General features: G+C 35.7%; 1 protein-coding gene and 1 pseudogene across 1 annotated transcript; one reads left to right on the top strand and one right to left on the bottom strand.

The window, feature by feature from the left end:
- The first annotated feature begins 31343 nt into the window (after nucleotides 1-31343).
- Nucleotides 31344-59860, top strand: LOC107865324 (annotated as a pseudogene).
- A 1679-nt stretch (nucleotides 59861-61539) lies between these two features.
- Nucleotides 61540-134977, bottom strand: LOC107865323 (ATP-dependent zinc metalloprotease FTSH 12, chloroplastic). The gene is made up of 19 exons (XM_047408477.1): nucleotides 134450-134977; nucleotides 134026-134210; nucleotides 124512-124732; nucleotides 100529-100806; nucleotides 100088-100165; nucleotides 99753-99995; nucleotides 99516-99656; nucleotides 99265-99432; nucleotides 93819-93931; nucleotides 92615-92831; nucleotides 92247-92318; nucleotides 80022-80141; nucleotides 79823-79939; nucleotides 79555-79731; nucleotides 78517-78636; nucleotides 78335-78409; nucleotides 71461-71568; nucleotides 62520-62600; nucleotides 61540-62134 (listed from the first exon to the last, which is right to left on the bottom strand). The coding sequence occupies exons 1-19, from the start codon at nucleotides 134837-134839 to the stop codon at nucleotides 62057-62059; spliced, it is 2982 nt and encodes a 993-aa protein (XP_047264433.1). The 5' UTR covers nucleotides 134840-134977; the 3' UTR covers nucleotides 61540-62056.
- Between the last annotated feature and the right edge of the window lie 9202 nt (nucleotides 134978-144179).

Raw genomic sequence — 144179 nt, 5'->3', positions numbered from 1 at the left:
AACCCCGAGTCCTTGGAAGTTCTTCATAGAAAGTTCCAAACTTCTCAATTTTGTAGTTATTTTCTCTTGTTCTTTTGTCATAACAGGCTTCTCAGTGTTAAGAGGAAATTCAAGAGGTTGAGTGTAGCCATAAGGATAAGTCGACTTAAATGTAGGCTCAGGAACATAATGCTGATCACCAGAAATATTTAGTATAGACTCTCTCATAGAGTAGGAAGGGATGACTGGTGGTTGAACATCAAAAGTAGGAGCTTCAGGTGGGAGTGGTGCTGCAAAAACATGAATAGTAGGTAGAGCCGAGCATGTGGTAGTTTTGTGTTGAGGATTGAGGAAATGAATATTAGAAGTGTTTGGATAGTGTTGCCCCCGAGTGGACCCTGATGCATGTTGTGGCGTGTCAACAAAAATGGAAAATTATGCATGTCACATGGGAGTCAAGCTAGAAAGATATTCCAGATTATCAGTGGGAAATGGAAGCGGAGGCAACCAATTAGCCCAAGCTCGATGCATTTCTGTCATTTGCTGTCTTAATTTCTGAATCTCATCATTATCTTCTAAATTCTCATTCCCCAAACTCCCTATCTGATTAGTGACAATAATCTCAGTATTCTTATTGGCCATAACTTTCTCTTCGACTTCGTACAATGTGGAGGACCATCCAAAATTCCACAAACTAAGTACTTTAAACTAATTGAACAAGAGATAACAAATGCGTTAGAGTTCAACATTTCCTCAAAATATTTCTCTTTTTTTTTCTTTAGAAAAGATCATCGAACCAAAGAAGGGCGCCTATGTATCTCACCCCGAGAGAGTAGAATCAGGTGTGCGTAGTTCGTGAAGTTTGTCCACAAAATGACCGATCAAATTTTTTTTTCTTGAAACTTTGAGAAGAAAAGAAAATAACAAATTGTCAAAAGAATTGACGAAATTTTTTTTTTTTGAATTTTTCAGCTTTAATGTCCCTATACAAATTGAAACATATGATTACCAAAGAAAAATATTTGGGTTTTTGATTTTGAATTTCATACGAAAATGAATCTTGGACCTATTAAAGGAAAATCTTTTTTGTAGTTTTCTTTTAAAGATGTATATGAAACACCTACTCTAAATGAAGAGTGAAGAAAATCTTTTTGGTTTTTTGAAATAAGATTACCTAACCCATGAAGGACTACCTACATATGTCACTCCCGAGAGAGGAGAATCATATGTGCGTAGCTCGTCTAGATAGGACAATTAAGGATTAAACAATATATGAAACCTTGACTTAAGAGACACGACCAAAGACAGACGACGAAAGACATCAATAAAATCTTTTTTAGTTTTTAATTTGACGCTCAACATAAAACTGACACCGACAAACTACGAAAGGGAAATATTTTTGGTATTTTCGTTATACGAAATGTACAAACCTATACCATTTTTTGAATTTTTCTTTTATAAAAGCTCCTATTGAAAAAAAATATTTTTAAAATTTTTGAATTATGAATGCCTACAAAGAAACAAAAGAAAAATCTCTTTGATGTTTTTGTTTTAGAGAAATGAGTACAATAGATAAAAAATTTTTTGAATTTTTTGAATTGTGAAGAACAAAAGCCATAAAGAACTCTAAAAAAATATGAAGCAATTTTTTGACTCACTTTTTTTCTTTCTTTCTTTTTTCGAACTTTTCCTTGTCACACACTTTCTTTAAATTCTAACACATGCTTTCCCCAAATCAATATGTTAAATGATCTTGTTACCCTCAAAGATGAAACAATTAGCATGTAAGGATGCTTTAGGGATGAGTCTCCTACAAAGGACCAAGTAAGTCCCGTTAGGTCTCAATATGATGCAGATACATATGGCCTAATGGCTGACCTAGGCTGGGGTTCACTAACAAGGCTGTTCGGGGTAGCGTATGGTCGATAGTGGCTACGAGAGTTTTTCACCCACTCTATAACCCAACAGCTCCCCCTCCTAAAATAATGGTGTCTCAACTAGAGGTCGTGTACACATGTGTACTATGGAACTTGTTGAGAAAGAATGACTCGGGGTAATGCACATAATGCCAGATATAAAATGGTAACACATAAGAGAAAAATAGTAAACAAAGAGCACGTAGGCACTCAACAATGATAAAATAATAACACAAACAAAGTCTTTACACCTATAGTGTCAAACTAAGCCGATAACTCAAAAATTAAAGCTCGAAATCTATAAGTCCCCAGCAGAGTCGCCAGAGATGTCACACCCCTTTTTTACCAAAAGATATCAATTTAAGTTTCAAAAGGGTTTTATTATTAAGAGACAAAAAGAAAAATTTATTTCAAAAAAGGATTGTTACAATTAAAATTAGAGTCGCTACTTGGCATAAATCAGGTGTGCCAAGTCACCTTTAGAAATTCTTTTCAAAATGGCTTGACTCTAAAAACTGATCAACGAACAGAGATTTTGGTTAAGGAATTCTGTTGATCGAGGGGAAGGTGTTAGGCACCCCTCGATCCTGTGATTCTAGCACGGTAGCTTCTTAACTTGTATCGGCTAATTTGACGCTATAAAGTGAATAAACCGCATAAAAAACACAAAATAAATAAACAAACAAACTAACTACACACAACAAATCTAAAAAATAGTGTCCAGTCCAATTATTACAATCTAAAATAAAAATACTAAAAAATGCCTACACTAACCTAAAGTAACCTAAACTATACTCTACCCGAAGCCTCGGGACTTCATCACGAATGTTCTTTGCGTACAAGATGCTTTGGGGCATTCCCCGGTGAATAAATACAAGTGGCCTCGGGGTATTCCCCGGCTAAATAAATACATTTTTTTCAATGTGATAAAACAAAATCATTCAAACTATTAAGCATTCAACCATCATAATTCCTAAATTTGCCTGTCTGAGCCTACCATTTTCCTACCTAGCTCAACCTATTATTTCATTATCAATTTTAACGACATTAATGAATAAAAACAACTAACGCTTGCTTTTTATCAATTTTTAATTTCTGCCCTCCCCCCCCAATAATTGATTTTACCTCTCGAATGAGATATCATTTTATTACACAATTCATAACCAATGAGGGGCTAAAAACCAATCAAAACAATTAAATATTTATAACCAACAGATACACCAACATTAGATGTTCAATTCGATGCATCGAATGTGATAAACAATGAAATAAAAGAGGAAGAGAATAAAGATAGACCTCAATTCAGAAACCTCAATTCAGAGCTTTCAAAATCCAAATAGTACTTGAATGAAAAGACGAAACCCGTAACCAGAGGCCTTTAATTGAACCTCAACTCAGAATCAAAAATCAATGACAAACTGAGTCCAAATTGAATAAAAAACCCATGATAAAACCGAGTCCGACTCCAATCGAACCTTTAATTTTTTACCATAATTAATAACTACAGCATTGATCAGAACTTGGCAGCGGAGGGTACCTTTTTGCCGGTAAAATATTAACCAAAAATTTCAAAATGGTGCGTCATGATGCAACAACTAAATTGCGGTCGGATTTTGGATGTTATCGATGGCTATGGTTATTGGGTTTGCTGATTTTATTATTAGTTCGGTTATGTGATGAGAAGGGGCGCAGATACCCTATTGAGAAGGTTTGAGAGGTTGGCTAGGGATGGGTTCAAGAGCGATAGAGGTAGACAAAAGAAATATTGGAGAGAGGTGATTAGAGATGACATGAAACAGCTCTAGCTTACCAAGGATATGACCCTAGATAGAGGGTTGTGGAGGAGGCGAATAGGGTAGAAGGTTAGGCTGAGTTTAGGATGTTGTATCTTTTGTTGTACTACTTGGTGTATCTTGTATATGATATTATTAGATATATTGATTTCTATGATATTTTATCCTTTGAATATTCCTTGTATTCTATGATATTTTGTCCTTTGACTATGCCTTGTCTAGATTATTTTATATTGAGCATTGTTCTATTTTGAGTCGGGGGTCTTTTGGAAACAACCTCTCTGTCTCATTTCTGAGGTAGTGATATAGACTGCATACACTTACCCTACCTAGTCCCCACTTGGTGGGAATATACTGGGTATGTTATTGTTGTTTTTGATATATCTGTGAAAGGGCAAGGAAAAAGGTTAGGGGTCGGGGTATGTGGGTATAATGGGTTGAATAGTCAGGTTGTTTTTTGTTAGGGTGAGGTGTCAAAGTTGTTATGAATTTGGTTATTTTTTGTTCTTTGGGGGGGGGGGGAATATGGAATGGTGTGGGTGTATGGTAAGGAGAATTAAATAGGTAAAATTAACATTTTGGAGGGACAAAATTACGTGTCTACACAATTAATAGACCAAAAGGAACATAATCTATTTCTAAATACAAAAATAAGACATGAACTAAACAAGATGCCCTAGTAGATAACTCTGGAAGCATATACCAACCGCTACCTCAAAATGCTCCAAACACCACTTAAATTAGTTATTATGCGGTGCACTTGTACCTGGATCTGACCAAAAGGACGTAGTAGAAATGAGTACGGTCCACTTGTATTCAGTTGATATCATAGACCAACTGAGCAAATTAGAAAATAAAGAATATAAAATACACACTATGGACATGTTATCTGCAATCAGAAAATATCTCAAACGTAGCCCACACCGTTTCCACTAACAGTTTTACAATATACACATATACCAAATACAAGTATTAGAAATAAACACAAATAGATAGATATCAAGTCAAGAACGAAAATACAACACATAATGTGCACAATATATGAAATGATGATGTGATGCACGGGTTCATCGCACAACATCCCGCATACACCTACCAAGCTATGATTCTGACGTAGGACCCATGGGGTTCGTTAACCTATAAACAATCTAAAATCCAATACTAATTCAATGTTCATAACTCCTCTCCAGCATATACATCGGCAGAGGATTCTTAAAAATGTCACATTTTCTATCAAAAGAATCAGCATTTTCATGGTGGTACCAATGTTTCATGAATGTATATGATAAGAGGATGTAATGCTCACAACCAACCAGAATGAGAATTTTCAAAATTCAACGATTATAAGTCAATCATCCATGATCCAATATAACCCATATAGCAATAGAGTAAGATATATTATAATATGTCATTTGATACCACATAATTCTCAATTTAGACAATTTCCACTAAGAAAAAACAATCAATCAAATAAATATCAGGTCAATAACATCATATAAGACCTCACACAGTCACAGCAAATAATTTCTCAAAACCACCAAATAACAACAACACAAGCCCTCCTCCCCCTCCCTCCTCCCCGAGCATAAAATAGTAATAAAGCTATATTCATGATTAGTTCTCACACTCATAACATAATTTTATATCAATATTAACTACCCAACTTAGTCTGAAAAAAAATCATCTATAACCTACTTCGAATGAAGAAAAATCAATCTAAAAACTCTAACTATGAAGTTTCCCCTCACAAACAGCCTCAACATCAGCTAAAATATGCAAATATAGAATCTACATGTCAAAAAAAGTCAACGATACTCATGTTGCCTAATTTTGAGGTGAGGTCAAAATTGACCTATAAAATGAATTCTTGAAAAAGAAGGGTAAAATTGAAATTTTAATTCATAAATATACTCTCCATGATTAAAGGAACCCATAGAAGAAAACTCAAGTGAAAGCGAGTTGAAATTGGGGTTTAAATTGAATAAATATCAAATTTAGGCCTTTTGGGCAAAATCCCCAAATTTCACTTTCGAAATCGAGTTTTAACAAGATTTAAATGACAAGAATTAAATAAAAATAATTGAAATAGGAATTTGGAGCTTACAGAAGCTTGAAAATGAAAGAAATCACCCAAAAACTCTAAAACTCAAAGCTCCTAGTCTCAAAATGGTGGAAAATCTAGAAAAACGCATTTTATATGTTGTACCAGTTGTGATCGCTTACGTGGCCAAATAGTCTTTTAAGCGGCATTGGATTCTATCAGCATGGACACTTATGCGATAATGGCCACCATCAGATATAGTCGCTTAAGCGGCCTCTTGGTCGCTTAAGAGGCCATCACTTAAGCAACTACCTCAGATGTGATGCACCAACAAACTTGAAAATTTTTCCAAGTTTTCAGTGGAGCCCTCAAAATTCGTTTGAAATCTCTAGAATGCAAACAAGATATGTTGCTAGACTACAATTGATGTTTTAGACTTAATGACGATATCAAATTTTAAAAAAATATTATTTTCTCAAAATTGACTCCCGAGATTTAATTTCACAACTTTTTGAATCAAAGATTGAAATGAGATACAAAAATCATAAAATCACACCAACTATGTTACCAACCTAAAATCGACGTTTCAGATCTGTTGGCATAGTATGTTTTTTCATGTGACGCACAGAATAATAAATATTGATCGAAGTCAAGTAATAAGCTTTTTTAACTTCCAAAAACTATAAACTTGTACAAATCCCCATGAAATGCATTAAAAATGTGTTGATCATCCTCTCATCCCAGAAATACCCTAGAACAACCGCAAAGAGGGGTAAAATGGTCATATCATACAAAAATGAATAATTCACAAAAATCACCAAAAATCAAGTCATTACATCTTGGTTTAACCTTCTTTTGACTTAACGTGTGAATATATTTGGTCATGTAGTTTATTTGGTATTTTACAACCTCTTTTTTTTTTAAAAAAAAAAAAAAAAAGCTTGTATTACAAGAAATTTTCTTTGTGCTAAATTTTATCTTTTTTTGTTGCTACTATAGGTCTTTTATTTTTTAAAATGTATAATATGTATATTAATCTTTACAAACTTCTTTTTACATGATAAAAAATATGTGTGTGTGTATATATATATATATGTATGTATATATGTATGTATGTTAATACTTCAATTTTCAAATGTTAAATAATTTATTTTTTCAATATTCAGATCCGGGTCTAAAATTTAAACTTTATGGATTTCAAACAATTCATAATGATAACTGGTTCCATAACTAAATATAAGCCACGAGTGAAAACTACTTGGTTTGAAGAACCTGTACTTGAAAAGCTGAATTTGTTCCTATAGATACTTGCATTTGTTTAAATAAGGTTGAACACATAGACAGATACCTCAACTTGGTAAGATCTTTCACTTTGGCAGCTTAAGTGAACGGTGTTCATTTTAAACACCTTAACTAGATATAAAATGTGTCACTTTGACACCTTTTTCCCTGATAAAAAAGAACCCTAGGCGCTTGTAATTCAATCCATCCACATGGATTTTATATGCCAATTAAAATTTTCCATGCAGTAATTGAATTTCTACGTCAGTCTTCACCACTTAAGGGAGAAAACTCCCAAAAGACTTGCTCTGATTGAAAACCGACTGAAAAATCCTTTGGAAGTCTTAGTGATTTTTTTCATTTTTTCTTTGATTTTTCTTTGATCCCTAGTGATTTGGAAGTCTTAGTGATTTTTTTCACTTTTTCTTTGATTTTTCTTTGATCCCTAGTGATTTCTAACTAATAATGGTGCATTTTGTAGGTACAGTTCTTACAATGAAGTATTAATTCATTTTCATTGACGAAATTAAGAAAATTGGAGGTCAGACTAAACTTGTTCTTTAAGTTTATGTATTTCCTTACTGTTTGGACTTTTTACCCCTAAAAATTATAGTGTTGTGTTGAATTGTGTTTAGGATTTTTTTTAGAAATTTCAGTGATAAAATTAGGATTTTTTGGAAATTTCACTAATTTAGATTTTTTTTGGAGATTTCACTGATAAAGACAAGGTTATTTTGGTACTTTTAAGTTCAAGGGCATTTTGGATATTTTCTTATATTGAGAATCTTTGATACAAGTACGACCACGAGGATGGACGTATATGAGATGTATTGAACCTGAGACTTGGAGCGTACAAGTAAAGTGCAAAGGAAGGCCTAAATAGGCTCCAAGACAGTCCACAAACTACACTCCAAGGGTGCCCAAAGTGAAGGATTTGACTAAGGGGTCTTTTGGAAATTTCATACTATTTTTGTAACCTACTATAAATAGAACATTTTAGGTCATTTAGTCTTAGATTATTCATGATATTTGTAAGTCTTGTATGACTTTTGAAACACCAAGTCCTCTCTACTTTAAGGCAAAATTGAAACTAGGTTTCAACTTGAGTTTGGAATAACTCGTGTTGGATTCATGGCTTGGAACGTTGGGTGCTTGAAGGATTGAGGTCCCTCTTGTGTCCACAAACAGTCACTACAAGAAATCTGATTTTTAGTGGTGACAAAAGTCACCGCAAAAGAACCAAAAGTCGTCACTAATAATTTTTAGTGGCGACATAAGGGTCATAGCAATTACTTCCGTAACTAAAAGTTTTTTGTGACGACATATGTAAGTCTCCACCAAATATACATTCTGTGACGATAAAACTTTCCACAAAAAAGCAAGCAAATATGCTACAAAACAAAGTTTAAAAAATCAATTTTGGGATAACCGTCACTGTAGATGAGGCTTTACCCGTGACCATTGTCGCCACTAATACTCACTTTTTGTGGCGACTATGGGTCGCCACTAATACTCACTATTTTCACAAAAAAAAATATAAATTATATATTATCTGGTTCGTTGCCAATAATACAACTATAGTACTTAAAGGTACAAAGACGATATTAAAATATATTTTTCCACAAGAAAATTATATAGTTTTTAATAGGTAACAAATCAGTGTGATACACATATGAGAAAGAAAATCACAAAATATCCTCAAACTTCTTATGGCTAATAATTCCCATCATGAAATTACCTGTCCCTGAAATAAAAAATAAAGTGAAGTCTCAATTCTAACTTATTAAACCAAAATAGAATAAAAGGACAATGAAACTAACAGAAAGATCTGGCCAGTAAAAAAAGAAAGATCTCAATTTAGCTAACACCACCAAACTTAATCATGCTAGGCATATCAATTCCTAACATATTTTTTCTTAAGGATTTACATAAGAATTATCTAAGACAATCATTAGATCATTTACTTAACTTCTATTTCATTTTATCCATTATGTGGTCCTAAAATTCTGTTTAACTCTCAGAATTTTCAAAAAAAATTGCCAGAGTTTCCTTTATAAATAGGCCTATCAAAAACCTGTCAACTAATCAGAATACATATAAATACGCTTCACACAACATTACAACAAATATGTTACTTAACTGATAATACACGAGGCTCCACTTGGCTAAAATAGTCAAATATTACGTACAATCAACACAAAATGGATCCATAGAGAACTTTACACTAATTGGACTCAATTTTTCTTTTAGTGGAACTAAAAGGATAAAAAATTCTTTTAGTGGAATTACTTTTGTTCAATTTTTAATTACTAACACAAAAAATAAAGAAACAAAACCAAAAATATTTCAAAGTATCTGAAATTGTACCTTCAAAGCTTTGAACAAGTTCAAATCTTCACAACTTCAAATGGCTTACCCCATGCTGATTTTCAAACTATAGCCAAGGGATCTAAACATTTTAATTAAAAGAATTTCACTCGCCTAATTGTAACCATTTGCAATTGTCATTTATATATACTCGATATATAATGTAATACACTAATTATATAAAACAAAGGCAATTTGATGCATAAAAGCTGTTGCTATATATACGTACAATTTTTAATAGTTTAGGGTATATACGTACCTAAAGTTAGACAGTAAGAATACAAATAACCCAAAAATATAATGAAAGGAATTTACGTACAATTGGTAAAAATCCCTACGTCATCATCTATCATCTAAATGATGAAACTACTGATTTTCCATGAACTTTTGATTTATGATAGCCTTTTTGACTCAAAGGGTTGTAAACCTAAGTTCAATTAGTAATGATTATTCATGATTACATTCAAAACATGCCAATCTATTCTCTCAAGTGAGTCGTATATACTTTTTAGGTGGAGCATTTTTCTAATGATTGTAAATTATCAATTTTGATTTGATTCCATCACTAATTAACCAAGTAGCCAATACCAATTATTTGAGTTGCTTTGATGACTGTAAATAAAGTTTTTTATTGTATATGCACTCTAGAAAAAACTTCCACAAACTTGTTTATATAATTAAGTATTATATGTGATGGTCAAGCCCCTCTCAAAACACACGAGCCAATAGGAAGATTATATTGAATTAGACTGAAGTGGATATTTGACTCATTTGATGCTGGAAAGTTAACTTCTGAAACCCCATTTTCTTCTTCTTTCATATATAATAATAACAATAATATGCTCAATTAATGCCAAATTAGAATTATTTTAAAATGTCAGTAGTAAGTGCTAGTAATAATTTATTAAATTTAAAACTAAAAAAAGAGTCATAATTTTGTGGCTATCAATTTCTTGAGTCTTGGTTGGGGTTTCCATCACAAAATTATATCCAATGATTTTAATTAAAAATAGGTATTGGTCTTAAACTTTTGATACGCATAGGCAAAACTTTAATGTGAAAAGTAAAATTATACCTATTGATTTTCGATGAAAGGGGTTACCAAGTCTGAGCGTAGAGACAGAGAGAAGGACGGCAGCTGCCAGCGGCATTTTGAAAGGCGCCAGATTCGGCTGCTGGCAGCAACGACAGATTGAGAGGTGCTGATGCCATGGCTGGTGCATCGATATTGACGATGGAAAAAATATCGGAGAGAGCGTGATAACTGGTTTGGCGTGACTGATGGCTAGTGACGTCGGATGTTATGGCGGTGAAAAAGAAGGATGGAAGCGGCTAGCGGTGGTTTCACCAGAGCATCGAAGCAACGGCTCCGATGTAGAGGGAAGATGAAGAGATAAGGCCTTGAGGGTCATTTCACTGCCATCGGTTACTGGCGGTGAAGTGAAGACAGCGACAGAGGGTTTTTTGAGAGATGAAAAGGGAGAAAACAGAGGGAGAAAGATGAATTTAGAGAAAAAAATATTTTGAATTAGGGTTTTGTTTATTCTTTAAAAAAAAGGAGGCTAATCTGATCTCAGATGTTGGATCGTGCTGAGATTAAAATCATTTATAAAAGATGCCCAAAAATTAATTTGAAATTAAAATGTCATCAATTAGGCTAAAATTGATATTAAATTAGATAAAATTTGATAGAAAATGGCTAAAAAATAAATGAATTTAGACAAAGTGATTTTAATTTAGGCTGTTATTTAGATAATAGTAAATAATAGTATTAATAGTATAAAATAAAAAATAGATAAATAATAATAATAATAATAATAGATAATAATAAATAATAATATTATTAATATTAAAATAAATAATACTAAATAATGAAAAACTAGACAATGTATTTACAAAAATATGAGTATGCACAGTTACCAATAATTTAATAAAATTATGTAAAAAAATGTTATATTTGAATTAATAAATTATAAAAAATGATATCAAAAAATTAATAAAATAATTTGTACATTTTAAATAATGAATGTGGCACATCAAAAATTTATTTGATGTAAGAAAAATGTGTAAAATATACTGAAATTTAAAATTTAATAATTTTCCTAAAATAACAGCCTAAATGTAATACCGAGGGGTCAAAATTGAGTGTCAACAATTATAACCATTAAAAAGATTTTAATTTACCTATATAAGTGGGCAGAATAACCAAGTAGAAGTATTAGTGGCGATAAAAAAGAGGGTCACAATAAATCTCCCTTTAGCAGCGATTAAGTCGCCACAAAAGAGTTTTAATAGCGACAACTCGTAGGTCGCCACTAACCCAAATTTTATTGAAAAAATTACTACATATTAGTGGCGACCTACAGATAGTTGCCACTAATTATGTCATTATTAGTGGCGACTAATTCGCCACAAAAGACTTTTTGTAGCAATAATTCCTAGGTCGCCACTAACCCAAATTTTGTTGGAAAAATTACTACATATTTGTGGCGACCTACACATAGTCGCCACTAAATATGTCATTATTAGTGACAACTTTAATGGTCTCCCCTAAATCTTATACCTTTTGTGGCAACCTTTGTATGTCGCTACAAAAATCCTAACATTTGCGGTAACTGTTTGTGTCGCCACTGAAAGTCATCACAAAAAATTATATTTCTTGTAGTGAGTGTAGGTGTTCTTATTACATATTTCTAAGGGTTTAGGTGTTTAATACACACCCTATTTCTTAGGTCTTGTAACAATATATGTCTCACTACCTATCTTTACATTTCTTGTACTTTTGTTGTTGTTCTATTAAAAAATGAGTATTGTTGTTTCCATTGTATTATTGCTCATATTGTTCATCATCTTGTTATCTTGTTAATATCTTGTTAGTTTGTGGTGGCTGATTTGGTGTAAATACACCCTTGTTTCTTGTATTCTTATTGTATTTATCAAATTCGAGAGTGGTCTTCAAAAGGGTCCTCGGTTCTTGAACTAGTGGACTATTTTTGTAGAGTGTTTTCGTGTGTTCCTTGTAATTATTGTATCATTTGGTATCAAATCCATCTTTAATTTTGTTCTAACAAGATCAATCTTGGGCTTGAGAGTTGAAAAAAAAAAGTTGAAAACTGAAAATTTTCGAAAAGAGAGCAATCTATCCATTTTGTGTTCTTGTCCAAAAATTATGTTTTTGTTGTGTCTTGGCCGATGTTTTTAATTTTATTTGTTGTATATAAGTTTTAATTTTTTTCTCACTAATACATTGAGTCTATATCTTGATTTGAGCTTATATTTTGATATTGTTGTTGTGAACATAAACTTGGCCCATTGTTGTTGAACATTGCTGTGGTGCACTATTTATGGCCATATGGTTTTTCCTTGTTTTTCTTAAGCTTGGCCGTGGATGTTGTTATAAATTTTTGGCCTAATAACCTTTTGTTGAAGTTGTTGTTGAAAGGTGGAACTTGAGAAAGTGTTGATAAAAGTGTGAGACCAACTTGAACCTTAGACTCTAAGATTCAAAAGTTTGTGTTCTTGGTGTTCTTGGTGTTCTTCACCAATATTCATCCATTATTGAAAGAAAAGTAGATGTTACATCTAAAAGGTTGGAGGAAAAGGGTTTAAAGTTTGTTAGTCTTGAAAGACTCCTCAACCACCAAAGACTTTAACAACCACTTACCAACAACTTTCCATGAATTAAGGGCCATGTTTTGAGGAGAGAGAACAAAAAAAGTCAAGTCTTCCTCTTTGAAAATTTAAAGAGGATTCCAAGACTTATTTTTCCCTCCTTAACCAATTCCGCCAATTCCTAAATTGAAAAATTGACCAAGACTTCCAACTTTGGAAAATAAAAATTGTTAAAGAACTGCAACCAATACGTGGCTGTCACATCATCAGTTATTGTTCACGCAACATATTTAAACTCAAATTTCAGATTTTATAGTTTTCTTTTGTTTTTCCTTAGTTTCAATTTCGTTGGTTCATCTACTAGATTGTTAGTTAGTCTTTGTGTTCGTTCATTCGTATTTAGCGTTTTTTGTGTGCTTTTCTCTTTTGTGAATTTGTTGTATCTTGTGGTTTAAGTCCGTAAACAAATTTTCTTTGAGTCAACTCAAATGAAAATCTATTTCGAGCAAATATAAATTCATCCCTCAATCATTCATGAAGTACAAGCCGACTTTCAACACTTGTGAATCCAAGTGTGCGACGATCAAGTGTGTAAAAGTGTGGTGAGGTTGTTTCAAACTAACTTGTGTTTTGTTTTATATAGGTTTGTTGTTTTATTTTTTAGGTACAATTACAAGGGAACCCACATCTTCAACCTCTCAACCCACGGACAACAATGCCACCAATACCATGTTGGCCTACCTTAACACTATATCCCGAGACCTAGCTATGGCAAATGAAAGATTAGATTATATGGTAGGTCAAAGGGAGCAAGTGGTCTTCCCAAACAGACATCAAGAGAAAGTCCATAGATCATGTGAGCTATAAGGTAAAACTTTATCCCCTACACTCCTATAAACATAGAATATTGTGTTGTGGCTAGTAGGAGCCAAGTGGGTGTAGTTGCAACTTTGCCTAGGGTAGAGGTTCTTGAGTCTTTTCTTTGGATACTCTTGATATTGTTAGGTTGCATAAGGACCAAACTCTTGTTGTAGGCACACAAGCACTAGTTGATCCTTTAGATGATGAAATTGATTCTTCTTATGAGAATGATTTGTGTCCATCTAGTGCTAGCACTTATAACTTGACTACAGTTCCATTACCAAGTGACAAGAGTATTCACACACTAGTTGACCCTTGTGAAAACCAAGGTGAGTTTACATTGGTATATGAGTTGCCAATAACTAACGAGGGTGAGCAAAATGATCAACCGGGTGAAGATGATATTGATTTGCTTGAATGTTTAGAAAATTTGAATTATGATTGTCCTTGTGAAGATGGTTTTGACTATGGTCCTTGGGCTGCCCGTGATAGTTTGTATGTATGTGAGGACTACTCTTGTGAAAGAGAAGGTGATACGTGTTTAGAAATTCCATCGAATCCTTCTATATGTGTTTCTTATATTGGACATATGCCTAGTGGAGATTTTGAAACTAGTAGTAAGTGCATGCATGAGAATCCTTTATTTGAAGTTGACTTGTGGAACACCTTTCTCAAACCTCTTTTTGTTCATGATATTTCCAATAGTGATAAAGAGGGTATGCTTAACTTTGAGGATGACATCCTAGGGGAGAGTGAGAGTGGGCGAGAACTAAGTCCTTGGTTACTTCTACCACTTAATCCCGGTACCATCCTACGGTGAGAAATGATGACTCTTGGCCTATTGTCATTTTGTCTTGATGCTTATCCGATCCACTTCCTTTGTCACATTTGTACTAATCTTTTCATGCTTAAAATAAAGGACCCGTGGATATACTTTAAGTTTGTTCTGCCTCAGCATGACATATTGATATGTTATTTTTGCTAACCCTAACACTTCTTGTCATGAGGATGTGTGCTTGTTTGTCTTCTCTTGATTTTGCAAGGTACAGATTTGAGGTCGAATCCTTTTCAAGAAGAAGAGGATGATACAAGTACGACCATGAGTATGGACATATGTGAGATATATTGAACCTAAGACTTGGAGCGTACAAGTAACGTAAAAAGGAAGGCCTAAATAGGCTCCAAAATAGTCCACAAACTACACTCCAAGGGTGTCCAAAGTAAAGATTTTGACTAAGGGGTCTTTCGGACATTTCACACTATTTTTGTAACCTACTATGAATAGAAAATTTTAGGTCATTTAGTCTTAGACTATTCATGATATTTGTAAGTCTTGTATGACTTTTTAAACACCAATTCCTCTCTCCTTTGAGGCAAAATCAAAACTAGGTTTCAAATTGAGTGTGGAATCACTCGTGTTTGATTCACAACTTGGAACATTGGGTACTTGAAGGATTGAGGTCCCTCTTGTGTCCACGAAGAGTGTAGGTGTTCTTATTATATGTTTCTAAGGGTTTAGGTGTTTAATACACATCCTAGTTCTTAGGTCTTGTAATAATATATGTCTCACTGCCTATCTTTACATTTTTTGTACTCTTTGTTGTTGTTCTAGTCAAAAACGTGTATTGTTGTTTATATTGTGTTATTGCTCATCTTGTTCTTCATCTTGTTATCTTGTTAATCTGTTGTTAGTTTGTGGTTGCTGATTTGGTGTCAATACACCCTTGTTTCTTGTATTCTTATTGTATTTGTCAAATCCGAGAGTGGTCTTCAAAAGTTCCTCGATTCTTGAACTAGTGGACTATTTTTGTAGTGTGTTTTCATGTGTTCCTTTTCTTTCTTGTATCAATCTCTTAGGAGATGTTAATGGAATATAATGGAAAACTATATTTTGACCTATTTTCATCATAGGGGAACTATTGCAGCCGATCCTAAGCTTAGTTATAAAGGTGAAGTAGATATCTTTGTTGTTTCTATTGATAAAGACCACTGCAGTCTTATAGAGTTTCTCTCCTACACCAAAGATCTTGGGTATTCAAATATTAAAGGGTTTTACTGTCAACATACAGATGGTGGCTTGTTAGTTCAAATTACTTCTGATAGTCAGTTATTAGACTTTGTGAAGTACATAAAAGATAATGATGAGCTTGATGTATTTATTCTTCATGTGATTAATAAAGAGCTTAACGTTGTGTCACATCCAACTCTCCTTTTAGAAGGTCTAGAGTGTAATGATGAAGATGATATAGGCAGTGATGGTAATGAGGATAAGGGTCTTAGTAAAAATCTGAATGATAATAAATCAGATATGCCTAGTACTGAATCAGATGGTGAAATCCCTGACAAAGATGGTTCAGACATTGATGAAAAGTTGAGAGCCTTTAAAACTGAAAGTAGAAGAAAAAATATCCAAGAATAAAATCAAAATCAAGATAAGAAATATCAGTAGGTGAGGTTGGTATTGACAAAGGTTTTCAAGACATTAACAGAAATAAGAAAAATAGATATGTGGATAGATTAGGAGGTAATGATGAGTACATTGATAGTTTAGACTGTGATAGTGTTGATAGCATTGATTTGGTAGATGAGGATGTTGTTGTGGATGTTGATTTACCAAGGAGGAAAAGAACTAGTAAAATTAGATTTGATGATGATTGTGGCGTTGTTGTTTTTGAACTTGGTATGATTTTTAATAGTCCTAAGGAATTTAGAAAAGGTTTGGGGAGGTATGTAGTAGAAAACAAAGTTCAAATTGTTTTAAAACCTAATGAAGCTCATAGAGTAAGGGCTAAGTGCAAATTCAAGCCAACATACAATTGGTTATGTTATGGTGCCATTGACAGAGATTTTGGTGATTTTTTTATTAAGAAATATAATTCAGTACACAATATCAGACAAGAATAAGATGTGTTTAACTAAATTTGTTGCTAACAGATTTAGGGATAGAATAATAAATAACTATCTTTTAAGATTTGAGAAATACAAGAATTGTGTAGAGAGAAATTAAGATCATATATGGGTGGAACAATCTATTATAAGGCAAGGTTATAGGTTCTAAGAGAGTCCATAAAGAACTGGAACTTGGAGTTCACAAAATTATGTGATTATGCTGACATGATAAAACAAATCAATCCTGCTAGTTTTATTTGACTGAGAATGGATACAAAAACTGTCCTAGGTAAAAATATGCTTGTGAACTATGCTTGTATTGATGCATTGAAGAAAGACTGGATAGAAGGATGTAGAAGAATTATAGGGTTTGATGGATATTTTTAAAATGGGTGCTTGTAAGGGTGAACTTCTAGTAGCAATTGGGAAGAATGAAAACAATAAAATGTTTTCTATAGCCTGGGCTATTGTGGACAATAAAATCAAGCATAGTTGGAGTTTCTTATCAACTATTTGAAAGAGGATCTACAATTGAGTATTGGAGTAGGTTTTATTGTGATGGTTGATATGAAAAAGGTAATATTTAAGTTCTTTTTTAACTGTCAGTTATTTGAAATACTTTATTTCTTTGTCAAGTACTGTAACTATTTTTTTGTAGGTAGAATTTTCATGCTACTGTTTTTGAATTGTTAGAAGTTAGAAGATATGTTAGACATAGCTGGTCCAACTGGATTCAAGAGTGGAAGGGGGAGAGAGGATAAAATAGTTCTGGAGAAGTTCAAAGGCAAGTTTTGAAGTAAATTTCAAAGAGAAACTTGATTACATGAGCTAACTTGGTAGGCAAGTTAAGGATATTATTGGTGATTTGTTGCATTATCCTAGGGAGTCATGGGTTAGGGCATTCTTTAAAGAAGATTGTAGCTATTATTGAAAAAAAAACGTGTGAGACCTTTAATTCATGCATATTAATTTCTAGACAAAAATTTATCATTACCATGTTGGAGAAAATTAGGAGAAAAATCAAGACTAGAATAGTGGATATGATTAAGTTTGCCAATACTTGGATATGTGATATTGCACCTATGGCTAGACTTATATTAGAGGAGCATAAGGATAGAGCTAGGGCATGCAAGGTGCTTTGGAATATTGATGTTGGATTTGAGATTGGAGAAAGGGAGTATAGGCACACAGTGAACTTGATTAATAGGATTTGTAGTTGTAGAACTTGGCAGTTGAGAGACATTCCTTGCAAACGTGTTATTTGTGCTTTGTATCATATTAGAAAGAGATTGAACCTTATGTGGAGCATTTAAATAAGAAGGAAACTTCATGAAGGCTTATAGTCACTTTATATAATCAATCTCTAATATGAAGATGTGGCCAAAGACAAACAATTCAAAGATTGAGCCTCTTGAACCTAAGAAAATGCTTGGCAGACCTGTAAGAAATAGAAGGGGAGGCAAAGATAAACCAAGGAAAAAATATAGAAAGTTGTCCAAACAAGGGGTGAAATAACATGTTCCAAGTCATCAACAAGGCCATAATAAAATCTATTACAAGGTAAAACAGTGACTTTTAACTTGATTTTAGAAGTTGATTTTTCATGTTGATTTTTAAATTTATTAACTATTGTGTATGAGTTTATAAATTCCTAATCCAAATGCATAAGTACATAGTCAAAGGTTCCATTTTAGTGGTCAAAGTTCACAAGGAAGTTGCCAGCCTGAAAACTTAAGCCAACCTGCAACTTCAACCTAAAACAAACAGCAAAATATAGCTCAAGTCAACCTGCACCAAGAAGGTCAAAGAAATTTGTACAAACTTTCTCAAGCCAAGTTATATCTTCAACAACAGTTTCTGGAGATACAAGCAGAATTATGAGCTTGAAGGCAGCTGCAAGATCTACCTTTAGTGGTGATATATGGATTCCTGTTACAAAAGAAATCAACAGTCAACTACCTCCTAGAAATAGAGAAACTATTGGGCAGCAGAGAAGAAGAGTTGCAACCACAAAAGATGCTAATAAAAGAGGATAAAAAATTTTAAAAAAATATCAGATTTGAGATCTACACAAATGCAAGGGAAACCCAAATACTGAATGTTAGTTAAATCAAACATTATTTTTTAAAAAAAAGTACATATACTGATTATTATTCCTTCTTCTTTTTTCAAAAAAATAGCTTCAGACATCAAGTCAAAGGATCCTACAAAGTAGTACAACTTACAAGGTTGCAAGTTCTATAGGGGTTGATCTTGGAACATGTTTTTTTATGTTAATGTTTAGTGTTACTTTGATCTCAATATGGAGTATATTGATGAAGATGATTTTTGGGGTTAATTGGAGCTCAATATGAAACATATTTATGAAGTTGTTTTTGGTATTACTTTGAGCTCAATATGGAGCATACTTATGAAGTTATTGTTGGTGTTGCTTTGAGCTCACTATGGAGCATATTTATGAAGTTGTTGTTGGTGTTGCTTTGAGCTAAATATGGATAATGTAATAAGTTGGTGTTGGTGTTGTTGCTTGACTACTTTGACGCCTTGTTTTACTGTAAATTGTGTGATCAAAAGTTGACAACATTTAGAGCCCAAATAAACTTTTCATTTCATAAAATGTAAAAAATATTACAAGGTCAAAATTGCATTCAACAAACTACACCTAAAAAAGGCTAATGCATATCACAACAACACGCCTAAATAGGCATGAAAACAAGAAGGAATTTAGGCCATTTTGCAATATCAAAACTAGTCAAATGACACCATGAAACTTCAAGGCCAAACTTTAGCAATTAGGCTTCAATGTCCATATTTTCTACAACACCAAACTAGTACCAATGACACCAACAATATAATATCTTCTTCCTTGATTTTGTTTCTCTTCAAAATCCTTGACCTTCTTCAATAAACCCCAAATAACCCTATTTGCTTGTGAAGGGTGTCGTTCTTTATACCAATCAAAGTAACCACACTCGCCCAATTTTTACAAAATCAAAAATCGATTGAAAAATCATAATTAATCAACTAATTTAATTAAGAAGTAAAAACATTACGTTTGAACTTTTAGAAGCAAAAAATTTACGATCTAAATTTTGTTAAGTCTAAGAAATCTTTAATAATGTTTCATGACCACATTTACAAAGAAGCAATCTTTTTCAGAAAAAGCCATGAACGGCAAGCTCAACATTGTCCAATTCAATTCGAAAAAAGTTAGAAAAAGATTATACTTTTAAAAAATTGAAGAATAAATTCTTTGTTCAAAACCAAATACGAAATTAATTTAAATAAGGAAGATGAAGAAGAGACGCTACTAAAAAAAAGGGGAAATCGACAACAAAAACTGACCACATGTTGTTGGTTTTTCCCAATTTTCGACCACAAAACTGGCCAATATGTGTAGTCAGTAAAGTAGTGGTAGTTTTTTAAAAACCGTCCACAAGTAGTTAGTTTTTTAAATATATATACATATATATATATATATATATATATATATATATTTAAAATACATTATTATTTTATTAAAATTAGAAAAAATAATTTTAGGAAAAAAAACCAACCAGTCAATTTTTAAATAAATAAATTAATTAATTTAATAGAAAATCAACCACAAGTGATCGGTTTTCTAATAAATTAATTAATTAATTTAGTAAAAAACCGACCATAAGTAGTCGATTTTTATTAAATTAATTAATTAAAGTGGTCGGTTTTCTGCAAAAAAAAATCAAAAATCGACCACTTGTGGTCGGTTTTTCTGGAAATTTTAAAAAAAATCAAAACCCAAATACAGTATGCAACTACAATAATGCAATACAGCAGTAACCAAATCAAATACAGTAGCAACAACAACCATAAATCAAATGTAAATACTTTTAAAAGTGTACAACACATACAAAATGTCCAACAAAAGTGAGTATGAAAAAACTACAACAATAGTTTCAAACAACAAAATGTCTAAATTTAAAGTACAACACATACAAAAATCAAAAAACTAAAAGTTATCATCATCGAATTCGTCCTCGTCTTCCATATCATCATCCGTGCTGAAATCATCTAGGGGCCTAGACCTTTTGTAGCCCGAACTGCATCACCAGGACATAGAGGAATAACCCCCACTGCCTGAATGAAAGAGCTGAACTGCTACTGCAGTATCTTGATTTGTGATGTTATTGCCTTCTCCATCTTCTTTTGTCTCTCTCTGTTCAGTAAACCTCTTTCTCTGTTTAACAAGCTCTTTATTGAGTTGAGAAATCGTATTTTGTAGTCTTTCAATGGTTTCTCTATCAGCTGAAGAGCTAGAGTATGCAGCGCCGGACGAACACCTAATAATATCGCCAAAATATTTTGTATGGTATCTGTAGAAATGGCCTCTATTTGCAGGACCCACAACTTTTGTCCATAACTCCTCCGGTAAATGTTGGGGTATTGGGTCACCCTGACTTTCAGGAGACTGACTACTACGATACTCACCAATAAGACGCGTATATTCGTCCTATATTCAAAGTAAAGTTAATACTAAAAGTCAAAAAATATTAAAGTAGTTATAATTGAATAATATCTACTTTGATAAGAAGATTCATAAATTCAAAATTTGTTTCTTACCTGGAAAGCTTTTTCACGAGCTTCAACCCAGACATCTTCATCAGTCGGGTTCTTTTTCTTTTTCAAATGAGTCACCTCGAATAGCTCATCAGTTGGTATTTGCCTACCCTTTTCTTTTTCCTGCATATGAAAAAATTATCTATGTTCAAATAATAAAAAAATTTAAATAGAAACAAACAAGTAAAATTGTAAAAGTTACATACTATTTTTTCCAGCACAGCAAGAGAACTTCTAGCACCCGCAGAATGTAAGGAGCCACCCTAGGATGATGTCCGGGTTTTTTTTCCTTTTTCTCTTAACAATTGGTATTCTGCGCTACTCCAATGGTGAAGATACAGTTTCCATGCGGGTTCAGGAATCTACTTAGGTTTTACTAATTTCTTTCGGGCATAATCCAAGAGATCATTAAATCTAGCTCTACATCTTATGAAAAGTTCTTCTTTATAAGAAATGCATTTACATCATCCCACCAGTAAAATTTTTACAATAAAAATATAATATTCAATTTTTTGTTCTAACAAATTGTTAATAAGTAGTCGATAAGTTAAATCCTTACCTTAAATTCTTTAAATATTTTATCCCTGTCGAGTTCTGGAACCTTTTGCCAGCTGGTCCAGTAGCCGTTGAAGTGTCAAGTAATGCATATTCGCACCTTTTGTCCAACTCCAGCATTCGGCCTAAACCTACAACACAATATCAAATAGTAATTTCATAGAGCATAATAATATAGTAATGAAAAATGAGTAACATTATTATGTTTAGAAATCTTACCCTCTCCCAACTAGAACAAGATAAATCCTCCCAGAATCATCTCAGTCTCCTGCCTGTCTAGTATGTGATGGTGGATACACTGGCATGGCAGATCTGAAGTACTAGATAGAGTACCTCCAATTTAAAGATCCAAAAACCCAATAGATCTAGCAGAATCACTGTGCGAAGCTGCATGACTATTGTAGGAGGGTATCAATAATGGTAGATATCTGGAGGGGCCAGCGGCCGTCCGATAGTACTGTGATAGCGGTGGCACGGTCATAAGAGCAGAATGCGTTGGTGTAGACCCATGTAGTGTCCCCACATGTGTAGGAGTAGGTATCGAATCCTCGGATGACCTAGAATATAAGGGTGTACTGTCGTGTCAGCAAACCGACCCTCAGATATATGAATACCAGTTGGTCGTCTATAATGCGGAGGTTGTCTATTCTTTTTTGGTTTTGTAGTATCAACTTTTTCCTTACCCTTGTCACCTCTTCCTGACATCTAAATTATATTAAGTTAACAAGTTGTTAGTTCAAAATGAATATATAAGAAAACATTCCAAGTAACTAATTTCAAGTTACTAATTCACATTTCAAATCGCTCTAATACAACACGAGATATAGACAAAAATATTTTTATTACTATATAAATCATGGAAAAGTGGAAACAACAAACTTAAACAGTATATTACATATCAATCTTAAACAAGAAACATAAAGATAATATATAGTACAAAGCATAAAGACATCAATACATAATAAATGCAACCTACATAACTAATCCTCCTCTTCTAAAGACTCTCCATTAAACCATTCACCCTCTTCGGAGGTTTCCTCATCTCCTACCCACTTAGTCTCTTCTTTCGTAATATTAACTTCTTCAAATATATTTTTTGGGTGATTCAAACTGTCCACTAATTCAACGTCCACTAGCTGGTGATCAATCTGCATTTTATTTTGATACGCAGTTTTCAGCACATTCTCAACTTCCACTCAACCTATAGGATTTGTTTTGATTACATATCACTAATCAGACTTGTCATTGCGTAACAAATAAGGAGCATAATACACTTGTTTAGCATTTTGCGCTAGAACAAATAGATCATAAATAGGATACGAGCTATTGTGCTTCACTTCAATGATGTTATGCTCCCTATGTACTCTTGTGCCTCTTGTGCTTGGATCAAATCACTTATATCGAAAGAGGAAAAAAAAATTATTGGGAAACCATCATTCTTCAGTTCTAAGATCTCGTGTATGATGTCAAAGTAATCAACATCATCAGCACCCTTAACCCAAACACCACTATTGTTTGTTTTCCTTATTCTGGAGTGTTATTCGGTGAAAAATTTAAACTCGTTTACTTTGTATTAGGACATTGCATTAGCTTCAACTGGACCAAAGAAATATCTCTCAAGAGATGATCGTATGCGACTGCATTTAGTGAATGGTGTACCTAAAAATATTATACATATATATATTTTAGTTGAGGAATGTGTAAATATTTAAACTTTTTAGAAATATTAATCACTTACGAACCTCATTTTTAAACCATGTTGCAAAAGATGAATACACTTGATTTTCGTGGAATTGAGTCTTAAATGAACTAAACATCCAACATGGGAAACACAATTAGTTTCTTTAAGGGAATGAGTAAACAAATAAGATATGTTAAAATTTTAATTTCCTTACTTCAGAGAGGGCTCAATTTCTGGGAATTTAGCATGATATACAAAGTTGTTGATTTGCACTCCGTGGGAGTAAGCCAGCGAGGTATGGTCTTTTTAGCCTTACAACCAGATTGATTGAAAATTGATATCGATTGTAAATGAGGCTTATTCACATCCTCCTGATGATAATTTGGTCGGTTTCTTGAACAAGCAACTTCATCACAAAAGTAGTATGAACAAAATTAAGAAATACTTTACTTAGTCCAGTTATGTGAAACGCCATATCCATCAAGCCTGTACAATCGTTCCTCGCTAGCTTTAGGCAAATCCTGAACTATTTCCCAGACGTCATGACCAGACAGCCTTGGAGGTGGACCATCATGTTCTCTTCTATTCCTTCTGAATGCATTCTTGAGTCTCCTAAATTCATGATCAGGTGGCAAGAAACAACGATGACAATCAAACCATGAATTTTTCCTACTATGTCTCAATGTGAAAGATTTTGTTTTTTCCATGCATTATGGACAAGCCAGCTTTCCAGCGTCATCCACCCAGATAACATTCCATAAGCAGGAAAATCATTAAAAATTCATATTAGATATGCACGCAGATTGAAATTCTATTTAAGAGAGATATCCCAAGTTCCAACCCCATCATGCCATAAAATTTGAAGTTCATTAATCAAAGGTTGCAAGTAGACATCTATTCTATTTTTTGAATTATGCCGGCCAAGAATAAGATAATTCAAAAATATATAGGGACTAGTCATCAACAGTTCAGGAGGAAGATTATAAGGAGTGATAAATACAGGCCAACATGAATATGGTGCACCACCAACTGAAAAAGGAGGAAACCCGTCCGCACATAATCCCAATCGAATGTTTCGTGGCTCAGCTGCAAAATCTGGATAAGTTGCATCAAAATGCTTCCAAGCCTCGCCATCAGAAGGATGACACATAACACCAGTGGGCCTTCTATTTTCACTGTGCCATTTCATATGAGGAGCTGAGTTATTTGAAATATACAACCTCTTCAACCTTAGTATAAGAGGTAAATAATGTATCGCCTTAATAGTAATTTAAATTCTAGTAGAACCACGCTTATATAGAGAGTGCTGACAAAACTTGCAGAACTCTAGGTTATCATCTTCCTTAAAGTATAACATGCATCCATTTTCACAGCAATCAATTCTAACTGAGGAGAGACCTAACTTTGACACCAATCTTTTTGCTTTATATAAAGAATCAGGAACCTCCAAGACGGGATCAACTAACTCTTTAATAAGGTTTATCATTGAATCCATTCCTCCTTCAGTAATATTCCAATCAGATCTAATACTTAATAATCTAACAGCAACAGACAAACGAGAGTGTGAGCACCCATCAAATAAAGGATGACTAGCAGCATGTAATTCTTTGTAGAAATTGCTCGCTTCGCTATTAGGAACATCTTCAATATTTTCCCTAAATTCAACCCCTTGTTGCATCCCAAAAGCATCTTTCACCATTTCTGTCATCCTAGTATGTTGATATTCATTATGCCCTGGAGACCTACTACTTTCTCCAACAACAAAGTTATTTTGCACAATATCCCCATGAATACCACTCAATCTTAAAAAGTCCTCGTGAAACCCCTTTCTATAAAGATGTTCCTTTACATCTTCTTCACTTACAAGATTTATACAATCACATCTAACACAAGGACAATGAATAACCCGATAACATGTCCACATATCAAGTGTCTTAGCATGTTCAACAAATCTTTTGACACCTTCAACAAATTCCTCCCTAATACCCATTCTACTATCACTGTTTCATTGATATATCCAGCTATAATCAGGTTCCATCTATGCAATCAATCAGATTCAACTAATTAGATCAAGTCACAAAAATTTAACCATTTTCAAGCAACTAAGTCACCTAACAAATCACATTCAAAACAAAAAAAATCCCCTTTAAAGTCTCTACACTTAACCATTTTCAACCAACTAAGTCACTTACCAAACCACATTCAAAACCAAAAAATCCTCTATAAAGTCCCTATACTTAACCATTTTCAAGCAACTAAGTATCAAAATAAAACCACATTCAAAACACAAAATCTCCTTCAAAGTCCCTATACATAACCATTTTCAAGCAACCAAGTCACCTATCAAACCACATTTAAAACAAAAAAAATCTCATTTAAAGTCCCTACACTTAACCATTTGCAAGCAACTAAGTCACTTACCAAACCACATTCAAAACAAAAAATCCCCTTTAAAGTCCCTAGACTTAACCGTTTTCAAGAACCTAAGTATCAAAACAAAACCACATTCAAAATACAAAATTCCCTTCAAAGTCCCTACTCTTAATCATTTTCAAGAAACTAAGTCACCTACCAAACCACATTCAAAAAAAAAAAAATCTCATTTAAAGTCCCTACACTTAACCATTTTCAAGAAACTAAGTTACTTACTAAACCACATTCAAAACAAAAAAATTCCCTTTAAAGTCCCTAAACCATTTTCAACCAACTAAGTAGCAAAATAAAAATACATTCAAAACACAAAATCCCCCTCAAAGACCCTAGACTTAACCATTTTCAAGTGACTAAGTCACCAAACAAACCACATTCAAAACAAAAAAAAATCCTTTAAAGTCCCTAAATTTAACCATTTTCAAGCAACTAAGTCACCTAACAAACCACATTCAAAATAAAAAAAATACCCTTTAAAGTTCCTAGACTTAACCATTCAAGTGACTAAGTCACCTACCAAACCACATCCAAAACAAAAAAAATCCCTTTTAAAGTCCCTACACTTAACCATTTTCAACCAACTAAGTATCAAAGTAAAACCACATTCAAAACACAAAATCCCCTTCAAAGTCCATAGACTTAACCATTTTCAAGTGACTAAGTCATCAAACAAACCACATTTAAAACAAAATAATCCCCTTTAAAGTTTCTAAACTTAACCATTTTTACGCAACTAAGTTACCTAACAAACCACATTCAAAACAAAGAAATCCCCTTTAAAGTTCCTAGACTTAACCATATTCAAGTGACTAAGTCACATACCTAACCACATTCAAAATAAAAAAAATCCTCTTTAAAGTCCCTAAACTTAACCATTTTCAAGCAACTAAGTCACTTACCAAACCACATTCAAAACAAAAAAATTCCCTTTAAAGTACCTACACTTAACCATTTTCAACCAACTAAGTATCAAAACAAAACCACATTCAAAATACAAAATTCCCTTTAAAGTCCCTACAATTAACCACTTTCAACCAACTAAGTATCAAAACAAAACCACATACAAAACACAAAATCCCCTTCAAAGTCCCTAGACTTAACCATTTTCAAGTGACTAAGTCACCAAACAAATCACATTCAAAACAAAAAAATCCCCTTTAAAATCCCTAAACTTAACCATTTTCAAGCAACTAAGTCACCTACCAAACCACATTCAAAACAAAAAAATCTCCTTTAAAGTCCCTACACTTAACCATTTTCAACCAAGTATCAAAACAAAACCACATTCAAAACACAAAATCCCCTTTAAAGTCCCTACACTAAACCATTTTCAACCAAGTATCAAAACAAAACCACATTCAAAACACAAAATCTCCTTCAAAGTCCCTAAACTTAACCATTTTCAAGTGACTAAGTCACCAAACAAACCACATTCAAAACAAAAAAACTCCTTTAAAGTCCCTAAACTTAACCATTTTCAAGCAACTACGTCACCTACTAAACCACATTCAAAACAAAAAAAAATTCCCTTTAAAGTCCCTACACTTAACCATTTTCAAGCAACTAAGTCACCTACCATAACCACATTCAAAACAAAAAAATCTCCCTTAAAGTTCCTAAACTTAACCACGTTCAACCTACAACGTTACCCTTAAAGTCCTTACGCTTAACATTTTTGACCTACCAAGTCACCAAATATAATCACATTCAAAACAAAAAAACACCTACCAAGTCCCTACACATTCAAAACCAAGCCTTGAGCTTTCATACCAAATGATACAAGATCAAGTTCACAATATAAGAAACAAGCAATAACACGACCAACAAGATGTCATAGTGAATCGCACAAGGCCACACACGGCTTCACTAGACTTCAATATGAACAATGAAAGAAAGATAACAACAATAGTGAATCAAAGATAGCCCCACACGGCTTCACTATGTCAACATACCCTTGATATTTTCCTTAATTTATTGACATTTCAAAATGGCAGCTTTAATCTGCTTATAGATTCTCTCACAGGAAGCTGCAATATTGCAAAAGATGAGCTTAGCAAATTTAAAGATAGACTACTGCAATTTTATCTAAAATACCCATCTACTCTTTGCAAGATATTACTTATTTCAGTCAACATAACACACACAATCCATACTACATTCAAGTTTATCCCTAATTTCTTCATTTTCAACTAAACCATAAGAACTAGGGTTTCAAAATTCAAAATGAAGTAAAGTTAACTCAAAATAAGGTCAACAAATCTCACATTCTTACTTACTTGAGTCGGAAAAATCAAGATTTACTATGAGAACCAACTTGTTCAAGTGATTTCAGGCAACTAAATAAGTTAAAAGCTCAAAATCTCGATAGTGTCAACAGTAGAAGCTCGGCGAAGGTGGAAGCTTGGAACCGGCGGTAGTCTACGGTGGCAGTCGGAGTATGGAACCAGTGACGACAGTATGTGTTTGTATGTGTATGCGGCGTTGAGTATTTTTGTGTGTATGCGATGTTTCCCATTTTTTGTGTATATTTGGAGATTGATCAATTGGGAAAGTGAATTATTTGGGTGGGTCGGGTCGAGTTATTAATTTTTTTTTATTAAAAACATGTGGTCGGTTTTTACAAAATTTTTGATAAATTAAACTTTAATAAACTATAATTAATAAATTAAAATTAATTTTTAATAAATTAATTTTTTAAATAAATTCTATAATATTTATAATAATATCCAATTAATTTAATACAATGTGTATATATATAAATCAGATAATTAGTTATTTTATCATCACATTAACACGAGTAGTATATTTCCTTCTTCCTATAATAATATCAATGAATTTCGCAAATTACGATAACTTTTTGGTTCATTAGCTTTTAATTATGATATTATATATATATATATATATATACGTGTTAATTAGATAGATTATCGATGTCTTACGTTATTACAACTTCAACAATATAAGCGTATCTACATTGACACAAAATAGTATATCTATTTCTTCAATAGTATGATATCAATGTATTATTCAAAATATTTTGATATATAGGTTCAGTTATCGAGCTTTCGATTACTGCATATGTCACTACATGAGATATATGTATATATACATATATTCAATTGTCTATCACCGTTTAAATACGTAATATAAATATCACTTACACGATTTTTCTACCCCATAATAATATTCAACGTATTTCACATATACTTATATACAAATTTTTTAAGCGAAAAAACTCAAATTCACCGCCAAAAGTTGGCAGTCGTTCAAAATTCAAAGCAAATGGTAAGTACATGTCAGTTTCATGATTCAATTTTCTGTCTCCCTTCCCTACTTCCTTCCCTCGCCCCCTCCCCATATACCTCGTAATAATTGTCTGACGTTATTACAACTTCAACAATATACGTGTGTCTACATTATATTGACACAAAATAGTATATTTATTTCATCACTACACGAGATATACGTATATAAATATATTCAATTGGCTATCAACATTCAAATACGTACTATATACATCACATACCCGATTTTATTACCCCATAATAATATACAACGTATTTCACAAAAACTCAGTTGAATTATCGGTTGGTTTGTCTTATATCATTAATATACCTTCACTATATAATATGTATATACTATATATATATATATATATCTATAGATACACACACATATATATACATATTATAGACTATATCAATACGTACTATATACATGACATACGTACACAAGTATCTTATCCAATAATATAATCCGACGTGTTTCATATACGTACTATATACATCACATACCCAATTTTACTACCCCATTGTATTTCACATATACTCAAATAAATTATATGTTGATTTATCTTATGACATTAATATACCGTCGTTATATAATACGTATATATTATATATACACATATACATACACACACATATACACACTATCGACTATATCAAGTTCAAATACGTACTATATACATCACATACGTATACAAGTATATTATCCAATAATATAATGCGATGTGTTTCTTAAACATACTTAAATTAGTGATCGATTAATTATATTTGATTATCTTAATATATTAGGTTTTGATTATATATATAATTAGGTGTTACTAAAAATTATTTAAGTTTTAATTTTTTTACTTCAAAAACAGACCACAAGTGGTCAGTTTTTTTAAATTTAATTTTTTATTTTAATTAAAAATCGACCTTGTGGTTGGTTTTGATAAGTATTTTTTAATTATTTTTTTAATAAAAACCGACCACTAGTGGACGTTTTTTTAAAAAATAAATTTAAAAAGAATTTTTAAAAACCGACCACTCCACAAGTGGTCGGTTTTTATAAATATTTTTTAATTATATTTTTTAAAAAAAACGGTGGTCGGTTTTGTTATTTTTTTAAAATTTTTATTTGTTAAATAAATAATAATAATTATTAAAATTATTGTAATAATTATTTTGATTTTTTAAAATATAAAAGATACCACTTGTGGTCGTTTTCTAAAAAAAAAAACCGATCAGTTGTGGTCGGTTTTTTCCGACCACATCTTGTGGTCGGTTTTACATTTTTTTTAGAAGTGAGAGAAGATTTTTATAAGAAAATGGAGAAATTAGGGTTAAATTTGGACATTGGAATGGAGAAGAAGATGAATATAATGAATGAAAGAGATATATTATCGTAGGGAGAGGGGGGGAGCGGGGGTTTCTATGTCAAATCAGCAAAAATGAAGCTTGGATACGCCTTTGCAGGGTGCTCCACATACGTTTTGCCAACAAGGGAAAAGATATCAAAGTGACACATTTTATATTTAGTTAAGGTGTTTAAAATAAACATCGTTCACTTGAGATAATAAAGTAAAAGATGGTATCAAGTTGATGTGTCTGTGGACATGTTTGACCTTTAAATAATATTCGATTAAAGAAAAGTTTTTCGTGTTACCTTTCTGATGGTAAGATATGAAAGGTTTTTATTTAGATGAAGCAAGAAGTACTATGTAAAAGTTTTGGTTTTTACTTGCAATTATTTAAAAAATACTTTATATTTTAAGCTTATGTCATATATACTGATAACAAAATTGAAAATAATTTTATTGTGAATGAAATTTGCATGTAGTGGAAGGTCATTTATTAGAGATAATTCGCTGAAAAATGTGAAAAGATATTTTATTAGTTGAGATTGAATTTTTATAATAAAAGGTAGGAGTAATAAAAATATTTTAAGTTTTATTTTGTGATGGTTGGAACTATTCTTTCGCCTTGTATTGAAGAAGACCATGAGCTCACCACAATTTATGGCTTTAATTTCTCCAATTGTTCCACAAGTTATAAGCATTTGGAGATCCAAACTAAATAAAAGAAAGAAATAGCAAAAGTGAAATAAAATCCACTATCATCATCTGAACATTTAATCGTCAAATTTTAGATTTCGTAAAAATGGTACGTTCTAATTAATTAATAAAATGTACGTGTCAATATACTTTTAATATCTTCCAGTTAATTTTGGTCTGCTTTACTTCGTCATTTGTTTTGCATGCAGAACCAGCTGGGGTTTGCGCGCAAGGAGAAAGTTCAGCAATTCATGTCTGTTGCTGGGGCAAGGTACCTTGGCGAATTTAAATTTGCTTCTCATTTTACAAGGTTGGCCTTTTGTATGCTTTCCTTTCCAAGATGCTAAGTATTACAGTGCTTCGTATTTGTTGGTTGCAAAACATAATTCACTGGTTCTTTATTAGGTGGAACAGTGACTTTTAATGTATGGCACATGGAGATTATTCAAAGTAGCCCAACTGGTCGGCCATCTGAACTTCGATTCCCCACCTTATAATCCTCTCCCCCAAACTATCCCTTCTTCCCCTTTGTATAATATGTTATACATATATACATATATATATATATATATATATATAACTATAAAGAAAGGGGAGCATAACTATAAAGAAGAGTAGCCTTGGTAACCGGCTATATGACTAGGAGGTCACAGGTATAATAGACCCTTGTGGTCCGGCCCTTCACCAAAATCTGTCATAGTGAGAACTTTAATGCACTAGGATGCCCTTTTGTATATAACTTTAAAGTTGTCTGTTTAATTATGAAAAGACTTCCAGTGATTACTTCAAACTTCAAAGTGGGTTAAGGTCCTGAATTGGGATAAATAGAAACATTTGAAATTCAAATTTAAGGGAAATTGTCAATATGTTCTCATAATCTACAAAACATTTTCTATGAAACAAATTGCTTTTGTCCGTCTGTGCCTGTAATAACTGGAAGAAAAATCTTTTTTCATTTATTTTTTCACAGGAACCTCTAAAAGAATTTACTTGAGCATTTTTAAACTTTTGCTCAATAATTGTGTATGGTTTTATTTGAGAGGCCCTAGTTTCCTTAGCTTACCTCACTTGATCTTTATATATATACACAGTGATAAAGTTCCTATTCAGTTTATGAAGATCAATGATTGGCATCTTGAAGGAGCATTGCAAGCATTCTACAGCCAGGAATACATTAAGGCAGCTACAGAGAAAAATCGATGGGAGATGCTTTTCAATAAATACAAAGGTCAGGACTGTCTCCTTAAATCTTGCAAACTAGATACTATTTATCTTTTTGACAATTTACTTATTTTTATCCTTTTGTATAATTCTTTTCTATATATTCTTTGACAATAAACGAAAGCGTCTGACTCAGCTTGGTTTACTCTTTTATTCTTTCGATTCCTTTATTTGGGTTATCCCCGGAATCAGCTAATGGCCATAACTAGATGGAACAACGGGGCACTCAAAATAGCTACCAGTGACAGCCATACTTATTTCTTGATCCCAAAAGAAGTTGAGATGGAAATAATGAAGAACAAATATACTTAGCTCCCTCCTAATAGAAGCTTCTGTTGATGGGTTTCTTCAATTGAAGTTAACAGACACCAAAGTTGGATTGATCATATTAAAATTTAAAGCAGACGAGGCCATTGGGATTTACCATGACTTACTGCTTGCCTATTTTCTTGGTTCTGTTAGACTTGAACATCTGAGAAGATTGACTAGTTATTATGTCGAGTACATTCTGTTTGAGTCTAGCACGCTTTGACCTGAACTTGCAGAAGACTAATTAAAAGTTAATGTTGCAATGTCAAGTTACATTTTTCTGTACAGTCTGGCTTTATCCAAACTTATAGGCAGGCATGTTGCAGCTTATGAAACCATCATGCATTATTAACTTTGTTATTTAATCGATCAACGAAATTTGGATAGGATATCAACTCCTTCATACTCACTTAAGGCTAGATATCTTTTATGGTTATACAGTTGGCATAACTTGGCACCTGTAAATTGCCCTATCAACTTTTTGGACTTTGTCAGCACTTTTTCTTTAGCCTAGTTTCTTTTGTTTCTAGAGTTGACTATGTCTTTATTCACTCTTCTTTTCTACTACTTGCACTTTCTTGATGCCTTAATGAAGTTCCTTTACATAAGTTTGGAATATTCACTAATTTTTATCAGGTTTCTTACAAATAAGTAATCCAATGGCTAATTATAGAGCTTTATAAACTTTACTAAAATTTGTCACCTGAAACTGAACTGGTTTATACTTTAATAATGTCGCAGGGTTATATTTTCGCCTTCATCTGGTTTGCCAATATAGTGATCCTACCATTAGTGCGTTCTGAAAGAAATGTTCCTTAACATATTTGCCCAGTAGAATTCATTGAAACAGTGAACTCTCCATCAGATGTTACTTCACCCTTTTGCAACCTTGTCCACACAACCATCCCAACAACTACAAACTCCTCGGATCTCTCATATCTCTTAGGCGACCCCCTTCTTTCCTAAATTCCTTTCCTCCAGGAATGGGAGAGGAGTTGGTTCTGGAAGAAGGAATAGCATGCATATTTTATATTTTCCAAATCAATGGAGAGATATTTTACCATCATAAATACCGTTCAACTAATTAGCTAATTACCTTTTAGCAGACAATTGGAAACACAAGGGGTAGATGCGAAAAATGATTTACTTGATGCTGCAGTAATTGTGAAGGGGAAAATCATAAGAGTTGTTACCCTTTTAGTTAAAGCTAAAGTAACTCCGCATTCAAAGACATTTATTGAGATGATACTGTTGATTTGAACATCTACTTTGTTAGAAAACTTGCATTATATTATTAGATCTCTTTTATATGGAAGTCTTTATGTGTGTGTGTAAACAAATATAGTTTTTTATTTTTTTTCATTTTGCAGACCCGAATGTTGACATGATTATGGCTGATGGGATTAGCAACCTTTGGAATGATGATCTTCAGGTGCTTTACCTCAGTTGATTGATCTGATGAGTGAAACATTACCATGTTCCATGATTAGAATTTCAAGAGGAGCTATTAGGTGTTGTGTATCGTAAACACACTTGTAGTTTGTCCATCCAATCTTGATTTAAAACTTTCAGTAGTATACATACTGTTGTCTATTGTATATGTTGTTTGTCTTCCTCCCAACTTCCTGATAATTTCTTGATGATCATGCTTAGTAACGTTTAAAACCTTTTGTTTTATTGGCAGGTGGATCCTCAGGATATAGTTATGGTATGTGCAATTAGCCTCTCATCTACTTTTCTATTTGTCTCTCTTACCTCTTTCAGAGTTTTGTTGTTGAGGGGAGGGCCAGGAATGATGCCAAAAAGATTTAATTGATTATATTTGTCTTGGGAAAATTAATTAACGAAAATGGTTCATTTTAACTCTTACAGCCAGTCTGGATAACCTCTCTTGAGCTCTGAGTAACTGCAACAAAATGACGCTTATGTCACAGTGAGAAGGGTTCAAATCCCAGCAAAGGCAAGAAACACTAGTTGATTTCGTCCCATCCGCCTAAGCCTCGGTGACCAGAGTTACCTAGTGTCTGTGTTGGTGGGAGGTAGCAAGTGTCTTATGGAATAGCCTAGGTTTACGCAAGCTAGCCCGGATGTCACCATTATCAACATAAAAATTAAGCCATACCATACCAATCTGGTTGATTTGATTCTTCAGCAGCTTGCAAAAAAATGAGTTTTCACAAAGAGTATATTTTTATTTTTTTACTTCATACTTGATACCTTAAAAGTGCGACCTGTAAGTGTTGGAAGGTCTCATCTGAACAACTGCTACGATTTGGCCTAACCCTAGATTATTAAAAAAACTTGTAAATCTGAGAATTGCTTTTGATTGTAAGTTGATGGTCTTCTCAACTTCTAAGCATCTACTCGCATCAGATGTCAATTCATGGATTCCTGTAATGTTCTGACTAGAATATTTCATTGAAATAATATAGGACTTTTTACCTATCCAATAAAGCATTCAGGGCTACCGTGACATTTGATTCAATTACAGTCAGAGGCGGATCTAGGATTTTGAGATTGTGGGTGTCATGTCATTTTTAACGTTAAAGCTACTACTCAAAAAGGATAATTTTTATGGGTGTCCCACTGGAATTTGGCTTGTTAGTAAGAAATTTTTGAAGGAAAATTTCATTGAAACATTACCGAAAAACCTAATTTTTACGTATTCAGCTGAAAATCAGTTAATTTTTTACTTTACGTTTTGCTATTTACACTGCCCCAAATAAGACAAATATTTTGTCAATTTTATAGACTTTGGGTTTCGATTTAATTATTTGTCTTTTTAATTTGTATAGACAAATAGATCAAACAATAAAAATGTGATTATTCTTATAAATACTATCACTACAAGAAAATGGCGAAATTGTATCTGTCACAAATCATTGATTGTGATGGATTTGTGACGGAAAAATGTGCATCTCAATACCTTTGGTCATAAAATCATTGTGATGGAAATTAAATCCGTCACAAAACTATTGTGACGAAATTGAGACAGATCTTCCGTCACAATATAAATCCTTAAATTTGACTTAAATTTCGTCACAAATGTATAACAGATTTTTGACAAAATATTCCGTTACAAAATAGTGACAGAATAATTTCCGTAACAAATTTTCAAACCTAGTCACCACAATTGTGACAATATATTTCATTACAAATAATTTGTGACAGACTAATTTAGTCACAATATGACTCTCTTGCCTATATTAGTAACAAATTTAGGATGGACTATGACAAATTAAATCTGTCAAAAATTTTATTTGAATTTTTTATTTTAATAAATAATAATTACGAAATACTATGCTCTCTCTCACACTATATATATAAAAAAAATATAATACAAGATTTATAATAAAAAACATCTGAAGTTAATTAAAACATGAAAAATCACAACTTCAATAAGCAAAAGTCTACCAATGTTTAAAATTTAAAGCATATAACTATCCAAAAAAAGTGTGACAATGTTCAAGTCGACAATTCAAGTAACTAAAGTCTCAAAATATTAAACACTTAAACATTAGATGAGTCCATATTAGGGAGAGTAGGATTACTAAATGAGTGAGAAGATAATGTCATATCGCTCATCATGCGAGACCATTGCTCCTCCATACATTTGAATCGATCATCACTTTGTTGCCTCAAACGAAAAACCTCTTGCTCTACTCGTTGTTGCACCTCCAACTCTACACGCTCTTAAAGAACTCTCTCTTGATTTTCTCTCATATACGATACCTCTTTCTCAAGTATTTTGATGCACTCTTCGGCAACATAATCGGACACTACAGACAAATTGCATGCCATATTTTTATACATGGTTGAAGCTTGAGAGCCCAATGCATACGCACATCATTTTTTTGCTCCACCCATAATATCAAAGTACATATGATTTATATCGAGTTCTTGATCTTCTAATGAATCATCTGTTGATCCAGAAAGAGCAGTAGCTATGACAACTTCCATTTTATCCTAAAAATACAAATAATCAGCCAACAAAAACAGTATGAAAATTAAAAAATGCTAAAACTATTTATTTTTCCTAGTTAAAAGGGCTGGAACTATTACAAAGTGGATGTTTTACTTCTCTAAATCAACATCTTAATATCTCAAGAGTAAGGGTCTTTCTCTTGTGGCCCTTTGTGTCTTTTGCTTTTTTAAATCTCCCTTTTCCCCAGGAAATCTGATGAGGAAATTTCTTGCAGTTGGTGAATTTCAAGTAGAATGTGACATGAAATAACTTAATTATGTGAAGTCACCAACTACCTCTACCTGTTGGGATTTTGGGAAGGATGAATGATCCCCAAGACTGACGCACGCGTAATGGTTTTTCTGTGTTCTAAATCCACACCCTGTTCCTTGTAGATATATGATCTGAACTATGTGCATTTAACCTAATTATGTATTTGGATTAGAGAAAGTTTCTGTTCTGTTTAGGGGTGTGCTCGAATACATTATTCACTCGTCTCATTTGCAATGAAAATTAGTTGGTCCAAGTGCCAAGTTTTCTTCTTAACAGTAATATTCTAGCACTTTGAGATCTGTCTACTGGTACTGTAGGCCATGTGCCAAGTAAAGTAGTCCCTAAATTTGAATGGCCACCTAAAGCAACATTCAGTAGTAGATTATTGCTCCAAGTTTCTCATCCCATGGGAATCATACCCTATGTTGTTTTCACTCTCCCCAACAACATCTGTATCCATCACTGAAGATCCGAAGAATAATAATCAATGACAACTTTAGCATAACCACTTTCATAAAGTAATCTACTACTGGATGTTTTACTTCTCTAAATCAAAAGTCTACTTTTAGATGGAATACCACTAACACTTACTGTCACCTCCATATGTCTTAATACATTCCCTCTCTCTGGTCAACTTGAGAAACTTATACTCTAAAACTAATAAAGAGACTTGTAGCACAACAACAAATCCCAACACTAGCTTGAGGATCACTCGATGTACTAAGCACCACCATTAACTGTGAAGTATCCACAAAATAACTCAGAATCCTCAACACGATACCCTAAAAAGATGACGTAGTTACAAATTATTTTGGAGCCTAGACTGGCCCCTTAATCTAATGGATTATTCAAATGCTCAGTTTGGGTTCAAATTCTTTAAAAGCAATGGCTCTCTTAAACCACTCTCAGAAATATTCCTCTCTACCTTTAAGATTTCAACAAGAAAAACAAGAAACAAACCACAACAAAAACAATAAGATGTTAACAACAATGCTAGTGAATCGAAATAAGCCACACACGGCTTTACTAGACTTCAAGATTTCAACAAAAACTAAATTTTTAAGAGTACAAGATTGCAACAAGTGTAGTGAATCAAAATTGGCCCCACAGGGCTTCACTAATTCAAGATACAAACAATAATGTCACTCTACTTGCAAGAGCTATATTGATCTCATGATTTCAAGATCTAAAGAATGAAAAGCTTATTAGAAAACTTACATTAATGCTCTTCCACTTGGCATCAACAAAACTGCCATCCTTCTTTTGGTGAAACTTCTTAAATATCTCTTATGAATTTGGTTCACGGCCCATTTTGGTTGCCTGCAAAAAAGCTCAACATTAAAATCAGAAATAAAGTCAAAGAATTAATCTATTAAAGTACAAAATTTACCAATTTTATAGTATACTCCACTGTTGACCTGGAACCACCGGTATACTTTCTCCAACCAGTGCCCGGACTACCAGTTTCACTACATCAATTTTGAGTTACAATATGAGATTTGTTCTTAAACTCATCAGAAGCCCAATACGTCTTCCAGCTTTGCCAAACATCATCTAGAATATAAATATGAGAGGGTTGTTAAAGTTATTCTATATATGTTTCTTGGCACTTCGAAAAGCAAATAACAAGATTGAACTCATTCTAAATTCTAAAGAGAAAGGTCTGAAAGTGGCCAGTGAAAGCCATTTCTAGTGTAAATTTTCACTTTGTATGAATTGGGCAGTGTTTATATAAGGCAATTTCTTAAGGCAGAATCTCACAATAAAAGAGATTCACCTTAAAGCCAGATTAAAGAAATCTTAGAGAGCTAAGAAAGGCCGTATGTAAGGCTGATATATGAAAGGACAAACAGTTGGGTGATTCAACTAAATTTATGGAGACGTGTTCTCTACCCCACGAAGGTAGGGTTAAGGTGCACACCTCGCTCCTCAGACTCCACCTGTGAGACTATACTGGTTATGTTGTTTTTATCAACAAGTTAGCTAATACACCCTTGGTTTAACAATAATTTATTTAAAGTCAGCAATCAACGACATGTATATCCTACCAAGTAGTGTCTAGGAATGATAGTGTATCCCCCTTAAAGTGACATTCCGCAAGTGGTGTCTAGGAATAATAGTGTGTATGCAGACCTTGCCCCAAATAATATCCAAGATTTGTAGTTTCTTTTTTCTTTTTGATAATGCGGTAGTATCTAAGATTTGTACTATGAAAATCAACTTGGATCAACCTTTGTATTTGCTCACTGAACCAAGTTAAAGAGTAACAATTAGAGACCAAGGCTTCCAACCCATAGTACTGTGAAAATCAACTTAGATCAACCTTTGCATTTGCCCGTTGAACTATCATAAAAGAATAGTTCTAGAATATAATTTTGGTGCAAGATGCTCTTTACTGTTCCCACGCACTTGAAGAGATCCTAAAATAATATAATCCTTAGCTCATAGATGTGTAGAACCCCAAACAGAACAAGCATTTTAAGATTGTTCTTTTATTATTCCGACTAAGATCAGCCAACAGAAAAATATCAGTATATTTTTAACCCTTCTCTAAATATGCAGATGCTTTTATAATGAGTTTAAAATTACTAACAATAACACTATGGTTCTTTAAGGGTCTTATAATTATTTAGCCCATTAACTTCATAAGAAAATGGAAAAGAATCCATTACAAGGCAAATGAAGATTCATTCTAGAATTTTAGTCATTTTGCTTACTTATAATATTCTCTCCCTTTTTGTCATCTGCTCTCTTTCCTCTCAATAGTAAGCATTCTTAATATTGCCCTTTGTTTGAATACTCATAGCTTATCCATTATTACAACAATAATTGAAGCCTCACTCTAATTCTAAAACTTCAAAAGATCGACTGGATTCCTAAAGATATACTCATTTTTCCTACATTACATGTTGTTTGTGTTCTTTCCTACAAGGATCAAAGTGTGCAACCTTACACTTAGCTGAAACAAACAACCATTCGTGATAGGTACGAGCAAACCTGAATAAGATACTAAAGTGAACTGACCAATATTACAAAAGCCCCAAGCACCTCAAATAAAAAAAACTCACAATTACACCCCAATCACCACCACCAAAATTCATATTGAAACAAAATAAAAATCAAGTACAACACTTACATGTTAGATGAAGACACAACAAAATCCGACCTTTAGCAAGTTTTCAGCAAAATCCAACCAAATCTTGAACACCCACCTTGTCTAATGGTGCAAAATGTTAGGCAAGCAGCAAAATCCGACCAGATCGTGAACACCAACCTTGACTAATGGTGCAAAATATTACGCATAATGAGAGTAAAGTTAAGGTATTCTCTAGGTTTTGAGGGAAAATTAAAAGATGTAAAAAAAAATTGAGGAAAAATAAAAATTCTGCTTTTGTTACGGAATGAAATTCGTCAAAAATATTTTTAAAATTAGTTAATTTTTATTGTGACGGAATAAATCTGTCATAATTTTTTATTACAGTAGTTTTTTTTTAATTTTATTGTGATGGACTACCCAATCTGTCACAAATTTAATCACGGATTTGTGACAGAAAGTTATTATTTTTCTCATCAACTTTAACTTGTGAAAAAAATATATCCGTCACAAAAATGATATTGAAAATCAGTCACAAATCTGTTACACTTAAATTTTTTTTGTTGGAAATAAAGTATTTTAAAATTTTTATATTTATGCAAGACTAATCTGTCACAAATTCATCAAAATTCTGTCACAATTTGTGACAGAAATGTTCCGTCTCAAATATTCCGTCACAATTTTATCATTTTCTTGTAGTGTATCAAAAACAACCAGTCTACTTCTCTGGAGGTAATGTATTGTAATGCCCCGCAAAATTCTCTTTTAGTTTGAGCCATAGAGCATATTTGGTAAAGTGAAAAATCCGAGCCTAAATATTTTAGAAATATCTTTCCAAGTATGAAATACTTTGAATCATGTGGGAATCTATTTGAGCGTGAATTAAGATCATAGAGGTCCCTTACTCAAGGACGAGTTGAAATCTTTCCTACCGTTCAAGTTTTAGTGACCGTTAAAATTTAGGTCAAATTCAATCAACCATAACTCCTTGTATATATCGAATTAGAGGATATACTATATATCAAATGAAATATCTTTGAATTATCTTTCCAACAATACTAATTTTGTCAAAAACCGATATCGGAGCAAAGAGTTATGCTCATTTTACTCCAACATGTCTGGCTGGAAAACTGGTGACGACAATTGTGACAAGCCATCATTCCCGTAATGGCCTATCACCAATGTTGTCAGACCGAGGTAGATTTCTAACTCTGGTGATGATATTTTGTGACAAGCCATCACTCCCGTGACGGCCTATCACCAATGTCGTCAGCCTTAACTAGAAACTCAAAATTTCAATCTTTTGTAATGACAATTCGTGATGGCCTATGCTTCATAGAGATTAAAACATTGCTAGACTGATGATGCAAGTGCAATAGATTGAGGTAGATAAGATAAAGGAGAGAGAGAGAGAGAGTAAGAGAGCCAAGATAGGTAGTCGTGGTTTCTCGCACTCAGGGTCTCAAGGTGGTAGTAGTTCTCAGTATGGTCAGAGATTTTTAGTTCCAGCTCTATCTTCAGCTAGTGTACCCGCACCTGTGTTTGGGGGTGTCAGATCTGAGGGGGCACCAAGCTCCAAAGCCTAGAGTAATACAAGTGGTGTTCGTACCCATCCACGTTGCGCAGAGTGTGGCAGGCTCCACCAAGGTGTGTGTAGAGCCAGTAGTGATGTATGTTTTAGTTGTGGTAAGCCAGGCCATACAATGCGAGAATATAGAGTGCTGACTCAGAGGGGTAGACTCTGTTCATTTCAGGCTCGCCATGATTGGGAAGGATTCCCTAAAATAGACCCGGGTATGTTATGATCCCTTTATCTTTATGACATGCATTGATAGATTATTTGCTCCTATTTTGAGATCTTGATCGGTCAATTATGACCCAGTCTGTAGGTGCGCTGCGCACCGCCCCAGTATTTTAGTGAAGTGTGTTTAGAAGGACATAGAGTTCCAAGGGGGAGATACCCCATAGTATTATGATGTTGCATGCCATTAGATTCATCGATGCATGTTCAGATTTTCTTTATGAAGTTAGCATCAGTCGTTGGATTGTCAAGTCGTGCTTTCGAAAGTCAGCTTAGCCTGACATTCATGCGTTAGATATGCAAATTTAGTAGAAATGAGTTTAGCTTGTCAGTGTGTGATCAGTCATGCATTCTTGAGATCAGCCCCGTTATGAGTCCATGAATCAGATATGCATGTGTGTTATGAGAATTCAGCTATGAGTATCATCAGCTGAGTATTACATGCCCAGATATGAATTATGCCCAGTATGAGAACTCAGTATGCCAGTTATTCCAGTTGCGTAAACATGCCTTGAAATGTTTCCATTTCTTGAGTAGGTTTTGTTGATCCGTATTATCAGTCTATCAAGCGACATTCGAGGACGAATATTCTCAAGGGGGAGATAATCTAATGCCCCGTAAAATTCTCTTTCAGTTTGAGCCTTAGAGTGTATTTGGTAAAGCAAAAAATTCGAGTCTAAATGTTTCAGAAATATCTTCTCAAGTATGAAATACTTTAAATCGTGTGGGAATCTATTTAAGCATGATTAAGATCATAGAAGTCCCCTAACTCAAGGACGAGTTGAAATCTTTTCTATCGTTCAAGTTTTAGTGACCGTCAAAGTTTGGGTAAACTTCAATCGACCATAACTCCTTGTACATATATAATTAGAGGACCTACTATATATCAAATGAAATCTCTTTGAACTATCTTTCCAACGATACCAATTTTGTCAAAAATTGATATCGAAGCAAAGAGTTATGTCCATTTTACTCCAGCATGTCTGGCTGGGAAAAATCAATATGTCTATTTTACAAGCACGCCCGTGATGGCCTATCACCAATGTCGTTAGACCTGGGCAGATTTCTGAACCTGGTAACGACATTTTCTGACAAGCCATCACGCCCGTGATGGCCAATCACCAATGTCGTCAACCTTAACCAGAAACTCAAAATTTCAACCTTTCGTGATGACAATTTGTGATGGCCTATCACCAATTTGACAGCTTGTCATGGATGTCGTCAGCTATTTTTTTCAGCAATTTAAGGATGTTTTTTTTGCAAGGGTATTTTGGTCATTTCTTACCTTTTGGAAGCCTCTATAAATATGAGAACCCTCATTCAAACCCTAATTTCTCCATTTATCCTCCAATTCTCTAAAGAGAGAATATCAGGGTTTCAATTTAAGAACCCTAATCTTCCAAAAATTCATCCATAAATTCTTCAAGATTTCTTCAAGAATTAAGTTCCTCATAGTGTGGGCTTCGAGAATTATTTATTACAAGTGCGGATAGAGTCTCAAGCATTAGAATTCATCCAATTTTAAGGATTAAGGTATGTAGATGTTAATTCTTGGGCCCCTTTCATCCAAGAAACTCAAGAACCCTTTTTAAAATATGAAGATTTTATATTTGTGAGATTCCATGATTTGTATGAGTTGAAACTGATGTTACATGTGTTGTTGAGTTTTAATTCATGTTTGTTTACAAGATTCATGAGCCTTGACCCTAGTAGGTGAAATCCATGTGATATTTGTGATAAATCTTCCTTATGTTGCTTTCTATGTGATGTGTTCATATTAAATAGGTATAGAATGGTTGAATAAGCGAAGCAGTTCCCCCTAGGTTTGATAAAGAGCTTAGGTGAAGCTTAAGGGCCATTGTAGCATGTTGAAGATGGAACCTCAAATTGTGAGTTAGTTTATGCATGCCTGGTGTTTGATAAAATGCCTAAGTAAATGAATTATTCCATGGTAGTAGGAAATCCCAAAATAAGTGTGAACCCGTGTATGTCTAGTGTTTATTGAAGGACCTTAGTGAATAAGTGGAGATGTGATAGTGGTAAATTATCCAATTATGTGTTCTTGATATATGCTAAGTTTTTAATTTATGCCAAGTGGTTAGCAAGCAAGTTATGACATGATAGTATGAAGTTTTCCCAAGCCATGTGACATCCAAATATATGTCAAGACTAATATAGGTATGAAGTACTTGATGTAAGACCTTAATGAATGGGGCGTAATCTAATAGCATGTCTTTCCTAGGCTAGTATATGATGGTGAACTGATGTTGATGATCCATAAATATTTAAAGTGACCCTTTGGTAATTGTGATGATGAATAGATGTTTGTGATTCTTAAATGTTCAAGGCGATTTCTTAATTATTGTGATGATGCATGAATGATTGTGATGATATATGACCAATCGTGATGATGAATGAATGATTATGCTTTACTTTTATGCTATCGAGTCCTGAGGGTATTTATACCTGATAATAAAGTTGTCTAGATCCCATGTTAGTTTCTCAATAATTCCAGTTGAGCCATGATTCTCAGAACTCAGTAAACTATAGAACTCTGTATCCTCAGACAAGTGCAGAACTTAAGAAAGCTCAATAATTTCAGTTATCTCTGTAATCTTTGTATCGCTAGTAATCTAGCCTCAGCTTCGTAATCAGCTCAGATTTAATAGTATTCAAGTGATTCAATTCTAATCTCAGAAGCGATTCGAGTAATCTATTCAAGATCTGTATCATCAATCAGATACCATGATTTGATACCTTTTCCGTCAGATACAGAACTAAGTAATCTCAGCGTAACTCAGTCAGATCTTTTGAGAAACATGATCAGTATCAGATTTAGTTTAGTTATGTTTAGTTGAGAATTTAGTTCAGAGTATTTCAGTTGGGAGTAAAAGCTAGCACCAATCAATGGAAGGAATGGCGGCTCTCCCGTCAGAGAGGTCGAGTCGCTAGGAGCAATCCCTAAACTCTAGAACTATGTAGCCAGTGCAAGATGCAGGAGTCCCGATCAGTAGAGGTTGTCACCGTCAGAGAGGTTTGACTATTATATTACCTCAGGCCGACTTTCTGCGAGGGTCATCCCGTCAGAGAGGCTTGACCAGAAAGGTCTTTACCTATGGCATGGTATTGACACCCTTCTAGCTGGGTTTACAGGTTAGACCCCACCTGTGGTAGGTTAGGGCATGTCGGTTAAGTAACTACTTCCCACGGTTGCAGTTTCAGTATCAATCTTCAAAAATTAGGACTGTATGGTACAGTCGTCTATCACAGTGAGAAACTTAGATAGTTCCATTGATTCATGGACTATCCCGTCAGATAGGCTTGGTCTCATACACAGATTCTTATTATCATATCTAGAGATCTTCGGTCAGAGAGGCTTGATCTTAGTCTCAGATTCTATTAAGTATTCTTATTGTCAGATTCGGACATGATCATACTTCTTATCATTGATCGCTTTCAGAATAATCTGTTAGAAAATTTAATCTCTAATTCTGTCAGTCAAAAGTAGTAAGCTCAGAATTCAATCCTTGATATGAGTACGTATAGACTCTTAGTTATTAGTATTAGATGAGTCAGTGATTTAGTATCTCAGTGTCAGTAATGAGTTTAGTCTGCAGTAAAGTGGTATCCGAGTTTCAGTATCTAGAGTTGCGATGATTGTGTTCATGGTCTGTGCATTTATATATGTGTTCTCATGTGGCATCTTTATGATTATTCAGTTTAGATATTGTTCATGCATGAGCCCTTACATTAGCCTACCTCGTCTACATACTCGGTACATTCTTGTACTGACGCATTTGCCCTATGGTGTTTTATTTGACACCATAGGTTCAGAGGTACAAGATCTAGAGTATTCTCAGCAGTTCAGTCCCAGTCAGCAGCAGTAGTAGTAAGTCATCTTCTTTCAAGGATGAATCTCAGTTTACTATTATTGCTTCAGACTTTGTTTATTTTTAGTTAAGGGAGTTAGTTGGGGACCTGTCCCTTCAACTCTACAGTTCAGACTGTTTAGAGGCTTTTCAGATGGATATATTAGTATTCAGTTTTTCTGTATTATGAGTATTCATAGATGTGTTGAACCTTATGGGTAGTTTTCGTATTATTTTAAATATTATGCAGTATATAGGTATAAATATCAGTAAAGGGTTAGCCTATGGTCCTTTGGGGTCATAAGCATCATGTGACATCTCGAGATGAGATCTCAGGGCATTACAAACTTGGTATCAGAGCCTAAGGTTTAAGAGTATCCTAGGGAGTCATAAAAGCCGCATCTAGTAGAGTCTTGTGCATGGGTGTGTAGTGCGCAACATTTATGTTCAAGAGGCTACAGAATGTTCTTAGGAGCAGTTTCCCTTCTTTCAGTGATCATTTCGTGCTAGTGAGCATGAGCTCAAGTTGGTTCTCAGTCTAATCCATTTGTTTTTTCTAATTACAGAGTATGCCTCCTCGTAGATATTTTATCCGTGGGGTTGATGACCAGCTCCCACAGCCAGTAGATCCTAAGAATGAGAGTGTGTCACATGCAAAGTTTCGGGCAGTTTTTCAGGCACTAGCCCAAGTTGTGACTAGTGTTCAGGGCAATCGTCAGGATGCAACTCCACCTCAGCAAGATGGGGACTCAGCCACAAACAGAATCAGAAGTTTCATGAAAATGAACCCGCCTAAATTCTTTAGGTCAGTAGTAGGTGAGAACCCACAGATTTATCTAGAGGAGGTGAAGAAGATCACCCAGATTATGCATGATTCTGAGAAGGAGAGTGTTAAATTAGCATCTTATAGGTTTAAGGATGTTACTCATGATTGGGTAATGATGTGGGAAAAGAGTTGAGGGGAAACTGTAGCTCCTGTGACTTGGCTAGAGTTTCAGAGTACCTTTCTAGATAGGCTTTTCTCGCTAGATATGAGAGAGACTAAGGTAGAAGAGTTCATGAACCTAAGGCAAGGTTCCATGACTATCAAAGAGTATTGTCTTAAGTTTAACCAATTAGCTAAGTATGCTCCTAATTTGATAGATGACCCTAGAGCGAGTATGAGTAAGTTTGTGACTGGTATATCCGAGTTAGTGTTGAAAGAGTATAGGAATTCTATGCTTCATAGAGATATGGACCTTGCTAGACTGATGATGCATGCAAAACAGATTAAGGCAGATAAGATGAAGGAGAGAGAGAGAGTGAGTAAGAGAGCCAAGATAAGTAGTCATGGTTTCTCACAGTCAGGGTCTCAAGGTGGTAGTAGTTCTCAGTATGGTCGGAGATTTATAGTTCTAGTTCGATCTTCAGCTAGTGTACCCGCACCTGTGTTTGAGGGTGTTAGATCTGAGAGAGCGCCAAGCTCCAAAGCCCAGTGTATTACTAGTGGTGTTCGTACCCATCCGTGTTATGGAGAGTATGGCAGGCGCCACCAAGGTGTGTGTAGATCCGGTAGTGATGTGTGTTTTAGTTTTGGTGAGCCAGGCCATAGAATGCAAGAATGAAGAGTGCTGACTCAGAGGGGTAGACTCCGTACGTTTCAGGCTCGCCTTAATTGGGAAAGATTCCCTAAAATAGACCCGGGTACGTTGTGATCCCTTTATCTTTATGACATGCATTGATAGATCCTTTGCTCCCATTTTGAGCTTATATGTTAGCATGAGTCATGCATGAGTTTCCGATCTTGATCGGTCAATTACGACCCAGTCTGTAGGTTCCCCGCGCACCGCTTCAGTATTTTAGTGAAGTGTGTTTAGAAGGACATAGAGTCCCAAGGGGGAGATATCCCACAGTATTATGATGTTGCATGCCATTTGATTCATCCCAATGCATGTTCATATTTTATTTATAAAGTTAGCATCAGTCATTATTGCATTGTCAAGTCGTGCTTTCGAAAGTCAGCTTAACCAGACATTTATGCATTAGATATGCGCATTTAGTAGAAATGAGTTCAGCTTGTCAGTGTATGATTAGTCATGCATTCTTTAGATCAGCCCAGTTATGAGTCCATGCATCAGATATGCATGTGTGTTATGAGAATTCAGCTATGAGTATCATCAGTCGAGTATTAGATGCACCAGATATGAATTATGCCCAGTATGAGAACTTAGTAATTCAGTTATTCCAGTTGAGTAAACATGCCTTGAAATGTTTTCATTTATTTTGTAGGTTCTGTTGATCCGTATTATCAGTCTATCAAGTGACATTCGAGAATGAATGTTCCCAAAGGGGAGATAATGTAATATCCTATAAAATTCTCTTCCAGTTTGAGCCTTAGAGCGTATTTGGTAAAGCAAAAAATCCGAGTCTAAAATTCTCTTCCAGTTTGAATAGTGTGGAAATCTATTTGATCATGAATTAAAATCATAGAGGTCCCCTAAATCAAGGACGAGCTGAAATCTTTCCTATCGTTCAAGTTTTAGTAACTGTCAAAATTTGGGTCAGCTTCAATCGATCATAACTCCTTGTATATAATGAATTATAGGACCTACTATGTATCAAATGAAAGCTCTTTGAGTTATTTTTCCAACGATACCAATTTTGTCAAAAAAACGATATCGAAGCAAAGAGTGATATCCATTTTACTTCGTATGTCTGGCTGGGAAACTGGTGATGACATTTGTGATAAGCCATCATGCCCGTGATGGCCTATAACTAATGTCGTCAAACCTGGGTAGATTTCTGACCCTGCTGATGACATTTTATGACAAGCCATCACGTCCGTGACGGTCTATCACCAATGTCATCAACCTTAACCAGAAAGTCAAAATTTCAACCTTTTGTGACGATAATTCGTGACGGCCTATCACCAACTTGATGGCTTGTCACGGATGTCGTAAGCTATTTTTTTTAGCAATTTAAGGATGTTTTTTTTTGGAAGGGTATTTTGGTTATTTCCCATCTTTTGAAAACCTCTATAAATATGAGAACCCTCATTCAAATCCTAATTTCTCCATTTTTCTTCTAATTCTCTAAAGAGATAATATCTAGGGAGAACCCTAATCTTTCAAAAATTCATTCATAAATTTTTTAAGATTTTTTCAAGAATTAAGTTCCTCATAGTGTGGGCTTCGAGAATTATTTATTACAAGTGCGGATAGAGTCTCAAGCATTAGAATTCATCCAATTTCAAAGATTAAGGTATGTAGATGTTGATTCTTGGGTCCCTTACATCGAAGAATCTCAAGAACCCTTTTTAAAATATGAAGATTTTATGTTTGTGAGATTCCATTACTCGTATGAGTTGAAATTGATATTACATGTGTTGTACTGACGCATTTGCGCTATGGTGTTTTATTTGACACTATAGGTTCAGAGACACAGGATCCAGAGTATCCTCAGCAGTTCAGTCCCAGTCAGCAGCAGTAGCAGTGAGTCATCTTCTTTCGATGACGAATCTCAGAGTACTATTATTGCTTCAGACTTTATTTATTTTCAGTTGAGGGAGTTAGTTGGGGAACTGTCCCTCTTCAACTCTGTAGTTCAGATAGTTTAGAGGCTTTTCAGATGGATGTATTAGTATTCAGTTTTTCTGTATTATGAGTATTCATAGATGTGTTGAACCTTATGGCTAGTTTCTATATTTATTTCCGATATTATGCAGTGTACAGGTACAGATATCAGTAAAGGGTTAGCTTGTGGTCCTTTGGGGCCATAAGCACCGTGTGACATCTCAGGATGGGATCTCGGGGCGTTACATGTATGGACTGTATACATTTTACCCTCCTCAGACCCCACTATGTGGGAATACACTGGGTTTGTTGTCGTTGTTGTTGTTATTACTATAAATTGTGTAAACAAGATTTAAATTTAACTTATCAGTCAGTGTGAAAGTACAAAATAGTTGGCAATATTCAATGGATATTTTCAATTATATTGTCAAGAAATTATAACATCATGCCAAGCATCATTATTATGATTTACGAGGAGAGGTTAACTATAAATTTGAAGGAAGAAAAAATCTTCAATTGTGTTTTACACTTAAGTTAAAAATTCTTAAACAAAGATTACCCAAAAAAAGAGTCAAAAAAAGATCAAGTCAGGAGAAAAAAAAACTTATTGAAAATAGAATAACGAACAAAAAGTAATAAAATACTGTTGGCGTCTGAACTTGAACTCTGGTATCCTACGTGAAATTTCAGCGCGTTTGCCACTGACACTACTTCCTCAACTGCTACACCGGGTGACACTTAAATAATATACCAGTTTTATTCAATATATATATATATATATATACACACAATTATCCGATCGAAGTTTGCGGGTTTTATGCCACCCGTGAACTCCCTATAGATCCGCCCCTGATTACAGTTGGTACTTGCATGGGAATTGAGAGTTGAAACCATATGTGAATTCTCCAAGCAGGAGTTCATTGGTGGAGTGCAGTCTCTTGAGTAAGCCTAATTAGTTGAATTTCTTTTACCGTGGCAACTATAACTTTTAGATGGCTGATATCACAGTGATGAAGCTATATCCTGAATGGCAGAATAGATTCAATGGAGAAATTCAAGAAAAAATCCTATTTCTGCGATCTCAACTAAAAGACGAAGGTATGCATGTCCTGTTATGGAATTCCTCGTTGTCGGTCCAAGAAGTTTCATTGTTATTTGATAATTTTCTTTATTTGAAATTTGAACATGATATCATATCTTTCTTCAACTGTGAATTTATCTTATTACTGGAAGAAATTCCTTACCTTGACTTTCTTTTTACCTATTTGCAGATACTTTCCGCGATGCTTACAACTTTGCTTTTGATTGGGCAAAGGAGAAGGTTGGTACTTAATTACTAATAATCCCCCTTGGGTTTGCTTTTTTTTTTTTCTCTTCATGTAGTTAATTCTAAAGGACTGCTATTTATTTTACACTACAGATGCAAAATATTATTGAATTATTGTAACTACATTATTACATTGAGACTTTATTTATAGACACTACATTCCAATTCTTTTCCTAATAAGATACTACATTACAATTCTTTTTCAAGTAGGATTCTATATACTATTCTTATTCCTGCTCATATTCTAACACTCCCCTCAAGCTGGTGCATAGAAGACATATGTACAAAGCTTGTTATGGATGTAATTAATACGAGGATGGGTAAGGAACTTGGTCAAGATATCTGCAAAAGAACTGATAAGGACTGCTCTGGACGTTTGGGAAAGCTCAATTGAAAAGGAACAAACTAAAAAAGTGATCTGAAAAGTAGTAAACATCGTTAGAAAGCCGATTTGTCACTAGAAATTTATCGAAAACTCGTATTAAATATATGGATCATCTCAAGATCAAGAGATGAGTAGATCTTGAACAAGAAAGTCACCGAAAACTTAGCAAAAACATGCTCACAAGCCAGATTATTAGATTTGATGGCTGAAAAATGACTACAATTTGAGGAAAAAAATTATATAGGCAAGATCGGAATGATGACACGACCCTATTGAAAAAAAGAGAAATATGGGTAGGATCGGAATAACGACACGATCCTATTGAGAAATAGAAATTATATGGGTAGGGTCGGAATGATGTAACGATCCTACTGGAAAAGAGAAATTATATGGGTAGGGTCGGAATGATGTCACGACCCTACTGAAAAAGAGAAATTATATAGGTAGGGTCATAATGATGGAACGACTCTACTGAAAAAGAGAAATTATATGGGTAGGGTCGGAATGATGGCACGACCCCACATAAATTAGATCTGAGGAGTCCCGAAAAGACGTACGGAACTACGTAAATTAAATCTAAGAAGTCACCAGAAAGATGCACGGTGCTATGCAACTCAAATATGAGAAGTAGTCCGAAAAGATGCACGACGCTACGCAAATCATATATGAGAAAATAGTCACCAAAAAGAAACACGGTGCTAAGAAAAATAGATATGAAAAATTAGTCATGGGACAGATGCATGGTGTTACGCAAAGATATGAGAAAATAGTCACTAGAAAGATACACAATGAGTTAGTGACCCAACTTTTGGTAACATAATCATTGGCTAGACGAGCGACATATATGGATTATAGCCACCCGCCGGCAACGAAAACTCTTTGATTCTTTACCAGAATTGTAGACGCTTTGATACCATATGAGAAAATATAAGAGAAAAATATTATTGAATTATTGTAACTACATGATTACATTGAGACTCTATTTATAGACAGTACATTTCAATTATTTTCCTAATAGGATACTACGTTACCATTTTTTTTCTATATGTTATTCTTATTCCTACTCATATTCTAACAATATACTAGCATGTTAAGAATACTTTTTAAAAAGATGGGGGTAGGGGGAGGGGAACAAGGGAGGGGATTACAACGTGCAGAGGTGGAGCTAGCCTATTTAAGGGGGTTCGTTGATGGAAAATTATATTATTACCCCTTTTGATGAGTTTTTCTTCAGATTTTGACCCCCCTAAGAAAAAATCTTGGCTCCGCCAATCGAACCCTCATCAATAAGGTGAGAATTTAGATAACTAACCAACTAAGCTAATAAGAATTCCAGCATGTTGGGAATACGTGCAAGAAGCAACAAATCATTTGGTTGCTGCCCATTCCAAAAAGGAGCCTTCTTTTACCGCATTACCAGATAAGCCTCTGATGAATTCCAAAGCTAACCCGTGTTTATTATTCAGTCAAAAGGAATTGTTCATACATCGGAAGCTTCTTAGCTTGTATAAAAAACACTGGGTACTAGGTGCAGATTCATTGGCAAAAGAAAATCTAAAGCCAAACAAACCACCTTCAATTGAGATGTTGCAGTAAATTATTGAAATTTTCAATTGGGATGTTGCAGTAAATTATTGAAATTCTTCAATAGCTTTGAACAGCAAAGGAAACATTTAATTAGTTATAACAAGTTATTAGTATAAAGCACCAATATTTAAAAGAAAAGACCCCCATTAACATAAGGATTGAGCCCTTTACCAATCCAGATTGGAACCATTAACAGGAGGATTTTGAGTCCTCCGGTCTACCAAATTGTAACCGTTAACATGAGGTTTTTCAGTCCTATGGTGTACCAATCCCAATAGGAACCATTAGCAGGACAAGGTTCCTATTGTGTGTACCACAAAAACTGCATGCAGCAGCACACTACAAAGTATAGCACGAGACACTGCAAGGGAGAAATATTTGGTTTCGGATTTAATATTGAAGTGCTGAAACCAATATACTGTATGAATAGTTTCTTACACGGGAAGTAACCTGCAGAATTCACAGAAAGACATAAAAAAGGATTGGTGTTCATTAGACAACTTCAGCTAGTTGTTTTTGTCTATGTTATCTGAACTTAGAAAGTGGAGCCTTGGATGGATTATCCAGGACTGCCTTTGTGGTGTTCCTGCGGGAAAAGTAGGAGGTGTCCAAGGTTTAGACAATGTGGTGTCATGTTGTTAAAGCTCATTTTAATATTCTTCAGTTATTGCTTTCTGGAGGAGTCTATGCTACTTCAATTTTTTTTACATCTTTCGGGGGAATTTGAGATTGCAAAGAGGTGAATACATGCAAATGAGATTTGCAGGTTGTCAAAAAGGTTTAGTGTTGCATGTTAACTAATTTTGCTCTTTAGTTGAACACTGGTAAAGGAGAAAAAAAGGGAGGAACAGTGCTTTAGGCTGTTCTAATTGAGCAAACGAGAATCCTAGAAACCTCTACCGTGCCCAAACAATTACTTAAAAGGAAACCAGATGAACTACTATGAGTCCTGTACTGAGTACAAATCAAACCATGGAACACACGAAAATGGCACAAAGCAGTCCACTACACAAGGCTAAGCCGAGAACAAGGTCCAAGCCGAGAAATGCTTCAACAATAACAAGGAAACAAAATGTAAATAACACTAAAACAGCCAACAACCAAACTAACAAGTTGATTAACAAGATGACAACAACAATAAGAACAACGACAACCAATGGATTTAAGATTACAATAAACAAACACTACACGATTACAAGAAAGTAAAGGGATAGGTAGTGTGACATAAGCTATTACAAGAGCTAAGAACTAAGGTGTGTATCAAACACCAAAATCCTTAAAACATGTAACAACTACACCAACACTCTTATATGGACACAAGAGGGATGTCAATCTCCCCAGCACTTACATTTCCAAGCCAAGAACACAACACAAGTGAATCTACACTTGGTTGCCTTAGTTTAGGGTTTGGTCTTCTCTCCTAGAGAGGAATTGTGTTCAAGTGCTATACAAGACTTACAAAATATCATTAATAAGCTAATGAACTAAACCCTAAAATGTTCTATTTATAGTGTATTACAAATAAAAGGTGAAATGTCCTAAAGACCCCTTAGTAAAAGGGCGCCCTTCAAGTGTAACCTAGGGGTTGTTTTTGGTGTGTTTGGGCCCTCCTTTAAACTTCACTTGCACACTCCCTTGGACGGATTCAATACGTACTCATATATGTCCACCTTCGTGATCATGCCCATATCATCCTCCCCTTCCTGAAAAGGATTTGACCTCGAATCCATATCTTGTAAAATCAAAGAGAAGACAAACAAACACAACATTCTCAGGCATGAGGGTTAGAGTTAGTACAAAAAATAACTTCATCATGCCAAGGTAGAGTACAAAAAATAACTTCATCATGCCAAGGTAGTACACACTTGAAATATAACCAAGGAGCTTCGTATTAAACATTAGGAATCTAACCAAGAATGCATAAAGAAATTGGTTAAGGAGATCACCAAGAGGTAAGGAAACCACAATGATCATAATGGCATCACTAGATACAAAAGGTAAGATTACCTTTACCTTAGGATCCATAAGACACAATTGCTTCATCACCTCTTTTAAAGACCACTTCAAGAGTGGTACCTCAATTGAAGTTAGGGTCCACGCAAAACATATAGTAAGTGGGGAGATTGAGAACCTACTATGCAACAAACCAATCCCATACAAGTAGTTTTCCCAAGAACTTTGCTTCCCCCTACTAATGATTTCAAGCATGCTCCCAAGAGTCCCACAAGTTACTTCAAATTGTCCAACCCGATGAAGGTGACAAGAAATCTTTAACATCTTTAGACTCTTCCACAAGAAAAAATTCAACTTAGCATCTACAAGTTATTGTTCATATAACTTAAGCACAAGTGTGTCAGACATGGATGCAAGTATATAAGCAATACCCCAAAGAGACAATAACGTCTTTGCCCTAGGGTCCACAATCGAAATCAAGTCACAAAGAAGGATATCATATGAATGGAATTCACCCAAAGTTTTTTCAAGATGTAACTCTTTCATTGACCTACAAGTAGTAATACCTTGCTCAAGAACACTTAAGGATGAACTCTCTTGGCTCTTTTTATTACTCCCCTTCTTTAGTGAACACTTATCATAGTAGGAAATTCCCCCCATGCACAACTTAGGTCTATCAAGTGGATTGTAAATTTCCAAGAAAGACTTTCAATCGTAGGAAAGGATTCCAAAACTCACAACCAAACCTTACTTGTCGGCTTGACCAAGCATCAAGTGAAAGGTATAACATTCTCCACATTTTTAGAGATTATCAGGGTCAAACGGGAGAAGTAGGCATAGACATGGATTTTGGCCATACTCTCTTTCAAGAGAGTAATCCGCACATAGATTTAAATCACCACGGGCAGCAAAGAGATTACAATCAAAACCCTTTTCACAAGTACAATCACAATTCAGGTTTCCTAAGAATCCAAGCAAATCAAGTTCATCTTCACCCGATTGATCATTTTACACACCCTCACTAGTTGTTGGCAACTCACATGCCAATATAAACTCACCTTGGCTTTCACAAGGGTCTACTAGTGTGTGAATACTCTTATCACTTGACAATAGGACCTCATTCAAGTTATAAATTTTAGCGCCAAATGAATACAAATCATTCTTAAGAGAAGAATCAATTTTGTCATCTAAAGGATCAACTAGTGCATGCGTACTTACAATGAGAGTTTGGTTCTCATGCAACCTAACAACACCAAGAGTATCACAAAATAAAATCATGAACTTTTACTCTAGGAAAATCAGCAACTCCACCCACTTGGCTACTACTAGCCACATCACAATATTCTATGTTTATAGTAGTGTAGGGGATAACATTTTTACCTTGTAGCTCATGGCTATGGCCTTTACCTTGGTGCGGGTTATGGCAACCAATTCCATCTCTTGGAAGGTTCTCATCACAAGGGAGTTTGTCAAGTAGTCTCCCTTGGTTCACCTCTTCATCTCTTTTCCCAAAATTAGGATTTGGTGCACTAAGCATTTGGTGTATCTTTTCAATGTGCCATTTGATATCTTCACAACTGTCATTGAAGCTATCAAACATGGCATTGGAATTATTATGATCCATGATACCTAAGACAAGACAACAATAAACAAAACAACAAACTAGTTAGCTTAAAATAGCCTCACCATACTTGTACACTTGATTACCTCACAGTAGCTTCACAAGTGTTGTAAGCTGGCTAAGTAACCCATGAGGAGTTGAGGGTTGGGTCTACTCTTATCCAGAATAGACTTTGGTTTGAAACTCGAACAAATCTTGTAGGAATTGCGCCAAGAACTAACAACGATTCAAAAAGACAAAAGTACACAACAAACGCAAACACGAACAAACAGACTCAAAACTAACTTATAATCTAGTAGATGAGTACTAGCTTGTCAATTAGTATTAGAATCAATAGACGAAACTAAGGAGACAAGAAAATGAAACTAAGAATCCAAAATTTGACCCTAAAATTATTGTGTGAATAGTAAAAAGGTTGATGTGGCAGTCTATTATTGGTTGCGATTTTTATCAAGTTCTTATTTTTCCAACTTCAAGTTTTGATCAAATTACAAGTTGGAATGGTGGAATTTGGTTAAAAGGAGGAAAATACAAGTCTTGGAGCCTCTTTTCAAATTCAAATTCAAAGGCTTGACTATTCTTGTACTTTTTCCTTAAAACATTGTCCTTAAATCATGGAAAGTGGTTGAAAAGTGGTTGTCAAGTCTTTGAGTGGTTGTAAAGTCTTTCAAGACTAACAAGTACTACACCTTTTTTTCTTCATTTTTTTTATCTAACATTCACTTTATTTTTTAACAAGATATGAATGTGGTGAAGAACATCAAGAACAACAACAACAATCACTAAGAACAACAACAACGACCACACAGCCAACTCAATTCCATAATAACAAGGTCACCAACACACGACCAAGATGTTCTTAGACCACCAATTCACAACAACATAACACGGCCAAGCTTAGAACAACAACAATACACACGGCCAAGGGTGAATCCACAACAATAATGTCCAACAACACACAACCAAGTCTTTAGTTCTGCAACAACAACATCAACAATACAAGCTCAAACTTAGATCTAGACTTCTTTAGTGTTAGTGAAGAAGAAACTAACACTAGAAACACTCAAAACAAATAAAAGACTCCTAGACCTATGTTCAAACTTTCTGCTAAGACACAATAAGAACACACTTCTCGGCCAAGGTTCAAACTTAAGAACACTATTTTTTTTTGAATTTTCAAGCAAGAAATCCCAAGATTGATCTTGTGGGAACAAAATCAGCAATGCTCTGGCACCAAATGATACAAACTAAAATATGGAAGGCACAAAAATAGCACAAAAACAATCCACAATGCAAGGCTAAGCCGAGAACAAGGTCTAAGCCGAGAATTTTTCAACAATAACAAGGAAACAAGGTGTACATAACACCAAAACAGCCAACAACACAACAAGAACGAGATGAACACAATGAACACAAGCTTTAGATTCAACAACACAACAAGAACACAAGATAACAACAACAAAATGTAAAGATAGATAGTGTGACATAAGCCATTACAAGAACTAAGAACTAAGGTGTATACCAAACGCCAAAACCCTTAAAATATGTAATAACAACACCGACACTCTTACGTGGACACAAGAGGGACGTCAATCTCCCCAAGCACCTACGTTTCCAAGCCAAGAACACAACACAAGTGAATCCACACTTGGATTGTCCTAGTTTCAGGCTTGGTCTTCTCTCCTAGAGAGGATTTGTGTTTCAAGTGTTATACAATTTACAATATCATCAAAATCTAATGAACTAAACCCTAAAATGTTCTATTTATAGTATATTACAAATAAAAGGTGAAATGTCCAATAGACCCCTTAAGGGCACCCTTCAAGTGTAACCTAGGGGCTATTTTTGGTGTGTTTAGGCCCTCCTTTACACTTCACTTGCACACTCCCTTGGACGGATTCAATACGTACTCACATACGTCCACCTTCGTGATCATGCCCGTATCATGTACCCAGGGAATGGCATAGTAGTTGAGGAACTGGAGTAACAACCTGGAGATCCCATGTTCGAGTTCCAATTAGAACACCTAAAGCGCGGTTCTTTTCCTCACCTTTACCATTGTTGTAGTCATGGTCTCCTGGATATCCCATGTTTGAGTTCCAATTACTACACTTGGAGAGAGCTCATCCCTTTAACTTTGTTAGACAGGATTACCTTGGCAACTTGTCCTTGTGCACTGGATAAGTTGGTCCTTACATTAATTGAGGTGCACACAAGTTGGCTCAAGCATCACCATTGTAAAACAAAGTAGTAGTAGTGGTCCTATACACGTGAAAGCAGGTGACTCTACTAGGAAACTGAAGGGAAAAATCTTGAATCAACCCCTTGCACATTTTAAAGCAGTTTGGAGAGAAAAGAGTAGTAGAAACCTTGAAGATATTGAATATCTGTTGTTCGAGGTTATTTTTTCCTCGCTCTTTTGTTTATATTTTTCGTGTTAAGGAGCATGCTAGTTTGCATCTACAGTTTGGCTTGATTGTTGTATATATTACTAAATGATACGTGTATATTAGCAATACTACGTTCAGCTGTATATATCTACTTTACTTCGTTGTATTAGGTAATGATTGTTTACAGATCTCTAGTAAACATGTGCATGAAGATTTCCTTATATTTATCATTATACATGGTGCAAAACATATAAGCCCTCTGAGCTTCCTCTACTGCATTAGAGATAACTATATCCACTTAATTTTCAGACTCAGAAAACTTTGGCCTTGGAAACAGCATTCCATTGTGGCACTTGCTGTTTGCAGAGTTGCAGTGGCCATTGATTGATCAATGGTGTCAGTTTATCCAGGTAAGTTTGTTAGATCTGAAATTCGGTTAACCTGCTTAATGAAGATTACAACGTGCCATATTTTGCTGGACAGTCAGTTTCTGTTTACTTGAGTCTTGATGTAATCTCATGCTTCACAGCTCACCACCCCTTTTGTTTTGTGATTATCTTAATATACATATGATTCTGCATTCACTTGGTTCTTATTTCAGTGTAACAATTAATATGTCGTTACAAGTGTTTTTGAGATTATTGAGGATGCCGTAACTCACCCCGTTCTTTCTTTTTTCTTGTTTGCTACCACCTGATTCAGGAACGGCATAACAAGGCTATCTCACGTGATGTTTGGTTACAGCTACTGGAATTTGCAAGGGTAAGTTATGACTCATCACTTTCACATATTAGCTTCCAGACACACCATCGATAACCTATGCCTCGCACTTCATTTTGTTCCAACTTTCAGTGCTTGGTTATATATTTAAAACCATGTCAAAAGATTGCTAAAGTTTTTGTAGTTTCCTGAATGTTTTGCACATCAATATATATTACTTTCAAGTTATATTTCAAAAGAAGTACATTATATTGATATCTATGACTTCTTACACAGACTGTGGATGCTACGTTATCAAACTATGATGCTGAAGGAGCTTGGCCTTGTCTTCTTGATGAATTTGTTGAGTACTTGTGATACGGGTGTACAAAGCTGTCCAATACGTTCTCGACCATTCACACGAAGCCAAGCTCGGGAGTTACAAAAACTACAAGTCATGTTCATGCAAATGGCTGCGTGTGAGTTGGTACTTGATCCGCCAAAGAGCTTCAACGTTTTTAAGTGTGAAAATGAGCCTTGAAGTGTAATAAATTACACTCTAAGGGCACCCCATGACTGAAGGGTAGGAAGGTCATTTGTCCTTCATTTTGTGTGTAATATAAATAGATGCTATTAGGGTTATTTTCAGCACTTAGTTCATTCTTCATATTTCACAACAAGTCTTGTAACATTGAATATTTCTCTCTCTCTCTTGTTCTTGAGAGTAGAACCTGAAATCTGTCCAACAAGTGTAGTTACACTTGTGTTGTTTCTTGGCTAGAAACTTGAGATCTTGAGGTTCATGAGTTCCTCTTGGTCTAAGTAAGAACTTGGTACTGAAATCTTTTGGTCTTAGGATCCTTTCTTCAAGTTAGAGTTCATAGATTCTAAGATATCTTTGTGTCAAGTTACTATCTTTCATTTTGTACTCTTGAAACTTTGCAGTAACTTAGTGAAGCCGTGTGGGACTGATTTTCGATTCACTATAGTTACTGTCATTTGTTGTGCTTATTGTTAACATTGTACTCTTTGTAATCTATCATCTTGTGTTGTTGAACCATCATTTAATGTTATTGTTATCTTCTTGTTCTCCTTGTGTAGCTACTGTTTTGGTGTTGGTATTCCTTCAAAATTTCGTGATTGTTGTTGTCTTCACATATTGGAGTTATCTTCAAGCTCTCGGAATTATAGTGTGTTTGGACTTATTTTGTGGCAGATTTGATACGCTCCAAGTTAGTAGTGTATTAACTTGACTGAAACTGGTACTGGTGTGAAAAAGTCAGATGAGTGATGAGACCCATAAATACTCATGCAGTGCTGCAGTCAGTTTCTATAATATAAAATGTTGTTTTCTAGTACTTTTTTCCGTAGCATCGTTGGTAGAAAGTTCCCAGCTTTCAAGAAAAACAGCTTGTACAAAACAACTGAGGCAAAGGACCACTTGGAATTATAGATGAGTTTTGCACGGTTAGCATTTCTTGTATGGATTTGCTTCATTAATTAGTGAAACATTTTGTGGAGCTAATCATGTGAATTCCGAAAGAGCAAAAAAAATAGGTAAACTGATACAAACTTCTAACACCAGTATCTAACAATGGAAGTAAACTTAAATTCTTGTTTTCATTTTTCAGCATTTCGCCAGAGCCCAGTGTGTTTGAATTGAAAAAGGGAATGGGACATTTCACTTCGATGTCTTGTTCCAAATGTAAGTAGTATTAAAATGATATATTCATATATTATTGGGGTAAAGAGAACGATAAAACATTATATGTCGCAACGATAAAAATAATATGGCGCGTGATTTCTTCGTTGTTCTGTTGGCTTAAAACCTCATGAGCGAGCTACAAATGCTTAAGCCAGTTCACTAGAAATTTGGTCAGAAGAGGCTGATTATGTAGTTAGCAGAGAAGACGCAAAAGAAAGCTACTAGTGTCACTGATGAATGAGTAAATAATTTATTCAGTCCAGAGAGGTTAAAACAATGGTTAGCAGACTTACATTTAGCAATACAGTGATGCATGGGGAAAAAACCATACTTTATTTTATTTTTTTTAAAAAGGACAATTTGTTGTTCTCTCTGTTTTCCTTTGTGCTTCATTCCTGATGCTCTGTTGATTTTGAGTTAGCTATATGCTTTTTCCTGGGGAGCAAAGATATAAGAGTAGCTACAAACCTTTTCAAGGGAGGGGGTGAGGTGGTCTCTCCATTTCTTACATCTCAATTTTAGGAAAATACCCAAATGCTTACAAACAAATAGGCACATACATCGTAGAAGGTATTGGATCAACACCCTCACATCATTACAACTCTTGCTGAACATTTTTGTACAAAGTTCCTCCATATGAAGCATGAAAAAATTAAGGGAAAAAACAACAACAAAAAAAAAGGACTGAATAAAAATCCAGCCAAAAAAGAAAGAAAAGGAAAGATGAATGCCTGAGATAAGAATGAAACAGTTGTGGGGCCTGCCCAATCTATCTACCAGCAGCCATCTGCAAGCCTTCCATGTATGGTATCCGTTCCTCAGGGATTCCCTATGTTTCATTCCCATCAGGGGTCATAGAGGAACTTCGCAAAGGTATTGGGTCAGAATATATGTGAAAAATTACATTATCTCTACACCTCAACTTTCAATACTCGGAGACTTGCGATGTAAGTCTGACAAGAAATTTCATACAACCACCACTGATTTTAACATCTGTGACGGGGTGCGGAATATATGTCCAGCGGTCGATAACTCAAACGGTCATTATGAGGCAGTGGTCCTTCCTGAGAATTTAACACATTTTATAGGCACAGTTTAATAGGAAAAATCAAAACCATGAAACCTGATAAAAATCCGCATGATAGCTGAGATCGCAAGTTAAAATATTCACAAGGAAGAAGGTAGCCCGTGATTCAATCACTAAGCAAAAAAAAATAGCCTATTTTGAGAACCCCATTCCCCGTTATGAAAGCATGTTCAAAACAAAATAACAGCAAACACGAAACTGGGCTGCATTGAACACATTCGATATGATCCCTATCTTCACATTTGTAACACAGTCAAAAAATTGGTATTACTGCTGTTAAGGAGAACGGCATTGTTATAAAGACTTCACATAAAGTCTGGAAAGTAGATATGAAGATTGAGAATCTGCAAATATTATATTACCTCCTCCACGTTTATTTGGAGAGGCTTCACAAAATCTTCAAACATGGCAGGTCGTAACCCTCTCATTTTGTCTTCTACTTCCTGAAGAAGCAACAGAGGGTATCAACACAAACAAGGATGCAAACAAAAGATGCAGACAAGTAAAACAAACTAAGAGTACCCGGAGAGATTTTGATGAAAAATACAAGTATTCTCTGGGATAAAGAAAACTATACGTCAAAGCATTAAAACTGGAATTATTTTGTCTACAGAAACCTACAAGTTTACGTGTATAGATACCTGCAAGAAGTTCTTTCTCAAAATCTATATTCTATAACAATGAACATGGAGAAATCCATAAATAGGCACTAAGATAACAAATAAAGAAAATATGAGGGTTCTACCATTCAGATGGTATGCCCCAATAATACAGTAACAGGAAAAGAATTAAAATGTCCAGTGTTTTCCTTGAAAAAATACCAGTTCCTTGAATTAGCTACTCCAACTAGGAATCTTGGTAATGTCGAAACAAATTGAAAGGTGCATTTGAAAAAGCTTATCATGGCTTAACTAATTGAAATTACTACATCAATAGGGTGTTTATCCACTCTAACATTTGTAGAGGTACTAAGTGATAATTAAAGGAAGTCTGCAAGTCACTTTAAATCTCCCGTTCAAGTTTTAAATTTATTATCCATCTTGAATTTACCAAGTACTTGACAGAGGTTGAGAACGACACTGAAGGAAATTAAATTGGCATGCATGTTAAAGTATCAGTACCACAATAAGCTCCTTTTGAGTCGTAAATCCTCCTCTTTCTACCTATCAAGAAGATCCTCTCTAGTACTGTCAATGCTCTAGCACTTGACCTCTCCTACATTTAGCAAGATATGAAGGAACCACCTCTTTTGACATTCCAAATCTATCTTTCAGAACCAAATAAGTCCATGATCCCTTGAAAGTTTGGTTTTGAAGTGGGCATTTGGTGTATTCACATATATCTCTTATTTGATTCTGTCATCAATGATACGTCCTACATAGGTTCTTCTCTCTGCTAGTTCACTTATAGCTAACCTTGGTAGCTCATATACTACTCCATTACAGTGTCTTTCCAAGAATTTCTCTGTGAGATTTCCTTGCTCAAAATGAGTATACATATAGTTTATAATAGGGTGTTTTTACAGTAAACATAGCTTACAATAGGCTGTATGGGGGAGTTTCTTAGTGTTGGAGTTCATGAAGTTTTGTTGATTGACAAGAAAGCTGAAACATGTTAGTTGAAGTGGTTCACTGACATACAGGCTAAAGGAGGACAGGCCACAAAGAGTTCACAAATAGAAGGGGACAAGATCACTTGGTTTCATGGATGAATAAGTTGATGCAGTGATACACTCAAATCAATCATCACGTGCGGAATAGAAGACATTGAGTTTGATTGTAATACATGAAGAGAAGAGCAGTTGAGTTGAAGTAGGAGTTCTACTTGAAGGAGTTTCACTTCACAGCAAACTCTGAAGAGTTAAGAATTTCACCTGAGATAGAAGTCTAATATGAAGAACTCTTTGGAGAGTTGTGTTTAAATATAGGGAGTGACTTGCTCAGTCACTCACGCACTTACAACGAAAAAGGCAATTGACTAATTGACTTACCAGTTCACAGCTTGAGAGAACACGTAGTTGAACCAGGTTCTATTACTTAGAAAGTAAGGTGTCTTAGTTTCTATGTGTTAGGGTTGGTTTTTGAGTTGTAATATTGATGTAATTCTAGTTTCAACGAAGTATAAACTGAGTTAGGATTATTGTCAAGTTGGGGAACTCGAAGACTTGGATCACATACCTTGGGAGGTTTGTGAGATGCATTGAGTAGGAGTTAGAGTTTATAATTCCTTAATTACATAAGTCTTATAATTTGTCGAGGCTCAAAGCTGTTTAGTGAAGTTTGGGATGAAATCTTGTAGAGGTACGGGTCGTGGTTTTTTACACCTTTTTGAACCGGATGTTTTCCACGTGAAAATACTTGTCTCATCTACTTATACTGCTTTAGCTAAGTTGAAATACGTTAGACAACTTATTTCACTCATAAGTAATTAATAAGTTAAATTAGGCAACCTAGTAGGTCGCGTACTATAACACTTAGCCTAAGAATACTCTTAAGTGTTACAAAGTTGAGCAAATTGTTATTAACACCAGAAATAATCCATAATTGTATCCCTGATTATACCACGTGTCACAGAGTTGACAAGGACTTCATCATGAGGTAACGTGAAATACACTTTCTTCTACTTGCGGTAAAATTCTATATGAATTTCCAAGTCTCGTCACATTTCTTGTCTCTGTTAGAATCAGTGTTTTGGACGGCGAAAGGCGACAAAGAGGTGACAAGGCCCTGCCTCGCCATGCGGCAAGGCGAGCGGCGAGGCGATCGCCTTTTGAATGTACGGCGACAATTAATATAAAAAATTAAAATAATATATAAATGATCAAAATTTCAATAACACTAATATATTAGGAAATATTTCAAGTCAAGAATTAAAAATAGATAGTAAATAGATACTAAAAGTCTGGAACTTAAATGACTCAACAATTCAATTAGTATATTACTATCATACTATGTTAATTTTATATAAGTTATTAGAAAAAAAATTACATAATAATGCTACAACTTACTGGTTACTGTAATAGTGTAAGGTTGTAACATTGTTACGGAATACAGTATTATAGTGGAAGCCAGAAGAAAAATAGAAGAAGAAAAAAGAGCAAGAACAAAAAACACCACAAGTATTGGACGCTGGATTAAGAAGAAGAAGAAGAAAGAAGAAAAAAAATAGAAATCGGTAGTTCACTGCTTACCGGAGTAGCGGGAGTCGCCAGAATCGAAATTGTGAGATAAATGGTAGCAGCCGCAGTCACCAATTAGTAAGTTGGTAGAGCCAAAACGGGTAAATAAGTCCTAAAATTAGCTTATATACCTAAAACCTTAATTAAAAAAAATAAAAAAATAAAAGGCGACGCCTTTGTCGCCATGTCACCTTTCTAGCAAACAACGCCTTTTGAATGTCGCAGCGCCATGCCATGAAAAGGCGACCAGGTCTCGCCTCGCCTCGCCATTGACGACGAGGCGCTTGCCTTTTACAACACTAATTAGAATACGAGTAGGAATAAGAATATTATATAGAATCTTACTTGGAAGAGGATTGTAATGTCAGTATCCTATTTGGAAAAGGAGTCCATGTAATGTTTATAATAGGGTATCAATGTAATAATTTAGATACAATGATTCAATTCTCTTATATTTCTCATATGGTATCAAAGTGAGTTTGATGAGAAACTTACTGGGAAGAAACTCAATCAAACAATCACTGTGTGTTTCTAACTGTCAAGGCTTATTTGCGCCCTTGTCTATTTTGTAAGTGTTGGGCGAAAACCAACACTATCATGAGCAAACCCAGTGAGCCACTCTCATTTCCAGCGCATCACCGTCATGAGCCACCGGCAATCTAAGATCTGCATCACTACACGCCAGCACGTGCAGTGTTTTCGACCACTTTCCGGCGAGATCTTTTTGCTAGTAAGGTCGCTTCTTCATTCCGAGGTTGTCTATATAGTTATTTCTTGATTCCGACCAATTTCTGACAATCAAATCTAAAATTCCGACGATTGACCATATTTTTTAGATTCTAGCAATGTATTTTTAATTTTTTAGCTCGGTTTAGTCCTATGATTAAATTTTAACCTTTAATGAGAAGATCAGAAAATCAAACATCCCAGTCCATGACGAATCAACAAAGGGGAGGTTGTTTTGGAAGATCTCGACCTAGGCGTAGTTACTGTAAAAGGCTTGGAGACACTTGTGATGTATGTTATTCTCGACCAAAGTGTAGTTATTGTAGTAGGCATGGTCATGCACGTGGAATATGTTATTCTTCGCATGGACGACCACCTAAAAACGCTCATGTTGCGCAGTCTAACACCACATGTAAACAATGAGTATATTTATCCAAAAAAGAATATGATGAGTATCTTCAATATCAAGCAAGTAAGCAGATATCTCTACCAGTAGCCTCAACTGCACAATCTCCTACCTTTGGATCATAGGATGTGGACTCTAGCGCTCCTGATCATATTTCTAGTGATAGATCACTTTTATCAAATATTGTTTATTCACAGTCTCTTCCAACCGTCACTTTAGTCTATGGTAACCAAACCAAAGCAAAATGGGTTGGACACGCTACTCTTTATCTTTTGTCACTTCATATTCTGTTCTTTATGTTTCTGGTAGTCTTTTTAATCTTGCATCAGTCATTAGTTTGACTCGTGCCCTAAATTGTGGCATACTATTTCTTGAAGACGCTTTTATCATGCATGACCGTAGTACGGGACAAACAATTAGGGTAGGATATGAATTACAAGACCTTTACTACCTTACCTCTCCTAAATCTTTCATCGCATGTCCAATTACAAATTCTCCGGACATAATTCACAAACGATTAGGACATCCTAGTTCGTTCAAACTACAAAATATAGTGCCTAGTTTGTCTAGTCTATCCACATTAGATTGTGAGTCATGCTAACTTGGGAAGCACATTTTTGAACTACCTTTCAATGTAGTACTGAGAATCATGTAGCGACTATCTTTTTCTTAATACACTCTGATATTTGGGGTCCGAGTAGAATCAGTTCAACCTCATGGTTTCGTTATATTGTTAGCTTCATTGATAATTATTCAAAATGTACTTGGATTTCCTTAATGAAAGATCACTCTAAATTGTTTACTATGTTAAAAAATTATTATGTTGAAATACAAAATCAATTTGGTGCCTCTATTCGTACCTTTCGTAGGGATAACACCTTAGAATATCTGTCCTCCCAATTTCAACAGTTTATGACTCATCTAGGAATTATTCAACAGACTTCTTGTCTGTATACCCCTCAACAGAATGAAATAGCAGAGAGGAATAATAGACATCACATCGAGACTGCTCGCACTCTTCTTATTCAATCCCATGCTCCGTTGTGTTTTTGGGGCGAAGCAGTTATCACATCTTGTTATTTAAATCGGATGGATTCATCTTCCATTCAAAATCAAATTTCATATTCAGTATTGTTTTCTCAATCACCATTATACTTTTTTCCCTCGTGTCTCTAGGAATACATGTTTGTTCTTAACTACACCTCAGGGAAAGATAAATTAATCCCTCATGCTTTCAAATGTGTCTGTCTTGGTTATTCTCGAGTACAAAAGGATATCATTGCTACTCACCTGACCTTCGTCGGTAACTTATGTTAGATCACATTCTTTGAGTCACCACCTAATATTACATCTTCTTCTGATCCTGCTCATCTAACATATCTGAGGTTTTACCTATATCGACTTTTGAGGATCCTACCGCTACTTCTACATCTCCATCCATAGTGCCACCAGTCTTACCTACACTGACTTTTGAGGAATCTACAATATCTTCGACAACTCCATCTACAGTGTCGCCATTCCTGACTTATCATCATCGTCCACATACAACTTTAGGCTCAGATGATTCGCTTCTTGCACCTGACCTTACACCTACTACGGACTTATCTCCTCTGATTGCACTTCGAAAAAGTATATGATGCACTCATAATACTACCCTCATTATACCCGTTTTAAGTTATCATTATATATCATCACCCTATTATGCCTTTATATCGTCTTTGTCCTGTCTCCATCCCTAATTCCACTAAAGAAGCACTTTCTCATCTAGGATGGCAACAGGCTATGATTGACGAGATGTTTGCTTTACATACGAGTGATGCTTAGGAGCTTATTTCTCTCCCTTCAAGTAAATCAACTATTTGTTGGGTATTATTGGTTTATGCAGTGAAAGTTAATTCGAACGGCCAAATCAATCAACTTAAGGCTCGCCTTGTTGTCGAGGGACCCCTCGGATACTTGGGCTTAGGCTTAATTATAGTGAAACTTTCTCTCCCATGGTTAAGATAGCATTTGTTCGTCTTTACCTATCCATGGTGGTTGTTCGACACTAGCCTCTTTTTCAGCTGGATATGGAGGAAGTTTATATGGAGCAACCACCTAGTTTTGTTGCTTATGGGAGTCTAGTCTGGTATGTCGATTCCGTCGATCACTTTATGGTCTAAAACAATCTTCTCAAGCCTGGTTTAGAAAGTTAAGCACACTACTTCAGAAGTTTGGCATGATTCATAGTAAAGCAGATCACTCTATGTTTTATCAACATTCTGCTCCAAATAGTTGGTGGTTTACGTTGATGATACCATTATTACCAATGATGATCATAATGGTATCATTAGTTTAGAGAAATACCTTTTCCAGCATTTTCAAACTAAAGACCTCAGCAGACTGAAGTATTTTTTAGGTATTGAACTTGTTGAGTCCAAATCAGGTGTTGTTATTCCGCAATGCAAGTATGCCTCAAGACATTCTTGAGAAGACGGTAATGATGGGATGTATACCTATTGAAATTCCTATGGATTCAAATACTAAACTCCATCCAGTACAAGAGGAGACAGTAAAGGAGAAGACACTCAATGATCCTGGAAGATATAAGCGTCTAGTTGGTAAGTTGAATTATCTCACGCGACCAGACCTGACATTTCCTATCATGTGACTGTTGTAAGTAAGTTCATGGATTCCCCTGTGATGGTCATTGCGATGCAACTGTTTGCATCGTGTGATATATTAAGTCAGCTCCAGGTAAAGGAATACACTTCGAAGATCGAGGTCATGAGCAGATCGTTGAATAGCACCGTGATAGACGATCCATATCTAGATATTGTGTTTTAGTAGGAGGTAATTTGGTGTCCTCGAAGAGTAAGAAACAAAGTGTGATTGCTCGATCTAGTGCAGAGGCAGAATATCGAGCAAAGATGGTAGCCACTTGTGAGCTAGTTTGGATTAAACAATCGTTAAGAATAATAAAATTTGGAAAAATCATTGAAATGAAACTTGTGTGTGATAACCAAACGGCGCTTCATATCGCATCAAATCGATATTTCATAAGAGGACTAAGCACATTGAGATTGATTGACTCGACAGAGAAGATACTTTCTAGATATATTGTTACAAAATTAGTGAAATCGATTGGTCACCTTGCAGATATTTTCACCAAGTCCCTCACTAGTCCTCTTATTAATTGCATTTGTAACAAGCTCGATACATAAGACTTGTATGCACCAGCTAGAGGGGTAACGACTATGAGTAGGAATAGGAATATTATATAGAATCCTACTTGGAAAACGATTGTAATGCCCGTGTCCTAGTTGGAAAATAAGTCTAATGTAGTGTCCATAAATAAGGTCTTAGTGCAATAATTTAGATCAACAATAAAATAATATTCTTTTCTTCTATTTCTCAGAGTCTCAAGTAGGAAATCAACTGCAACTTTTTCTGCCAGATATTTCCATCCTTTAATCTACCATTTCAATTCCAAAAGAAACCATCACATCATAAAACACTTGAACCATAACAAAAAACATAGTCAAAAGTTTCAGCATCAAAATATACCTTCCAGTTGCTGGACTAATCATGCTAATAATACAACAACATACCCAGCGCAATCCCACAAGTGGGGTTTTGGGTGGGTAGAGTGCACGCAGTCCTTACCCGTAGTCCATACCTTGGGAGGTAGAGAGACTGTTTTTGATAGATCCTTGGCTCAAGAAAAAAGAAGAGTACAAAAGTGATGCCAAAATACTATAGAGATCATGTCAAAGCATGATGAAAAAAGAAGTGTAACAACTACTCATACTAATACAAACTTTATTTAGCCAGAATACATATACAGCTCCCTGAACATGCCAAATATTTTTAATTAGACATGTCAACTAATGTGTAACCTACTGAAGATTGCTTTATGTGCAAAATGCTTCTATTGAACACAAGTCATCCCAAAAAAAGTAACCCTGGATATAGCTTCTATTGAAATAAAAACTCTCTAAAATCCCCCCTCCCCCTTTTCTCAAAAGAAAGAAAAAACACCGTAGAATAAGCTAAATCCACCCAACCCCAAATCGACTTTCCCTCCTCCAAAACACTCTTCATCCACCATTTTTTCATTGTTCACCACTGAGGAATCTCACCCCTATGGCATCAATAGATAAAGACAAGCTCATGATTTCTAATCTTGTATGACTGCACATCCATCTTCTCATGCACATCTTGTGACACATCTTGTGAATATTTTAAACTTTGCCAGCCCAACATTCACTCCCATATAATATTGTTAGTCTAATATTGTTTTATCCCCACAAAAGGTAGGGATAAGGTCTGTGTACACCCTCCACAGACCCACTTGTAGGATTACACCGGGTATGTTGTTGTAGTCTTATACTATTCTATAGAACTACCTTTTCACGCTGGTAGGTATTCTTCTGTCACATGACACTGCAGTAGCACTTCTCCATTTCAACCATCCTATTTTGGTGTGCGTTCATGTCAATCTGCTTGCAGGCTCACAGAAAATTTGAGACAACATTTCTTTCCTTTTTTTTTTTTTTTTTTTGATAATCATGGTGTCCGGACCAGCTTGCGCGCAACTCGACTAATTCCATGGGATACCTGTCACCTCCCACCAGCAATTTGAGACAACGTTTCAATTTTTTATTTTTTTTCATAGGTACATCATTTCTATATTCTCTTTCATTATTTTGAGAACTATTCCTGCAATGATGCTTTGAATGCATCAAGCATTTCAGTAACGGTTTATATTAAAGACCTGAATTATTCACAAAATAAGATAGCGTGTAACAACTCATACAATTGATTTGGTGGTGAGTGGGTACAGAATAAGCAATAGATACTCTGCAATGCATAATAATGAAAAATAGGCAAAGTAATTGCACCGTTGTGAGATTAAATGTCGATTTGCAAAAAGCAGGTGAATACATATATTTCCATTTCTAATCAGATATTATCTTAACAGAGTTGAGAATACACTGCAGCTTTATCATACCAATCCAGTTATTCTCGAGCGTTCAAGAAGCTCATTGGAAATCAAATCCAGTATATGTCGGTTGGCTATCAACCCCCTCATTGCAAGTTCCTCTGTCTCATCAATATACTGCGATACTAATGAAGTTAGATTATCTTTTATATGAGTAGAACAAGAATGCTTGTAACAGATTAATAACTCAAAGTTGCATCATGGAACTAAATAAGCTTGCTATCTTCTTTCTGAATTTTTAGTGATTTCCAGAATTCATATCTTTTGCGGCAGTTAGTAGTACTTTGACGGTAAAAGACTGAAAGTTGGACCTACAGCTTTAGATTACATGATTCAAACCAGTGATAAAGCCCAAAAAAAAAAAAAAAAAAAAACAAGAAAAGAAAAAGGAAAGGGAAAACCAGATTAATAAGAGTACGTAGAAGAAGTACCACAATTATTAACCACTTGAGATGAACTTTCCACAAGTTATAACCAAAGAACATTGGAAGAAGGCCCATGGAACTTACAACTTTTAGAACTTTGCACTGTCTAATGAAGAAGCTTGGGTTGATTATTTTTTTTCCTTTTTAGATTGGAACGGAGAGTGTTACAAGTATCAGAAGAGAAGAAGAGAAGTGTATCAGAAGAGAAGTCAAAGTCATAACCTGAGCCGGCAAAGTCTAGTTAAACAGTAATAGGAGTAATAAGAAGTGAATGCTGAAAAGTAGTTATTACTGTAGCAAGTACTGTAGCGAGTCCTGTAGCTGTCACAAAGTTAGTTACAGCAGTTACAAGTTGTAGCCGAGTCCTAGCTATATAACATCGATTGTAATCACTTCCTATTCAATCAATAATCAACACTCTTCTTCGTACTTCTTCAAATTCTCTCTCTTAGCTCAATTTCTCAGTTAATACCTTGAATTAGCTTACCAATTCTCGAAAGTAGTTCCTAAACTGTTCCACAATTGATCTTCAATCTTCAATTGTGCATCAATTGGTATCAGAGCTCACCAGATCCTCGACCATAAATGGTTAATCGAAGTAAGTTGAGTGAAGGTATGGAGATAAGATGTCACATATGCAAGAACAACTTCAGAAATTAATCGAAGGAATGACCAGTATAGGAGTATAGGAATTCGCAGGTTGACAAGGAGATGGGTGAATCGAAGGAAAACTTGGCGAGAAAAGCAGTTAATAACCGGGAAAAAGAAGGGGGAAGAGAAGAATCCTCAACAGGAAGAGCTTGTCCTATGGACTAGCTACTTTTCGACCAATATAGTTAGGTTGCAGTCCTGAGCCTTCCGCTGGGAGAACAATGATTCTTTCCCCTAAAGGGTAACAGGAATGGGGTGGGGTCTCCTCTACTCGCTTTCCCACACAGTTGCCTAAGAGCTTCCAACTTCTGTATTCTCCTTCCTAGACTTCCCTTCCATATTCTCCGTCATTTGTTTTCCTTAGGACTAGGCTAAGCTAAACCATGTCTTTTTTCATTGGCATTGACCTACTTACTTTAACAGTTGTGATTCCACTTTCATGTCTTGGATTGAGCTTTCACCCCGGCACCTGCGCCTTTACCTGACCAACTACCTAATACTACGCAAGCTCATCAAACAACACTTTTTAGCTTTCTTCAGGATTTGGACCAAACTATTCGGCAAATTCCCACGCGTTACGCACCCGTTCACCACTTTACAATGCTTTCATAACCGTCCCTCCGATGGTTAAGAGAGTGAGTGAGATTGCCTTCTTAACTGGGCAGTCGTTAGGTTACTACAGATCTTGGTCCGTATTTGCTAGGGATCCAATTTAGTGACAATATCTTCCATTTCGTGCATAATGATTACAGGTCAAGAGATAATCAGAACCATGGTAACTTCTTCACTCGATTTTCTAGGTTGGATTTTCGCAAATTCTCTAGCTCAGAATTAAGAACTTGGTTATATAAGGTTGACCATTTCTTTTCTACAGATGAAATTCCATTTGAGCAGAGGGTCAAGGTAGCTTCTATCCATATGAAAGGAGAAGCTATAGCTTGGCACAAATCTTATGTGAGATCAAGGAACTCAATTGCTTGCTGAGTTGAGTTGGACTGAGTATGTGTTGGCCTAGAATGAAAGATTTGGGGAAGGGTTTGAGGATGCTATGGAAGCACTCAAGAAATTAACTCAAATAGGTCGTGTGCAAGAGTATTAGGCTGAATTTGATAGGATGTTGACATCTGTAAGCCTATCAATAGAAAACCAAATTAGTTGTTACTTGGGAGGATTGACTCCAAAGTTGAATAAGGATGTAAGGTTAGAATCACCTAAGACATTGATGAAAGCCTATAAATTGACAAGATTGCAGGATGACGTTTTTAAAGCTCAAGCCAAATCTTGGGGTCTAAGAGCTGGAGGGAGAGTGCAAGGACCCTTATTACCTACTCCTCCATTTGCTAAACCACTTGTGCCAAATTCTGTAGTTAAAAAGAATAGTGATGTTCATCGAAACAGATATCCAAGGCTCACTGGAAATAACACAGGGAGACTAGCTTCTGCAAAAATGGATGAGAAGAGGGCAATCGACTAGCTTCTGCAAAAATGGATGAGAAGAGGGCAAAGGGGTTGTGCTTCTTTGGTGATGAAAAATGTTACGGGACATAAGTGTGCATCCACGAAACAGATTTATTTCATTGATGCAGCAGAAGATGATCAACTACAAGAAGTTGAATGTGATGAAGCAGGACAAGAAGTTGTACTAGAACCTGATGAGCTGATGACCATTTCCTTACAAGCCTTTACCGGTATCACTGGATATCAAACAATTAAAGTGACAGGTTATCATGAGAAGATGCCCTTGCAGGTGCTTATAGACACTGGAAGTATACAACTTTATAATCAAGAAGTTGCAAAAAGGATGGGATGTCAAGCTAATAAAATAAAGGAGCAATCTATAAGTGTGGCTGATTGGAGAAAGGTGACCACGGCATCAATTTCAAGAATCGGTCATGGCTTTTACAAGGGACTACATTTGCTTCAGATTTTCCGATTCTTCCTTTAGGTAATGTGGACATTGTTTTGGGTTCCCAGTGATTAAACAACACCTTGGGAAGAGAACTCTTTGGTTTCAGCAACAAAAATGAGTCCAGCTACCAAGGCAAGAAACATGTCCTAAGAGGAGCAACCAGTAAGTTGAAGACTACTAAGAGTAAGGCTTTAATCAAGCAGTGTGAAGCTGAGACTCAGTTTTACATGTTATCCTTAATGCCTACAGATTATGCAGAAGACCTTCACTACACTACAGCATTCAAACCAATCAAGGTAATGAAACTTCCTTGATTTTAATTGGTTTACTTGATGAGTTTGCTAGCATCTTTGACGTGCCAACAACTTCACCACCTCATAGAGGACCTTTTGATCATAAAATTCCTCTAACACAAATTCAGAAGGATATTATTGAGAAATTGGTTCAACAAATGTTCAATTGAGAAATTGATAATATCCTCCTTCTGGGGTTAAGAAGGATATTATTGAGAAATTGGTTCAAGAAATGTTCGATCAAGGTGTGATACAACATAGTACTAGTCCACATACTTCACCAGTGGTCTTGGTCTTGGTGGGGAAAAAAGATCGTAGCTGGAGGTTATGTGTAGATTACAGAGAATTAAACCAAATCATTATCAAGGACAAGTTTCCTATTCCAATTATAGAGGACCTCTTGGATGAATTGGGAGGTGCAAAGGTGTTCTCAAAAATAGACCTTAGAGTTGGATACCCCTGGTTGACGATGTTTGAAGGAGATACATATAAAACAACATTTAAAACTCATAAAGGTCATTATGAGTTTTTAGTTATGCCTTTTGGCTTAACTAATGCCTCATCATCATTCCAAAGCCTTATGAATTTTGTGTTTAAACCACTCTTGAGGAAGTCATTCCTGGTAATTTTTTATTATTTATTGATTTAAAGTAAAAGATGATCATATGAGGGCAATGTTTGAGCTAATGCACCAATTCCAGCTATTAGCCAAGATGTCCAAGTGTGCTTTTGGAGTCACGAATGTGGAATATATTGGCCATTTCGTAAGTGCAAAAGCGTTTCTACTAATCCTAAAAGGATCACTGCAGTTCAACATTGGCCTACTCCTACTAACCTCAAACGGCCGAGAGGGTTCTTGGGAGTAGCTGGCTATTACAGAAGGTTTATTAAGGGGCTTGGTGCTATTTGTAAACCCTTACATGATCTCTTAAAGAAGGATGGGTTCACATGGTCAGATCAAGCTACTGAAGCATTTGATCAACTCAAGAAAGTCTTGATAACAGCTATAGTCTTAGCCATGCCTGGCCATACTAAGACCTTTTTGGTAGAAACTGATGCCAATGGAGAAGGAATTGGTGTTGTACTCATGCAGGAAGGACATTCTATTGCTTTTATCAATAGGTCCTTAGCCCCTAAACACCAAGTCATGTCTGCTTATGATAGGGAATTGCTTGCACTTATTGTTGTTGTTACAAAGTGGTCACATTATTTGCTGGGAAGGACCTTTGTTGTCAAAACTGATCAAAAGGCCTTGTAACATCTTTTGGAACAAAATATTCATACTGATTTCTACGTTGCTGGCATCACTAAATTGATGGCATTTGATTTCATTATTGAGTACAAAAAAGAGGCTGAGAACAAGGTTGTTGATGACCTATGAAGAAAACCTGAGGTTGAGATCTTAGCTATTTCATTATTGACACATGAAGAAGCCTTGATGCAAGAATTCAAGCAGCTTGGAAAGCTGATATCACATTGCAAGAGGTGATCCACAGGTTGCAGGTTCATCCCTTCAAATCTTTTACTTGGATTAATGGTCAGTTGAGGTGGAAAGGAAGATTAGTTGTGGGCAAGGATTTACAATTAAGGAAGGATATCATCACATTGCGGCATGCCACACCTCAAGGTAGGCGTTCAGGGATTGATGCAACAATCAAGAGGTTACCGGCACTGTTCTATTGGAAATCTCTCAATGAGTGTGACACTTGCTAGAGGAATAAGTATGATGTTGCTGCTTATCCAAGGTTGCTGCAACCTTTACCTCATCAAGTCTGGACTGATGTATGCAAAGATTTCATTGAAGGCTTACCAAAGGTTTAGGGTAAAGAGGTGACCTTAGTGGTGGTTGATAGACTAAGCAAGTTTGGTCATTTCATCAGCCTTCAACATCCATACACTGCTCAGACTGTTGCTCAATATATCATGGATCACACTTTCAAGTTACATGGACGACCTTTTACCCTGACAAGTGTCGGGGATCCCATTTTTATTAGTTCATTCTGGTAGGAGTTGTTTGGATCGTTGGGAGTCAAATTACAACATTGTACTGCATACTAGTCTGCTGCATACCATCCGCAGACTGATGGACAAACTGAGGTTTTTACCAGGACATTATAGACCTATCTGAGGTGAGGTGTTTCTGCTCAAGTAAGCCTAAAGAGTGGGTGTCTTATTTGCCTCTTGTTGAATGGTGGTACAATACCACCTATCATACCACTCTTAATGCACTCCGTATGAAGTTCTCCATGGTCAAAAGCCTCCCATTCACCTCCCTAACTTAGTTGGAGAATCCAATTCCGATATGGTTGATAGGTCATTGATTGCAAGAGAAGCAGTTATTCAACTCTAAAAGTTTCATATCCTTAGAGCTCAGCAGAGGATGAAGGATCTGGCAGACAAAGACAAACACAAGACTGATCAGACTTTTGAGGTGAGAGATTGGGTATACCAGAAACTCCAACCTAACAGACAGATTTCAGCAGCTACTGGGCCTTTTAACAAACTGGCTGCTAAGTTTAATGGCCCTTATATTGAAGCTAGAGTGGGTGTTGTTGCTTACAAACTATTGTTGCCTAGTGATGTACTCATTCATCCTACATTCCATGTTTCTCAGCTCAAAAAGTGTCATGAAGTTCCTTCCGACATTGCACACCCTCCAGTTATCCATTTGTCAAGCCCCTACTATCCCATTCCTGAGAGAATTTTGGATAAAAGGCTAGTGAAAAGGGGTAACAAAGCTGTTGAACAACTGTTAAGTGGCACAATTTCGATGAAGTTCAATCTACCTGGGAATACTCCTCTGAGTTCCATCTGAAATTTCCATCCTTTAATCCTTGAGGTCAAGGATTTGCTTGAGGGGGAGGGGAGTTATTGTTACAAGTATCAGAAGAGAAGTCAAAGTTATAAGTTGAGCTGTTAATAAGTGTAATAAGAAGTGAATTTTGAAAAGTATTACTGTAGCAAGTTCTGTAGCTGTCACAGAGTTGGTTACAGCAGTTACAAGTTGCAGCCGAGTCCCAGCTATATAACATCGATTGTAATCACTTCCTATATTTAATCAATAATCAATACTCTTCTTCTTACTTCTTAAAATTCTCTCTCTTAGCTCAATTTCTCGGCTAATACCCTGGATTAGCTTACGAGATATCAAAGTAGTTCCTGAAGTCCTATGTTGCTCGGACTCTCCAATTATGTCAACAGGTGCGTGTCGGATTCGTCAAAATTAGTGTATTTTTGGAGAATCCGACACGGGTGCGGTATCGAAAATGAAGAGACTGCGCAACTTAGTGTTGAACTGTTCCACATTGATCTTTGATCTTCAATTGTGCATCAGAGAGTTAGCTGGCCCAAACACCATGGTTAATTTAAAAAAATGGTGCAGAGAGGCTAGACTGGTAGTTGGTTGCATGCACCTAGACAGTTTGAAATTGCTGATGCATTTATCAAGTGGAACATGTTGTAGTATAACCACATGCAAATATTAAACTTCTTTTATCAAGTAACCACAAGCAAAAATTCATGTTTTGAAAGATTAGAAATGTAGAAACAAATTCTCTTGTCAGATGTAACCAAATACAACCATAAGAGAGGAAAATCCGAGTTACCCTTGTCAATTCACGAGTAAATAGCTCAGAAACTTCAACTGTCATATCAGCAGGAATAATATGAGGATCATCCCACTGAATCATCCAAGGAGGTGAACAAGTTAGTGAATCGAGAATATGTTGTGAAAAATAAATACCAAGCATTAAACCAAGCCAGTTCATGTTTCACGAAGGAATCATACCTTGTATTTTATAATCTCACCATCAGGGCTGTCAGGCTGATCAGCCAATCCTATTCTATTTGTCAAAGCAGTAAGACCCAACCTAGAGTTTCTAGAACTTATCACCATTTCCCGAGCAATCTGGCATAGACGCAGTAAAAATTTGAGCGCACAGCAATCACATAATCAAAGTTTGTCCCCTTTTCACCTCCCCACTACTAATGCTAGCAAAAGGAAAATTAGTAAATCGGCATATATTAAAGCAAAGTAGCTTGAATGCAAGTACTGATACACACACAAAAAAAGATTTATACGCACAAATTTGTATTAACAGAGATATGTAGGTATGTATGTAAAAGACCAGCAAAGATTTTGTGAATAATCACCCCCATTTACAGATGTTGTAATTTCCTCGATATTTGAAATTATATCTTACTCCACACCTCAATAACATTTGTACGAAATGGACCTTTAGCGTAACTCAACCCCAAAGATTAGATGAAGAAGTGAGGACTTCCCAAGACCATATAAGGAGATCAAGTTCCCATCCCACCGCTGATGTGGGATTCAATACCCCCACTCTCCGCAACGCTCAGACCTGCCAACTGGAGTCTGAACAACAAAATATGGGGGCTCAACATCAAGTAAATCAAGAAATTGGATAGGTCTGACTTTGATAGACTTTGATAACATGATAAGAAATGGACCTTAGGCCTCACTCAACACGAAAAGCTAATTCAAGAGGTGAGGATTGCAAGACCATATAAGGAGACCAAATCACTCATCCCACCACTGATGTGGATTCAAGTCACTCAACAACTTTCCTGTGACAGTAAAACAATATCACTCCACCCTATTGTTATTGCTTCCACCATCACCAACAACAACAACAACATACCCAGTATATTCCCACATAGTGGGGTCTGGGGAGGGTAAAGTGTACGCAGACCATACCACTACCTTGGTTGTGGTTATTGCTTCCAGCACAACCAAAAAAAAAAAAGACGGTAAAATCAAGAGTACTTGCTCTGTCACTTCTTGAATGTGGCTGGCGTTTACCTTGGTAATCTTTTCTTGATCATCTATTCCTCCATCAGTAATGTCATCACCAAATACAATACGTTCAGCACAGCGCCCGCCATGAGCTACTACCATTTGCATTTTCATGTAGCCAAAGGTTGTATAGCCTTGATCAACCACATCTTCTCTGGGGTAGAAAACTGATACCGCAGTTTCCTGGTCAGTCAAACGAGCAACAGTTGAGTATTTCAGTCAATAAAACCCAGATTGAATATGACATAACTGATGTTCGCATAAAACATAATACCTTGCCCCCGGGTAGAAGCTGAGAAAAAGCATGCCAATCAAACTGAGGGAACAAGTGTGCCAAGACGATGTGACCAGCTTCATGTACTGCCAAGAGTCGTCTTTTTTCACGAGATACCTATTTTAAAATTTTAAATTGATCAGAACAGTGAACTTTTACATCTTGTTTCGTTTAGGTGCATCAGGGAAAGATTGCATACACTTTGCTCACACTTCTGCTGCTCTTCCTCTGTCATGAGAACACCCATACCCTCGAGCAATTGCTTGTTCAAAACATCAACAATATCCTGCTGCTGGATCTTCGAATGCCCTTTTCTTACCTGCATGTAGAATTCAAACACTTAGCTAACACTCTCAAGAAAATGGAAAACCAGAAATACATGATTGTCCTTGAGGGAAACATTTTCCCACATATACCAAAGACACCCTATATTTTTTGAAACTGAAACTGAAACTGAAAAGACACCCTATTTCAACTTGGATTAAGAGACTTAATCCTATAATAGTTCTTCCTAATTAGATTTAGGACAATAATTAGCATATAACACATAAATTTTAGTTTTGATTAGTTTAATCAGTTGTCAAAGTTTGGAAACTTCGGTGTACTGTTTGACATTGATATGTAGAGGAGTTAGGTGGAGATAAGGCCATGCATGCACTTAAGTTATAAGGGTGCCCGAAAAGATGTTTTAATCAATTTTTGTGGTTTGTGTTTTTCCCTGTTATAGATAAATTGATCATTAAGAAAGGTGATATCTAAAAAGCACTTGTTTGCTTGTGTACTGTCACTTGTGGTGACAGCTTTTATACTTCGGATTTTGGTTGATTTTCCAGGCATCTGCTCAATAACTTTTAGACAGAACCACCTAATTTTTGCCTTATTTGGTAGGCATTTGGACATGCGATATGAAGTGTGTAATTTGAAATCTTGAGATGAAATCAGTGTTTGGACATGTGATTTCGTTTCATGATATGAAATCCCAAATTCTCCAGTGATTTGGGATTTCATATCATGATTTGGAATTTTTTTAAATACAAAAGTTAACCCACAAGTTTATATTTTATAAAAAAAAACACCCCACCATTTATATCTAACAACCATTTATTTCATACTAGATTATTATCCCGTGCATACATTTTCTTTTAGTTTAATAATATTTCATGATTTATTGTCAATTAAACATATTATAAATCATTTAAAATGAAAAAAAAGTATAAATTTTGTTTTATGACAAAATAAAGAAACATTTTCATATATTATTTTTCTTTTTCATTATGTTTATTTATTTTGAATTTTTTTTTTTTTTGAGATCTTAATAATAATATCTCAGAATTCTCAATCACTTCGTAAGAATACTTATCAAATTTGACACTTTACATGATAAGTTACAGTATATTAATTTTTCTATCAGATTTATAGTATTATTATATAGGTTTAAACTTTTTATTTTTATATTTGAAAAGGTTGTACAACACCTGAGGTAGTGGTATGGTCTGTGTACACTCTACCCTCCCCAGACCTCACTATGTGGAAATACACTGGGGTGTGCTGTTGTGTACACCACTAAATTTAAAAATTGATCAAATTATCCTAAAAATATTATATTATTTGTAACATAATTTCTTATTAAATTTAAAATATATAGTTATACTCCTTTAGTATTTTCAATGGTTTTAAATTTTTTAGCTCCTATATAAAAGAAATTAATTATCTTTCATACTTTTGCCTCGTTTCGTTTCTTATTTTATTGAAAGAATTCTTAATTATATATTCATGCATTTTAAATAAATTTATGTAACATTGAATTTGTAGTGAATCAGATAAAGCAGTAAACTAAGTTTGATCATAGATGAAGAAGTATACTCCTACATAATGAAAGAAGTATACTCCAACATAATGAAAGAAGTATACTCCTACATATATGAAATGACTATACATTTTTCAAAAAAAAAAATCTAAATTATTTTCAAGTAATGTATTAAAGAGAGATTTCTTTTCATATATAATTTGAGAGTATTTTAATATTTTATTACAAAAAAATAACTTGAAACAAAATTTATGATCTTTTTGATTGAATAATTGTCAACTAAATGCAATAATTGAAATTTAAAACATGTTAAAATGATATTAATATAAAATAATATAATAAACATTAAATTGTAGATTATCTTAAGATTGCTTTATGGGGGGCTATATGGCTAAGGTGAGAAGTGAGAAGTGAGAAGTGAGAAGTAGTGCATTTTCAAAAAGAAAGAAAAGATTTAATGGGAAATGGAACCGCAAAAAGAGCTAGGTTTTCGATGATGAATTTATATTTTATATTATTTTTTTACCCGATTTATAGCATTATTATATAGGTTTTAAAATTTCTTTTTTTAAAAACGTTGCACTACCACTAAATTTAAAAATTGATCAAATTATCCTAAAAATATCACTATTTGTAACATAATTTCTTATTAAATTTAAAATATATAGTTATACTCCTTTAATATTTTTAATTGTTTTAAAATTTTTAGTTCCTTTATAATAGAAATTAATTACCTTTCATACTTTTCTCTCATTTCGTTTCTTTATTTATGGAAAGAATTTTCAATTATATATTCATGTATTTGAATTTATGTAACATTGAATTTGTAGTGAATCAGAAAAAGTATCAAACTAAGTTTGATCATAGATGAAGAAGTATACTCCTCCATAATGAAAGAAGTATATTCCTACATATACGAAATGACTATATGTTTTTCAAAACTTTCTTCCAAATTATTTTCTAGTACTATATTAAAGAGCGAGGTCTTTTCACATACAATTGGAGAGTATTTTAACATTTTATTATAAAAAAAAACTTGAAACAAAATTTATAATCTTTTTGATTGAATAGTTGCAACAAAATGCAACAACTGAATTTTAAAACTTGTCTAAATAATATTAATTTGAAATAGCATAATAAACACTAAATTATAGACTATCTTAAGAATTTTCTTTTGAGTTATATGGCTAAAGTGAGAAGTGAGAAGTGAGAAGTAGTGCATATTAAAGAAAAAAAGAAAAGATTGAATTGAAAATGAGGCCCACAATTTGAAAAAGCAAAATAAACATTAAATTATAGATTATCTTGAGAATTTTCTTGAGTTATATGGCTAAAGTGAGAAGTGAGAAGTAGTGCATATTAAAGAAAAAAGAAAAGATAGAATCGAAAATAGGGCCCACAAAAAGAGAGAGATTTTGAATTCTGAATTTATTTTGTGAAATTACTATAATACCCTTGATCGTCCTCCAACTCACTCTTCTATGTAAATAAAATGTATAGTTCATATTATTAGTCTTTAAACCATTTATATCTCATCTAACTATTACTCTCACCAACATAAAATTTATTATTACTTCGAATAAACTCCCACTTTACCTATATGGAAGGATTATATTAAAGGGTAGTACACTACGGGGTCGTTTGGTAGAGCGTATATGTTAAAATATGAGTAGAAATAGGAATAACATATAAAAATTCTACTTGAAAAGGGATTGTACTATAATGTTTATAAATAGGGTCTCGATGTAATTATATAAACACACAATTCAATAATAATTTTTCTCCATTATTTCTCACATGGTATAAAAGCATTAATGAGAAACTTCAAAAAAAAAAAAAAAAATCACCATGCGTCAATTTCCAGTGACTGATTTGTGTCATTGTCTGTTTTGTGAGTTGTGTGCAAAATACAACACCACCAAGAGGATCGGAAAGCTCAGGCGACCAAAACCGGACTAAAACCACCAGAAAGTCACCAGCCATGCGCCCCCACGAGCCTACCAAAATTCCGGCGATATCTGTCACGCGCCGGCGCGTGAGCCATTCTCCGATCGACTTTTTCGATTTTTTCTTTTCTGTTGGGGTCGCGCAGATACTCCGACCTCCGAACAACTTTTGTTTTTCAGTTTCGGCGAAGTTTCACAAATTCAAACCTCCGGAACCCTAATTCCGGCGACTTTAGCAATTTTCAGAACCCTAATTCTATATCTTGGTATTTTCAAGTCAAATTTCCAAGATGACTTTTAGGTATGATGTTTATGGCCTCAAACCTACTGGAATCGAAAGTTAAAGTCCTATGATCACTTCCGAACCATTAATGGAAAGTTCAAATTATTTAGCCTGGACTTCCTCGGTTGAGTTGTGGTACAAAGGTCAAGGTGTCCAAGATCACTTAAAAATGAAGGCTAGGTGTGGTAGATGAAAAGGTAAAATATAGCTTGAAAGATGCGAAAGCCAAAAAACAATGGGAGAAAGTTGACGCTCAATTATGTAGTCTTTTATGGCGGCGATCTATTGATTCCAAGTTGATGCCCTTGTTTCGCCCATTCTAGACATGTTATCTAGTTTGGGAAAAAGCTCGTGCTTTATACAATAATGACATATCTCGTTTTTATGATGTGATATCTCGAATGACCAACTTAAAGAAATAGGAATCTGATATGTCTACTTACTTGGGACAAGTACAAGCAGATATGGAAGAATTTGATACACTGATGCCCATCACTGTTGGTGTGGAAAAACAACAAGAGCACAGACAGATGTTGTTTTTAGTTCTTACACTTGTTGGACTTTCTACTGACCATGATTCAGTACGTGATCAGATTTTAGCTAGTCCTACGGTTCCTACAATTGATTAAGTTATTCTCTCGTCTGCTTCGTCTTGCCGCGCCACCCAGTCACAAAGTAATTTCATCACCCACCGTTGACTCCTCTATTCTTACATCTCAAACCATAGAAAAACGAACATATCAGCCTATGGAGAATCCGCGATGAGGAGGTCCTTCTGGAAAATCTTGATCAAAGTGTAGTTATTGTCATAAAGTTGGACACACTCAGGATATGTCATATTTTGCATGGTCCACCACCCAGTTATGATCCTATTGTTGTAAGGAATATAATGACTTTCTTCGGAACCGAGCAAGCAAGCAGACATCTCCACAGTCTAATCGACCATCCAATAATGCTCATACTGCCAGACAATACAGAATATGATGAGCTCTTTCAGTATCGAGCAAGTAAGAAGACATCTCCATAAGAAGCCTTAGTTGCCTATCCTGATACTTCCGCTGCTAGTAATCCTTTTGCTTGAGTTTCACAATCTAGTACTCTTAAATCATGGGTTGTGGACTCAGAAGTCTGGTCACAAATCACTTGTGTCTAATATTGTTTATTCACAAGCTCTTCCTGCTATTACTTTAGCCAATGGGATCCGAACAAAACCAAAAAGAGTTTGGACAAGCCAAAACCCTATCTTCTGTCACTCTATACTTTGTTCTTTATGTCCCTAGTTGTCCTTTTAATCTTGCATCTGTTAGTCGTTTGACATGTGCCCTTCATTGCAGCATAACTTATTTTTATGATTCTTTTCTAACGCAGGACCGCAATACGGGACAGACGATTGCGCAGGACATGAATCACAAGGCTTTTACCATCTTACTTCTTCAAATTCCTTCACATCATGCTCCGTAACAGACCCTCCATACCTAATTCACAAACGTTTGGGACATCCGAGTCTATCCAAGCTACAAAAGATGGTGCCTAGTTTGTCTAGTTTATCTACATTAGATTGTAAGTCATGTCAACTTGGGAAACACACCCGTGCTACTTTTTCATGTACTATTGAGAGTCGTTTAGAGTCTATTTCTCATTAGTTCATTCTGATGTTTGGGTCCTAGTAGAGTCAGTTCACCCTTAGGTTTTCGTTATTTTGTTAGTTTCTTTAATGATTTTTCAAGGTGTACTTGGGTTTTCTAAATGAAAGATTGTTCTGAGATATTTTCTATATTCAAAAGTTTTTGTGCTGAAATACAAACTCAATTTGGTGTTTCTATTCGTACTTTTCGTAGTGATGATGACTTAGAATACTTATCCTCTCAGTTACAGGAGTTTATGACTCATCAAGGAATTATTCGCCAGAAACTTTGTTCGTACACCCCTCAGCAGAACGGTATAGTAGAAAGAAAAACTAGGCATCTTCTTGAAACTGCTCGCACTCTTCTCATTGAATCTCATGTTCCGCTGCATTTTTTGGGCGATGCAGTCCCCACATCTTGCAATCTAATTAATAGAATGTCATCATCTTCCCTTTAGAATCAGGTTCCCCATTCTATGTTGTTTCCACAGTCACATCTCTACTCTATCCCCCTGTATCTGTGGGAGCACGTGCTTTGTTCATACTTAGCCCCGGGAAAAGATAAATTAGCCCTTCGTGCTCTCAAGTGTGCCTTCCTTGATTACTATAGGGTATCGTTGTTATTCACCGGATCTTCGTCGATACTTTATGTCCGCCGATGTCACCTTTTTTGAATCTCGACCTTACTATACATCTTCTGATCATCTTGATATCTCTGAGGTTTTACCCGTATCTCTAGTCTTACCCGCACCATCCTTGGTCTTACCAGTATCTCCAGACTTACCCGAACCAACCTTTGAGGAATCAACGGTTACTTCTACATCTCCAGCTACAGTGCCACCACTTCTAACTTATCATCGTTGTCCACGCCAACCATTAGTCCCAGATGATTCACGTCATGCGTCGGACGTTGCTCCTACTGCGGACTTGCCTCCTGCTGGCCAATTAGTTCCACTTCAAAAAGGTATGCGCTCCACTTGTAATGCTAACCCACATTATACTTTCTTGAGTTATCGTTTATCATCACCCACTTATGCTTTTGTATCATCTTTGTCCTCTATTTCCATCCCTAAGACTATAGGTGAAGTACTTTCTTATTTAGGATGGAAGCAGGCTATGATAGATGCAGTTTTCAAGAATGCGCTTGAGGTAATACTTACTCATCATGCACTATTAATCATTCAATAGTTTACCAACACATTTTAATTTTACTGTACTTGCAATATTTCAAAATGGTTTAGTTTTCCATGTTCTTTTTTATTTCATTTTGGAAATTCATATCATTTTCATACAATCGAGATCCATTATTTACGCCTTGTAAACTTTCTTTTTTTCTAAATCTAGATTCATTTCTCATGCATGTTCTTACCATTTAGGTATTCATATCATTTTTGGTGCAAGCTAGTGATATTGTATTTTCTAATTAATTACACAAATAAAGGCAATCTGGTGCAATAAAGCTTCCGCTAGGCACGAAGTTCGGGGAAGAATCAAGCCAGCTTATTGTAGTGTTCAAGAATAGATGCAGTGTTCAAGAATGCGCTCGCATCATCGCATTAGGCGACAATGCAAGCCTCTCTCGCTGCGCATCGCTGATGCAAGCCAACCTTATGAAGCGAGCGCATCATAGGGTTATGCAACATGCGAGCCTATGCGAGCGCATCATGTTAATTTTATTTTTAGGGTCAATTTTAAACAAAAAGAATTGCTTCGAGTTGTTTTATATTTAGGGTCAATTTTAAATTAAAAAAAGAGTCCATTACTGTGACTACTACTATAGGATTTTCTAGGATTAATTTTGATTCCGCTGCTGCTACTTCTTCGTCATTGCTACGACTACTATTGTTGCGACTTCTTCTTTAGAAGAACAAGAATTAGATGTTGAAGTATTATTAATTTAGATTTGATTTTTCTTGTTTGTTTTGCTATTTTATTGAATTGTTTTGTTGTTGTGGTCTGCGTCGTTTTACTGGTCAGTTATGCAACAGGTGTTTCAGTGATCAAACATGTGATTTTGGTGTTTATTTTAGGACCCGTTTAGCCATACGAATTTTTTTTTTCGAAAAATTATTTCACTTTAGTGCAAAATTAGGGTGTTTGGCCATGAGAATACCAAATCCAATTCCAAATTGTTTATGGAAAGTGAAAACAAGTTTTACTTGTTTTCAACTTCAATTTCAACTTTATTTATTGTTACAGATGACCCCATTTTTTTTATTTTTACAAAAACACCTTATTAATTTCATCCAACAACCGGAGTTAAATATCTAACTACCACATCGCCCACTTCTTCCTACTTCCATCAATAAAAGTCCTCAAAATTGAAGATAACTTCAATTTTTTTCTTCTTCCTCAAAATCTCCTCATGATACAACGGACCCTTAATCTGTCCATTCTTTCGACTCTATGCAACACCACCACCAACAACAACATTATTGTCTTCTCGCACATTTGGTTGTATTTATAGGTAAGTTAATTAAGTTGGGTGATTTTGATAGTTACTAAAAACTGGGGGTATAAAATTATATTTAAAAAAGTACTTCCAAAAGTCTAAAAAAGAAATTCAAAAAGACATTGCTAAACCAACTCCATCTCCAACTTCAACTCCAATTCCAACTCCAACTCCAAAAAATTTCAGTTTTCATGGCCAAACGCCTACTTAAACGTCTGCTTATATACATTGTCTTTAGTGTTGATTATATAGTTGTTGTGGCCTTTTCAACCCTGCCTTGTTGATTGGAACCCTACTTAATGATGTGTTTGCCTCGCTTCACGCTTCGCGTAATACGTGATGCGGAGTTTTGTCGCTTTTTCACGCATCACGCTTCCAAGAACACTGGATAGATGAGATGTCCGCATTACAGACGAGTGGTACTTGGGAGCTTGTTTTAGGTAAATCTACTGTTGGTTGTCGTTGGATCTATGCCGTCAAAGTTGGTCCAGACGATCAGGTCAGATTGATCGACTTAAGGCTTGCCTTGTTGCCAAAGGATACACACAAATATTTAGGCTTGATTATAGTGACATTCTCTCAAGTGGCTAAAATAGAACCTGTCCATCTTTTCCTATCCATTATTATCGTTCGTCATTGGCCTCTTTATCAGTTGGATATTAAGAATGTTTTTCCGCATGGCGATCTTGAGGAAGAAGTCTATATGGAGCAGCCACCTGGTTTTGTCACTCAAGAGAAGTCTAGCCTTGTATGTAGATTGTGCAGGTCACTCTATGGTTTGAAGTAGTCCCCTCGAGGTTGGTTTGGAAAGTTTAGCACAGTAATTCAACAGTTTGGCATGATTCATAGTGGAGCTGACCACTCCGTGTTTTATCGACGATTCATAGTGGAGCTGACCACTCCATGTTTTATCGACATTCTCAATCATCGTTATCACCGGCAATGATGAAGATGGTATCACTGAATTAAAGCAACATCTCTTTCAACATTTCCAGACTAAAGACCTCTGCAAACTGAAATATTTTCTAGGTATTAAGGTTGCTTAGTCCAAATTAGGTATTGTTATTTCTCAACGCAAGTATGCCTTAGACATTCTCAAGGAGACAGGAATAATGGGATGTAGACCCATTGACACTCACCTTTGGATCCAAATACTAAACTTCTGCCAAGACAGGGGGAGCCATTCAGTGATCCTGAAAGGTATAGGCGGTTGGTTGGAAAGTTGAATTATCTCATCGCGATTAGACCTAACATATCCTTTCTTGTGAGTGTTGTACGTCAGTTTATGACCTCCCCAGTGATAGTCATTGGGAAGCAGTTGTTCGTATTCTGCGATATATAAAGTCAGTTCTAGGTAAAGGACTAGTTTTTGAGGATCAAGGTCACAAGCATATCATTGGATACACAAATGTTGATTGGGCAGGATGACCCTCTGATAGACGTTCTACCTCTGGATATTGTGTTTAATCAAACGTACCTCTAGATATTATGTTTTAGTAGGAGGTAATTTGGTGTCTTGAAAAAGTAAGAAACAGAGTGGTTGCTCGATCTAGTGCGGGAGAAGAATATCGAGCAATGGTTGTAGCAACTTGTGAGCTAGTTTGGATTAAACAATTGCTGAGAGAACTAAAATTTGGAGAAACAAGTAAGATGGAACTTAAGTGTGATAATCAAGCAGACCTTCATATCGCATCAAATCCAGTGTTTCATGCGAGAACTAAACACATAAAAATTGATTATCACTTTGCCAAAGAAAAGATACTCCCAGGAGATATTGTTACAAAATTTGTGAAGTCAAGTGTTCAACTTACAGATATCCTCACCAAGTTCCTCATCGGTCCTCGTATTAATTACATTTGTAACAAGCTAGGTACATATGATTTGTATGCACCAGCTTGAGGGGGAGTGTTAGAATATAAATAAAAATAGGAAAAACATATAAAAATCCTACTTAGAAAAGGATTGTATTATAGTGTCTATAAATAGGGTCTCGATGTAATTATGTAAACAAACAATTCAATAATATTTTTTTTCCATTATTTTTCACAGTATAAGATAATACTAATATGTCGTATTAGTAATGTTGGGATTAGTAGTGCTGGGATTAGCAATACTGAGATTAGTAATGCTGGGACTATTTTTTATGCAGTGTTTGGTTTAATGTATTGAAAACAATATGTATTGTTATATTTTTAAAACAATATTGTTTGTTTATAAAAACACCCTCGACATACTATAACTTTGTATATTTTCTTTGCAAAGCTTTATTATTGTTTTTTAAAAATTAAAAAAAAACATCAATATAACTAATAACTTACTTTGAAAAAAGAAAGGCAGCCCGGTACACTAAAACTACCACTATGTGAGATGTCCGGGGAAGGCCCCACCGCAAGAGTGTATCGTACGCAGTCTTACCTTGCATTTCTGCCAGAGGTTGTTTCCAAGGCTTAAACCCGTGACCTTGGAAACATCCTTACCTTGCATTTTTTTGTTATCTATTCTTTATTTGTTCATCATTTGTTTGTTGTTCCCACTTTGTGGTGTTCTTAAGTTGGAGGGAGGTACGTGTAACTTTTGAATGAGACAATAGAATCGTTGTTAACATAAAATTGTGTTTCGTAGTGTGTTAAAGTTAAGCAAAAAAATCAATTTTATTTGAGACATCTTATTTACAAAATTAAAGCTTATATGCAATCATGCAATTTGTTTTCGAGCTTTGACCAATAAGTATTTTTTAAGTTAACAGAGTAGTTTTTTTATGACTAAAGTTATTTGGAGAGATAATATCATCTTGATAAATTGAAAAGATTTAGAAAAGATTTAAAGGAATTTGAGGACATTTTTGTCTTTACTCATATTTATCCATGGATTTACTAATCCCACCAAATTAGGTGTATTAGTTATACACCCTATAATACTATGTAGGGTGTATAACTGTTATAAACCAATTGTCCCACATTGGAAAAATAGAGAAATGCTAAGGTGTTTATGGGCCAAATGGGTTCTCCCACCTATCAGGCTAGTTTTTTGGGTTAGGCTCTCTCGTTTGGTTTATAACATTGGTGCTTTTGTTGAGAGTCCCACGCGTTGGGCCGTGACTCGGAGTGGTGGCCTACGTGCCAGGAGTGGAGGCCTGGACCCAAGAGGGGTGTCAGCCGTGACCAACTGGGCGTAGCCGTGACCAACGAGGATCGATTCACGTGTGAAGCCGCGTGTTGGGCCGTGACACGGAGTAGTGGCTTGCGTGCCAGGAGTGGTGGTCTGGACCCAAGAGGGGTGTCAGTCGTGACCAACTGGGTGTAGCAGTGACCAACGAGGATCGATCCACGCATGGATCCGCGACTCGGAGTGGTGACCTGTGCGCCAAAAGTGGTGGCCTGAACCTAAGAGGAGTGCCAGCAGTGACGAACTGGGCTCAGTCGTGACCAACGAGGTCGTTGGTTCTCAAGCGAAGGCGATTGTTATGAACCAATTGTCCCACATTGGAAAAATAGAGAAATGCTTAGGGGTTTATAAGCCAAATGGGTTCTTCCACCTATCAGGCTAGTCTTTTGGGTTTGGCTCTCCCGTTTGGTTTATAACAATAACTAAGTCATGTATTAGTATACATTGCTCCAAATTTGCTACGAAACAATGTATTAAATAATACCACACCTTAATACATGGATTATCAAAATAATACACCCTACCAAACGGCTCCTACAACTCATGTTCAATTTTACTTTTTTATTGAACTAAAGTTTAATCAATAAATGTTGTATTTTTTTATAATAGCTTTATGATAGTGCATTATACTTTGTTATAAACTTTTGCTTATTGGGTAAGATTGTATAATGAATTGGGGCAATTTTGATACTTAAGAGATTTTTATGTTGAGAAAATATACAACATAAAAAAGTCCAAATTGCATGAACAAACAAAACTTCAACTTCATCTCATAATTTCAAATCATGATTTCATTTCGCGCCAAACGGGCCCTTACTCTTTTCTTAAAATATTATATGCTATCCTATCCACCATCTAATTTTATTTTATTTTCCCAAAAATACATGTTGTGAAGTCCACCATTACAGCAAAAAGCTAATTAGATGATTTCAGATATGCAATCTAATATACATTTTTTATATGAAAAAACCGTATGTTGTGTTCTACAAGTCTCCATGTTAATAATGTGATTTTTAGTCAATTGCCAATGACTTATCAATTATTTAAAAAACAGAACGTGTCAACGAAACAATGGGTAACTGATATGAAGCTCTAATAGTGATTAGAGACGTTATATATCAACAGAAAATACAAAGAAAAAACTTACAGACATTATTCCAGCTTCATTTACTAGATTTCTTATGTCTGCCCCAGAATATCCAACTGTACGAAAGACGAGCTGCAAAAGTGCAAGGAAAATAATTCAACAATAAAATTCCTAAACCTGAGCCTCAGATTAGGTGTTCCAAATGGAGATTTTCATCAGCATACATCAAGTCTAACAAAAAGAACATCATTGTCTTCCCACAACTAGGTAAAAGAAAAGGAACAACTAGTTTTTGGCAGCAGTTATAGGGTTGTTTCTAAACCCTCGAAAAGAAGCTGTATATAACGTGAAAGTAATTTTATGTTCAAACAAATCAAATAGAGGAAATTCCAAGCTAGCAAAGAGAATAAATGAAGCAAGCAATTTACTTTTTCAAAGGCAACATCCTCCGAAAGCTGCTTCCCAGCACTGTGAACACCAAAAATTTGTACTCGTTGCTTTGCATCTGGTAGACCAATATACACACGTCTGTCAATACGTCCAGCGCGGACAAATTCTAAATCCAGTTCATCTGGCCGATTGGTTGCACAGATGAATATGGCAGCTTGTCTTAGTGAAAACCTATCAACACCAGTTTTTTCTTTCCTGCGCAAACAAATCTTATATTATCTTGGCTGCCACAACCAAACAAGAATATACGAGGGAAAAGTGGTTTGGCCTTCAGTATTTTTCTAGAATATTTGCATAATCTTTTTCGCTATGTATGTTACTGTAATTTTCTAGCTCTAGCAGTGCACTTGATAAACAACAACAACAACAAACCCAGTGTATTCCCACAAAGTGGGGTCTGGGGAGGGTAAAATGTACGCAGTCCATACAGCTACCTCCAAAGAAGTAGAAAGGCTGTTTCCGATAAACCCCCGGCTCCAGGTAGTGAATAGTAACCAAAGCGTAGTGAAGCATGATAGATGGCATAACATAAAAAGGAATAAGACATACTAAAATAAAAATAAAATAAAATAAAGTATAAATCCGAGCAATACTAAATAAGATAACTAGGCGCAATAAATAAGAGATAAGCGATAGGGCATCCAGAATACGACACCCCCCTAGTGCACTTGATAAACATATAAACAAAATTACATCACAGAAGTCTTGATGCTTTTAGTATGACAAAATATTGCTAAGTGCCAACTGGTGACAGAAAATGCAAGCAGAACAAGTGCCATATCTTCTCTTCTTTTAAACAATACCCAAAGGACATTATAAGGTGATGCCAGCATGTTAAATTAAACTGTTAGGTGCAGCAAGTTAGTGAACTGCCAAGACATATTTCATCTCAAATTTGTTCATAGTTTGATAAAAAGAGCAAATGACTCCAAGTTCACTAGATTTTTCATATTCTCACACTACAAAAGCGCATAATTTAACAGCAAAAACAGATCACCAGCCAGAGATTGTAGACAGGGTAAGAAGAAGGGGAAATGTTCTTTGAGAAGCCATATCAAGCAGACTGCAGAATGAGATTCTAGAATCAGATCTCATCAAGTGGCAGTGCTATAGTGCTCTCTAATATTAAATTTCTTTGCAAAGAAGAATGAAATATCCATGGAATGAAACTAAGATACTCACTCCCCATCAAGCTGAGCAATCAGAGCCTCGAATGTTGCCTTCCTACGCGGATCCTTTCTTGCATGCCTTCCAGCAATAGCATCAATCTCATCTATAAATACAAAAGCTGGAGCCTACAAAGAGGACAGCTGAACATAAATTTTATCTCCTTGAATTAGCACAAGTACATATCAAGTAAATATGCGTCTAGATTCATACACATCTTGTTTCATTGTACTTGTTTTTAAAAAAAAAAAAAAAAAAGGCAGCCCAGACATGAGGCATCCTGCATTCACGGGGTTCAGGAGAAGTTTCACCCCAAGGAAAATCATTTAAAATATTTATGTGTTAGAATCCTATGAATGTTCTATAGCATATACGTAAATAAAGTAGATTGATTTATTTACTCCTATTATAATTAGGTATTGAATTGTATTGATTTACTTTCCTTTTAAGAACATGTAAACTTAGCTATATAAACCCCAATAGCATGAGGGAATAATCAAGCTGAGTTTTTATTCATTCTATTGCAGTTTGCATAAATTGCAATGATGTACCAGTTAAACCCATCATTCACAACAGAGAATTTTGCAATTATGCATTGAATCCCATCCAGAACCAATTCCCCATTCCAGACTCTCCTATACCATGATGTAAGAACCCCCCCCCCCCCCCCCCCCCCCCCCCCCCCCCCCTACCCCTGTATAAAACCCCCCCCCCCCCCCCCTAATACCCCCACCCATCTCTCACTCGTAATGCTCTATAGTTGGTCCCTCTAATTTTGTCTCGACTATTTTAATTCTCATTGTTGTGTACGAGAGAATTCTCCCACTGGATCATGGCTCTCCGTCTTTGAAATTCTTTTAAAAAAATAAGTTCCTGACTTCTTTTGGGACTATACTTTTAGCATTATTGGCCTTCTGGCCCTCCCCAAGTTCCGTTTCCTTTTCTCTCCTCTGATTCAGCTTCATCGACAAAGCATATGCCTCCTTTCTGCACCCCTTGATATCAACTCCAAAATGCTACCTCAAACTGATCAAGTTTGCTTGAACCCATTCAGTGGCAGCAGCTTCAACATCTCCCTCTTGAAAGCTGCTATCAATCTGCATTGGGACGGGGTTTGCCTCTGCATACATGACCTCCAGGGAATCAGAGTAATCCATCTCCTCCTCTGTACTCTCTTTATTAATCGAGTCAGCCGTCTCAACTGCCAGAACTTCCCCTTCATTCAATTTTTTTTGTTGATCCTCGAGCATCTTTTCCCCCTGCCATCGCCTAACCTTCATCTTTCCCCCGTGCAAAGCTCAATCTCCTTATCCCCATCAAAATTCAAAAAATCGTGTACCTCCGAGTACTTCTTCTCCAAAATCGCTCAATAAAAGGCTCTGTGAATGGCTTTCAATATTTTCTTAGGCCTATTTGATTAACTGCATAAGGAGGACCCTTTGGGCTCTATTGCAGTTAAATTGGGCTTTTCTTTAGGAAGCCCAATAGAATTAACGCCATAAGAAAATACTCGCTCTTTTTTTGTTTTCCTGTCATTATCTTTATCGATTGTTGCACTAAAATGACATGGATATATCTGTTAAAAACCTAAAGTGTTCTCTTGTTTCCAGTCATTTCATAAGATGATTTGTACTCAATTTGAGGCTGCGATAAAGATAATTCGAACTGACACTGGTACAGGATAGATGGATAAAACTTTTGGAGCTTACTTGGAATCTTTTGCGACAATCCTTCAAACTATTTGTCCTTATACTAGTGCACAAAATGGGGTTGCTGAAAGGAAAAATAGGTATGAGCTAAAGGTAGCAAGACCCCTTTTTTCGAAACTCAAAACTTTTAATCTGTATATCCACAGGTATACTACAACCAACCGTGGAGTTCCCTTCAAAAAGTATTACAGCAACTACCTCATTCTCTGTCTTTCTAATGGCTAGACAGTCAAGTACATCAAAGATGTCTTCAATCTGAGCTAATAAATCATGTTTACACCAAAAATAAAATAGGGTTAGGCAGTTCATTTTGATCTTCTGCAAGCTGTTCTGCACATCCTCAAAGCACCTCTTGTTCCTTTCTGTCCAGACTCTCCACCAAATACATCCTGGCACAATCTTCCATCTATCCTCCTCTTTTTCTACCTTGCCATCTCTGTTCTTGCAGCTTAGCAATCCTTTAATACTCCCAGGTTTTACCCACCTGATTCCTTTTGGACATATGAATATTTTCCATAGATGATCTGTTCATTTGCAATGTAAGAAAAGATGGTTGATTGTCTCTGTTCCAGCTGCTTAGCAATCCTTCAATATTCCCAGATTTTACCCACCTGTTTCCTTTTAGACATATGAACATTCTCCACAGATGATCTGTCCATTTGCAATGAAGAAAAGATGGTTGATTGTCTTTGCTTGTTCCCCACACAAAAAGCATCTGGAAGCCAACTGATACCCTCTTTTGTTTTAGGTCTTCATGTGATAATACTGCTTCTTTTGCCAGCAACCAGGTAAAGCAGTTTACCTTGTAAAGCACATTTGGTTTCCATATCATCTTCTATGGCCAGTCTATCTCTTATCATTCAGTTATATTCAACTCTTTCTAAGCTGAACCGACTGATAACACACCACTACTATGTCTCTGCCAAATCAGTGAGTCTTTCTCATCAGTGAGGTTGCTGAAAGTTGCAGCTGAATTATGGAATACTGCCACCTTCTCCACCTCCCAATCATTCAGTCGCCTTCTCAGACAGAGATTCCATCCCTGCCCAGTCCACATACTGCAACAGCAGCTAATGTTGTTGACGAAACATGAACAGCTCAGGATGTTCCTGCTTCATAACCTGGTTTCCAATCCACTTGTCATGCCAAAAGGAGGGTTTCATGCCATTTCCCACCTTAACTCTACATCTGGATAGTAGTAATTGCAATAAATTTCTAATGTCCCTCCATACAGTGCAACCATATGGTGTGGATACTACTTTGGTCATCCAGTTGTCCTCCTTCTCGTATATTGCTTTGATAACCTCTCTCCACAACTGGCCCTGTCCATTTGCAAACTTCCATAGCCACTTCAACATGAGACTCTGATTTTGCTTTTTCAGATTTCTAATATTCAGCCCACCTGCTTTCTTGCCCACTACCAGATCATCCCACTTAACCAAGTGGAACTTCTTCTCATCATTTCCTTGCCAGAGAAAGTTCCTTCTCAAGGCATCAATACTCTTGATCACACAAGCTGGGATTGGAAAGACAGACATCATATATGAAGGCAATGCATCTAGTACACTAGTAACTAGAGAGCCTTCCTCCCAAATATTGACTTCTCCAGTTAGAGCGTCTTTTTTCACATTTTTCTAGGACCCCATTCCATATGCCTTTGGATTTGCTTTGGCTCCCAAAGACATGCCTAGGTAAGTTGTAGGAAAACTCACCGACCCTGCCTCCTAATTTGTTTGCCAGGCTTTCTCTGTTACAGTGCTGATAGGATAAATGAAACTCTTTCCCCAGTTGATATGCAGACTCTTTCCCCAGTTCATATGTAGTCCTGACAAAGACCCCTTAACAATAGAATACCACTTAAAACCCTTAATTTTTAGAGTCTCTTGGAAACTTAAAGGGTAAGAATGACTATACTGTTCCGCCAAAAGAAATTGGTTGTGTTTACTTTGTCCACACTAAGAAACTCTAGGAAACTTGATCCTAAAGCTTTTAAATGTGTCTTGATTGAGTATTTCCAACACAAAAAGGGTACAAACGCCATCACCCTCCTAGGATAGCCTTTGTCAGCGTGAATGTTACCTTTCAAGAATATGAGCCCTATTTAAGCATTACACCATCACCTCTTCCGCGGGAGAATTATAAGGAAGAAGAAATGGCTTTCCCTAGCACTATTGAAAGTGAAATTGAAGAATGAATTCAAGGGGAGACTGTTAGGTGTTTGGATAAGCCTGATTTGAAAACTTACTCATGGAGAAATAGAGCAGAAGAAGCCATCAAGCAACCTGCCAAAGCCGAGTCTTCCTTTTCTGGTGAGTAATCTACATTTTCCTAATGAGTTAGATCTGCATATTGCTCACATCAAGGAGTTAGATCTTGCACCAAACACCCATTATCTAACTTTGTTTCCTATAATTTTGTGTCCCTCCTATAAAGCTTTTGCCTTTCTCTTTCTTCTGTGTCTATTCCCCGGAATTGGAGGGAAGCTTTTGCATATTCTAAATGGAAGCAAGCTATGATTGAAGAAATGAAGGCCGTATCAAAGAATTAGAGTTGGGAAACTTGTCACATCACCACCAAATAAGAGGAATTGATAGGAGTAGAATGATATCTACTGAATGTAATTGATCGTAACTGATTAGGAATTGATTATGTGATACAATCTTTGCTTATTTAATCTTAGACTCATTGTATACGTACTCATTCTCTAAGTTGCTCGGACTCGGGTGCGGGTGTCCAATACGGGTACGGATCTAGAGATCGGATCCTTCATGATCAAAATTTTAAGATGCGGGGATATGGATCCATGTATGGATACGGTTCTGGTGATTCGCCCAAAAATAATTAAAATATCTAAAAATAGAGTTCTAAAACCTAAATTATGAGATATTATGTGGAGAACTTGGGTTGAATCCTGGAAGAAGATAAGGAAAGGGAGTGACATAGAAATTTCTATATAAAAGGTATTCCATTTTCTTCGATTTGACCTTAGCTTTTTTTATTTCACCTTAGCTTTTGTATTTATTATACAGAAACCATTAAAACTGTCCAGACTTTCCCCATTGATTTTGGCCAAAGTACCCAAAATTGACTGACCAAATCGTACATGGATCCCACACCCATGTCGTGTCAACAGGGGTGAGGCACCAAAAGTGAAGAGTCCAAGCAACTTAGTTCATTCTCATGGGTTGTATATTCATTAAGAAGAACAAAGAAGCCTTTTCTTCTTTCTGAATTCTTCATTTTCATCATGGCTTTTTACTCTTGCTCTTCCTTCAAACTTGTCAAGCCAAGGGTCTATTGGAAACTACCTCTCTACCCCGTCAAGGAAGGCTTGCATACACCTTACCTTCCCCAGACCCCACCAGTATGCCCTACTGGGTTGTTGCTGTACTTCATCCATAGTAGTTACTAAGCATGCTCACGACCTGGTTGTTCGTGTTTGGTTCAAATAGTGAAACCAGAGTTTAAAACACATTGAAAGGAGACTAACAGCTTAAAGTTACCTATGCTTGATTGTATCATAAAAGCACACTTGACAAAAATGAGCTTATGGGTTTGAGTTAGACTAAACATTTTTTACTGTTTTAGAAGATTCCATGGTGATTACACGCAAACCCAACCACCCACCCTAACTTGTTTTGGACCGGTGAGGCAGCAGCTGCTTTCAGTCGGAAATCATAAGAGGCAAATTTGTTACTTTGAAGAAAATTCCCATCCCTATATATCACTTTTGTTATTAAAAGTAGACTTACATTTCTCCTAGCAACACAAAATATTTCATTGATTCGTGCAGCGCCACTCTTTTCACTATCAGTAAACTCTGCACCAGAAGCAAATACAAAAGGCATCCCACTTTCCTTTGCAAGTGTCCGAGCAAACAGTGTTTTACCAGTTCCAGGGGGGCCAGACAGAAGCACACCCTGCAGTGCATAAAACGAATCATACTGAACAAGATTTGCATAATATATCGTTGTAGCAAGTCTTGAAAGGATTGTATGTTTACCCGCACAAATTTGACATCTTTCTCGTAATATTGCATTGGATTTCCCATATAAATCATCAATTCATCCAAAAGATCCCAAACATCTCCTCCCAAAACTATTTCTTTATACATCGATTTTGTCTCACCAACTTCTCCAACTGGCTAAGTAGGCAAAGGAATAGGAGTTAAAAGGTGACTGGCAGATCCAAAAAATTCAGAAAAAATAAAAGAGATAGGCATTACATGATGAAAAGTTACCAGAATAAAATTTTCAGCATAAGCCATATCGAAGAGTTGATTATATTTCTTATAGAGGAGGCGCCTTGTCGTGATGTGCAGAAGCATCATAGATTCTCTTATAAACCACAAAATCAGTATCCCAGGCAATAAAGCAAAAAGAACTTTGAAAAAGTAATGAATCTGCTGCTTCTGAAGTAGATCTACTTCAGCTCCAGAACTTGATATCATCTCAAATAAGAAAGGATCTAGTGGAATATCAACCTGAAAGGAGGAGAATACATTAATCAGTATAAAGGTCAGGTTTCAGGAACAGTGATGACTTTATTCTGGAAAGGCTGATATATCTTACGCACAATATATTCATACGGAAATCCTTCTTTCATTGTGACAAACACTCTCTTCAGATCCTCTGTGAAGACTATAGCAGCCACCTGCAGAACAATAAGTCAGTAAATCTAGTTGAAATTGAAGCCATATCTGATATATTAGTTTTGATCTACATGAACCGGAGAATTTTAGTCTCCAGCTAGAGTTCAAGCAAAGGCAAATGTTTTGTTTAAAAATCTAACTTTTGCTATTTGCCTTTATAACATCATTCAAAAGAACGAAGAATGGGGTGGCATCATGTCACCCGTGCCACAACTTGAAGCACAATCCCTAAAATGCACTACGTATGCATTAGTACTTCTGATTTAAAAGCATCCACACTTATGTCCACTAGGAAGCATCAGAACAAAAGGGAGCAACCAAAGCTGAGTATGAAGAAATACAGAATAGATAAAAAAAACATTTACCTCAGAAGTATCAAGTTTTTGAAGAAAATAGGTATAGGGAAGTTTGGGGCGATATCTCCACCATCTTTTGGAGATCCACAATGCCCTGGTTCCTTGGGTTTCACTCGTCTTCTCAATCACATCTTTACGAAGGCTGTTCTCAACTTCCTTCATGTCAAATTCAACCACATACCTCGCATTTACTGAATCTAATTGTTCTGCTATCTTCTCCTTCCTAAGAATTTTATGCCATGCTTGAAGCCTTTCACGCCATGTTCCTCCCATATCTGCATTTTCAGCTTCAAAAAGAAAGGGAAAAGAATGCTTAAATCAACAACTAAGATAATTTGGATTCAGTTGGCAACATAAAAATCGAAATTCACTAGAAATGTTCAATGAAGCCTCAAAAATTGGGGCTTCCTTGGAACCTCAAGAACGTAATCAGATCACTTCTAGCTTAATTGGTTCCCCTTAGACCTTAACTTGGTTTACTACATCTCTGCCTGACAAACTTACTAAAAGTTGAGTGTATCATGCAAAGCATATAAAGAAACTTTTGTCACTAGTTATTTATGCATTTTACTGTGAAGCATTAAATACATAGTCAAACTGACCAGAAGCGGTTCAAGCACATTGTGGCCTACAGGAGGCCTTAAACTTTTAAAAAAAGTGAGTGAGAAGCCCTGTTAGTTAGATTCATATTTTCTAGCTGACATTTTAAAATTCTAACATACTATTTTAAAACTATATGGAAGTCAAATAACTAAACGAATACAAGATAAAAAATAATACTAGAAAGTTAGAATGATATTACCCGATTCAAGAAGTTTGAAGACTTAATTCCACAATATCTTTTGGTTGTTGGAGGTTTGGAGGCAGACCCTAGAGTCTAAAGGCTTTAGGTTGAGTAGGTCCAAGATGGAATATTTGGAGTGCAAGTTCAGTAAGTAAGGTGATGCCTGAGGCCGATGTGGTTATAAAGCTTGATACTCAGGCCATCCAAAAGAGAGATAGTTTCAAGTATCTTCGATTTATGATCCAGGGAATGAAGAGATCGACGAGGATGTCACTCACCGTATTGGGGCAGGGTGGATGAAATGAGACTTGCCTCCAAAATCTTGTGCGATACGAAGGTGCCTCCTAAACTCAAAGACAAGTTTTGTAGAGTGGTGGTTAGACCGGCTATGTTGTATGCGACGGAGTGTTGGCCAGTCAAGAACTTGCACACCCAAAAGATGAAGGTGGAAGAGATGAGAATGCTAAGATGGGTGTGTGGGTTTACTAGGAACGACAAGATTAGAAATGAGGTTATTCGAGATAAGATGGGAGTGGCTTCGGTGGAAGCCAAGATGCGGAAAGCAAGGTTGAGATAGTCCGGGCATGTGATGAGGTGTCTGAATGCCCTAGTGCGGAGGTGTGAGAAGTTGGCTACGGATGGATTCAAGTGAGGTAGAGATAAACCGAAGAAATATTTGAGGGAGGTGATTAGACATGACTCAGAGCAGCTTCAGCTTACCGAGGACGTGACCCTAGATAGGAAGGTGTGGAGGATGTGAATTAGGGTAGAAGGTTAGTAGGAAAAAGTGTTGAGGTTAGTAGGAAAAAGTGTGAGGTTAGTAGGAAGTAGTGTCCTTCAAAGTGGGTAGGAGGTCTTTGTTTTGTTATCCGTGCTGGTAATCATAGCCTAATTTTGTTTCAAAGTGTGTTATCATTTGTCGTATTACTTGGTGAGAGTCTTGTATATGTTATTATTTAGTATGCTAATACCTATTGGTTCTTGTTCCTTTACTATCTCTTTTCTAGATTGTTTTTGTCTTGAGTGGGGGATCTATTGAAAACAGTCTCTCTATCTCACCTCTAAGGTAGTGGCATAGATTGCGTACACTTACCCTCCCACACCCCACTTTGTGGGAATATACTGGGTATGTTGTTGCATCTTTTGGTTACTTCAAAACAATTTTTCCAAGGATTGAAACATTAACTATGTACTCTTCAACTATGTTTCTTATAGAGCAATAGCAATAAAATAATCAGGAGCGTAAGCTCCGATTTATTCAACTACGAACTCCTGGAGAAACAGAGTAAGAAACAATACAAAAGTGATAATATGTAATCTGAAAGAGGGAGAAAAGAAAAATGGTAACTTGAACAAAAAAGGGAAGAGAACACGTTCTTCAAAAATAAAAAGTGAAATAACCATTTCACCGGTCAAATCAACTTCAATCCATACGTCAGGTACTTCCCTTTAATATTACTTTCTTCCCAATCTAAAAAGTTTCTTTCCTTTTATATGAAAAGTTTACTTTCTCTACACAAGTATTCAATATTTTTTCTGAACAAACATATACTCCTATTATTGCTTTTTTACAAAAAAAAAAAAGGGGGGGGCTCCTTAAATTTGGGGGACTGAGGCAGCTGCTTTTCTTTTACCCTTTGGAGCCGACCCTGAACCCGATATTTGGCCTTTTTAGAGGTAGACCCAGACAACCTACATTTCTAGGGGCACTATCCCTTCCACTGGAATTGCCACATGGTCAATTTTTATACATCTTTCATTGCACTTATAGCTAAAAGGTTGGGGAGCGATTGAACTCAGAGATTACAAACCTATTAGCTTTTATTGGCCATGTTTATAAGATTGCAGCAAAGGTGTCAGCCTAACGGCTCAAAGGAATAATGGGAAGCTTGTTTCGGGACATTAAAATGCTTTTATTGAATGCAGACAGATCACTGATGCAACTCTAATTGCCAATGAGGTACTAGACCAAAGACTGAAAAGTGGTAAACCATTAAAATCGATATTGAATAGGCGCCCAATTTAATAATAATTCTCAAGGATACAGGATTTCGTGATAGACGGATAACACACTGAAATTTTTCTATTTTGATTAACAGAAGTCCAGTGGGTTTCTTCTCTCCTGAGAGAGAGGGGGGGGTTCCCTTTATCACTTTTCTTCTCATCTTGGCAATGGATCAGCTTAGCCAAATGTTGGAAGAAACTAAATAGTTGAACTTGCTAGAAGGTTTTAGGTGGCCAGCAAAGTGGTACGTATCTAACTCACATTTGATCTTTGGATCCTTGCTGATGATACTCTCATCTTCCGTGGTGTGGTACAGAGAAATCCCAAGTCCATACCTGAACCTCACTCTCCTGATCTTTGAGGCAATGTTTGGCTTCCATATTAACATGTTAAACAGTGTCATCTATCTTGTGAATGTAGGTATAAAATCGGAGGAGATCGCTACTAACATGTTGTAGTACTGGTTCCTTCCCTACCACCCAAGGGATGGCATGGTATGGTATTTAAAACTCTGGTTGGGTGATTTTGGTTTTTGATTTTTAAAAAAAACTATACCATTATCATACGAAATTAATTCGATATGGTTCGGAAGTATTAAGTTCGGTTTCGGTAGTTGTGGTACAGTAAATTGGTAACCATAGTTTGTTCGACTTCGACTTATATATACCCATATAGTACAGAATTATGACCAGCTTTTCATGCAATGTTTGTGTAGTATAATACTAGCACCTTATACATGTATTTGAAAGAAAGTAAGCAATTCCCTTTGTTAATCAACTACACAAGAAAAGACATTTCAATTACGATAGTAGTCAAAGTTCCAATTTCTAAACAATTAATTTTGTACTAATACAAGTTTATATATTTGTTAGTATCATAATAATAATATGTGAATTGTATATGTAACCATATACTTCGGTTCAATATTCGGTATTTCGAAAATTCTTTTATAAATATCGAATACCAAAAAAAATTAAATGCATACCAAATACCATAATGCCGAAACTGTGGTATCAAAAATTTTGATTTCAGTATGGTCAGTGATGTCAAAAGGCGCGCTTAAGCCCTGAAGCAAGGTTCAAAACATGTTGAGCTCTTCACCTCACTTAATGTGCGATTTAGTGTCCTTTCAAGGCGCTAAGACATATTTTTCCTTGCCAATGAACCTATTCTGAAGAGGCAGAACTAAACAATTGATATTTCAATTGTATAGTAGATTCTTTTCAACTTCTTTGTTCATATATTTGTCATCATGGTTATAATTATTAAACTTGGACTAAACATATATATTTGTATTTTTCTCCCTTTGCGCCTCTTTTCATTAAAGCTCCAATGAACCTTAGAGCTTTTTTGGTGCTTTTTGTTTTTGTTAACACAGAGTATGGTAATTCGGTATCTACCGTACCATGAGATTTGAAATGGGGTTATAGAAAATTTTGAAAAGAGGTTGTCTTCATTTTAAAAACAATATTTGTCCTTAGATGGAAGACTATCTCTTATTATCAATTTTTGGACAAAAGTGCCACATATATTCCATGCCATTATTTTCTATACCAGCCAAGCTTCAAGAATAGCTAGAAAAAATAAGATCATTCTTGTGGGAAGATCATAGGGTGTGTTTGGTGATGGAAAATATTTTCCATGGAAAATGTTTTCCTCTTCGGAAAATGTTTTCCTCTTCTACTTATTTTCTCATGTTTGGTTGGTGAGTGAAAAATATTTTATGGTGTTTGATTGGTGAGTAGAAAATATTTTTCAGAAATATATTTTCTAGTTTTGTTGGTAAGTGAAAAAATATTTTTTAGAAAATACTACTAACTGCTAACTAGTATTATCACTGCCTGAACTAATTTAAACATAGCAAATAACATCAATATAGAGTATTAAGATATTACAAGTCACTAAATTTTAAGCAATTACTAATTAGCAAGCATAGGAGACATTTTTCAACATTTTGTCAGGTGAATCTCAAGATACTACAATCAATAGAAATATAATTGAATGACAAACTTATTCAACCTTGTGATATAAGCTACAACGATGACAAAATGGAATATGCAATTAAAAAAAGTAACATAGGTAAATCTTCCTCTATGCACGTGAAAATAACAATACATTCAACGAACATTGAAAACAAGGAAAAATTAGGGCTTCAATATTTTTTATTTCAAGCAGTAAAAAATTGGAGCAAAGCACGGTGAAAAATGTTTCTGAGTAATGTGAATTTTTTGAGTCATCTGAATTTGAGTGTTGTTGGGATGAGGGAGAGGGGTAGGGGTGGGGGAGAGGGGTAGGGGCATAAAAGTCATATCTGTCATTTTCTGGAAAATGACTTTCCTTGGCCCACGAGGGAAGTCATTTTCCCTCAAATAGAGGAAAATTAGCCATTTTGGAAAACATTTTCCCAATATTTTAGTGCAACCAAACAAGGGAAAATAAGAAAACATTTTCCATCCTACCAAACACACCGATAGTCTAAATCACAAGTTCCATTTGGTGAAGTGGCCAAGTTACCTTACCAAAGTCTTTAGGCAACCTTGGAATGAAAGATCAGGTAATTTACAATCAAAGCATGCCAATGAAATGGCACGGAGGATCAATCAAGAAGAAGCTGGCTTATGGAAAGAGATGATCGTAGCAACTTATGGAGCTCATAGCACTGGTGCACTAATCCTGTTAGAACACTTGATGGAATGGCCAGTTGAAGAGCAGCAGAAACCTATGAGAAGAATTTTTTTAACAGTTGCTCCTTTCAGGTGCGAAGTGGTGACTTTATTAAATTGTGGAAGGACAAAAGGTCAAAGAACATAGCTTTGAAGGAAGCACTCTCAAACCTATTCCTCATTGAAGACAATCTTGACTCTTCCATTGCCCAATATAGGGAAAGAAATACTTTGGAGTCTAAATTTAAGGAGGCACCCACATGACAGGGAAACTACGGAACTATTAGCTCTTCTGAGAAATTAGGAGACTTACACAGTAAATAGTCATACAAAATATTAGAATATGAGTAGGAATAGGAATAGTATATAGAATCCTACCTGCAAAAGGATTGTAACGTCAATATCCTAGTTGGAAAAGGAGTCTAATGTAGTCTCTATAATTATGTCTCCAAGTAATAATAATAAATCTTGCAGATGGCTTTGTTTATTTGGGAAAGAATGATAAACCTCAAGTTACATGGCTGATATACATACTCTTCAATTTACTCTGTGATATCTTCTGAACAAATCACTTCGAGAAACACCCTTTCTTTCCAGTTACTCTCGCCGGAATCACCAACAACTTCATCAACCACGAGCTATCACATTCTGTGGTAGCTAACCTAGCCTCCTTTCTTCTTTAGGCCTTTATTCATTATTCTATCATGGGGGATAATAGGATATACTTCAACCAAAGTTTCAAATCATACGTCATCACCAGATGGATTTCCAACAATACTTTTTGGTACGACTAGGTGGAAAGAAGCAGGAACATGTTGAGGAGGGTCACACTTAGCGAAAAGGTGATGGAATGGATTTGCTTCATTCTCAAAGACAAGCCTCATCTGATCAAAAAAAACAAGTGAGAAGATAGAGATACAAGGACCAGGCAGCAGAATTCTTTGGTACCAGGAAATATAATGCTCATGGGAAATACATGAGCATTTTATCACTAAATGGACAGGACAGATCAGTCATCATTGTACCTGAAACAGACATTAATGCTGGTGGAGGAGTGTGGCATTTAAGATACAAAGTTTCATTAAATGCACTCCATAGAAGGTGATGAAGATCCAGTACAGGACATATGATAAAAAGGTGCCTTTTGCAAAGGTGGTCTCATACAGTAAATGGCAGAGCAACAATTCAGAGACTTCCACATCTAAAGGGAAATTGACTGAAACAGATGGAGCTGTTAAGAACAGAGAACAAAGAGTGCTTGGAAGGTGCATATTTGGGTCTTTTGGTATGAACAAAGCAAAAAACCCTACTCTATCTAATGTTAGACACTGGACTTCAACAATGTGGAAGGTCTTTGGAGTCAACATATACGAAATGATGGATGGCTGCTTTCTATTCGAGTTCCCCAATAGATACATGGCGGAGCAGATCCTCCAGGAGATTGGATATGGAAGGGAATCAGAATAAAATTAGAATGGTGGAATCCTTATGCAGGTTGTGAACCATCAACATATAAGCCCAAATCCAGTTGGATTAGGGCTATGGGTCTGCCTATGCATTTATGGACGAATGATATTTTCCATGAGATCGGTGAACTTTGGGGTGGTTGGCTAGCGACAGAGGAGGAAACAAAATTGAGAAATCATCTCAAGTGGGCAAGGATCGAGATACGAGGCGATGGCCGGAACATCCCAAGTGAAACATCTATCTCTAGAGATGGAATCAAATTCCTCATCCCAATCTGCGATGAGAGAAAAACTCAATTTGAGTTGTCGCCGGAAAACGGTGTAGAAGTCGCCGGAGAAGAGAAGGAGGATCATGTGAAACCCAGCGGATAATAGAGTTTCAAACCTCTATATCCGAGTATATAGGGTTGGCCGATGTTGACAGAGCAGAGGGAGAACAAGTGAGGACAGCTGACCAAGTTTTTAAAATTTCTGAAGGGAGACGTGCTCAGCATGCGCAGAATTTTAGAAAAGATTTGGGCTTCAAAACATCTGGGCCGGATCAGGCAATAGTTATTTTCAATAATTTAAATCTACAGCCCAAAACCGACTTATTTGAAGTGGTAATTGATGAATCTCAGGAAGATTACTCTTCAGTTCAGCGCATGCAATCCAGAAACATAACATCTGCAGAGCTCGGAGAAGTTAATGGAGTCTAGTCGCGAGAGGAACGTCTCGAAGAAGAAAAGGGAGCGGAAATTGACTGTGAAACCAGCAACAAAGTACCTGCATGCGAGAAACAAGGGGAAGTCGTCACAAGTGACTTCGAATCACAACAAAAACAACTGGAACAAGGGGAAGTCGTCACAAGTGACTTCGAATCACAACAAAAACAACTGGAGATAGTTAATTCTGGGAAATTTGGAGTGTACAGGAGATCGAACCCTATGCATCCAACAACAAGAAGCATTAATTGAATCAGAAAGAAGGGCTACAGCATGGGTACAACAAAATTTCCTCAAACTTCATAAGATGTTTGGAGTAGATTTTCAGGGACTTGAAGAGGAGGCACTAGAGCTTCTAAAGTAGGTTGATGCAAGCAGACAAGCAAGAAGAATGGAACAAACAACGGAAATTAAAAGAACTAGACACAAAGGTGCGCAAGAACTGAAGAATCTTATAAATTTTGATGCCAAGTTCAAGAGTACTGGTGATAGAACAAAGGGGAAGGGGGTCTTCAATCTGCCTCATAAAGATCAAATTAATATTATGGAATGTTAGGGCGTTAAAGGAACAGAGGAAAAGGAGAATAGTACAGAATTTGATTCAGGAATGGAAAGCAGACATAGTCTGCCTCCAAGAAACTAAACTAGAAAGGAATGTGCAGGTCAGGCAAATTTGGGCACATCAAACATGCATGCTTAAAGGCTAGTGGAACTAGAGGAGGAATTTTAATGCTATGGGACTCAAAAGCTTGGGAAGGAGAAATAGTACAAGTAGGTGCTGACACGCTATCCTGCAAGTTTAAGGCGCAACTTGATGATTTTGATTGCAACATTACAGGAGTATATGCTCCTAACAGTAAAGTAGAGAGGAGACTAGTATGGGAGGAACTAGCTGATGTAAGAGGACTAATGGATGGATCATGGGCCATATGTGGTGATTTCAATATATGCAGATTTCCATCTGAAAAAAGGAATTGTAATAGGAATATTTCAACCATGAAAGAATTCTCAAATTGCATAGAAGACATGGAACTCATTGACCTGTAGCTAACTGGTGGCAGCTACACCTGGTTCAAAAGAGGTAATCATACCACTGCTTCTAGGATTGATGGGATACTAATATCCACATAATGGAACAACCTCTTCAGCAACTTAAAACAAACCACCTTACAAAGAGTGACCTCTGACCATGTGCCAATTGCACTCCTTGGTGGCCAATGGGAACAATCTAAGTCATACTTTATGTTCAAAAATTGGTGGCTGAATTCTGAAGGATTTGTTGACAAAGTGAAGGAATGGTGGAGTGGTTTTGAGTTCTAGGGGAAACCAGAATATGTTTTGGCATGTAAATTCAAAGCACTCAAAGGTAAGTTGAAAGGTTGGAGCAGGATGGAACAGGGGGATTTGAAACTAAAGAAGAACAATATTTTGAATCAGATGGCTGAGATAGAGTCCCTTTTGAACAAGGGAGCTCTAACTGAAGAGGAAACTGCCAGAAAAGCAACGCTCTCTATGGAATATGAAGGTTGTCTAAAGACTGAAAAAGTGGCCTGGAGACAGAGATCAAGGACCCTATGGCTTAAGGAAGGGCATAGAAATACCAAATTCTTCCATCAAACTGCTAATGCTCATAAGAGGTACAACCATATTGATCAGTTGGAAATTCAGGGAGAGACTATTTCTGAGCCAAATAGAATCAAGGAAGAGATCATATCCTTCTACCAGAACCTGAAGATTGGGGACCTTCTAAGAACATCAACAACCATCCAACCATTATAGAAGTTGAAAAGGAAACCTTGCAAATAGTTTTTGAGGAACAAGAAGTGTTCAGTGTCTAAAGTTATGTGCTATAGACAAAGTGCCTGGTCCTGATGGTTTTACAAGGAGATTCTATCTTAGGTGCTGGGAGGTTATTAAAAAAGACATTATGGGGGCTTTTCACAACTTCCACTCAAGTGAAATTTTTGAAAAAAGTTTCACTGCAACTTACATTGCTTTGATTCCTAAGAAGACAGGAGCTAAGGAACTCACAGATTTCAGACCCATAAGTTTGATTGGTAGCTTTTACAAGCTAATATCTAAGGTGTTGACAGAAAGGTTGAAGAGTGTGGTGGATAAATTGGTGGACAAACAACAGATGGCGTTTGCCAAGGTAGACAGATAATGGATGCGGTGCTTATAGCTAATGAATCAATTGACTCTAGAATTGCACAAGGAAGATCCAGTATACTATGCAAACTTGATATAGAAAAAGCCTATGACCATATGAATTTGGAATTCATCCTTAGTATGCTGAGACAAATGGGCTTAGGGGAGAAATGGATTAACTGGATCTAGTTTTGCATATCTACTGAGAAATTTTCTGTTCTCATTAATGGGTCTCCTGTAGGTTTTTTCAATGCAAATAGAGGAATAAGACAAGGGGATCCTCTATCACCTTTTCCCTTCATCTTAGCAATGGAAGGCCTCAACAACATGTTGAATATTGCTAAGGCAGAAAAAAGTATACAAGGTTTTGAAGTTAGCAATGTGGTTGGTAGAAGCGTAGAGATCACGCATTTGCAGTATGCGGATGATACCATAATTTTTTGTGGTGCTGAAAAGGAACAATTGTTAATTCTAAGAGTAATCCTAATCTATTTTGAGGTTATATCTGGTCTCCACATTAACTAGAACAAAAGTCACTTGTATCCAATTAATGTGGTTCCTGTGGTTCCTGATATGGATCACCTATCTTTGATCTTAGTAGGAGTGGTAGGCACACTACCTTTAATCTACTTGGGAATTCCATTGGGTGCAAAGTCTAGATCCATAGACATTTGGAACCCAATTCTGGAGAAATGTGAGAAAAAGCCAGCTAGATGGAGAACACAATACTTATCAATGGGAGGGAGATTGACTTTGATAAACGTTGTGCTAGATGTCCTACCTACATATATGCTTTCCATCTTTCATATACCTCAATGACAAAATCAGAAGGAATTTTCTATGGCAGGAGAACAAGGAAAGAAAATGCTTTCATCTGATCAAATGGAAGAATATCATTAGAAGTGAAAAACATGGAGGTTTAGGAATCAAAAACCTTACGATTCAAAGTAAAGCTCTTAAGGTTAAGTGGCTATGGAGATACCAGCAGGAGAATTAGGCTCTGTGGTGTAAAATCATCAACAGTATGAAGAGCTCAATAAATGGGTAACAAAAGAGGTACACACTCCATATGGTGTTATCCTCTGGAGGTCTATCAGAGCTTTTTGGCCATTCTTAAGTAGCCATTCAACTATTAAGGTGCAAAATGGGAGCAAAACTAGCTTCTGGATTGACAAATGGTTAGGTCCTAGGAGCCTAAAAGATCTTTCTCCAGATATTTTTGCCTTGGCTTAAGACCAACAAAAGACGGTTGCTGAAATGTGGACACAACGAAGGTGGGATCTGATTTTGAGAAGACATCTTAAAAGACTGGGAAAGTCCCAGAATGATTGAACTTTATAAACTTTTGGAGAACTTTCAAGGTTTGAAAAGAGGAGAAGATTATTTATGGTAGCAAGGGTACGGTAAAGGCACATTCAAGGTAAAAGATGGATACAAGCAAGCAAACCAATATGATGATCAGCGCCTCAAATGGCCATAGCAGCATATAGCAGCATATCTGGAAAAACCGAAGTGCCACACAAAGTGGTATGTTTCACTTGGCTTCTGGCTTGGACAATGTCTCCAAGAGGGGAATCTCTTTATGCAATAGGTGTTCTTTATGTGGAAAAGATGCGGAGACTGTTAGACATCTTTTCCTGCACTGTAGATTCACTAACAAGTTGTGGCAGATTTTCCTAGATCTCAAAGGCATTTCTTGGACTATGCCTAGCAAGATTGATGATACTCTGTTCAGTTGGGATGAGGCTGGTTTCAGAGCTAGAGACTGAAGTAGATGAAAGATGATTCCGGCCTGTATTTGGTGGACTACATGGAGAGAGAGAAATGAGAGATGTTTTGAGAATAGGAGCAACAAGATGGAGCAACAACTTACAAGAGGTCAAACTTAGATGTATTTTGTTGTTCTGTTTTTGGTGTACAAATGTCTACTCTAATGAGACTGAGTCAATTCTTAGATGTTTTAGGATCCATCTAGAGTAAGTTTAGCTCTGGGAAAGATCATACTCCCTTTTGTTTGTTTGTAAATATGATTTTCTTCAGTACTACCTAAGTACTACTTTAATATAAATGTTACCAGTTCCAAACGAAACCAAAAAAAATCCAATAATATTTCTTCTATTATATTTCGCACATGGTATCAAAGAAATGGTGAAAAAGTATTGTTGTGTGTCATTCCAACGAAATCAGCATCACTGTGCAATTTTTCGGTGACCTAACCAGCTCCGTCGGCGTTTTTTCTTTAGAAAATCAACCCACCACCAGGTTCGGATTTAGGATTGCCAGAAACAAATGCAACACCCGCCCTCCCGCGCCACCAGGAGCAGTTGGTCGAAGAGCACGTCAGGTCCACGTGCCGGGGCGTAAGGCAGCTTCCGATCACTTTTCCAACAGGTTCTCTTTCCAGTAGAGTCGAGTCGCCTTTTTAATCTGAGGTTGCCCATATAGTTATTTGTTGATTCTGATCAAAGTTCCGACAGTCAAATCAAATCTTCTGGCAGTTGAGGACTCTATTTCAGATTCAGGCAACTGACATCTTGTGAAATCAGAAATTTGTAGCCAAAACCTTTCCGCCAACATATTTTCAATTTTTTTGCTAGGTTTAGTCCAATGATTAAGTCTAAACTTTTAATGAGTTCAGAAAATCAAACGTCACAGTATATGAAAAATAGACGGGGGAAGGGGTAGGGGGATTCGACCTAGGTGTAGTTATTGTAAAAGACATGGACACACTTGTGACGTATGTTATTCTCGACCTAGGTGTAGTTATTGTAATAGTCTTGGCATACACATGGAATATGCTACTTTTTGCATAGTCGACCAGCTAAAAATACTCATGTTGCTCAATCTAACACGACAAGTAATCAATGGGTGTATTTATTTGAAAAGGAATATAATGACTCTCTTCAGTATCGAGCAAATAAGTAGATATCTCTACCAGTAGCCTCAAACTGAACAATCTCCAACCTTTGGATCATGGATTGTGGACCCTGATACTTCTGATAATATTTCTTGTGATAAATCACTTTTATCAAATGCTGTTTATTCACAATCTCATCCAACTGTTATGTTATCCAATGATAACCAAACCAAAGAAAATTGAATTGGACAAGCTACTCCCCTATCCTCTGTCAATTTAAATTATGTTCTTTATGTCCCTGATTGTCCTTTAAGCTTGCATCGGTCAGTCGTTTGACTCGTGCCCTAAATTGTGGCATACTATTTAATGGGGACGTTTTTATCATGCATGACTATTGTACAGGACAAACAATTGGTGTAGGATATGAATCACAAGACCTTTACTACTGTTCAAAATATGTCTAAGAAATAAAGGAGATAACTATTAGCAGTTTTAAATTATTAGAGTTCTATGTGGCTTAAACTTAGGAATTAGTTATCTCTTTGTTATTTGAATTTAAATTTGAATTTAAGTTTAGTTACTTAATTTAGATTTTCTAGTTAGAAATTTAGCTATAAATGTATGTGTTAAAATTATTAATAAAACAATTTTCTTTGACAAAAACAATTGCAGTATTTTTTCTCTCTAAGTCTTTCTCTGTTTTTTCTTTAATTTCAAAGCTAAAAACCAACAATTGATATTTAGAGCCATTTTCATGAAGGATTTGTGGGTGATATGAATTCAGGAAACAACTTTTCTCAAACAGCTCCTCCTGTCTTTGATGGTGAGAATTACCAACTTTGGTCAGTAAGAATGGAGACTTATCTTGAGGCTTTAGCTCTTTGAAAGGCTGTGGAGAAGGATAATGATGTTCTTCCGTTGTCCAATAATCCCACGATGGCCCAGATCAAAAGCCATAAGGAAAAGAAAATCATAAAATCAAAAGCAAAAACAAGTTTGATTGCTAGTGTGTCTCCAACAATTAACACGAGAATTATGGCCCTTAAATCAGCAAAAGAAATTTGAAATTATCTGAAGAAAGAATATGCAAGGGATGAAAGAATACGAGGCATAAAGGTGTTGAATCTAATAAGGAAATTCGAATTGCAAAAAATGAAGGAATCTGAGACCGTCAAAAAATACTCAGACCGACTTCTTGGCATTGTTAACAAGGTAAGATTGCTTGGCACAAAATTTAAAGATTCAAGAATTGTTGAAAAAAATCTTGTTACAATGCCTGAAAAATACGAAGTATAAATAACTACCTTGGAAAACACAAAAAACATGTCCAAGATTACCTTAGAAGAATTGTTAAATACATTGCATTGTTAACAAGGTAAAATTGCTTGGCACAAAATTTAAAGATTGAAGAATTGTTGAAAAAAATCTTGTTACAGTGCCCGAAAGATACGAAGTATCAATAACTACCTTGGAAAACACAAAAAACATGTCCAAGATTACCTTGGCAGAATTGTTAAATACATTGCAGGCACAAGAGCAAAGAAGGCTTATGAGGCAGGATGGTATGATTGAAGGAACTTTAGCAGCCAACCACAAGACTCAAAGCAAGGGTAATAATTCAAGAAAAAACTACCCACCTTGCTAGCACTGTGGCAAAATAAGTCATCCTCCATTTAAATGTTAGAAGAAACCAGATGCACAATGCAAGATCTTCAATCAGCTTGATCATGATGCTGTGATTTGCAAAAGCAAATCTCAAAAATATGAAGCAGATGCCCAATTCATCAAAGAAGAAGAAGAAGATCACTTATTTGTGGCAACATATTTTTCAACCAAGAAATTTGATTTTTGGATGATTGGACAGTGGTTGTACAAATCACATGACATATGACAAAACTCCTTAAAGAGTTTCTGCCTTTGGAAAATAAAAAAATAAGAATTGGGAACGGTGACTATATTCCTGTAGAAGGAGAAAGGAATATTGCAATCAAAGAAATTTTAGGTACAAAAATAATTTCAAATGTCCTTTATGTGCCCGATATTGATTAAAGTTTGTTTAGTGTTGGTCAGATAATAGAAGAAGGATTTAAATTATTATTTGGAGAAAAATATCTCTGAATCTTTGATTCCACTAATCATGAGATTTTACAAGTGAAATGAGACGTAAAAAAATTTTATTTAATCCAATAGAAGATGCACACAAGCCTTGCAAGACCAAAAATAATTGACAGATTTACTCAAGAGGTCAAATTTAGCTGAGACTACAATCTACAACTTCTGATCCAAGGAGGAGCATTGAAAATATGTCTCAAAGATAAAGTAGATAACTATTAGCAGTTTTAAATTATTAGAGTTCTATGTGGCTTAAACTTAGGAATTAGTTATCTCTTTGTTATTTGAATTTAAGTTTAGTTGCTTATTTTTATATTTTCTTGTAAGAAATTTAGCTATAAATATATGTCGTTGAGTTATTAATAAAACAATTTCCATTGACAATACAATTGCATTTTCTCTCCAAGTCTTTCTCTATTATTTTTATAATTTCAAAGCTAAAAACCAACAACTACCTTACCCCTCCTAACTCCTCCATAGCATGTCCAATTACATATTCTCCGAACACAATTCACACAAACGCTTAGGACATCCTAGTTTGTCCAAACTACAACAGATGGTGCCTAGTTTGTCTAAGTCTATCCATATTAGATTTTGAGTCATGCCAACTTGGAAAACACACTTGAACTACCCTTCAATGCAATATTGAGAATCGTGCAGACTCAAATCTTTTTCTTAGCTCACTCTGATATATGGGGTCCTAGTAGAATCAATCCAGCCACAGAGTTTCGTTATTTTGCTAGCTTCAATGATGATCATTCAAGATGTACTTAGATTTTATTAATAAAAGATCGCTCTGAATTGTTTTTTATATTCAAGAGTTACTATGCTGAAATACAAAATCAATTCGGTGTCTTTATTCATACCTTTCATAGTGATAACGATTAGAATATATGTCCTCTCAATTTCAACAATTTATGACTCATCTAGGAATTATTCATCAAACTTCTTGTCCATATACCCCTCAATAAAATGGAGTAGCGAAGAGGAAGAATAGGCACCGCATTGAAACTGCTCGTACTTTTCGCATTCAATCCTATGATCCGCTGCGTTTTTGGGGCGATGCAGTTATCGCATCTAGCAATTTAATTAATCGAATGCCTTCATCTTCCATTCAAAATCAAAATTCTTATTCAATATGGTTTCCTCGATCACCTTTATACTTTCTTCCCCCTCGTGTCTTTGGGAGTACATGTTTTGTTCATAACTTCACCCATGGAAAGATAAATTAACCTCTCGTTCTCTCAAATGTGTCTTTCATGGTTATTCTCGAGTACAAAAGGAATATCATTACTACTCACCTGATCTTGGATTGTAACTTATGTTAGATGTCACATTCTTTGAGTCTCAACCTAATTTTACATTTTCTGATCCTAATCATCTAACATGTCTGAGGTCTTACCTACGTCGACTTTTGAGGATCCTACCGTTACTTCTACATCTCCATCCAAAGTACCACCAGTCTTAACTATACCAACTTTTGAGAAATCTACAACACCTTCTACAACTCCATCTGCAGTGCCACCACTCCTGACTTATCATCGTCGTCTACATACAGCATCAAGCTCAGATGATTCTCGTCCCACACCTGACCATTGACCTACTACAGACTTATCTCCTCCGATTGCACTTTGAGAAGGTATACGGTCCACTCGTAATAGTAACCCTCATTATACCCTTTTAAGTTATCATCGTCTATTATCACCCATTTATGCATTTATATCATCTTTGTCCTTTGTCTTCATTAGTAAGTCAACAAAAAAAGCAATTTCTCATCCAGAATGGCCAGGTTATGATTGACAAGATATCTGCTTTGCATACGAGTGGTACTTGGGAGCTTGTTCCTTTCCCATCAGGTAAATCAACTATTGGTTGTAGTTGGGTTTATGCAGTGAAAATTGATCTAAATGGTCAAATTGATCGGCTTAAGGCTCACCTTGTTGTCAAGGGTACACTCAAATATTTGGGCTTGATTATAGTGATACTTCTCACTGATTGCTAAAATAGCATATGTTTCTCTTTTTCTGTCCATGGTGGTTGTTCGACACTAGCCTCTTTTTAAGTTGGATATTAAGAATGTTTTTCTCCATAGTGACCTTAATGAGGAATTTTGTATGGAGCAACCACCTTGTTTTGTTGCTTAGTGAAAGTTTAGTTTGGTGTGTTGATAGTGTCGGTCACTTTATGGTATAAAACAATCTCCTCGAGTCTGATTTGGAAAGTTCAACACAGTAATTTAGATGTTTGGCATGATTCGTACTAAAGCAGATCACTGTGTTATATCAACATTCTGCTCCAAATCTATGTATTTATTTGGTGGATTACGTTGATGATATCGTTATTACCGATAATAATCAAAATGGTATCATTAGTATCAAGCAACACCTCTTTCAGCATTTCCAGACTAACGACCTCAACAGACTGAAGTATTTTTTAGGTATTGAAATTGCTCAGTCCAGATCAGGTATTATTATTTCACAAAGCAAGTATGCCTTAAGACATTATCAAGGAGACAAGAATGATGGGATGTAAACCTATTGACACTCTTATGGATTTGAATACTAAAACTCCTACCAGGATGGGGGAGCCACTCAATGATCTTGGAAGATATAGGCGTCTAGTTGGTAAGTTGAATTATCTCACAGTGACCAAACCTGACATTTCCTATCCAGTCAGAGTCGTAAGTCAGTTTATAGATTGTCCCTGTGATGGTCATTGTAATGCAATTCGCATTGTGCGATATATTAAGTTAGTTCCCGGTAAAGAAATACTCTTCGAGGATCGAGGTCATAAGCAAATCGTTGGATATACAGATGTTACGTTGATTGAGCAGGATCACCTTGTGATGGACGTTCTACATCCAAATATTGTGTTTTAGTATGAGGTAATTTGGTGTCCTAGTAGAGTAAGAAACAGAGTGTGGTTGTTCAATCAAGTGCAAAAGCAGAATATCGAGAAACGGCGGTAGCCACTTGTGAGCTAGTTTGGATTAAACATTTGTTCAGAGGGTTAAAACTTGGAGAAATTAGTGAAATAAAACCTGTGTGTGATAATCAAGTGACTTTATATCACATCAAATTTGGTATTTCATGAGAGGACTAAGCACATTGAAATTGATTGTCACTTTGTGAGAGCGAAAATACTTTCCACAGATATTGTCACAAAATTTGTGAAATCGAGTGATCAACTTGCAGATATTTTTCACCAAGTCCTTCACTGGTCCTCGTATTATTTACATTTGTAACAAGCTCGATACATATGACTTGTATGCACCAGCTTGAGGGGGAGTGTTAGAAATATGAATAGGAATAGAAATTGTATATAGAATCCTACTTGAAAAAGGATTGTAATGTCAGTGTCCTAGTTGAAAAAGGAGTCTAATGTAGTATCTAGAATATGAGTAGAAATAGTAGTAGTATATGACCTATCATGGAATTATTCACCAGACATCATGGAATAGAATTATTCAGTTTCAGGAGTTTATGAGCCATCATGGAATTATTCACCAGACATATTGTCCGTACACCCCTCAGCAGAATGGTATAGCAGAAAGAAAAAATAGGCATCATCTTTAGACTGTTCGCACTCTTCTCATTAACTCCCATGTTCCGCTGCATTTTTAAGGCGATCCAGTCCTCACATCTTGTTATCTAATTAATAGAATGTCATCATCTTCCATTCAGAATAAGGTTCCCATTCTATATTGTTTCCACAGTCACATCTCTACTCTATCCCCCTTGCGTGTCTTTGGGAGCACATGTTTTGTTCGTAACTTAGCCCCTGGAAAAGAAAAATTAGTTCCTCGTGCTCTTAAGTGTATGTTCCTTGGTTACTTTCGAGTTCAAAAAGGGTATCGTTGTTATTCACCGGATCTTCATCGCTACTTTATGTCCGCCGATGTCACTTTTTTTTAATCTCGACCTTACTGTATATCTTCTGATCATCCTGAAATCTCTGAGATTTTACCCGTACCTCTAGTCTTACCCGCACCATCCTTGATCTTACCCGTATCTCAAGACTTACCCAAACCAACCTTTGAAGAATCAACAGTTACTTCTACGTCTCCAGCTGCAGTGCCACCACTTCTAACTTATCATCGTCATCCGCGTCCATCATTAGTCCCAGATGATTCATGTCATGCGCTGACGCTGCTCCTACAGCGGACTTGCCTTCCTTTTAGCCAATTACACTGCAAAAAAGTATGCGTTCCACCCGTAATGCTAACCCACATTATACTTTCTTGAGTTATAATCATTTATCATCACCCTATTATGCTTTTGTATCATCTTTGTCCTCTATTTTCATCCCTAAGACTATAGGTGAAGCACTTTCTCATCCAGGGTGGAAGCGGGCTATGATAGATGAGATGTCTACTTTACATGCGAGTGGTACTTGGGAGTTTGTTCCCCTTCCTGCAGGTAAATCTATTGTTGGTTGCCGTTGGGTTTATGCAGTCAAAGTTGGTCCAGACGGTTAGGTTGATCGGCTTAAGGCTCGCCTTGTTGCCAAAGGATACACGCAAATATTTAGGCTTGATTATAGTGACACTTTCTCTCCAGTGGCTAAAATAGCATATCCGTCTTTTCTTATCCATTGTTGTCGTTCATCATTGGCCTCTTTATCAGTTGGATATTAAGAATGATTTTCTGTATGGTGACCTTGAGGAAGAAGTATATATGGAGCAACCACCTGATTTAGTTGCTCAGGGGGAGTCTAGTAGCCTTGTATGTCGATTGCGCAGGTCACTCTATGGTCTGAAACAGTCCCCTCGAGCTTAGTTTGGAAAATTCAGCACAGTAATTCAGCAGTTTGGCATGATTCGTAGTGGAGCTGATCACTCAGTGTTTTAGCGACATTCTCAACCAAATCTGTATATTTATCTGGTGTTTTATATTGATGATATCGTTATCACCAGCAATGATAAAGATGGTATCACTAAATTAAAGCAACATCTTTTTCAGCATTTTCATACCAAAGCCCTCGGCAGACTGAAATATTTTCTAGGTATTGAGGTTGCTCAATCCAGATCAGGTATTATTATTTCTCAATGCAAGTATGCCTTAGACATTCTTAAGGAGACAGGAATGATGGGATGTAGACCCATTGACACTCTTATGGATTCAAATGCTAAACTTCTACCAGGACAAGAGGAGCCACTCAGTGATCCTGAAAGGTATAGGCGGTTCGTTAGAAAGTTGAATTATCTCACCGTGACAAGACCTAACATATCCTTTCTTGTGAGTGTTGTAAGTCAGTTTATGACTGCCCCCTGTAATAGTCATTGGGATGCAGTTGTTCGTATTCTGCGATATATAAAGTCAACTCCAGGTAAAGGACTACTCTTTGAGGATCGAGGTCACGAGCATAACATTGGATACACAGATGTTGATTGAGCTAGATCACCCTCTTATAGACGTTCTACTTCCGGATATTGTGTTTTAGTAGGAGGTAATTTGGTGTCTTGGAAAAGTAAGAAACAGAGTGCGGTTGCTCGATCTAGTGCAGAAACAGAATATTGAGCAATGGCTGCAGCAACTTGTGAGCTAGTTTGGATCAAACAGTTGCTGAGAGAATTAAAATTTAGAGAAACCGATAAGATAGAACTTGTGTGTGATAATCAAGCAGCCTTTCATATTGCATCAAATCCAGTGTTTCATGAGAGGACTAAACACATAGAGATTGATTGTCACTTTGTCAGAGAAAAGATACTCTCGGGAGATATTGTTACAAAATTTGTGAAGTCAAGTGATCAACTTGCAGATATCTTCACCAAGTCCCTCACCGATCCTCGTATTAATTACATTTGTAACAAGCTAGGTACATATGATTTGTATGCACCAGCTTGAGAGAGTGTTAGAATATGAGTAGAAATAGTAGTATATCAAAATCCTACTTTAAAAAGGATTTTACTATAATGTCTATAAATAGGGTCTCTATGTAATTATGTAAACACACAATTTCATTAGTATTTTCCCTATTAATTCCCACAGTATCTATATAAATATGGTCTCAGTGTAATAATTTAGATACAACAATTCAATAAATATTTCTTCTCTTATATTTCTCACACAAAAGATAGACCAAAATGGGAAGACACTAATTATGGGTCATTTTCAATCAAAGTGGGGTATGCACACTTTGAGTTCCAGTGAAGTGTTGATAGATCTACGGCCATGGAAATTGTTTTGGAAAACCAAGCTTCCAACTGAAATTATTGGTTTCTGTTGGATAGCCTTACCATTTATTCCTTCATAGTCAATTGTAGCAGACAAATGCGGGATTCCCACATCACTTGTGAGATGGAAACAATATGGTCTTAGGCATTCCTTTCCTCATAAGCTAGCTTTTTGGATTGAGTTAGGTCCAAGATTCATTTCTTTACATGATATAAGCAGGAGCAGCCAGAGAGCTAAGCCACTAAAATGCTTTAGGCCCCAAATTTTGGGTGCCCCAATTTTTTTTTAATCCAATGTTCAGTACCTGTATTGAATTTTCTGATTAATTCAATTTTGAGACATACCAAGCTAATTAAAGAGGAAAGCATTCCCTAGCAAGATTTTTTTCGTTTTGAGGCTCGAACCCAAGACCTCTAGCTAGGCTAATTGTTTTTTCAAAACTATTGAGCAGAAAAAAATAAGGTCTACTACAGTTTGCTATAGGCCATGGTTTTATTGAACCACCCTTGGATATAAGAGTAGAACTCATCCCAATTCTCATTTCCAATGTTTGGCTCCCACATTAACTGTCTATGCACCAGATTTCCAGTCCTGTGCGTGGCGGGGGGCGTGGCGGGGGGTGTGAAGAGTCACACATCAGCCCTTTAAGGGATGAGTGATCTCTTTAATAATCTCAAATTAGCAATATGACTTCAGCTTAAATAAACTTATTATTACTCTTAACAACTAACGGTAATACAACAGCTAATCTGATTGATGGCATCAGAAAGTTGGAGTATCACTCTATGGGAATATCAAAGAGGAACAAGCCAAGCTCACCCACCAATCTGTGTTACAGAACCAAAATTCCAAATTAATACAACCTTTAGCCAATGACCATCTCATTTATTGAGAAAAAAAGTACCATCTCGTTTCTGCATAGAAAACAATGGGGTTTGCTTTGAACTTTCGGATATGAAGGAAGTGGGGTTGTTGTAGAAAAATGAAGAAAAAAATTACATATATTATGAATTTGATTTTTTGGTTAACCAATTTTATTATTTTTTTCTTGAAAAAACGAAAAATGAACCAAATAACTGAAATTTAAAACAAAAACCAAAATATTCGATTCAGCCAGTTTTTTTATGTAAAATGTATAATGCCCACCACTACTTGTGCACTACTTGTTTCCCAGAAACTTGTTCAACCTTTTACTTTTTGCAGCAGTAATTTATTGACTCACAATTGCTTTTTTGTATAGTTTAACTTGGTTTATAATTAAGAAAAATTATGTTAGATCGGAATTACTATTAGATTAATGTATAACTCTGTATAACTCTCTCTGTTCGTTTTATGGGTCTGAATGACTTAATCTATTCTTTCTTCTAGATCTCTAGTATTACTCTTTGTTAGATTTGTTTACCTATCTCTTCCTTTTCTTTATGGTTACTTTAGTTTATTAATTATGTATATAGAAGTTTCTGTTGTTAATTTTTGTAAAAAGATTAGTGGGGCTTTTAAAGTATGCTAGAGTTTGATAAATTTTTTATGACGGCGTTTGGCCATGAGACAAAAGATTTCATTTTATTTGGAATTTTAAAAGTTGGAGTTGTGTTTAGCCATCCTTTTTGCAAGAAATATTCAGAATTTGAATGTACTTTCTCTAAACATAGTCCCCCAAATTAAAAGAACTAGCAAAATCATCCAACTTGACTAACTTAGCTCAAACATAATCAAATTTGTTCTAAAAGAGTAGTATCTCAAAATAGAGAGTCACATAATGTCGTAACTTAGATCCCGGATACGAGCCACTACATACTGTTACAAAAAGTTTTCACTTTATTTGGAATTTGAAGTTGGAGTTGAAGATGGAGTTGTGTTTGATTATAGTTTTTGCAAATAATATTTGGAAACTTGAATGTAGTTTCCCTAAAAAAATCAAGTATAATATAAATGGGGCTATTTTTATAAAAATAAAAAAATTAGGGTAAATTTGAAATAAGTAAAATATAGTGAAATACAATTCTCCTGCGTCTTTTTCTTTTTCTTTCATTTTTTTTGTGAGACAGAGATGAAAAAAGAGGCAGAAGAATAGTTAAGCACTTGAGGCCAATTACCTCTACAAGAGGTTTATCCTGACCTAAAGGTACTGTGCAGCAATCCTGAAGTTACTATTTCTGAATGTTGGTCCAACCATGGATGGAACCTCAGTTTTAGAAGACACCGGGAAGTGGAGACGGTGGCTAGTCTGCTAAAGGAAGTAGAAACTTAGGGAACCTCAGTTTTAGAAGACACCGGGAAGTGGAGACGGTGGCTAGTCTGCTAAAGGAAGTAGAAACTTTCTCCAGTACCTCAATGGGACCTGATCTTCTAAGATGGAAACACTGAAGGGGTGGAAGATCTTCTGTGAACAAATTATACAAGAGAGAGAATAGTGTTATGCAAGAAGAAGGTCTGACAATATGGAGGAATGTATGGAAGAGCATAGCACCTACTAAGGTAAAATGCTTCACGTGGCTAGTAGTAAAGAAGGCATGTCTCACCCAGGAAGTTCTACAAAATAAGGGGAGAGTAGTGGTGACGATGTCTTTTGTGCAATGAAACTGGAGAGACAAATAACCATCTTTTTTTGCATTGCAAGTTCACTGCCCAATTGTGGAATTTGTTCTACAGCCTTACAAAGACTGTATGGACTATGCCTGAGCATACAGCGGACCTGATGAGCTGTTGGATTAGGAAGCAACAGCCAGAAAAAGTTGAGGATAATACCGTCTTGCATATGGTGGACAAATCTGGAAAGAGAGAAATGGAAGATGCTTTGAAGATGAGATTAAGTCCATTCATGACGTCAAATGGAACTGCTTAACGACACTTTATTTTTGGTGTAACAGAAATTGTACAGAGGAAGTAAAAGAGTTGGTTGATTTCCTAGGAGATTTGTAAAGCTAGATTAACTACTTTGTAACTTCTTCTAAGGGTGGCCGGCAGTCCCTAATTTCTGAGGAATACAATAGTAGTTTTGTCAAAAAAAAAACAAAAAGAAGAACAAGAATAGTTAAGTACTTAAAACATTATGCGAGGCTTATAACAAAACTCACCTGAAATTCCAAGATTCTCTTTCAGAATCTCTTTATCCTCTACTCTCATTATAGTATCATGGTCTATCACCTCTTCCATATTATGACTGCTAGAATCATCTTCCCAAGCATCTTCACCAACATAGGAACTGTCATGGAAAAGAGTCCCATCCGCTGCTTCAATGAACTTCTTTAACTTTAGACCTTTGGGGGTAGTCTTCCTCCACAAACCTTTCTTGAATCTACAAGATAAATGTCCAAGAAAGGAGTTGAGAGATTACAAAACATCTTAGAGCGCCAATTAGATCAAGCAACAAGACGTACTTGCATAAGGCAGTATGGGTAAATGTTTTATCCTATTACATAAGCTGCATTGATTTGATCTTATGATAATGGCCTAGATCAAACTAAAATCTAGAATTGTTGGGTTTTGACCCCGTTTTAACAAAAGTTCAATGGTCAAGTAAAAGTCTAATCAAATCTTGTAAACTATCAGAACATCATTTGTCTCGATGTGGGATTCATTACGTGCTTTGGAAAAGGCTGGTCTTGTGAAAAGGCTGCTCCTCTTTAATACCCCCACAATCCATCACAAGATATAAAAGCTTTTGATAAAGGTCAAAAGTACAGTTTAATGGGGATTCATCTCTAGCTTGAAGTTCTTTCTCTTTTCTTATAATTATTCATGTATTTGACTAGCATTTGGTTTGTGACGTTTATTTCAATGAGTAGCTAGATATTTCCTTCCAGGATGTCATGACTTCATGTGGATAATTTGATTTTAATAAATAATATTTCTTGATTCATTTGCTATTGCATATTCAATCATTTACTTAATCATGTGCTCAATTCTGCTTATTAATGTTCAGCCAAACTAATGGCATTTAGGAACCTTGTTGAATTGAAAAAGGGAAATACGGAGGTTAGGCAATTTTGAATCTAGATAGTTTGGCATTTCTATTGAGAGATTTTATGGATTTGGCAGAGAAGCTAACCAGCACCCTAGACAATCCTTTGTGGGTTAAAGCTTAATGCATCCTGATTGCGTGATAAAACAGACATATGTTTCAGTTACTTGGTTAGGACAGACCGATAGACTGATCGAAAGATGGCATAGGTAATCTAATCTCATGAATCATGATTAATAGTCCATCCCCTGGTTTATTATCCTTATCTTGAGCCGGGGGTCCATCAAAAACACTCTCTTCTTCTTCGGAGGTAGCGGTATGGACTGCGTACATCTTACCTTCCCCAGACCCCACGCTGTAGGAATACACTGGGTTTGTTGTTGTTGTCGTTGAATCATGATTAATAATTCGATTCAATAGTAGTAATAGGTTTGGCAAATACGGTAGCTTTAGGAGTCCTTAAGGGTGTGTTTGGCATGTAGCAAAACATTTTCCGGAAAATGCTTCCCAATTTTCACATATTTGGTTGACTTAAATGTTTTCCAAATAAACTTATTTTCCTCAAATTTAAGAAAAATGACTTCCCCTCATAGAGTAAGAAAAACATTTTTCAAAACTCTCAACCAACTCCCAAGTCCGGGATCCTGGCTCCCAATCCCAAATCAAGACACAGGACCTGAATCCTAGTCCTGACCCCAACCCCGACCAGTGGCCTGAGTCCTGACAGTGACCCCAACCTAGAACCCGACTCTAACACTAATCACGATGCAACTTCCAACCTGGCCTCAGTTCAGTCAGGTCCCGAGTCGGCATCAAGGTTAAGAGTCGGGTCCTGAATCAAAATTGGAAGTCGAGTCCTGATTCGAAATTAGAAGTCACGCCTTGAGTCAAAATTGAAAGTCGGGTCCGTGGTAAGGAGTTGGGACCAATATCGGAGTTGGGATTCGAATCAATTGTTGGTTCTCGAATCAGGATCGAGAGTTGAGTCCCAAGTCGAGGTCGAATTCTGAGTCGAGGGTCAGGGCGACAATCAAGCCCCAAGTCGAGAAACGATCTTGGGTCTCGATCAGGGTCAGGAATTAGGTTTGGAGAGCTGGGGTCTTGAGTCAGGGTTAGGTCTAAAGTTTGGTCGGGAGTTGAGAGTCGGGTTTGGTAGTCAGGACCCAAATTGAGGTCGGAGTCGAGGTTGGGATCAAAAGTCAGGACTCGAGTCAAGGTATAGATTCTTGCCCATGACAAGTTGGTATCTCGGGTCGAAACTTGTTCCTGGGTCAGTATTCAAGACTCGAGTTGAGGTCGACAGAGTTGGGTATTGTGTCGTGTCACGAGTTGGGTTACCATGTCACTTCGGGTATTGTGTCGTGTCACGAGTTGGGGTACCAGGTCGATAGCTTTGGCCACCTTAGGATTAAGTTCATTCAACGATGTTTTTTCAAACAAACTTTCTCACAGGTACCTACAAAAGAGTCAAAACAACTAGAAGAACAAGAAATATTAAAGAGTTAAAATAAGAAATAACCTTATTCAAACTCTCTTGTTTTTCTCTCTACCTCACGATTATCCCTTTCCTTTTTACTCTCATGATCATCTTTTTTTTCTTTTATTTCGACCTCACTTGACATCTCATTCGCTCAACGCAGCACCTCTTCCTTTTTCTCTCTATGGAAGTTAACATGCACTCTCTTACTCCTCTTATTCTCTCTCTCAAAATTTTTCATTGCTTCTGTCACACATTTCTGATCTTCATAAACTTGGGATGGAGTTAAAGCTACAAGATTATATTTTCTTTTGTTTAGCTCAAGAGAAACTCTATTCTTTCTCCTATCATAAATTGCATTCCTATCAAACCGCCATGGACACCCAAGCATGATATGACAATCTTGCATTGGAATTACATCACAAAGAACATTATCGGAGTACCTCCCAATAGAGAAAGAAATCATGCATTGCTTAGTCGCCTTACGTTCACCAAAACCATTGTGTTTGATGCATGTAAGTTCCAACTTCTCCACCACGTATGAACTTATCACATTAGCACCACTTTAAAAATCAATAATCATAGAGCAAATATTATTCTTTATCACACACCTTGTATGAAAAATATCTCTCCTCAAATTAGTTATATTCACTTGGTTAGGTGGATTTTGGGTAACCTCTAACACATCGAGTTGAGCGGAGATTCTTCTAAGTGCCTTGGCTATATCATTATTTTGAGTCCAAACATCAGTATCTTTTCCTGTTTGAGACATCTCAAAAATAATATCAAAGAAAACAAAGATCTCTCAACTTTTGGCCTTTTTTTTCACTTATTGATCTCACACTCTCTTGTCCTTTTTCCACTCGAATTACTACCTTTGGCTGGATCCTTCAGGATTTATATATAACTCTATTAGCAACAACATTTTTAAAGTAAGATGTAGAAAAAAGAATTTCTCAATACCCCAGACAAATTGGGTTTGATGAGTCAAGGAAAATGACCAATTTGTGTAAATAGAAAAACTCCAAATTTCCCCTCTTCTGGACTTCCTTCATGATGTTGGAAACCAAGAAACACAATAACCCGGAGTTTCTAAAAACAACTTAATTTGCAAGAACTTGAATTTATCCTCTTTTTTTTAGTTGGCTATGTAGCCTAACAATAAAAATAATTTTTTAAAAAGAACAGATTTTTTTAAAATTCTAAGTTTAACCAAAAAAATAAAAATAAAAAGAATTATTTTTTAAAACTCCCAAGATTATCAAGAACGAAACTTTTATAGAAACGCGCCGATACCACTTGATAATAATCGGTTACTTGAATAAACAAGAAAACAATGTGAAAGCGAAAATACTAAGATTAAAGGCAAAAATTAAAAGATATGTAAAATTCAAGAATAAAATTCCCAAATTTCAAGATAAGTGCTAAGAACCCTAATTGATCTTAGTATTCAAAATAAGTAGAATAAGATTAATTATGATACTAATAGAGTCAATTCAATAACTTAGATCAAGGGTGATCTAGACCCCTATTTCGAAGAAACTAAAGCCAACAATTAGTATAAGACTAATTACCTTCATAAATTAACATTAACAGAAACCAAAAATATCAAATTAAGAATTAATCTTACCTCCTAAAGAATCGTTCTTATAGGATTGCAAGATAAATCCAAAACCACACACAAAAATGTAAAAAGAAACCTCTCAAATATTATTAATCATCATCTTGTCTTCAAAATAACAAAATTCATCCTTATATATAGGGAAAAAACTATCTTAAATAGCATGGGATTCGAATTCTACTTTAATGGAAATAAATAAATCCAAAAAACTTTAAACTAGGAAACTTTTAAAACTAGGAAACTTTTAAACTAGGAAATTTTTAACTAAGAAACTTTTAAACTAGGAAACCTTTAAACTAGGAAACTTTAAACTACAACAACATACCAGTGTATTCCCACAAAGTGGGGGTCTGGGAGGGTAAAGTGTGCGCAGTCCATATCACTACCTCAAATGAAGTAGAGAGATTATTTCCCATAGACCCCCGACTCAGGACAGAACTTTAAACAAGGAAAGCGAAAATTTCCAAATTTAATCTAAACCGTATGGGCTCAATCTTCTTCGTTTGGACTTGGACTTCTGAATCATGTAATATATGTAGAGCTTAACCCATGCTTATCCATAATTCCTGGACTCATTCTTGGGCTCTTCCTCCTTCATGAGTATCTTCTTGATTCACATTGAAGTCTGTCAATCTTAATGCAAGCGGACTAGCCTGGATGCTATCATTATGGGTCTCAGGTCTCGAGTCGAAGTCGAAGTTAGATCTAAGGTCTCGGATTGGGATCGAGGTCGGGATCAGGGTCAGAGTGGGATCCCAAGTCGGGTCGAGAGTGGGATCCAGTGGGATCCTGGATTGAGGTTGGGTCTAGGGTCATGGTATACAGTCCTTTTCCATGTTGGGTCGGGGTCGAATCCATTATCAAAGTATTTGTCTAGACTATACCTAAATGTTATTAGAACAAAATTTTTTCTTTACTAACCAATCACTAGAAAATAAGTAAGAAAACCACTGATGTTCCAAGAAAATATTTTTCTAGAAAACGGGATACCAAACACACCCTTAAGTGTCTAATAATTTTCCTTTCTTTCATTTCAATTGCTTACTTGTAGAGTTGTAATTTTCTTTTGATAAGTAATTGATTACTTCTAGCGGTAGCTTGAAGTTATAATCATATTCAAACCTGATCCTCATGTTTGTGCAAAATTACTCTAGTTTAATATTTCTAAATCAAAGTTACGCCGACCCCAAACAAACAATGTCCGCTTCATAATACTCATTTATTTATTCTAGATCATATTACATTTTTATAAGGGTTCTAGATCATTTTACATCAATAGTATTACCGCAACAACCAATTACTACAGTTATTCATGGTGCTTCAGAAGTCTTTTTCTCTTAACAAAGGGGTCTAAAGCAAGAGAATCCTTTGTTTCTTTTATTCTTCAGAATTATCATGGAAGACCTGCGCTTGATGCTAAAAAGAGCAAAGTACCTGGAATGACAAGCAAGGAATAGCCTAATGAAAAGGATCCTCCACTGCCAACCAAGACGGACGGGTTAAAGTCAACAAAGGAGCTTCGCGGGAAAAAAGGCACCATAGACTTTTGGGCACGGGGTTTGGAGAAGTGAGGCCTACCATATCCAAAAACATGAAAGGGACAATTGGAATGGCTCGAGGTTTTGAGTTTGGAAGAGGAGGAGCTAGCTCGGTGCAGATTACCCACAGTATGTAAAGTTGAAAGAAGACAATAAAGATACCAGATTGGCTTCATTGTCTTTGAAGCCATTTCTTGTCTTTGAAGCCATTTCTGGCTCCACAAAAATATGGCAAGTGTTCTTTTTTCCTTTTAAATGAAGTTTTCAAGTAGAGGAATCATACGCTTCAGTATAGAATATCTGATAGTTAATTACTTGGGTATGTCTTTGAGGGACTATCATTACTAGGGTATGTCTTTGAGGATATCCCGGAAACAACCTCGCTACCTCTACGAGGTAGAGGTAAGGTTTGCGTAAACTCTACCCTTCCCGGACCCCACTTGCGGGATTTCACTGGGAATGTTGTCATTTGTTGCCTCTTGGAGTATATTTGAAACGGGTTCTTGGAGAAAGTATAAAGGAAGCCTCCATGTGGAAAGATGCGGTCTCTGGAGGTAGACTTATCTTCATAAATAATGTTTTGGATGCTTTACAAACGTGATGCTAGTCTCCCACGTGCCTAGGGAGTAAAAAAGCCCTGGACAGTTAGACAAAGCAACTCCTATTGGAAGGATATACAAATAAGAAATCCTTTATCAGGTAGAATTGAATACAGTCACACTTAGCAAACAAGATGATGTTTTGGGCATAAGAAATCTAAGAATACCCAATCAAAGTACTTTCCAGATGGCTTTCAAGATTCAGTGAATAAGAAGGAGCCTTCTGAAAGGAGGTCGTGATAGTAAAATAAGGACAAGAAGGTCCATGGTGCACAAAAATGGTTTCAAGCTCTTATAAAGTGGGTGTTTGGATGCATATCAAAAACCAATAGAAAGCCTTTGAAATAAGTTTTAAATTCAATGTGCTAGACAGTAAAAGAACACATTTTTGACCGAATGCATTGGATGGGATATTTGTGCCCATATCTCTTTAGCTTTGCTGCACAGCTGCCACTGTAGCAGCGAGTGGAACAGACTATGGTAGTGACATTTGCTGTAGAAGTAAGCATTCGAAAATTGGGAGGGTAAACCAGCTATTAGAAGGTCTAGGAATTCCTTGTAGCTAAATGAATAGCCAATCCATATTGTGGGTGGGGGAATCAGATACAGTGAATTCACTGGTCTAAATATTATGAAGCTTTGGTGGCTTGTCTGCTACAAAGCTCTGGTGGCTTGTCAAGATAGTCGATTTAACTGGATGCTTATTCCTTTATGCATAATGTGGAGTAGCTGCCACGAGAGGAACAGAAAATGCTTTGAGGGGAAGGAAGAGAATGCTCCAATTGTTGAGTTGTCAGGAGCTACCTTGATCTCTGAGTCTACATTCAAGATTATATGGTGCTTTGATGATTGACAAACACTGTACAAGTGACAATTTATGTACACAGAACATAAGGAAGAACGAACAAAGAAGTACAAGAACCAGGTCCTTAACAGATCTCCAAACACTAAAGAGGAATTGTTTTTTTTTTTGGGAGAAGGTAACATTAAAGATGAATTGCTGAGAGCAACTGGTGCTTTAGGCAAAGAGCCGGAGACTATTTGAAGAAGTCGTTCCATGCAGACTTGAAGAATCGGTATAAAGACTTAATTCAATTCTACAAGGAACTGGAGTTCAGGATATGGAAATAATAACAACAATATACCCAGTGTAACCCACTTTTCCACAAAGTGGGGTTTGGAGAGTGTAGAGAGTGCATGCAAACATTCTTTCCTATAGACCATTGACTCAAGAAACTATAGCCCAAGGCATTCTAGGAAAAGGAGTAATGGAAGTACAAAAAACGACAAATAGCAACAAAAACATCAGATAGTCGTAGAATAGTAGTACAACAAAATAATACTATAGCCAAACTACACGAAACAACAGATAATAATAACAGAAATCGAAGAACAAGAAACAACAAGAGTAATACTACGACTACTAGTATGGACAGACAGCAAGACAATGTACTCTTACCTAATAACATTCTACCCTAATTTGTGTTCACACCCTCCTATCTAATGTCATGTCCTCGATAAGCTGAAACTGCATCGTGTCATGTCTAATCACTTCTCCTCAATACTTCTTTAGTCTACATCTACCTCTCCTAAAACATCCATAGTCAACCTCTCACACCTCTGCACTGGGTCATCCATGCATCTCCTTATCACATACCCGAACCATCTCAACCTCTCTTCCCGCATCGTTTCCTCCACTGAAGACACTCTCACCTTGTCCCAAATATCCGCATTTCTAATCCTTTAAAGATATGAAAACATTTATTTTAAATTGAACACATGGAATTAGCTTAGACTTAGGAGAAGTTGGTCATATGCGAGTGAAGAAGAACTCCCAGTCAAAAAAAGATTGGTTTCTTGCTAAGTCTTGAACCAAGGCTTAGTTAGATTTGGAGTACTATAGGCAACTATTTTACTCCAACAAAAAGCCTTGGAGCTTGACCATCCAAAAGGAGTGACTACACATATAGAGAGAGATGTATACAAGAGAGTCCTCAGAGGAGAGAAGAGTCAACCGCTACAATAAGAGAACCTGTTCAGATCAAGTTTTATATTTATTGTTCTTGAGTTGTAATAGTCAGATTCTTGTTGTTGCAAAACGAGATTTTGATTAAATTCTTATTTGATTGTAGTAGGTGTTGTTTTGTATTGTAAGGGACTTCATTGACTGGGTAGAGTCATTAAAAAAGTAGTTGAAAGAGACAACAATAAAGAGAATTGTTGAGGAGCGGGATAGGTACTGTTGGGAACAGTCCCTTAGGTGTACAATGGGAGTAGTAATCTTAAACTGCACGTGTGATAGTGAAGAGTTGAGGAAATCTTATAGAGATATGGGCCGTGATATTTGACTCCCTTGAGCAAGGAGTTTACCACGCGAAAATCATTGTGTTAATTTTCCGCAATGTATCTTCTTGCATACCCTAAGAATCCTTACAGCTTGTAGATGGTAGAAGTCGCAGCAAAATAACAATTTCTTTAAAAAAAAAAAAAAAAATAGATGTGTTCAATGTTCAAAAATGTGGTCTGATGCTATTTTTCTACTGGATTGATGTAATACTGGAGCTTTTGGAATCCTTACAGATTTAAAGGATGTCTATTAATAAATAACAATTGTTCATCCAAAAGAAATATTAAAGATTGGTTAGGAAGAAGATTTGGGAAATCAAAAGCCTCATATATGGTTGCTTGCGTTAATGGGAGGCAAACCATGAAGCTCTTCTAACACAGTTTAATCTGCAGAAAAGAGAAGCTGAGTTATGTTCCACATGCTTTATATGTGAAAAGGAACTAAAAGATATGAGGCATTTTTTTCATCCACTGTTCAGTAGCCTCACAAAAAGAAAATTTATATGCATTCAGTAGCCTCACCCTCACAATTATGGAACTTCTCCTTGACATCTTTGGTTTAGATGGGTCATGATTGCTTCTGTAAGGCCTTCGAAAGGAGCAAAGGAGATTTGAGACTCTAGCCCAGCTTGTGTTATGTGGATATTATGTAAAGAAGAAACAGTAGGTGTATGGAAAGAAAAGATGAAACCATTCATAGATTGATGTATAAATATTTAATCCTACAAGTTTTTTTGAGGTAAATTGAAGGATGCTTGCGAAGTGACTAAGAATTTCTAAAGTCTCTGCAGCCATAATCTGTTTTGTATCTTATGTGTCTCAAACCCTTCCTTGGAACAGGTTTACTTTTTTATTCGTTTTTTATTAATAAACACTTTGTCATCAAAAAAAAAAACGTACAAAATTCAAGATGCACCTCAGACTGATTAAAACATGACATCATATCAATCTATATGAAGATGAATTAAGTATGAGAGCTACCAAGCAGTCATCAAAAACAGAGTCAGCTGATTGGTGAAGTACTTAGTGGTTGGTTTGTGTTTTACCTTTTGACATTGACAGGAGTAGGTTCAGGAATCAATGCTTCCATGTATGCCTCAGTAAGTTCTTTTCTTTCCCTATTAATAATAGGAGCTCGAACTGCCTTACAGATTTTTTGACAAGAAAATACCGTCACTATGACATAGAGAATGAATACACCAACTCTTTTGGAATCCCATTTCTTGATATCCTGAACGAAGGAGAAAGAAAGATAATGTGAGCACAAAGTTTTGCATATAATTCAAATATTTAAACGCAGCCCAGTGCACAAAGCATCCCCATTAGCAGGGTTGGGGGAAGGGCAGCACTCAAAGGGTGTAATGCAGACAGTATATCCTAATGCTTGCATTGGCTGCTTCCCTGGCTCGAAACCCCCCCCCCCCCCCCCCCCACCCCAAAAAAAAAGTGAGGAGAAATGAGAAAATTGACCTTCCAGGACTCGAATTTGTTCCAATTTAAGAACTCGGGAAACAACTCGGACTGAAAATGTTGTAGAAGAATTTGGCCGCTCTTAGCAGAGTCAACAGCTCGACCTGAAAATTCTACAACTTTAAGTTTCGCATCCTCAAAATCAAAACCCGTCTCCTTCTTCACAGAATCGCTCAATTCATTCAAGAAACGTTCGGAACCACGGCGAATGGACTGTGAAAGTTGCAACCAGGAGAACCCTTCAGGATTGCTGGGAGAAGAAGAAGAAGAAGAAGAAGCTATAAAGGTAGGTCTTCTTCTTCGTTTGCATTTGAATGGCAATGTGAGAAAAAGGGGTTTTGAAGATAAATGTATTGAATTTAGTGGATGAGGAGAAGTCGTTAGATGCATGGAGAAGTTAAAGCAACAACGGGAACTTGAGCCAGCTGCGGTTGCGGTTGTCTTGCTCGTGGTTCTCTGCTGGGGTTTTCTAGAGGTTGAAAATGAACTCTCTGCTTGGGGGTTTTCTAGAGGTTTATCTGCAGCCTTGATTTAAGTAATCAAAAAAAAAAAAAATAACCCTCTTCCTTTTACCGTTTTACCAAAAAAAATCATAAAAATGTTAGTGATCTAATATTATTGGATTACTGAATTAATGATTTTTAATAATTTTATTTATAAAAATTTTTATTGGGTTAGTGGTTTGATTTTGATTTTTTTTATATGGCTATTGAGTAAATCCATAATCTAGTAAGAGTATATTAGTTTACTATTTTACCTATATATATATATATATACTAGTTTCTCGATAAATGCATTGCACGCGTATATCAAGTCGTAAAATATATTATTTTGTAAAATAAAATAATATTATCAAATATGCTTATGAACATGAAGGACGATCAACTTAAGTATCATTATCATTAACCATTCAATATATGTTGTACATTGAAATTATCAGAATCATTGACCATTCAATATAGTCATTTATGTTTATGATGATATTCCTTTCATTTACGCTTGCGATGATTTTTCTTTTTACTTTACGAGCTTTATTGGTGTTTTCTTGCGTTTATAAAAATGATTCTTTTATTAAACATTCTCATTGTCTATCGCAGTTCTTTTTGAAATTATTTATTCAAGAAAAAGCACTACTAAAAAGGCATAAAATTGATCTTTAAAAGAATTTGAAAAAAAATTGACATTCCGAGGATGACTTTGAAAAAAATATTTTAAAAATTATTACAAAACCGACCTATGGAGATCGTGTTTTGAGCACATAAAATTGAAAAGAAAATCGAGTTTTGGTGGTAGGTTTCTTTAGAATATTTTTCTTTACAAAATACAGACCTCTGGAGATCGAGTCTTTCTTTTTTTTCTTTTTTTTTTGCAAATTCCATCCTCTAGAAATCATTCTTTGCAAAAAAAAAAAAAGTTAATAGTCAAAAACACATCTAAACTGATACTTTTTTCTCAAATTTTATGCCTTAACTTTCCATTATTTTCATTACCTGCCTAAATTATCACTCATTTTTATTAAAACACACCTTGATTCCGATTGTTCAAATATTTATTATCAATTGATAATAGGTATGTGTGGGCCTACTCAACATCAAAGTGTGTATTAAATCAAGAGTGTGATAGCTTAGGTAGGCATGGAACATTGGATAGCTGAAGTATGAAACTCATGACCTACAGAGGTAGAGGTCAATTTATTTTTATTTTGCCAATCGAGTGTTTGAAAACCAAGTTTTGCAAAAAAAATATTGATCTCTATTTTGTGATTGAGTTTTAACGAAAATTGACCTTAGAATACCGATTTACTGAGTAGTTTAGGCAAATTTTTAGTAGATAAAGTATTAGATTGTCTTTACTACTTGTTCTTCCTCATTATCACTAAAAATAAAGTATCACTCAAATTTTATGTTGTCATCATTGGAAGAAGAGAACTTACCAAAGGAAGTCGTAGGTAAGTTGGGCAAATTATATTAGTTAATAGTTTATTTCTCTATAGAAGAAAGGCCATTAAAATTTTTTGCTTTATTATTTTATTGTTATTGGATGTTGATTTTGATTGAGATCGAGACATACTACTTTTTGTTTTATTAGATTTTAGTCTCATTTTTTGTTGTCATCTTTTTTCTTATGATTGATTTGTCTTCTTCCCAGAATGTGGTTTTCTTCAGCTAGGTTTGGCTTGACAAAATTGACAAGGCATGTACCTAATTTTCCATATATACTAGACTGTGTTAAAAAGTGAGCTATACAAAAAGGGACTCTCTTTGATAAGAAAAGAAAAATCCACCAGTATAGCTTACAAAAAAATAAATTGATTTATCAAATTTACTTTTTATGCTTGGTAATTGCCCATTGTCTTTTAAGTGAGGTCCTTTAGCATCTGATGTGACTTACTGTAGGGAGTAGTAAATGAAATGGGCTTTCAATCTTCTGTAAACAAAAAAAGGTAATACGTTGTTTAAGCCTCTGATTTCTAGTGTCCTTTAGAATAATCATGTCAGAAACTTGCTGAGAGTCGAGTTATAGAGGTTGTGTAGTCCCTGCTAGATGTACTATGTACTTTGCCTGTATAATCTTCTAATTCAATACTGCCACTGCAATCAGTTGGGATAAAGTATGTCATTTAAAGAACACAATTGTTATCTCTAATCACACTTACTATTTCTGCCTTACATGTGCGCATCATATAGCTACCACTCATGTTTTTATTTATAGTGTCCAAAGTTGGTATACTCCAAGAGATGTGTCACCACTGCTTTACTGGTAAGTGAGGTCCTTTAGCATCTGATGTGACTTACTGTAGGGAGTAGTAAATGAAATGGGCTTTCAATCTTCTGTAAACAAAAAAAGGTAATACGTTGTTTAAGCCTCTGATTTCTAGTGTCCTTTAGAATAATCATGTCAAAAACTTGCTGAGAGTCGAGTTATAGAGGTTGTGTAGTCCCTGCTAGATGTACTATGTACTTTGCCTGTATAATCTTCTAATTCAATACTGCCACTGCAATCAGTTGGGATAAAGTATGTCATTTAAAGAACACAATTGTTATCTCTAAGCACACTTCCTATTTCTGCCTTACATGTGCGCATCATATAGCTACCACTCATGTTTTTATTTATAGTGTCCAAAGTTGGTATACTCCAAGAGATGTGTCACCACTGCTTTACTGGTTTCATTCTTCCAATTCTTCAATAATGTTCATGCAGAGCCAAATGATCTTGCATTTAGGGAAAGTAATCATAAGAGCAGCATGTATAGTCTAACGAGTTCGATGATCCATATGAATCATTCCAAATGTGTTACTATCACCAAATTTAAAGGTACTCCAACTTCTCCACAACTATCAAAGAATTAACATTGGAATAATGATAGGAGAAAGCTACGGATAGTTTTTTCTGGTAACATTCCCTCACTGATTTAAGTTCATGTTAAATGACTATATTTTATGTTTATTACATAGGGCCTTACTACATTTGCTCCATATATAAGTAGCAGATTGTCCTTCATTTAAGATATGTTGAACAATCATTTTTGGGTTTTTTTCCTCGGTACCCGCATCGTACCACGACTAAATTTGGATTCAAGCCGGGAAGTCCGACATTAGGGGTTAAAGGCTCCCTAACAAAGACGATTCCATACCCCAAGGGAAGTCAAACCTGAGGCCTCTGATTAAGGATGAAGGAGTACTTACCACTTCACCAAAACCTTTGTTGATGTCATTTTTGGGTACTTGACAACACCTATAGTAAGAAACATTGTGAATGCTAAAATTACTATGATTTCATTAAATGGTAACTTACCTTTTCTACAACCTCCAAGCCAAAAAAAAAATTCTTAACTGGAGAAAGCATTTGTGTCATATCCTGCTGAGATTCTTATTGATAAGACGACCCTTCCATTGGATTCCATACTATATAGTCATCAGTATTTTGAACACCAATATTAATGTTCACCAAACACTTTTTGATACTTAAAGTTCTTGTTCTTTTGGCAAGAACAGGTACTATAGACTGTAATACAAGCAACAGAAGCTAAGTGAATTATAACGACCCAAAATCATCTCTCGGGACATCACACGGTGCTTAAGGCTACAAGTAGCCCTAAGTTAACCCTTAGAGCCGGTTTCTACCAATGACACTCAATTCAAGATAAAATAGACTCAACACTCGCATAGTTATATCGCATGAAAGGAAATACGGGAAAGATACTCGGTACATATGACCACAATGAGAAACCTCAACAAAACCACAATACCAAACTCTCGATATATCAAAAGTCTGATACTAGTCTGACAAAACCTCTACGAATCGAAAACTAGAGAGCCGTTGGGACAGGTCCCCGACTAACTCGAAATGAACAGAATATAAAACATAGTCTCTCAAATACAGAAAATATATGAAGATCGGTCCTCGAACCATGAGGACTCACCACTGTAGAAAATGTAGGCAAGGTACTCAAAGAATCACGTATGAAGCTGGGACTGAGCACTTGAACCTACATTATAAGACAATGTAGCACATACACATATATGTGAATCAGTACTTTGGATTGTACTGAGTATGCGGGGGTGAATGCATATGTATAAAAATAGTACCATTCTTCTTCAATCAAATCATGTATGTAAAATGAGATGACTCACATGGCTTGAACAAGTATAAAATATAAATTTGATAAATCATGTAGAATGAGGCATGTAACACAAATCTCGTGAGTCATCGCTCTTTAACCTTAAAACTAAAAAATCTTCTCTTATTCTCAATACCCAAAGGCTAAGGGACTTTGAACAATACTTTCAACTCATTCATATGTCTCATGGAGGGTAAAACTTCTTCAATGTTCAATATTTCATAACTATTTAGAACTCATATACTTGGAATTCAGAATCATATAACTTAGAAAACATACTTGAAGGCATTTCATTCACTTTAGGAAAAATATCTCATTTCAAGCTCTAGGGAAAATCATTCTATCTCCAATAGAAAAGTATTCTAGTTCAAGCAAAGAACTTATCTCAAAGCTTTATAAAAAGTACTCTATCAAGGGAAGGTACTTTCATTTACAAAATAGATCATATTAAGAAAATACTTTAGTTAGGGAACATCTTTACAATTCAACCATTTGGGAAAATAGACTATAGAGAAAGAAAAATAAGTATTTGATCTCGAAGTTTAAAGTTCAAGGGAGGTTCTCATAACCAACATAAACCATGTGACCTACATGGAGTCTAACGTTTTATCCTCCTAAGGAGGAGACCCCACATTGGGGAGGAGCGTCATACTCTTGACAGGGAGTATAACCTAGGTCTAGTGATCACTAAACGAAACTGGCCTTGGGCCCAATCATAATCATCCTAAACTCGGCCTCGGGTTCAACCTACGGTGGCACGTAGTTTTGGGGTAAGAAACCGTAGTAACTTATCCACTCGGTGCTAAATACTACTTCCTTTAGATTATCTATGCTCATCTCATAAAAAACCACTTTAAGAATAATCTCATGGTTCACCACGAACCAAATAATCAAATTGATAATCTAATATGATGAAGTGGATTTCAAAGCTTTTGGACCACTAGGTCAATTCATTTCTCAATCATCTTAAAATACTCAAATCATGGGTGCTTATAGCACAAGAGTTCATAATTTCACAAGTCTTAAATAGGGCTTACTAACCCATAGTTCAATCTCAAGTTAAAGCTCATCCAAAGCATAATATATAGCATATAGATTCATAAATCATGTGGAAATCTGGGAATTTCAGTAATTTATCTCAAAATCTAGATAGTCATATGCTTTAATATCTTAACATTGCAAATATTAGCTTCTCAAGGAGTAAAATCATGGGGTTTATACCCAGCTGTAAATTCTCAACAAAACATGCAGAAATCATGCCATTTGACTCTTAATTCATGGGAAATATCAAGATAATGCATTCAATAATAATGGGTGAAAACCCTCAATTTAAATTCATGTAAAAACCTCATAGATTTCAGAAAATTCATAATGTAAATAAGCCTTTTAGGCACAAGGGTTACCCTCGTTCAAAATCCCACATACCTTGAATTAGAAGCTTTGGATGAACTCTCACTTTTGAAACTCTATTCATACTCTTGAATGAGGGTTCTTAAGGCCCTTGACTTGGGAACCTTGAATCTTGACCCAATTTAAAAAATTCATGGTGGATTCTTGAGATTCTTGGATTAAATTTTGGATACTTAGGGTTTTTTATGAGAGAAAACTTGAGAAAAACCTCATAGGATGCTTGCAAATAACTTTGATTTGGTGTTTGCATGGTTTTATAGGCTTGGAAAAAGTCTAAAGTACCCTTTTTAACATCTGTACGAAGCTGGAAAAATTGAACTAGGAACCAATTTCATAGGCCACCGCGATGCGCCACTTATCGTGGTAGCTCACTAGAATTGACAATTGGGAAATTGGGAGTCCCCGCGACGCGGAGCCATCGCGTTGTCCCGCTGGTTGGGACTTGGACCTTTAGCGCGACGCACCACTATCGCGAAGTTCCACTGGAATTTGACAATTTCCAAATAAACCCTCTTCATAACGCGCCAAGCACCTAAATGATGTTGTTTACGACTAAGGCTTAAATTAGCCATAACTTCTTACTCGGGTATCGGATTTGGGAAAATCTTATATCGATGGAAAACTTATCAAATTTCCCATGTGATAAAAAGTCAAAATTAGGGAAATTCTATATGGTTAACATAATACTCACTTAGGAGTCACTCCTACATTTTTTTAGAGCCAGAATTATGCTTCATTCGACACGTTCTAAGGCTCAAACTACGAGGGAACTTTGTGGGGTCTTACAGGAATAGTCGTTTCTTTTTATTGACAAGTAATTTAGGAGTAATCATATCCAGAATGTTTTCTAGAGATTTAAATTTGATTTCCTGATTCTGATATGTATCGTAAACACAAGATAACATTCGTAAATGCATGCAAAATGGAAAACAATGGTAATTTTCTCTCAAATGACAAACGCACACTGATTAAAACAAGTCATTTTAGAAAAAATAGGTGATTTTTTAGTAAACCTGAAGGATGGAAAATGGTTTCAAATACAATATTTATGAAACTTGTACAGTGGTATTAAAATAGTTAGATAGGTATCGGACAGTGATGAACTTGAGTTGTAGGGCTAAACTTTTATCTTCTTTTCACCATATGCAACCTGAAGTATCACAAGTAGAACACACAAGATAGTTTATGAAGTTATAACATACTACATATGCTACCACTGTGTATAACTCAATTGATCCTCTAAAAGGTATTTGTGTGATGTAATATGGGGCATAAGATGCAATTGGGGTTTGGGGTTTGTTTTCGATAGCCCTCAGCTCAAAAGAAAAATTTCCAAAATAAGGGAAATACAATAACAAAATAGCAAGGTAAAAAGTAAATGAAATAGCGGATAGTACCACAAATTGAAAAAATAGAAAATAACTGATTATTAACTACTACTATTACGAGTGGAAGGAATAAGGCTAGCCCCCTGCCTCTCCCAAATAAGAAATCAACTGCTTTCAGTTAGAGGCTACTTATATTCACCATAGTAGAAGATAATTTCCACTAACAAAACACAAATCCTTCAGAAAGATTCTATATGAAGGTATCTAAAGCACCTTGTACACACATCTACTACTCTACAACACTTGCATCCTTTTGCATATAAAGGAACTAACAACTTGAATTGCTGGATGGAAACAGAAAAGTCGAAAGCCATAGAAATATCTAAGTAAAATTCTTAACCATATCGGATTTTATTTTTTTGCGAAACCAAATAAAAAGCACACAAAGTATAAGTTTTATGAGTGTAATTACAAAGGTATGAATGCAAAAACAATGCCATAAATAGTACTATAGCAGTTTCATATAAAAGAAATTACAACTTGATTTGATGGACGAAAACAGAGAAGTGGAAAATGATATATGCATCTAAATTACATAGAAACAGAGAAGTAGAAAGCCAATAAAATATCATGAAGATTTGATGTGTGGTATTATAGTTTCATGTAAAGGGACTTACAACTTGCATTCCTGTACGGAAATAGAGAAATGGGCTTTTAGTTCGGTGGGAATACCCCTAACAAAGGTTTTATCTGTTTTGGGCTTTCCATGCTAGCAAGTAGATCAAAAGAATTATTTTTAAAACATCATCATCAACAAATGAGTTATATTTAGGGGAGAAATTAGCATACCAAATTCAAAGACACTAAAGTGTGTAGCAACACAAAACTATGTGGAAAATATGCAAGCCAAATAAGTATGAATATAGGACCAATGCAAGAATGAGTGTAATAATGCCCGATTACTAAACAATATGAAGCAATAAATATCCAGAATTTTAAATACTTCACTCAACATGTGATAATAGAGAATTGAAAAGCCATAAAAGTATCTAAATTAAATTCTTAATTGTATTTTGTTTGCAAAAAAAAAAAGGAACATATATGTTATACATTTGATGAGTGCAAAACCCGTGGTTCAATTGCCATTTCATATAAAGGGACTTAGAACTTGAATTCCTGGACAGAACAGAGAAGTACAAAGTCAGAAGTTTCAAAGTTAAATTCTTAATTGTAGTAGTTTTCTTTTTTATGGAATCAATAAGAAACACATATAGTATTGATTTAATGAGTGTGAAAACAATCCTAGGAATGGTACAAATAGCAGTTGCATATAGAGAAACTTACAAACTTAAAATGTTGGACGGTAACAGCAAAGTGAAAAGACATAAAACTATCAATGTGATATTCTTAGCAGGATTACAATGACATAAAGTTGTTAAATTAAATGACCAATTGTATAAGAGTGAAAGTTTGGTGATAGAGAAAGTAACAGGATTATTTGCCTGACATAGAAGATGAAAGATCGTTGAGTCAAAATTATCTTGATTTAGATTTCTTAAAAGAGGTTAAACGGAGAAGTGTTGAAGAAGTGATGGTTGAGGCATCTGTACTATTAATGTCTTTTAGGAATTTTGCACGGAATTTGTAGGGGTGTGAAATTTAGCGTAAGTTCAATGGAGACGTAAAAAAGGCCCTATTTCAACTGATATGAACTATTCTAGGAGTTTGACATAGAATATAGAGTCAAGTATAGTGGATAAATTTGTAAGAAGTAGAAGTAGTTGGGGTGAATTGAAAGCAGAAAATAATTAATCGCTTCCTTTGAACAATGAATTCATCATAGTTCATGTTCTTCCTTGTGATGTTATGCAGAAGAAGATTAGAGAGGTTTAATGAATGATGGCTTATTTTAAGAAACACAAACCTTATTGTTTGCCGCAAAAGTGTAATATGATCTAGTTACAATATGATTTGAATATAGGATTTGCAATAGTCAATAAGCAGTAGCGACAACCAAAAATGATAAACATAGGGTGAAAAAGAGAACGATGACTTTTATGAAGAGGCAGTGAGTGAAGAGGAGTAAGAAGGCATGCCTGTTTGACGGAGAATTTCAATATGATCTGAATACGTGAATAAAAATAGATTAAAACCTGGTATTGACCAAGAAAAGATAATATAAACAACGTCAAAAGGAGTGATGTAGCGACAAGGAAACAATGATCAAAACAATGTGAAATAAAGTGATTTAGATGCCTTGTTTAATGAAACAGTAAATTTGGCTATTGAGGATAAAGGATGCTAATTTGTTTTTTATCGGAGTTGTTGATGGAAGAAAGCGGCAATAGTCATTTCTGTATGTATAAAACAC

The sequence above is a fragment of the Capsicum annuum genome, chromosome 3 (genome assembly GCF_002878395.1).
Source record: "Capsicum annuum cultivar UCD-10X-F1 chromosome 3, UCD10Xv1.1, whole genome shotgun sequence".
Classification (NCBI taxonomy): Eukaryota; Viridiplantae; Streptophyta; class Magnoliopsida; order Solanales; family Solanaceae; genus Capsicum; species Capsicum annuum.
Note: the sequence above shows the minus strand (reverse complement) of the source record. Positions and strands in the feature narration are given on the sequence as shown.

Bases quoted from the DNA above. Each gene is read 5' to 3' on its own strand.
- LOC107865323 (XM_047408477.1), bottom strand. From the start codon at position 134,839: ATGCATCTAACGACTTCTCCTCATCCACTAAATTCAATACATTTATCT. The intron at 99,657-99,752 runs GTAACTTTTCAT...TTGCCTACTTAG, and splicing joins ATGCTGAAAATTTTATTCTG to CCAGTTGGAGAAGTTGGTGA. The intron at 99,433-99,515 runs GTAAACATACAA...TATGCACTGCAG, and splicing joins AAGATGTCAAATTTGTGCGG to GGTGTGCTTCTGTCTGGCCC.